The sequence below is a fragment of the Neoarius graeffei genome, chromosome 9 (assembly GCF_027579695.1).
Source record: "Neoarius graeffei isolate fNeoGra1 chromosome 9, fNeoGra1.pri, whole genome shotgun sequence".
NCBI lineage: Eukaryota > Metazoa > Chordata > Actinopteri > Siluriformes > Ariidae > Neoarius > Neoarius graeffei.
Window position 1 is genome coordinate 43,064,238 of NC_083577.1, and position 133,681 is coordinate 43,197,918.

A 133,681-nucleotide genomic window follows, 5' to 3' on the forward strand; every position below is an offset into this window, starting at 1 on the left:
CAACCAAAATTTAGATAGAACCTTATAATACTTTGTTCTTGACAATCACATCTCGGCACAATTTAGAGGTGTCATTTTATGTACTGACATAATTTTTAGAAAGTGGGAGGAAACCAGAGGACCGAGAAAGGAGAACATGCAAAACTTCACACAAACAATAATCCGAGCTCAGGATTAGTCATCGAAAACCTTTTTAATTTATCATTTTTATTTTACATTGTCAGTGATGCCATACACCTTTAATTGACTCAGTGTCGGTTGTTAATAGGTGTGGTGCTAGTTTGGTCAGTGTATTATACTCCATGTCAGGTGTGTCTTATGGATTCATGCCAGTGGTCACCAACTGTCTGTCTATCTATTTATAATTATTTTATACAATTATTATGCATGTTTAGAATATGAGTCAGTGTGTTTTCCTACTTTACCTCATATGTACTGACATTCAGCATGCTGAACTCTCAGTAGCTGTCGTAAATTTGCATTCAAGCCCAAATCACCCAAGGAACAGAATGTAAAAAGCTGCCATCACTCATCATGTCCAATCACACATTGAATTCATGGTATCTCGAGTCAAGATGAGTAAAGCAGTTTTCGTTGATGAATACTGTCTTTTCATGAATTGTGGAGGAATATTTTAGTGTCATGGATTGAAAGAAAAGTACTGTGAGATAATTAGACCATTGTGTTGTTCATATAAATTTATATATTCTAATTAATTTACGCCTAATGGTTACTTTTTCTACGTTTTTCTCCATGCAATTCGAGTACATATCCAAACCTGGGAAACTTGAGTAGAAAAGTTGTAATGCTAAGTGACTATCCCTTTAGGAATGCCATTCAAATTTGTTGACTTTGTTCTTTTTCTTTAGTGTAACTACTCCCAGAACAAGGTTTCTAAACCTGTCTGACATGAGCCTTTTTTTTCCATGTCAACAACACGTGAACAAGTAATCCTGTGTATGAATTAGAACGACACATGCTTTAATATGTTTGACTGCTGTGGCTCTGACTTTATCACAATAATACATTGAGGTTATGCTCACTGTTTATTACTATAAGCTAAACAAAAACAAAAAAGAATTTCATTCAGTGAAATGTACACAAACGTGTCTATGATGTTATGAGACTGAATCACTGTATAGTTATTTCAACCAGCTGGCACGATATGAGATTAAGTATGACTGAAATACCACAAGACAACTGGAAATCCTGATATAGCCATGCTGTGTGTCAGTTAAGGGAAGGAATCAAAATGTCTCGCAACATTTAAAATACACTGACTGCCTTCCAACATTTTCCTTCAAATCAGTGCCCTCTGCTCCTCCTAGCATGCATAGTATGTGACTCAACAGGGTCATCTCATGCTATTTTGATCTAACATTCTCAATATTCATCCTTGGCAATGTGCTTGCCTACTTCACCACCTCCCTTGGCATGTACTGGCATCGAGCATGCCATGCTTGCAGACAGCTGTAGTGAAGTCAGGCAGATCTGCATGCCAGCACAAATGGGTCAAGGGAGAGAAGTAGAGAGCTGGAGTGACTTATGGTCTGCAATTATACTCGGAATGAACCTGGTGAGATTGAGTTCAGACACTTTCCCTGAGTAAAACTGTTTCAAATGTAAGTGCAAGGCAAGACACGAGAGGTAGAAATGACAATTTTGTTGACACCGGTCATCTTTCACATTTCTGGCTAAATTGCACATCTTCTTGTCGACTTCAGACTCAAAAACTCAACAGAAAATGTTTACACTAGATTATAGACATACTATTTGAGTACAAATTTTGTGATATATAAATTAATGAAAATGTTATTTGTTTGTTCATATTCCTCTTCAAGCCCTGCGATAACCTGGTGACTTGTCCAGAGTGTACCCCGCCTCTCGCCCATAGTCAGCTGCGATAGGATCCAGCTTGCCTGTAGAACAAGATAAGTGGCTACAGATAATGGATGGATGGATGGATGGATATTCCTATTCATGGTGCAGTGGTTAGAACTGTTGCCTCACAACAAGAAGGTTCTGGATTTGAACCTTGGGGCTGACCAGGGCCTTTCTGTGCAGAGTTTGCATGTTCTCCCCATGCCTGCATGGAGGTGCTCTGATTTCCTCCTAAAGTTCTCGGTCTGAATGGATGTTTGCCCTGTGATAGATTAGCAATCTACCTAGAGTGTACCCTGCCCCTCGCCTGAAGTCAGCTGTGATTGGCTCCAGTGTTCCCTGTGACCCTGCCAGATAAGGAGTATAGATAATGGATGGATGCTTTCTTGGTTACATAAAGAAATAAAGAAATAATTTTGCACAGTGTTCTTTTTCTTGAGAGTCTCTTCACAGTGCATTCTCAGAAAAAGAATACCTTTTTCTGAGAACGTGTTCTTTGAAAGCTTTGTTCTTAAAACTAATTACCAGTCAAAAGTTTGGACACACCTACTCATTAATAGGTGTTTGTGTTTGTATTATTTTCTACATTGTAGAACAATACCGAAGACATCAACACTATGAAATAACATGTGGAACATATATGGAATTATCTGGGGAAGAAGAAAAGTGTTTTTTAAAAAAAATCAAAATATACAGTAATTCACATTTTAGATTCTTCAAAGTAGCCTTGATGACACTTTGCACACTATTGGCATTATTAGATTAGATTAGATAGAACTTTATTGATCCCTTTGGGAGGGTTCCCTCAGGGAAATTAAAATTCCAGCAGCATCATTACAGGATAAACAGAAAATAGAAAATAGAGAAAACTTCTAGATAAATTAAATTAAGTATTTACATATACAAATATAAAAAAGAATGAGATATAGGAAAAGAAGAAAGAAAAAGAAAAAAAAGTCCAGCAGGAGAGGTATTGTACATTATATTGCACATTTATATTGCACATTGTCCAGTACTGCTTTTTGTCAGGCTAGGCAAGGCTACTGCTAGCCTAGCCTAGCCTTATCTTAACCAACTTCATGATGTGGTCACCTGGAATGCTTTTCAGTTAATGGGTGTGCCTTGTCAAAAGTTAATTAGTGCAATTTCTTGCCTTCTTAACGCGTTTGCGATCAAACAGTAAATATTCTATCCACATTCACTAAATTTGAGCAATCGTGTGCTCTGATTGGCTACTCTACTCTGATACTATCAGCTCATATACCGGTACCATGAGTAGAGAAAAACAAAAGGGCGGAGTGTGCTCCTGAACCAACCGAGAACAAAATAAAAACTCTACTTGAAAACAACCCCCCCCCCCCCCCCCCCCAAAAAAAAAAGCAATATTATATATATGGAATGAAAATATTTGATGGTAAGAATGTATCTTTTTTTTCAAGATTTTTTATTATTATATTTTTCACAAATTGCTACTGTCATTTCGCCGGTTTGTTGACAATCTAAGCGGAAATAATTTTGTCGGATGTTTTGTACAAAAATTTTTATTTATCAAATTTGCAAAAAATAAAAATGCTCTGTTTCTCAAAATCCAATGAATGTGGGTAGAATAAAATAGTTATTCCACTCAATCTTGTTGTACAACCCCGATTCCAAAAAAGTTGGGACAAAGTCACATCACATCACATTATCTCTAGCCGCTTTATCCTTCTACAGGGTCGCAGGCAAGCTGGAGCCTATCCCAGCTGACTACAGGCGAAAGGCGGGGTACACCCTGGACAAGTCGCCAGGTAGTTGGGACAAAGTACAAATTGTAAATAAATTGGAATGCAATGATGTGGAAGTTTCAAAATTCTATATTTTATTCAGAATAGAACATAGATGACATATCAAATGTTTAAACTGAGAAAATGTATCATTTAAAGAGAATAATTAGGTGATTTTAAATTTCATGACAACAACACATCTCAAAAAAGTTGGGACAAGGCCATGTTTACCACTGTGAGACATCCCCTTTTCTCTTTACAACAGTCTGTAAACGTCTGGGGACTGAGGAGACAAGTTGCTCAAGTTTAGGGATAGGAATGTTAACCCATTCTTGTCTAATGTAGGATTCTAGTTGCTCAACTGTCTTAGGTCTTTTTTGTCGTATCTTCCGTTTTATGATGCGCCAAATGTTTTCTATGGGTGAAAGATCTGGACTGCAGGCTGGCCAGTTCAGTACCCGGACCCTTCTTCTATGCAGCCATGATGCTGTAATTGATGCAGTATGTGGTTTGGCATTGTCATGTTGGAAAATGCAAGGTCTTCCCTGAAAGAGACGTCTTCTGGATGGGAGCATATGTTGCTCTAGAACCTGGATATACCTTTCAGCACTGATGGTGTCTTTCCAGATGTGTAAGCTGCCCATGCCACATGCACTAATGCAACCCCATACCATCAGAGATGCAGGCTTCTGAACTGAGCACTGATAATAACTTGGGTCGTCCTTCTCCTCTTTAGTCCGAATGACATGGCGTCCCTGATTTCCATAAAGAACTTCAAATTTTTATTTGCCTGACCACAGAACAGTTTTCCACTTTGCCACAGTCCATTTTAAATGAGCCTTGGCCCAGAGAAGACGTCTGCGCTTCTGGATCATGTTTAGATACGGCTTCTTCTTTGAACTATAGAGTTTTAGCTGGCAACGGTGGATGGCATGGTGAATTGTGTTCACAGATAATGTTCTCTGGAAATATTCCTGAGCCCATTTTGTGATTTCCAATACAGAAACATGCCTGTATGTGATGCAGTGCCGTCTAAGGGCCCGAAGATCACGGGCACCCAGTATGGTTTTACAGCCTTGACCCTTACGCACAGAGATTCTTCCAGATTCTCTGAATCTTTTGATGATATTATGCACTGTAGATGATGATATGCTCAAACTCTTTGCAATTTTACACTGTCGAACTACTTTCTGATATTGCTCCACTATTTGTCGGCGCAGAATTAGGGGGATTGGTGATCCTCTTCTCATCTTTACTTCTGAGAGCCGCTGCCACTCCAAGATGCTCTTTTTATACCCAGTCATGTTAATGACCTATTGCCAATTGACCTAATGAGTTGCAATTTGGTCCTCCAGCTGTTCCTTTTTTGTACCTTTAACTTTTCCAGCCTCTTATTGCCCCTGTCCCAACTTTTTTGAGATGTGTTGCTGTCATGAAATTTCAAATGAGCCAATATTTGGCATGAAATTTCAAAATGTCTCACTTTTGACATTTGATATGTTGTCTATGTTCTATTGTGAATACAATATCAGTTTTTGAGATTTGTAAATTATTGCATTCCATTTTTATTTACAATCTGTACTTTGTCCCAACTTTTTTGGAATCGGGGTTGTACATGGCTTATAGCCAACTCAGCGCTACGTGCCTCGTTGGGTATCAGCTCATATACGACTTGATTTCGTGGAATAACTGTTAAATAGTAAATAATAAAATTACAGTAAGTAGTCCTATTCCTCAACTACAGTAATCCATATTATGTCAAGAACCGCTCAGCTAAGTAAAGAGAAACGACATCCATCATTACTTTAAGACATGAAGTGTCTTTTAATTAATTAAAAATAAATAAATAAAGAAAAACCATTGAATTAGAAGGTGTGTCCAAACTTTTGACTGGTACTGTATGTACCTTGAAACATTTTAAAGATACATTATATTCATATTTCCAGGTGAAAGATAAATATTAAAGGGACAAAAGATGTACTCTTAAGGGTAGCACTCCAGCAACATGGAAAGGTACAGTCTTTTTTTTTCTGAGTGTGTGAAATGAACATTTTAATTCTGACCTCATCTAAATCCTACACTCTAAAAATGTTGGGTTATTTTTCCAACTCAGCTGTAGCTTGTTGTGTCAGGTAGTTGGGTCAGCATGACTCACATTGAGTTGATAATGGACAGCATGCTGGGTTAGGGATGTGGACCTAAAAGGAAATAGGCACATTGTGTTAACATTAATTTTCCTGGAATTTCCATTGTTACTGCTGAGAGAGAATGGCAATCAGAAAAAAAAATCTAAAGGAAAAGAAATCAACTGAAGTTTTGTTCACATATAACTTCAAGTATGATTCATTTGAACCTTTAGAAATTATATATCTGAATTAAAGAGACATTAAGTAGCAATAGCCTACCTTTTTAATAGTGTGGTTTAGCTAAATAGCTAATGTTAGCCTGCTGACAAAAAGTATTCAAGTTAATGTTGTTTCATCAATTCAACAACAACAAAAACATAAGAAAACTTTAACAATTGGATTAATTGCAAAATTATATTTTGTAAACTTAAAACAACCCATGCTAGGTTACTAATGACAATACTATTTACTCTGTGTGTCATTAGAATCTATACACAAAATCAAATTTAACTAAAATTATTTCAAGTGTGCATAAATATAAATTGGTTAACATGTTGAGGAAAAGGTGACTATTTTTAAAGTGGATACTTTTGATGTGGTATAAAAACTCAAACTCCACTTTAATCGGAAAACCTGCACATTTATGCAGATATCCAATCAACCAACTAGAAAAGCACTCCGCCAAGAATCCTTTAAAAAATTCCGGGATCCAGACGGTGATCCGGATCACTGCCAAAATTTAATGGATTGTTACTTGTGCCCAGTCACACCTCTGGAATAAATTTCAGAGCAATCCGTTCATAATTTTTTCCATAATGTTGCTAACAGACAAACAAACAAACAAACGCTACCGAAAACATAACCTCCTTGGCGGAGGTAATAATGTGGCAGCACCACAATACATAAAATCATGCCAATACAAATCAAGAGCTTGGTTCATGTCAAACATCAATGTTTTGGGGAAAAAGTGTGATGTCTCTGACTTTAATCCTGGCATGGTTGTTGAAGACTGGAAAAATTCTCTCTCTACCCTCCCCCCATCTTCAACTGTTCAGTTTCGGTGAGCCTATGTCCACAATAGCCTCAGATTCCTGTTCTTGGACAGGTATGGCTGGAAACTGGAATTAATTACTTATTATAATACAATATTATAGCTGGTCTTGCAGGTTTTACATGTCTAGTGTAGGTTTGCACTCTGTAGCATCCCATTAAAAACAGTCAGGTGGGAATACACAACACTCGTTACTTTACCGTTATGGAAAACTGAGCAGGAATAAAAATTAGTTATCTGTCTCATGTTTTTTTTACCTGATAGGGGCTATGTAGATCACATTTTTCCACATTCTGATGTTTGATCTGAATATTAACTGACCTGTATCTGCATGATTACATATATATTTAACAGTTATTCCATGAAATCGAGTCATACATGAGCTGAAAGCTGACGAGCCACGTAGTGCTGAGTTGGCTATAAGCCATGTACAACAAGATTGAGTGGAATAACTGTTTTATTTGATTCAGTCACTGGATTTTGAGAAAAAGAACATTTTTTTTATTTATTTTTTTGCAAATTCTATAAATAAAAACTTCATACAAAACTTCTGACAAAATAAGTTCCGCTTAGCGGACATGTGACAAATTGCAAAAAAACAAAAAAAAACATTCCGACCATCAAATATTTTCATTCCATATTTTGTTGATTTTTTGTGTTTTTGTTTTTGAGTCAAGTATTTATTTCATCCTCCTTTGGTTCAGCAATACACTGCCATTTTGTTTTTCTCTACTCACGATATATGAGCTGAGAGCCAAGTAGTAGAGTAGCCAATCAGAGCACGCAATTGCTCATATCCAGTGAATGTGGATAGAATGTATACTTTATTACATATATATATATATATATATATATATATATATATATATATATATATATATATATATATATATATATATGGGGCGGCACGGTGGTGTAGTGGTTAGCGCTGTCGCCTCACAGCAAGAATGTCCGGGTTCGAGCCCCGTGGCCGGCGAGGGCCTTTCTGTGCGGAGTTTGCATGTTCTCCCTGTGTCCGCGTGGGTTTCCTCCGGGTGCTCCGGTTTCCCCCACAGTCCAAAGACATGCAGGTTAGGTTAACTGGTGACTCTAAATTGACCGTAGGTGTGAATGTGAGTGTGAATGGTTGTCTGTGTCTATGTGTCAGCCCTGTGATGACCTGGCGACTTGTCCAGGGTGTACCCCGCCTTTCGCCCGTAGTCAGCTGGGATAGGCTCCAGCTTGCCTGCGACCCTGTAGAACAGGATAAAGCGGCTAGAGATAATGAGATGAGATATATATATACATATATATATATATATATATATATATATATATATATATATACACACACACACACAGAAGGGTAAGTCAAAAAGTTCGAAGACAAATTGAAAAAATCTTTATTTATGAAAATAACAAAGCTATTTCTCTGCATATCCTCCATTTAAGTCAAAACACTTCTGCAAGCAATGTTTCCATCCATCGGAGAATTCCTTCTTTGTATTCCTTTTTATGAATTATTTTGAATTCCTTTGAAATTATATATATATATATATATATATATATATATATATATATATATATATATATATATATATTCTTGCTGTGAGGCGACAGAGCTAACCACTACACCACCATGCTGTCCGCATGCATAGTTAAAGAAAGAAAAGAAAAGAAAGAAAGCACAACTTTATTCATCACACACTTATGAAATTTCCTCTCTGCATTTAACCCATCTGAAGCAGTGAACACACACATGCCCATGCTAACAGCGCCCGGGGAGTAGCTGGGAGTTAGGTGCCTCGCTCAAGGGCACCTCGGCCCACAGCTGTCCAATATTAACCTAACTGCATGTCTTTGGACTGTGGGGGAAACCAGAGCACCCAGAGGAAACCCACGCGGACACGGGGAGAACATGCAAACTCCGCACAGAATGGCCCTCGCCGGCCACGGGGCTCGAACCCAGGACCTTCTTGCTGTGAGGCGACCGTGCCGCCCATTGGATAACTAAGGTAACTTATATCAACAGTTAACAAAATAAAAAGTTATATAACTAACATCGTTGATAGCTGAGGTAATTGGAAAAGTGATAAATGATAAACCAGGTGTTCCTAATCAGTGATGGGAATAACGGCGTTAGAAATAAACGGCGTTACTAACAGCATTATTTTTTTAGTAACACGTAATCTAACTAATTACTTTTTACATCGTTATGACGCCGTTCCCGCTACTTACAATAAAATACTATGCGTTACTTTATTAAAGTTGTTTTCATCTGGCATGCTGCTCGCTCAGCCTTTCTTTCCTCTGCTTTAGTGTGGGGCGGGGAGATGCGAGGCAACGGCATAATAAGCCAATCAGAGTAGATTTGGACAACATACGTAGGTAGGCCCCGCCTACTGTACTACTGCGCACTCTTTCAATGAGAAGACACAGCGATGGCGAGCGGTCAGCCAAGCACTGCACTTTCACATTGGAAATACAGCCAGTACTTTTCATTACTTGAAATAAAAGGCAAAAATGTCTACGTGCAATGCACATTATGTCGAGGAACAAAGCGTTTGTCCTCATTAAGTGAATAAATATCAAAAGTTCTAAAACATTTAGAAACCAAGTTTTATTCTATCATTAGTAACATAATTTTAATAACTACAAAAATATATTAAATTTGATAGATGCATTATCACACATTGTCCCACAAAAATATTAATATAGTGTAGATAATGTTACTAATTGGTTCTGTTAAGTGTCCATTTCAGTCATTAAACACATTTAACATTCACTTTTATTATGATTACACTAATTGAATTTGATTTTTTTTTTTTTTTTTTTGGGGGGGGGGGGGGGGGGTAACACAAAATGTAATGGAATAATTACTCATCTCATTATCTCTAGCCGCTTTATCCTGTCCTACAGGGTCGCAGGCAAGCTGGAGCCTATCCCAGCTGACTACGGGCGAAAGGCGGGGTACACCCTGGACAAGTTGCCAGGTCATCACAGGGCTGACACACACAGACAACCATTCACACCTACGGTCAATTTAGAGTCACCAGTTAACCTAACCTGCATGTCTTTGGACTGTGGGGGAAACCGGAGCACCCGGAGGAAACCCACGCGGACACAGGGAGAACATGCAAACTCCGCACAGAAAGGCCCTCGCCAGCCACGGGGCTCGAACCCAGGACCTTCTTGCTGTGAGGTGACAGCGCTGACCACTACACCACCGTGCCGCCCGGAATAATTACTTTCCCTGGTAATTAGTTACTTTTATGACAAAGTAACTCTGTTACTAACTCCGTTACTTTTTGGGAAAAGTAACTAGTAACTAGGGCGGCACGGTGATGTAGTGGTTAGCGCTGTCGCCTCACAGCAAGAAGGTCCGGGTTCGAGCCCCGTGGCCGGCGAGAGCCTTTCTGTGCTGTCCGCGTGGGTTTCCTCCGGGTGCTCCGGTTTCCCCCACAGTCCAAAGACATGCAGGTTAGGCTAACTGGCGACTCTAAATTGACCGTAGGTGTGAATGTGAGTGTGAATGGTTGTCTGTGTCTATGTGTCAGCCCTGTGATGACCTGGCGACTTGTCCAGGGTGTACCCCGCCTTTCGCCCGGATAGGCTCCAGCTTGCCTGCGACCCTGTAGAACAGGATAAATTGGCTAGAGATAATGAGATGTAACTATAACTAATTACTTTTTGAAAGTAACGTGCCCAATACTGTTCCTAACAAAGTTGTTTGTTTTTTTTTACTTGTGATATCAGGAAAAACATGAACATTATGGAGGGACTTCTCACCGTGTGAGGTAAAGGTATTTTAAGAGGAGTAATTGTGTTGTTGTTGTGTTGAACACAATCCACTTCAACATTCACACAACAGGCTGAAAAGCTGAGGTGCAATTATTTACGGTACGTTACTGTGTGTGTGTGTGTGTGTGTGAAGCCCCGCCCAGTCTCGCGGCGTTGAAATGAGCCTCTTGCGTCATGTGTCATGTCAGACGCGCGAGCCGCTCGTGACAGCCCCATCTCGCGCGTGAGGTCTCGACGGCGGCGGCGGCGGTGAGTGAGTGAGAGAGAGAGAGAGAGAGAGAGAGAGAGAGAGAGAGGCTCCTCCGGTCTGTGCGGTGAAGAGCAGCGCCTCATGGCTACCGCTCTGCTCAGGAGAAGTGCGTCTTCCACTCAGGCGCCACAGGAGTCCTATAACACGCCTGTGACGGTGGCCGAGGCGGCGCACGGAGACGTTTTCCGACCTCAAGAGCGTCTCCCAGGGAGGAGCAGATTTAATGGCACCCCTCCAGATCAGCACACTCTGGTACTGTAATCTCTAGCATGCTTCAGATCAGATCCCACAAGAATACTGATTTATGCAAACTGTATCTCAGTTGTTTGTTTGCCCCTTTATCCTTTACAAGAGTGTTATTGTTCCTGTGTTTTTAAATGCATGCATGCATGTTTGTTTTTGTAGTACTACAGACCTGTCCTTGAGTGCATGATGGTTTAATGTGAGCTCTTCATGTCAGGCAAGCAGCTGGAAGAGCTAAATTCAGATTCCAGGCGAACATGTTCAGGCTGTGTGCTTGGCAATGATCGAGCTTTGTAAGGGTTTACATCCCTGATACCACTAGCAGGCACTGCTGGAGAGTATACTGTTGCATATGTCCTCTATCTACCTACTTCTGTCCACTTCTACAGTGCAGGTGTTTATTGAATACTAAGAAGAGTCCCAGATGTTGATTGATTTATCAGAGGCGTAGCTAGGATTTTTCAAACGGGGGTCACACACTGACTGGCAGCCTGAGTGCATTATCTCATCTCGTCTCATCATCTCTAGCCGCTTTATCCTGTTCTACAGGGTCGCAGGCAAGCTGGAGCCTATCCCAGCTGACTACGGGCGAAAGGCGGGGTACACCCTGGACAAGTCGCCAGGTCATCGCAGGGCTGACACATAGACACAGACAACCATTCACACTCACATTCACACCTACGGTCAATTTAGAGCCACCAGTTAACCTAACCTGCATGTCTTTGGACTGTGGGGGAAACCGGAGCACCTGGGGGAAACCCCCACGGACACGGGGAGAACATGCAAACTCCGCACAGAAAGGCCCTCGCCGGCCACGGGGCTCGAACCCAGACCTTCTTGCTGTGAGGTGACAGTGCTAACCACTACACCACTGTGCCGCCCTGAGTACATTATGTAACAAAAAATAATTAACATTGCTAGTTTTAGGTCGCTTAGAAACCGGCTTTTCCATTATCGCTGTTTCTTCCACATTTTCTTGATGTTGTGTTGTAGAAATGGCACACTAAAACTTAGCTTCGAAGCCACAAAATGCAACTTTGATAGGAAAAAATATATAATAAATTGCTTCCCTCTCTTCACGTCGAAAGAAGGAGGAAAGTTTGGCTTGTTTTGACATGGCGAATTATTAACACAAGAGGAAACACTCGTAATTCGCAACTAAAAAGACTGCAGCTACACTGGCAGCTTGACCATGCTTTCTAGTGCGATCGTGTTACGCTTGTGCAGAACTGAGTTTTCGCGCCCAAACCACAGGACGTTCATACAAGGTTATAGAAACCCTAATGAGGCTGAGGTGACAATCCATCCATCCGTTATCTCTAGCCGCTTTATCCTGTCCTACAGGGTCGCAGGCAAGCTGGAGCCTATCCCAGCTGACTATGGGCGAAAGGCGGGGTACACCCTGGACAAGTCGCCAGGTTATCGCAGGGCTGACACATAGACACAGACAACCATTCACATTCACACCTACGGTCAATTTAGAGTCACCAGTTAGCCTAACCTGCATGTCTTTGGACTGTGGGGGAAACCAGAGCACCCAGAGGAAACCCACACAGACACAGGGAGAACATGCAAACTCAGCACAGAAAGGCCCTCGTCAGCTGCTGGGCTCAAACCCAGGACCTTCTTGCTGTGAGGCGACAGTGCTAACCACTACACCACCGTGCCGCCCCGAGGTGACAATCTAGTTAAAAAAATAAAAAGTTAGAAAAATTGCAGTGGGCACTTTTCTAAGATTCTTATGCAGCTATTGAAAAAATGTATTGTCTGACAAGGGGGGTTCACGGGCACCCCAGGACCCCCCAGCTACAGCCCTGATTAACCCCGTAGTCCAATCATATTATTTGTCCTAATTTCTTTTAACTTACCGTAACTGCGATGAAACTAATAGAAAAGGAATGCACTTTCAAACGGGGTGGCACGATGGTGTCATGGTTAGCACTGTCGCCTCACAGCAAGAAGGTCCTGGGTTCGAGTCTAGCAGCCAGCGAGGGCCTTTCAGTATGGAGTTTGCATGTTCTCCCCTTGTCCGCGTGGGTTTCCTCCGGGTGCTCCGGTTTCCCCCACAGTCCAAAGACATGCAGATTAGGTTAACTGGTGGCTCTAAATTGACCGTAGGTGTGAGTGTGAATGGTTATGTGTCAGCCCTGTGATGACCTGGCGACTTGTCCAGGGTGCACCTGGACAAGTTCTACAGATAATGGATGGATGTACTTACAAAGACAATCGATGAGTTCATGGTGTTTGTTTATGTTCAGCTTTTATAAACACTATAAACTTTTATTAGTGAATGCACTGAAGATTCATAAGCTGTTCAGTTTAGAGCAATTCGTATACAATCTCATTTGCCTGATTTCGTTGTCATACTAAAAATATTTAACAGTTATTCCACGTAATCAGGTCGTACATGATCGGCTATAAGCCATGTACGACAAGATTGAGTGGAATAACTCTTTTATTCGATCCACATTCACTGGATTTTGAGAAACGGAGCATTTTTATTTTTATTATTTGCAAATTTGATAAATAACTTTTTACAAAACATCTGACAAAATCGTTTCCGCTTTGAATGTAAACAAACCGGCGAAATGACAGTAGCAATATGTGAAAAATGCTATAATAATAATAATTCTTGAAAAATAATTTTTAAAAAGATACGTTCTTACCATCAAATACTTTTTATTCCATGTTTTGTTGCTTTTTTTATTTGGGGGTTTTGTTTTTGAGTGGAGTTTTTATTTCATCCTCGATTGGTTCAGCAACACGCTCTGCCGTTTTGCTTTTCTCTACTCACGATATATGAGCCGATAGCCTAGTAGTAGAGCAGCCAAAGCATGTGTTTGCTCATATCCAGTGAATATGGATAGAATAATATAGTATGTAACATAAATATGTGGGGGCATATTGTATCAAGACTTTTTGTTATTGCACATTTGGTATGTCTATTGTTTATTTACAGTTCAGCAAGTGTTTACTGATAGGTAAAAGCTCTGCGTATTCGCCACGTCATTCAGCATGTTGAATAAACACACATATTTTAATGTGCCGTGGCTATTTATTTGTCGTGTCTGTCTGAACGTATGAAATCATGTTTGCTCTCCTCTTAGATGGACAAATACATGCCACCTCAGTTTCAGACCATGCCAGAGCATAAGAAGTTTAATCAGAACAATTTCATGATCACGGACCAAGGTTCACCTTACAGCATCAACATGAACGTCTTCCTGCCCGATGTCCCGTACCTGCGTCCTGGTCTCTGTCGACCTACAAGGCCCACACCAGCACCCCAAATGAAATCAGAACCCATGCATCCAGTCAACTACCCGAGCTGCCACAGCACCGTTCTGTCACCTGCTCCACCGTCAGAATACACGCACCACTTCAGCCCTGCCAGTGGAACATGCAGCTCTGCATTCATCAAGCAGGAGACACCGGAGCTTGACTACCAAGATGTTCCTCTATTCCAACTTCTGAATTCAGACCTAGACCCTGTAGTGCCCGGTCCCCACTCTGGTGTTTGCTCATCTATGTCATCATACAACAGCATGAATTCATCCATTACTCCCACTGCAAGAAGACCCATGTGTGATATGGGCAGCTGTGGGACTTCACCAGCCGGTCACTTTGGTCGGAGTCATCAGCAGCTGAATGTGCCGTACCTTCCCCCCTCCCCTCCAAACTCTGAGCCCAGCAGTCCTGACAGGAGAAAAGAACTCTTGCACAAGCTCTCACCTCCTCCCTCTTATGCTGCCAGTATTGCATCTAAACTGGTAGGGCCGGCTTTAGGCCCTCAAGCAGCCGTACCAGTACAAATACAGGTCATGCCTGCCAGGCACAACCGCAGGAACAATCCTGATCTAGACAAGAGGAGGATACATCACTGCAATATCCCAGGTGCGCTCTTAGACCAGAGTCTGCTCTCACATACTGTCATCCTTGAGAAACAGAACTGGCTTTTGCAGGTTTGAGCTGCAAACATGACCTCTCACTGCATTTAATGATTTTAGATAGTAATCAAAACATTTCACTTAGACTCTTAGGAGACATTTTGGAAGTGTTTATGTGCTTCAGTCAGTTTATTACATCTTTCAGCATGGCAGGTATTATCACCTGAAAGAAGTTACTGCGAAATAATAGCAATATAAAATCGGTATATAATAGGTGGGGCGGCACAGTGGTGTAGTGGTTCGCACTGTCGCCTCACAGCAAGAAGGTCCCGGGTTCGAGCCCAGCGACCGACGAGGGCCTTTCTGTGTGGAGTTTGCATGTTGTCCGCGTGGGTTTTCTCCGGGTGCTCCGGTTTCCCCCAAAGGCATGCAGGTTAGGCTAATTGGTGGCTCTAAATTGACCGTAGGTGTGAATGTGAGTGTGAATGGTTGTTCATCTCTGTGTCAGCCCTGCGATGACCTGGCGACTTGTCCAGGGTGTACCCCACCTCTCACCCATAGTCAGCTGGGATAGGCTCCAGCTTGCCTGTGACCCTGTAGAACAGGGTAAAGCGGCTACAGATAATGGATGGATGGATATAATAGGTGGTAGGATTGTCACAGTGCATGCTGTTGTTACAAGATCATGGTAGAGGTCTCATTACAGAAAAAAAACACCTCAAATTAGTGTTAGTGATAATTACATAGGTAACAGTATCAGTTAATATAAGGTAACATTCCCAACACTCCTGCATAAGACATTTCTGGGTTACATTACATTAATGACATTTAGCAGATGCTCTTATCCAGAGCGACATACAACATACCTAGAGCAGCCTGGGCAGCAGTCAGGGGTCAGGTGGTTTTCTCAAGGGCACTTCAGCCAGTCCTGTTTGTCCAGAGACTCAAACCAGTGACCTTTTGGTCCCAAAGCTGCTTCTCTAATTGTTAGGCCATGGCTTCCTCCATGAAATAAGTTGAAATTAAATCATTAATATTAGAGCTCAAAACTCATCTTGATGCATCTACTTATTTGTTTATTATTTTTATTTTTTGCATCAGGTTGTAAGAAAGTCTACACCAAGTCCTCCCATCTGAAGGCACACTTACGGACTCATACAGGTAAAAACTTCAATCGCAAATAGTGCAAAAGTCTGTAACTTTTATTTTTATTTTTTTGAAGTGTACTTGATCTGTTGCTAGGCAGAAGTACAACCACAGGCATACACTTGAAAGCCTATGTTAGCTCCTCCTCATGAGATACCAGATGATTATAAATGTCTCAAGGGTGGAAAAACTACCTTCACTCTCTACCACCACACCTTGACATGTCCATTAGGCCTCTAGTTTTTCTATATGAGTTATTCAACATTAGAGAGATGGCATCTCCAGTGTGTCATAACTGCATGGCACCACGTCTTATTTCAGGAGAGAAGCCGTACCAGTGCACCTGGGATGGCTGTGATTGGCGTTTTGCCCGTTCTGATGAGCTGACGCGTCACTACAGGAAGCACACGGGTGCTAAACCCTTTCACTGCCTGGTGTGCAGCCGCAGCTTCTCACGCTCCGATCACCTGGCCCTGCACATGAAGAGACACCAGAGCTAGAACCATAATGCCATAACTCCTTTTCTTTCTGTCAGTAGAACTTGGATGTGTTGGGTTTGGCAGCTCATGAGGTACAAATATTAAACTATGTCAGCACTAGACCTGTAACCCTGTGGAACACAGCATCTTCATGATGTAACTTAGCTGGGAGTTTTTTTTCATCAGCTTTTTTTTTTTAATAGTACTAGTACATTAGTTTTTTGGGGGTTTTTTTTCATAAAAATGTGCCTTTTCTGTATTTTGAAACATAAGTCACCTTTAATGCAAATATATTCTTAAATCCACTATACAGTTAATCAAAGTGAAATCGAAAGCTCAACTTATTTGGAAAACCCCATGCATTAATGAGATTAACTGCCATTCTTAAAGAACAAGTTGATTTTGAAGTGTTTCGTAAATTCTTACGGGAAGCACCGAGTAAACAAAGAATCGAATCTGAAATGCCAAAGAAAACGTCTCACTAATTTATTCCTGTACATCTGTCACAGCTAAATTATATGAATCATTTTCAAGTAGGGTTTTGTTTTTGTACAGGAAGATTTTATTCTTAATCAGAGCACATCACAGAAACTGAAATCATTTATGAGAGATTTTAAATATTTTATTTGGGACATCAATAGCTTTATGTGTAAATATTGTAATTCATTTACTCTATTTATTTTTTTCAGATTTTTTTTTACTGTATAAAGTTCTTCTCTATGCACATATGTGACTAGAGCTACGGGAATGATGGTTTTAATGATTAAAATAAAACTTTTAGATAAGAACTACGTGATAGTTTTTGGATAACAGCTGTAGCAGAAAACACTTCATTTTGTACATGTCTAGCTTACAGTGCTTTGTATCTACTGTATACTGTATCATTTCTGTTTTCACATATTCTGTTGCAGGCCTGCTCTCCTAGTGACAATGTAATAATGATAGCAAAGATCATATCATTTCAGATGAAGGATTGTAACAGCGAGTGGCTTTTATATGGTTCACATCAAGATCTAATTTCATAAACTCAATTTGTGCCTACAGTAAAAGCGGAAGCTTTAAAATACAGCGATACATTTGTATTTGGACAGCGTTTGAGTCAGAGATTTCATGTTTAATTACCAAATCCTGCTTCATTATTTTCCACAGAATCATTGTGTGTGTGTGTAAATCACAGTAACTCCCTTGCTGTACAAGTTGAACTGGCATGTCCTGCTGTTCTGTTCCAAGGCATTATGCCTTACCACACCTGCCACCCTTTAGGCACATAGCTGAATGATAATAGGTGTGGTACAATAACAGCATAATTAAACTGAATTGATACAACTAACACTACTGGCCTCAAAAAACTGTAGTGATATTATTAGAAAACTGGGTGTTTTTATATGTGCTCGTGCACACCTATAATTTTAATATTAAATAGATACTGTTCCTTTTGTTTTATATTATACAATGGAATAATGTCTCAGACGATAAAAACATTGGGAGGTGTAGTGTGCATTTCCTGACTACATACTGTATACCATGTCTTATTGTTTGGATGGTTTTAATGAGGCTGAGAGGAAAAACACAGACAAATGTGATGAATCAGTCTCAGGTCAGTGTGAAGTGGCAGATTACTCACTCATCATTCTCGATCACTGATGCTGGTTTTAATCGTGATTGGTAGAAGAAGGGCTTGAAGTTACGCCACTGTGCATTAGGCCATGAAATGCTTCACTCAAATGGTGCTTTGTGGACTAACTGGATTTGTCCTGATTTAACCTTTCGAAATAATTTACGCAGCCATTTTTATTGCTACTCATATATCTTATATTCATCCATCATCTGTAACAGCTTATCCTGTGCAGGGTCGCGGTCAAGCTGGAGCCTATCTCAGCTGACTATGGGCAAGAGGCGGGGTACATCGCAGGGCTGACACATAGAGACAAACAACCATTCACACTCAGTCAATTTAGAGCCACCAATTAGCCTAACCTGCATGACTTTGAACTGTGGGGGAAACCGGAGCACCCGGAGGAAACCCACACAGACACGGGGAGAACGTGCAAACTCCAGAAAGAAAGGCCCTCGTCGACCACTGGGCTCAAACCCAGAACCTTCATACTGTGAGGCAACAGTGCTAACCACTACACCACTGTGCCGCCCATATAGCTTATAGTGAAACTTAAAGATGTGTTTATAATTTACTATCATTGGTATCTTATGGCGATCAAAAAGCAAGACAAGCTCAACACCAAAGGGAAGGTTAGTTAATTGATGTTACAAGTATTTGTCCTACATTTAAGGGTTAAATTCATCAGGCTGGCCTAGTTTTGCTATAGTGGGTGTCATATGGCCGCACCCTGTCTCTTGTGAAAGTCGCATTATGCTCAGTGGCTTTTGTCATGCAAGATTTAGAAAGCGCTTTTTACTCATGCTCTTCTCAGAATTGCAAGATGAAACTCGCCACTTAAATCAGTCATGTGTATTCCATACAAAATGCAACTTTATTAATTTCCATGCCTCCGATTAGATTATCATACAAGTATCATGTTAAAACTCAACCTTAAATTCACAGCTGTCTTTAGGGAATAAAATGAAACGACAGAGAAAACCAAAAGCACGTAATATCTAGACACCTTCTGGAGAATTAAAATAAAGAATAAACACTTTTTATTTGAAATGAAGACATTCTGTGATAGGATTCAGTGTGAAGGGATTCCCTTTGAAGCAAAGCAGGGCAAAAAGTCACAACTCTGCGGTAAAATGAAAAGCTCTGAAATATATATTTACAATACACATACACTATACATAAATACAAGACCGATAATCACAGAATATCAGAAAAAAAGACAAAATAAAGTAAATATTTAGATTAAGAAATGAAGTTGATATTGAAACCGAGGCAATACTGTACAGAATAAGTTGAATACAAATCAGAAACAAGCATTCACAGAGGAATTAACAAAGCGACATTGTCTTTTTTTGTGCTGTAGGTCCACACTGTAGGCACCAAATTTAGCTGTAAGGGTGCCTCATACATACTCGAATTCAGGTCTGTGTAATATCAGAGAGGTAAAAGTCAACCTTAATAATGGAGAAACTGTCCTTCAGTCAAGTTGATATTGTAAGTGTAAGGTATATCCATCCAAATCCTCCCAAGGAGACATACAGCATTGCTCACTATGTGATTAATGGGTGGATGTTCACAGCTTTCATTTAAAAATGTTGTCTTCAAATGGTCCATAAGGCTCAGTGCATTACAAACAGGTTTGGTACTGTACATTAGTTTGGGTATTTTTGTACAGGTTTATTGGTACCGGATGCACTTTTGTGCTTATGGCATCTTTTGCCTTTCTGCATGTGCTTCTTGTATAATATAGTAGGCACTCGTCATTATTGCATAACTTTGACCCTGTTCACCGTTACAAAATTATGCGACGGAAAGTGTAAGAATGCCAGAGCAGAAAGTAATACTTCTTTAAAAAAAAAAAGGATGCTCCCTTTAATTACTATAATAATGTTTTTCATCATTCTCTTTTCAAAGATAAAATAAAATTTATAAAACTGATTTGAGAAGACACATTTGTTAATACAATTTACAAGCAAACATTTTTACTTTACAGGAGCAGAAATTATGCCAAATATAAATTTCACTGATATCAGTACACCAAAAAGAAAATAAATAAATAAAAACCAGCAAAGAGAAAAATGCTGATGGCTTTTGAATACTGTTTGGAAAGGGACATTCATTTGACCGGGTTGTTTTTCTTTTCTTTTTTTTCATTTCCTTTTACGTTTTCTGAAATATTATTGTTATAAAAACACTTAAGAGAATATAGAAATGGCTGAATGTGCACAGAGGCAGCTGCTCCTCAGCACTGTGTACACTTAGATGGATTGTTTCATCCCTACACATTAATCATAAGGAACAGGAGCATTTAAAGATGATAAAACCTCAAACACTCTCCCACACAGTCCCATTATACACTGTGTACCACCACTTAATGATCATCTCTGTATTGTAGTTGTATAAAGTTAATCCCTTGTATTTAAAAAAAAACAACTAATAAAAAGCCCTATTCTCAATAGGTATTTACAGCCTTCGAAACTGAGTAATAACTTTCACTTTCACATATATTACAACATTTTAAAAGATTTCTTTTTACATAAAATAGCAATATGCAGATGAAGTGCCCCACACTGAGGAGATTTCTCAAAAATACAGTATAAGTTGATAAGATACACTGGTGATTAATGTTATGTCTAACTGAAAATAATTCATTTCATATTCATACTTCATAAAAAACAAGGTGCTGATGATACACTCAAGCCCATGTACCACAGGAAACACGCATGTGGAGACAAACAGACAAGCAAACAAAAACATAATAGATTATAATACTTCAGATCACAAAAAAAGCAAGGTGACGTTGGTCATGTTTGTTTTGTAATGGACACATTCTTTTTACAGCATTTCACAAAACTGCATTTCAACTTTCTTTGCTAGTTGATAATATGGACATGGAGATTCCAACAGCAGTGCATGTGTGTGTGTGTGTGTGTGTGTGTGTGTGTGTGTGTGTTACTGAGGCTTGTACTGGCCATTTGAAAGTGCTACCCTCACACCAATCTGTTGACATCCTCAGCATACAATGGACGCTTTCCCATTGTACATAGGATGATGTTTATCTGGGACGAAAAACAAATGTATGTCATATCACCTAATATATCTTCTAATATTTATCTTAAGGCCATCAAATATGAGCAAGCCATCTGGCAGCCCAGAATACATGACTTATTTCATAACCTTCTCACTAGACATGAAATTAATTAAAAAAAATGACTGCCACAAATGAGAAAATACAAGATTAGTTTATAAAGTACTGTGCAAAAGTCTTAGGCACATGCAAAGAAATGCTGTACAGCCTTCAAAAGTAAGAAAATTAAACGTTTCGACATTTTTTAAAAATACCATAAAGACCAATAAACAGTAATAAATTAAATAAGGCTACTATTTGGTGTGATGGCCCTTTGTTTAAAAAATATCAGTCTCAGGTACAATCAATGCAGTTTTACTGAGCATGTTGCAGAAGCAGCCTCAGTTCTTCTGGAGACTTTGACTGTCACACGTGCTTCTTAATTTTGCAGCAAAACTCAGTAGCGTTCATTATGTTTTTTTTTTGTCTGAAAAGTGTCTCCGGTAATATGCTGCTTTCTTTACTGACATTTGTTTGGAAATCTAAAATTTTTTGTCCTGACTCAGTCATGAAGAAGTCATAAAATAAAAATCTGTAACAAAATTTGTAGTGATAAAAAGTAGGGTGCTTCAGACTTTTGCACAGTACGATATATACAGCATGTATGTACGCACACACACCCTGTGTGTGTGTGTGTGTGTGTGTGTGTGTGTGTGAGAGAGACCCTCCATTGCAAAACCAGTTGGAAGTCACAAGTCAACATGTGGGCTAAAATAGTCTTAATTTTAAATTTTCGAAGACTAGCAGAGTACAATGTCTACATTTTCATGTTTTTGTAGAAATTCATACTTTGTGACCTTTTAAACGTCTTTAATGAGATGCTATATATCCTGGCAGAAATTATTTTTTTTAAAAAGTGAAAACCACCCTTTTCTGTGCGGAGTTTGCATGTTCTCCCCGTGTCCGCGTGGGTTTCCTCCGGGTGCTCCGGTTTCCCCCACAGTCCAAAGACATGCAGGTTAGGTTAACTGGTGACTCTAAATTGACCGTAGGTGTGAATGTGAGTGTGAATGGTTGTCTGTGTCTATGTGTCAGCCCTGTGATGACCTGGCGACTTGTCCAGGGTGTACCCCGCCTTTTGCCCATAGTCAGCTGGGATAGGCTCCAGCTTGCCTGCGACCCTGTAGAACAGGATAAAGCGGCTAGAGATAATGAGATGAGATGAGATGAGAAAACCACCCTTTAGACTTTGTACCACTGATTGCATATTTCTAATGAAAACCCTTCATGTCTGGTACCAAAATACAGTGGAGATTTCCCACTCACTAGATTCAGTATTAATGTTGACATAATTTCAATGAGTAGCCAATAAAATGGTATAAAACAAACCCAACTTTGTGTAAACAATCTCCTGGTTGCTATGCATGATCAATAAGACGGCTTATGATTGGCTGAGGTGGCACGGTGGTGTAGTGGTTAGAACTGTCACCTCACAGCAAGAAGGTCCTGGGTTCGAGCCCAGTGGTCGACGGGGGCCTTTCTGTGTGGAGTTTGCATGTTCTCCCCATGTCTGCGTGGGTTTCCTCCGGGTGCTCCGGTTTCCTCCACAGTCCAAAGACATGCAGGTTAGGCTAATTGGTGGCTCTAAATTGACCGTAGGTATGAGTGTGAATGATTGTTTGTCTCTGCGATTGTTTGGTGACTTGTCCAGGGTGTACCCTGCCTCTCGCCTATAGTCAGCTGGGATAGGCTCCAGCTTACCTGCGACCCTGCACAGGATAAGCGGTTATGGATAATGGATGGATGATTGGCTGTGTGCACATGCGAAAAGCAGCGCAGCTAATCAGAAGCCTTCTTACACATAATGCGTAGTGATGTCAACCAATTCAAGTGAGAGAAAGCTTCAAAGGTGAGTCATGTTTTATATCTTGTGGGCAGGTACTATGATCTTTCTGTAGTGTGTTGTGGAAGTTGTTATTGCGCGGGGCATCAGAAACACAATGGGAATCGGTATTAATTTCATGCATATACATTTTCGAAAGCTTACAGAAGCCTAACATTACATCATTATGTTTATATGCACTGTGTGGACAAGCATCGACAGCACATAATCCATAAGCAACTATAAACCAGGACGATAAGTTTCAATCACCTTTAATTCCAAGACTCTGACAAAGAACTGACATCTAATTAATGTGTATAGACACATATAGGCTTTTCTTTTTCATGCCCTTTTATTTTTAAATTGACAAGCATGGGTTGTCATGCTGAGTGTCTACAGTGGCTGCACATGACAGACTAGACTAAATTTAATGAAATAGGCTTAACATAGTTTGTTGTATTAGTTTTCTACAGCTCAATGAACTCCTCTTTTTTCCAGCTGCACAAACCAGATCAGGCCTGATGGAACAAGTCAGTCAAGTCAATTTATTTGTATAGCGCTTTTAACAATAGACATTGTCGCAAAGCAGCTTTAGAGAAAAATGAAGAATTTTAAACACATGAACTAATAAATTTATCCCTAAAAAATTTAATCCCTAATGAACAAGCCTGAGGCGATGGTGGCAAGGAAAATCTCCCTGAGACAATATGAGGAAGAAACCGTAAGAGGAACCAGACTCAAAAAGGAACCCATCCTCATTTGGGTGATAACAGACAATGTGATTATAAATAATTCATGTCTATAAGCGTGCTATCACCTTTTTATACCAAAATAAATTATCCAGGTGGTCATCCAGTCACACTTCCCTCACCTGGACTTCCACTATTTAGGCAACAGTATCTCGACAAACACATCCAAGCCTTTGTTCCTGAGCCCTACAAGGACATCATGTGCCCTAAACCAGATGTGTTGCCTCCAGCTGGGTCAAAGGATGAAGAGATACAGGTGCAGTAGGTAAAGGACAAGGACAGAGTAAAGGAGTAAAGGTAATGGATGTAGGTGTGGATGTGCGTGTGGCCACAGAAGCAGGTGTGGTCAGGAATATGGCCAAGGTCATGGCAGAGGGGTTGAAGTCAGGGGGGTGGGTGGTCTTTTGTCATTATACATGAACTACAGACAACGTTTTCAAGGAAATTTGGAATTTTGGAACCTTTGAACTGTTAACTGAGGGGTGGGGGGGGGGGGGGATACATGGCAGATACAAGCGGGAAAAAATCCTGTAAATAAAATCTACATTTTGTAAATATGTTAATAACAGGGATAGGCTCCAGTTTGTCCACGGCCCTGCACAGGATAAGCGATTATGGATAATGGATGGATGGATGTTAATAACATATTTCTAATAAGGTACAATGAAAAAAATTTGGTGTCTACATCTGAGAAACCTGAATAAATATGTGCACCCAATTTAATTTTAATATCTTTTTAGAAATATGCATTGCTAAAAAGTTAAATCGAGCTATCAAATGCCCATATCTCTGTATCATTTTTGATTGCCTTTCAAGGAAACTCAATAATAAATTTGACCCACATGACTGGTTTTGTAATGGAGGATATATATATATATATATATATATATATATATATATATATATATATATATATATATATATATATATATATGCACACACACACACACACGTGTTTTACTGGGAAATAAGCCACTCGTACTTTTCATACAAACTACATCTGGGATATTGAGCATAATTTCCAATACCTTCATTCGTGAGTATATCGATGAATTGTTTTGATAAATTTGGGTCCTTTTTGTTTATGAATGTGTCTATATAATAAAAAGAAAATTACACGTTGGCTTGAAGATATGAAGTTTATCTTCTTGTGTTGAAAAACTCGTATTTTTTCAGACGAAATACATCCTGCACCTGGGTGACATATTTTCCAATATCTTCACTCATGAAGATTTCGATGATGTGCACCCAATTTAATTTTAATATCTTTTTAGAAATATCACTTGCAATGTTTTACTGGGAAATACACCACTCATATTTTTCATATGAGCTACATCTGGGACATTGAGAACTATCACCGTGACATAAATCTATATATGTCACTCGCGAGGAAATCAGTGAATTGTTTTGATAAATTTGGGTACTTTTTGTTTGTGAATGTGTCTATATCATAAAAAGAACATCACATGTTGGCTTAAAGATATGAAGTTTATCTTCTCGGGTTGAAAAACTTGCATTTTTAAATGAAACACATTGCAGATCTGAGTGACATATTTCCCAATATTTCACTCCGACGATGTCATTCCAAGTGTTTTCCCGCTGACTAGACATGTGTTGTCGAAATAGCGAACTGGTTCAAAATTAAAATTCTTTTGATTAACTTGCAATTTTTTTGTGGATGTGTCCATATAATATAAAGAATATTGCACGGTGACGCAAAGATATGAAGTTTATCTTCTCATGTTGAAAATATGTTGACCACTCAAAGATAAGCTTTTCATATATATATATATATATATATATATATATATATATATATATATATATATATATATATATGTTTTATGTATTTGCTGATCACCCTCTAGTGGCCTATTTGTATTTGGGAATCAAGCTGAAGTTAAAACAGATTACTGTTTAGTGCACTAGACAAGAATTGAACGAAGTAGTGCACTATACATTGAAAAAAAAGAAAACCTACATAAGCTATTTCAGATTCAGAGTGACAAAAGCGAATCCAGTATTTCAATGATATTTTAATTAAAAAAAAATCAGTACTTCAAAATGTGATGAGAAGACTCTTGTGAAACATTCATTTAAATGCCCTAGATCCATCGTGTGTGTGTGTGTGTGTGTGTGTGTGTGTGTGTGTGTGTGTGTGTGTGTGTGTGTGTGTGTGCTTGTGATAAGAGTTTATAGGAACAAAATGAGCTTCATTTGGGCAAACCTGCAGTGCCACATTTAATGGCTCATTAAAAAGAAAGTCTATTCTTCCGAGTGCATTCAAATCCTTTAGGTATGAGACTAAAATAGCAATATGCTATTGCTATTTTAAAAATTAGAGCTACAAATCCATTACAAATATACAAGATTCTCTAGTATAGAAAAAACAAGTGGTAATGGGAGAAAGTCAGCGATTTGTCCATGTTTTGAAAGCCCTCTGTTGGTGCAGTAAGTGAGAGAGCCATGAGGCCTTCTCTCTCTCCCGCCAATCTAAAGTGAATGTATTGCTCTCCTGGCTGATATATTCCATCAAAGTACAAAAAAACAGATCACACCATCAAAGGTTTAGCAGACTTGTTTTGCATTTTTTTTTTTGTACCCAAATTTCCTCAAAACCAAGGAGGGCATTGAGCTTTGCATCAGCCAGTCAAACATGGTGGAGGTCAGTGTTGTGTGTGATGAACATAGTGCTCTACTGTATTAGTTACTTCAGGGCCCATCCTCTTAAAGCTGTGACAAGCAAGAATAGGAGAAGGCTTAAGCAGGGAAAATAATTCAAACATAAAATCATATGAACGGAGTACAATCACACTCACTGACTGATCACAATGCATTGTTTTATATCCCTGTTTGTCACCAGAAAGCACAGCAACACACCAGCTGAGAGTTCTTAAAGCCAAACGTACCCCGTGTACTTCATTGTCTATGCTGCAGAAAACAATTTTAGTGTGAAAACCAACATCAGGGGAAAACAAAACATCATATAACTGCATGATTCCTGTGACGTGTCACCTGCTGTGTGTATAATCTCATTCAATAATTTGCAGACTCGTGTTAGATGAAAAAAATCTCCAGCCATCTCACCTCAGGAATTGCTGACTCGGGGTCTCTCCTCTATTGCCAAAGAAATGACACCTCACAATCAGGTGTGCTGGCTGAGAAGGAAATCAAGATTTATGAAAATGTTGTTCCTGTAGGAACCTGGCTGCGTCTACAATATCAAGCTCCAGATCTCAAAAGAGGAAGCCATTCAATACTGCAGTTCTTCACATTGTTGATTGCAAAAGGGAAGCAGACATGTTAAATGAGAACAAAACAATGATGCTAAATTAAAAAACAAAACAAAACTGCAGACAGAAGAACTCTCACGCAAGAACTAGCAACCAGGATCTGGACAAGTGCTCCAGTTCAAAATGTCCTGAAACTTCAAGATGAGCCCAGATATGAAGAGAAGCTTTGCTCCATCCTTGAGGCAGACCCTGTTCAGCTCTATCAACACATTCTGTCCATCACACATCTTTCAGACTTCCTCTCTCTCTCTCTCTCTCTCTCTCTCTTCACCAGGGCCTAAGATGGCCATGACCGTGTGTCCAGGCCAGCTGAACAAGAGCATGGAGAGACCCAGCTCCCCATCGTGCATGTGCACACGCGTGTGTGTGTGTGTGTGTGTGTGTGTGTGTATGTGTGTGTGTGTGTGTGTGTGTGTGTGTGTGTGTGTGGGAGAGAGAGGGTGTGTGAGGTGGCCTTCATTCAGACCAGCATGTGTCTGCGCCGGTGCAGGGCCAGGTGGTCTGAGCGTGAGAAGCTGCGATCACAGTCTGCACACTTGAAAGGCTTCACCCCCGTATGTTTCCGATAATGCCGCGTCAACTCATCTGAGCGAGCAAACTTCCATGTGCAGCCATCCCATGTACACTTGTACGGCTTCTCACCTGGAGACCAAGATGCAAAAATACAAGGCAATAAATATCATGAGACGATTAAGCCGATAGAGTTGCTATAGTTGAGTGAAAATGTTGGCATCCACTCTGATTATGATTTTTTTTTGTAAACTCGGTCAGTCCCCAGACCTGATCAAAAGAAAGCAATGAGGTATAACAGAGTCATAACACATATGTAAAATAGAATATGCAAATACTAGCCATGCAGTCCTGTAGTTGGCGCAAGTATATCAGGAAGAATATAGAACAATGTACAAATGATGAAAAGACATGAACAATGTTCAAAGGATGCAAAAGAGGCTAAGTATGAAATAAAACATGATGTGGTATGCTGTTAGAGGAAAATAATCAATGATGAGGTGGAATAATGCAGCTCAATGCGAAGTTGATTTTTTTTTTTTGAAAACAGCATGTTGTAAAGTATTTTATTTCTCTTATACCACAGCAAATGGTCAGTGATAATATTTTTATTAAATTATTTTTAAAAATGTCATACTTTTTATCCATTTACAGTCATGTTTAACCCTTTCACCACTGCATAACTTTTTCCAGAATGGGTTTCCATACTACAATGAGACCGGAATAGCAGTCTCCAGTGGTGAAAGGGGCAGCACGGTGGTGTAGTGGTTAGCACTGTCATCTAACAGCAAGAAGGTTCCAGGTTTGAAGCTCATGGGCAATGGGTGCTTTTCTGTGTGGAGTTTGCATGTTTAACTGGCTACTCTAAATTACTAATAGGTGTGAATGGTCGAGAGGAGAAAATCTCTAAAATAATCCAGTAGAAGGCAATGGGAAACCACAACTGTAATTCTTTCCTAGAAACTTAGGCTGGTCAGAGTGGCCACGTCACTGAAGTCATATGCCAAATAGAGAGAGGTGAAAGGGTTAATTGTTGTGGAACATATATAAAACAAGTTAGGTGCTGTTATCACTTACAGTGGTGCTTGAAAGTTTGTGAACCCTTTAGAATTTTCTATATTTCTGCATGAATAATACCAAGAACATCATCAGATTTTCACACAAGTCCTAAAAGAAGACAAAGAGAACCTAGTTAAACAAATGAGACAAAAATATTATACTTGGTCATTTATTTATTGAGGAAAATGATCCACTATTACATATCTGTGAGTGGCAAAAGTATGTGAACCTTTGCTTTCAGTATCTGGTGTGACCCCCTTGTGCAGCAATAACTGCAACTAAACGTTTCCGGTAACTGTTGATCAGTCCTGCACACTGGCTTGGAGGAATTTTAGCCCATTCCTCCATACAGAACAGCTTCAACTCTGGGATGTTGGTGGGTTTCCTCACTTGAACTGCTCGCTTCAGGTCCTTCCACAACATTTCGATTGGATTAAGGTCAGGACTTTGACTTGGCCATTCCAAAACATTAACTTTTTCTTCTTGAACCATTCTTTGGTAGAACGACTTGTGTGCTTGGGGTCGTTGTCTTGCTGCATGACCCACCTTCTCTTGAGATTCAGTTCATGGACATATGTCCTGATATTTTCCTTTAGAATTCACTGGTATAATTCAGAATTCATTGTTCCATCAATGATGGCAAGCCATCCTGGCCCAGATGCAGCAAAACAGGCCCAAGCCATGATACTACCACCACCATGTTTCACAGATGGGATAAGGTTCTTATGCTGGAATGCAGTGTTTTCCTTTCTCCAAACATAACACTTCTCATTTAAACCAAAAAGTTCTATTTTAGTCTCATCTGTCCACAAAAATTTTGTCCAATAGCCTTCTGGCTTGTCCAAGTGATCTTTAGCAAACTGCAGACGAGCAGCAATGTTCTTTTTGGAGAGCAGTGGCTTTCTCCTTGCAACCCTGCCATGCACACCATTGTTGTTCTGTGTTCTCCTGATAGTGGACTCATGAACATTAACATTAGCCAATGTGAGAGAGGCCTTCAGTTGCTTAGAAGTTACCCTGGGATCCTTTGTGACCTCGCTGACTATTACAAGCCTTGTTCTTGGAGTGATCTTTGTTGGTCGACCACTCCTGGGGAGGGTAACAATGGTCTTGAATTTCCTCCATTTGTACACAATCTGTCTGACTGTGGATTGGTGGAATCCAAACTCTTTAGAGATGGTTTTGTAACCTTTTCCAGCCTGATGAGCATCAACAACACTTTTTCTGAGGTCCTCAGAAATCTCCTTTGTTCGTGCCATGATACACTTCCACAAACATGTGTTGTGAAGATCAGACTTTGATAGATCCCTGTTCTTTAAATAAAACCGGGTGCCCACTCAAACCTGATTGTCATCCCATTGACTGAAAACACCTGACTCTAATTTCACCTTCACATTAACTGCTAATCCTAGAGGTTCACATACTTTTGCCACTCACAGATATGTAATATTGGATCATTTTCCTCAATAAATAAATGACAAAGTATATTATTTTTGTCTCATTTGTTTAACTGGGTTCTCGTTATCTACTTTTAGGGCTTGTGTGAAAATCTGATGATGTTTTAGGTCATATTTTTGCAGAAATCTAGAAAATTCTAAAGGGTTCACAAACTTTCAAGCATCACTGTATACCGTGAGTAGAGAAAACCAAAATGGTGGCGCGTTTTGCTGAACCAACCGAGGATGAAATAAAAAACTCGAAAACAAACCCCTCAAAAATACAAAAAAAGCAACAAAATATGGAGTGAAAGTATTTGATGGTAAGAACGTATCTATTTTATTTTTCAAGAACTATCATTATTATAGAATTTTTCACAAATTGCTCCTGTCATTTCGCTGGGTTGTTTACATTCTTCATCTTTAAGCATTAAAATTTGTTGAATTTTTTTAGACTGGTTCAAAAGCTCAAAGAATTTTGAAAATTACATCACTGAAATGTTCAAGGAAGAATTAAATAAATGTCTAAAGCTATTCTATACCTCGGCACAACAGCAAAACAACACTTTCTACAAAAAACAACAACACTAAAGTCAATTCGTGCAGCCATTGAGAGGTTTTTAAGAAGTCCTTCTTAGCGGAAATGATTTTGTTGGATTTTTTGTATAAAGTTTTTATTTATCAAATTTGCAAAAAATAAAATGCTCTGTTTCTCAAAATCCAGTGAATGTGGATAGAATAAAACAGTTATTCCACTCAATCTCATCGTACGTGGCTATGTGCTTCGTCAGCTATCAGCTCATGTACCACTTGATTTCATGGAATAACTTAATTATGAAGGCAAAAGGTGAGCCTACATGTTATTAGTGAACATTTATAATGTATCACATTCAGAATGAAAACCTGTGAACTGATAACATTTTTGAAAAAAAAATTTCTGTTAATATCTACCATTTTATTTCTTGTGACAATCATGTTGCTGTAAGTTTTTACTTTATTACTTTGCCTTCTTAATTTTGCCCTAAAACAGACCTGGGCATTTTATGGCCCGCGGGCCGCATCCGGCCCTTTGGTTCATTCTGACCGGCCCGCGTAAGGTTAATTAGAAATTATAAAATTAATGTATTTTCTAATTTTACCTCATGCATGGACTGAATGTGCATTGCTTTTATTTTGAAGTTGTGTTCAACAAAAATGCAATGCGCGTGACATGAACATGACATGAAATCCCACGAAACCTAATCCCACGATAGCTACTTCCGTAATTTGTCCAGACCCATAGACATATAAACATAGATGCCGCCTTCTGCGTAGAATCATACGTCATCCTCGCTGCCATATTGGATGTGGCAAAGTGGAGATTCTTCAACCGTCTCTGGTATAGCGTCTAGACAGTAGCCGAGAATAAAGATGCCTCATTCATGTGCTGCGTTTAACTGTACCAACAGGTTTACTGTCCAAACGAGATCACATGGGATTACCTTTCACAGGTGAGACTGGAAAAATACTTTTCATTGTATTTGGTCATTATAACATAATTTTACGAGCAGATTTTTCTGATTGGCGGCACGGTGGAGTAGTGGTTAGTGCTGTCGCCTCACAGCAAGAGGGTCCAGGTTCGATCCCCGTGGCCGGCGAGGGCCTTTCTGTGTGGAGTTTGCATGTTCTCCCCGTGTCCGCGTGGGTTTCCTCCGGGTGCTCCGGTTTCCCCCACAGTCCAAAGACATGCAGGTTAGGTTAACTGGTGACTCTAAATTGACCGTAGGTGTGAATGTGAGTGTGAATGGTTGTCTGTGTCTATGTGTCAGCCCTGTGATGACCTGGCGACTTGTCCAGGGTGTACCCCGCCTTTCGCCCGTAGTCAGCTGGGATAGGCTCCAGCTTGCCTGTGACCCTGTAGGACAGGATAAAGCAGCTAGAGATAATGAGATGAGATGAGATTTTTCTGACTTTGTGGCTAATATGAAGTCTCACGCATAATAGCCGCTCGGTGAAACCTGTCTCCAAACAACAAAGTATTTCCTTCGTAACTATGCTGATTGTTGTTAGTTGCTTAGCTAACTTTTCACATACTATGTAGGTTTCCCAAAAATAAAAACATGAAAAAGCAGTGGGAGACAGCTGTGTGACAGGAAGGGTTTTCTGCTACTCCGTCATCCATGCTCTGCAGTGAACACTTCAGAACGGAGGATTTTGACAGAACAGGTCAGACAGTCAGGATCAGAGAGGGAGCTGTTCCTTCAGTCTTCAGTTTCCCAGCTCATCTCCACCGGGTAGGTGTATAGTTATAAGCAGTGAGAATTAGATAATACAGTGCCACACTATGATGAAGGTTTTTGAACGTATGATGAATGTTTTTAACCTTTCTGAATGTGAAGGAATCAGTGATGTATTTTGTTTTGGTATGACATTAGAACCTGGCCGAACTCAGTTTGGCGGTCATTCAGCTCACTTTATTCAACGAGAGTAGGTCTGTGTGGTGACTCAAATAAATAAAACAGTACATTTTTATTTTCATTCACTATTTCCAGTTTTTCCACTATTTCCATCACTTATCATATTCAGTCTTGTAGGTTGGTTATTTTGGCCTCAGGTTTTGGTAGCTTGCTATGGTATGCTGACTGATTAGCTTACCTGAGCTATCTATCATGTATCTGTCGCTAGTTTACATTAGACCGTATCCGTATCGTTGTCGTTGCGGATGCACTGTCCGTGCACATTAAAACGCCGGGAAACGACTCCACAGGCGGAACAGTTTGAATCCGCCAGGGCCCATGTATTCAACCCAGTACGTATCTGATCCGGTGCTGTGTAAACATTGAGGAACGAGGATACGCAGTGCTGAGCTCTAGCTGATGTCGTCATTGGACAACGTCACTGTGACATCCACCTTCCTGGTTCGCTGGCGTTGGTCATGACACGTTGGTCATGTGACGCGACTGCTGAAAAACCTTCTCCTCTTTAGTCCCAATGACACGGCGTCCCTGATTTCCATAAAGAACTTCAAATTTTGATTCTTATGCTCTCTCACTCTCTCACACTCTCTCGCTCTTTTGCTCTCTCTTTCTCTCTCTCCTCTCTCTCACACTCTCTTGCTCACTCTCTCTGTCTCACTCGCTCACTCAATCTCTCACACACTTTATGTGCTTGCAAGTGGTGAGTGACTTGCGCATGCCCGATATGCACTGGGATCATGTGACGTGCCGTCTAATTAGTCATGTGATTAGCGTATCCGTGTATTGGCGTTGCTGTGTGCACGGGGAACGGTTTTGTTGCGGGCACAGAAATTTTGTGTGTGTACGCGAATCGTTTTAAAAACGTTAATCTGATGATCCGCTGATTCGAAATAATGTAAACAGTTATATATGTTGTTTTGATGCCTGTTTGTTTCCCAAATATATACGTGTGTGTCTTAATGGGTGAATAAAAGGCATCGAGTTAAATATTATTGTAGAAAGGAGCTTTATGAAGTTCAGTCCATTTACTTGCATTGGTTTACGGGGAAGATTTGTCACATCCAATATGGCGGACACTCTGACGTATCCCAGCAACGGGGCCACCAGCTCAATGCGGCATCTATGTTTATATGTCTATGGTCCAGACCAACCACAAACTGTACGTCATCCTTCAAATGGTCCAGCCAATCACATAGCGTGACGTCACCAGCAGGCACCGGAGCCCGAGCCGATCTGTAGATCTGATACCTACACCGAATTGACGTTGCTGCGAGCAGATCACAAGAAGACTTTAGCCCCCAAAATGTCCGCAAAAAGAAGAAAGGTAGATGCTGAATGCAGGGCTTTCAACAAAACATGGACTGCTAAGTATTTACTGTATTTAATGAAGTCAGAGATAAAGCCATGTGTTTAGTTTGCAGAGAGCAGATCCGAAAAACTGAAAAACACCAAATGAGGTGATTAGACTACAAATGTGGGCATCATTATTATAATATGATGTATCTTGCTTGATATTTGGAGTAGAAAGACAATATTGTGATGTCTTTATTGTGTTTTGGGGTGAATGTGACTGAAAAAAAATGGTACAAACGTTCACATTTTGTTAACCATTGTTTTGGGAAATTTGATTGAATAAATGACATTTTTTGTAAGGCAACCTCGTTTTTTCCATACTCTTACCAGTCTTAGCAGCTTGTAAAAACAATGTTATTTACTGCTTTATATAAAGAAATACAATTAATATTATGCAGAATTTAGTTCAGCCTTTTGGTCCGGCCCTCCACAAAATTTTCTGTTTCTCATGTGGCCCCATGGAAAAAATAATTGCCCACCCCTGCTCTAAGGGAATGAAAACTTTTGCACACTACTGCATTTACTGAACAGTGAAAATTAATCAGCCAAATAAACTACGAAGCCATGAGTGAAAAGCCTTTTTAAATCAAATTATTTTATATACATCATATGGTTTTAATTGAATGTGTATTTCTGTGTGACTGACTCACCCGTGTGTGTTCTCCGATGTGCTTTTAGGTGTGAACTCTTAGTGTAAACCTTATTGCAGCCATCAAAGTCACATCTGTGAATGCGCCTCTTCTTAGAGTCAGGAGACTCGGACCGCCGCGGCCGTCGCATGCTCTCAATACTGAACGGTGACATGGAGCTGTGAGATGAGAAATAAGAACCATGAGTAATTTAGAAAACAAATGGAGTTTAAGCTTATTAAATAGTTTACTTATTTATGTATAATATGAATCATTCATATACATCATCGATATATATGAATGATTCATATTATATATGAATCATTGATTCATCGATAATAATAGTATACTGATTCACCAGAAGCAAAGATAAGCAAAATATTGCAAGGTTCAATCCCAGCAGGTTCTTTTCTGAGGTTTTAGTTGTATTAATATGGATCATAGTATAAAACAAGCCAATACAAATTATCTAAAGACCTGCTACCATACTGGATCAATTACAAATGTGAAAACATTTGCTATAGTTACAGAACAATCAAAGCATGCACCACAAGATTTGAAAACAGTTTCTATCCCAAATCTATCACCACACTGAAGTCTGCTCTGAAGTCACCCACACACCACAGTCATTGATCTACCCACATCTTGTATTATATTTATACTTATGGTTATTTATCTATTTATCTATTACCATAATATCTCTTACCAAGTGCAAGATCTTTCACAAGTGCTCAGTGTAAGTTATGTGGATGTCTGTACATTAGTGCATCTTTCATACAGTTGTGGTCAGAAGTTTACGTACAGTGACATGAATGCCATCGTGGATATGAAGGTCATGGCAATATTTGGGCTTTCAGTAATTTCTTTGAACTGTTCTTTTTCTGTGGCAGAATGATTGTACAGCATACATCTTTAATTAAAAAAAAACACACCAAACATTAGAATTTGGTGCACAAGTTTTAATTTTCTTTGGGTTTTCTAAAATTAGCCTGGGTTAAAATTATACATACAGGGTCAAAAATTTACATACACTCACTTTGATTATTAATTCAGAGGTGCTGAAACTTCAAAAATGTCTCTTATCTTGCCAAGGCCGAGGTCTCTTAACTTCCTGTTAGTGATCATGATTGACTACAGCTGGTAGCTTCTCTGTGGCTTCATAAAAAGGGTTTGTTTACAGCACTCATTGAATTGACCAACACACAGTAAAATGAGAAAGTCCAAGGAGCTCAGTGCAGATCTGAGAAAGAGGACTGTGGATCTACACAACTCTGGAATGCCTCTTGGAGCCATTTCCAAACAGCTACAAATTCCAATATCAGTTCAAACAATTGTATCCAAGTTATTGTGAGGTGTAGTCACTTTGCCAAGCCACTTTGCTTCAAGAAAACCCAAACTGTTACCCTCAGCTGAAAGGAAATTGGTTTGGATGGTTAGGAACAACCTGGGAATCATCATGGCACAGCCCTGCCATGAACTGGAAGCTGATGGATCACTGTCTACAGTTCAGATCACCATGGACTAAGAGGCTGCTATCCAAGAAATAACCCCCTGCTCCAAAATTGACACCTTCAAGCTTAACTACAGTTTGAAGCTGACCACACAGACAAAGAAAAAAGCCTTCTGGAGGATAGCTGTATGATCAAATGAGACAAAGATTGAGTTGTTTGGCCACAGTGACCACCATGTACAGAGGGACACTGTACCAGCTGGTGGTGGTGGTAGGATCATCATGCTCTGGGGCTGTTTTGCTGACAGTGGAACTGGTTCATTGCACAAAGTGGATGGAATAATGAAGGAGGAGAACTACCTCAGAATTCTTCAGCACAACCATCAGAAACCTGAACACAGCTTGGGACTTACAAAAGGACAATGAACCCAAACATGTATCAGAGCTGGTTGTGGAGGATAAAGCAGGCTAACATTAAGCTTAAAACAAGTCCTGACTTCAACCCTATTGAAAATATTTGGACCGTGCTTATAAGTTGAGTCCATGCCAAGAAAAAAAAATTGAACTCTACCAATTCTACTATGAAAAGTTGTGAAATATCCAACCAGAATTCTGCCAGAAGCTTGTTCATGGTAAACAAAAATGTTTGGTCAAGGTGAATCTTCGAAGAGACATTTTGCCCAAATATTAGGTGTGCTGTATGTATAATTTTGACCCTGCGTTGATTTCAGAAAACCCAATGAAAATTAAAACTTGTGCACCAAATTCTAGTGTTTTTTTTTAAATTAAAGATGTATGCTGTACATTCTGCCACAGAAAAAAGAACAGTTCAAAGAAATTACTGTAAGCCCAAATATTGCCATGACATTCGTATCCAAGATGACATTCATGTCACTGTATGTAAACTTCTGACCACAACTGTATTTGGAAATTTTGTCTATATCTTGTAAATTTGTAAACCCTTATGGTCAAGATCAAGGCTTTTTTATTTGTCATTTCAACCATATACAGTTGGTACAGTACACAGTTAAAATGAAACACTGTTTCTCCAGGACCATGGTGCTACGTGAAACATCACAGGACTACAAATCTACAACACAACATAAAGTGCAAGAGTGCAACGAGTGCAAACATTGCAGACAATAAACGACACAAACAACAAAGTGCAGAGCTGAGTGTGCATATTGAGGTAGTATATGAAAAGGGAATAAATAAATGTAAACCTTGTGTGTGTGAAAGGCATTGTAAACATTGTAAAGCAATAGTGCATTATTGTCCACTGTGCAAAGATTGCAGTGTGAATGGTGTATTCAACAGTCCACGTTTATCAGTCCAAGCTCTCAGAGTTGAGGAGTCTGATGGCATATGGAAAGAAACTGTTACAGAGTCTGGCTGTGAAGGCCCGAATGCTTCGTTACCTTTCTCCAGATGGCAGGAGGGTGAAGAGGTTGTGTGAGGGGTGTGTGGGGGTTGGCCACAATACTGGTGACTTTCCGGATGCAGCGTGTAGTGTAAATGTTTGAGATGGAGGGAAGAGAGACTCCAATGATCTTCTCAGCTGTCCTCACTAGCCGCTGTAGGGTCCTGCGAGCCGAGACAGTGCAATTCCCAACCCAGACCATGATGCAGCTGCTCAGAATGCTCTCAATAGTCCCTCTGTAGAATATTGTGAAGACGGGTGATGGGAGATGGGTTTTCCTCAGCCTCCGTAGGAAGTAGAGATGCTGCTGGGCTTTCTTCGCTATGGAGCTGGTGTTGAGGGACCAGGTCAGGTTCTCTGCCAGATGAACACCAAGGAATTTGGTGCTCATGATGTTTTCCATGAGTGAGCCATCGATGTACAGTGGAGAGTGGTCACTCCATGTTCTTCTGAAGTCGACAACAACCTCTTTTGTTTTGTCCACGTTCAGAGACAGGTTATTGACTCGGCACCAATCCGGTAGCCATTGCATCTCCTCTCTGTATGTTGACTCGTCATTCTTACTGATGAGACCCACCACAGTCGTGTCATCAGCGAACTTGATGATGTCTGTACATCTTTCATGTTTGTAAATATTGTATCTTTTATGTAAATCTTGAATCTTGTAGGTATATATCTGAGAACTGTTTCGTAAGGCAATGCACTGAATTTTGTTGAGTAGCTTACACAATGACAATAAAGCAATCTTGAATCTTGATATGAAAAAGCAACTATATAGAAGTTACACATATTACATTCAAGTGCAACATCACTTCCTGTGTATAATGTAAATATACATTACCTTTTTTGCCAGTCACGTGCACATAAAATGTATACGGTATATGTTAGGTATTCTATGGACTTTGGAATTAGTATATGACTACACAAAATGTGAATTTATGTGAAATATTTCTGTATCCTCTGAACACATTGCAATCTCATTAATCTATCTATATCAATACATGTATGTTTTTTTTTTTTGGTCAACACTTTTTAATTTTATTCTTCAGGTTGGGCGGCACAGTGGTGTAGTGGTTAGCGCTGTCGCCTCACAGCAAGAAGGTTCTGGGTTCAAGCCCAGTGGCCGACAGGGGGCCTTTCTGTGTGGAGTTTGCATGTTCTCCCCGTGTCTGCATGGGTTTCCTCCGGGTGCTCTGGTTTCCCCCACAGTCCAAAGACATGCAGGTTAGGTTAATTAGTGGCTCTAAATTGACTGTGAGTGTGAATGGTTGTTTGTCTCTATGCGTCAGCCCTGTGATGATTTGGCAACTTGTCCAGGGTGTACCCCGCCTCTCGCCTGTAGTCAGCTGGGATAGACTCCTGCGACCCTGCACAGGATAAGCGGTTACAGATAATGGATGGATGGATTCTTCAGGTTTATTTATATCAACCCTACACTCTGATAACTAACCAGAAAGAAAGCATCTGAAGTCTTACAGCTTCCAGAGAATAATAGACCTTTACTTTGTCAACCACTGGATGGCGCCCCAGCACTGATTTATTTCAGCTCAACAAAGTGATGATGAAGCCAAGCCTGATCGTTTCTCTTCTCAAACCAGCCACCAATTTATGGCTCAGAGCTTTTTGTTTTTCTTTGCTTTAGTTGCTGCCCTTAATTATAGCTCACCACTGTGTTATGAATGGAGACTGGTCTGCCTTTTCAGGCAAAATCAATACTTTTTGGCATCACATCTCTAATTGGCAAAAAGAAAAAAAAACTGGCCATTATTAACGTATGTGTGTGTTCCTGATGGCTCTAGGGTAATGGGATATTGATACATGTGAGCATGGGACTGTTTTTCAATCATGAAAAATGGTGGCAGTGCATGTGCGTGGGCTGTGGAGTGTATGAGCTGAGCACAAAAAGATCACAGAGCAGAGTCATGTCACTGTGCATTAAAAGTGGGATAGAAAATGCATAAAAAAATCTGCACAGAGAGGATAGTTCTTGATTTTTTTTCTCTCTTCTCATTTTTGGCCCCCTGCTTGGTGATTGGCAAGGCCCAGGCAAATGGTGAGACCTGAGGAAGAGGAGGAGGAGGAGCCAAACAATGCCTCCCACAAGCTGTCTCCACCAGACACAGCCCACTTCCTGTTTCCACCCTGCTCTACAGATCACCTGTTGGTGTTGGAACGCGACCAGGCTGAGGCCTAGCGGATATGAGCCAATGTCTCAGAAATGAAGTTGAACTCTAGAGCCCTTCTGCCTCTGCTCAGAATGAGTAGATACACACATGTGCACACAGTGGCGAGAGCAAGGAGAGTGTAGGAAGATACAAAGAGAAAGGAATTAAAGGAAGGGTAAAAATAGAGGGCGAGAGAATGAGATAGAGTAAGAGACATAGTAGTATATTCTCTAGTCCAAATGAATGTCAGAAGTGGAATAAAAGGAGATTGCAGACTGAAGAAGAAAGGGGGAAGGTCGCAACGCCGAAAAGCCCCTTATGCAAGGACGACAAGCACTGAGGGGAGTTAGTAAGGAAACAGTGAGGATTTACAGTGGAAAGATTTTCTCTCACAGGATGTTTACACTTTGACTTTACTCCAGAGGACACCATAAGAAGCAAACATATAATATCTGATTCAGTCTTCTTCAGCTGATCCATAAAACACAGAATGCATGTGTAGTTGTGTGGTGAGGAAAAGACTAATAAATACAGTGCAGCACAACACATACACACAGCCCTGTGTAAACAGAACACCTTGAACCTTGCATAACCCCAACATCCTGGCTGTGTGTGTGTGTGTGTGTGTGTGTGTGTGTGTGTGTGTGTGTGTGTGTGTGTGTGTGAGAGAGAGAGAGTGTTTTTTTTGGGGGGGGGCTTTACTTATGGGAATGGACATTTTTGACCCTTCATCTCAGCAGCAGCTCCCTGGTCTACCTGTGTAAGGGGATGACGCTACATGAAGGTCAATAGTAATAAATTGCATTAATGAGTGTCTTAATACTTCATACCTCAACTTCAACAGAATTTTAGCAAGATTAACTGAAACACAAGTCCAGTGACTGTACTGACAGAGAGAGAGAGAGAGTGAAACTGGAGAATCTACAGGCATTAAGCTGCAGTGAAGCCAGATCATGCAGAACAGCCAGAAAAAGTGGCCATCAGAGGCAGGCAGTAATAACCCGACTCTCACTCTGATACATTTATGCAAGTAAATAAATGTGAAAATTGTCAATTCATTATTATTGTACGTGTGTGAGCAGTTTAAAATGGTATAACAGGGTACTTTTTGTTCTTACTTAAGCAAACTTATCTAGAACAAATCAATACTTTTACTGTTACGTTCAGCCATGTTCTTCTTGCCACATTGTTCTGAATCACAAATGTCATTCCACTGGACATGTAATGCATTTCATATCATATTATATCCCATATTTAGTAAAAAGGATGCTATTTGGGATTCAGCCTAACTAATTCAGGCCTGTGCAGCTTGATCACTGCCTGACTTAAGACATGATCATCTTAAGTGTGTATACACTGGCAGCAGTTTTTGGAGCCAGACGCTGCAGTTGCACTCCACCCAATCCACAGAGCTCCGGGTGGCTTTTTTGTTGTTTTGTTTTAAAACTTTCAAGTCTGTTATCTTTCATAAAAGCCTAAAGTTTTTATTTCATATGTGATCATTTGTGGTAATACTCCATTCATTCATCTCTTTACAATGTAAACTGAATCATATCCTATGTCAGGCACTTATTCAAATAAAATGGATGGAATAAACTGTGACTGATTTATGGGAATAAACAAAAATACGAAACCCTTTGTGTAGACATAGACAAACTGTAAATTAGCACAGATAAGATGTGCAACTTAGTGTATTACTGATTTTTTTTTTACAAACAAGACGTGTACATTGTGTATGATGTAATACTGAACATATGTTAATACATAGGTGGCACAGTGGTGTAGTGGTTAGCACTGTCGCCTCACAGCAAGAAGGTCCTGGGTTCGAGCCCAGCAGGCCGACAAGGGTCTTTCTGTGTGGAGTTTGCATGTTCTCCCCGTGTCCACATGGGTGTGCTCTGGTTTCCCCCAAAGACATGCAGGTTAGGCTAATTGGTGACTCTAAATTGACCGTAGGTGTGAGTGTGAATGGTTGTCTGTGTCTATGTGTCAGCCCTGCGATGACCTGGCGACTTGTCCAGGGTGTACCCTGACTCTCGACTATAGTCAGCTGGGATAGGCTCCAGCTTGCCTGCAACCCTGTAGGACAGGATAAGCGGCTACAGATAACGGATAGATGGATGTTAATACATGAGTTTACATCATACTTGTCTCCTTTCATTCATACTGAGTAGTTATGATATCATCATCATCACTACTTCTTTTGAACTATAAATTTGATCCCATGTAACAAGTACTGTGTGTTACTTGAATTGTTGTCAGTAGATACACTACATGGCCAAATGTTTATGGACACCTGAGTATCACACCCATATGTGGTTCTTCCCCAAACTGTTGAAACAAAATTGTAAGCTCACAATTATACTGGATGTCTTAGTTTGCTGTTGCTTTGCAACTTCCCTCCACTGGAACTAAGGACCCCAAAACTGTTCCAGCATGACAATACCCCTGTGCACAAAACGAGCTCCATGAAATCATGGTTTGCCAGGTTTGGTGTGGAGGAACCAGAGTGTCCTCCACAGAGCTCTGACCTCAACCCCATTTTTGGTATGAACTGGAATGCCAATTGCACCCCAGGCCTCATCACCTAACATCAGTGCCTGAACTCACTCTTGTGGCTGAATGAACACAAATCCCCACAGCCACACTCCAAAATCTAGTGGAAAGCCTTCCCAGAAGAGTGGAGGTTATTATACGAGCAAAGTGGGACTAAATCTGGAGTAGGATGTTCAAAATGCACATATGGCTGTGATGGTCAGTTGTCCACAAACTTTTTACCATGTAGTGTACATTCTTACTCGTAAGTGGTGACATAGATGATTACTTCCTAATCATCCTTACTTACAAATTCATTTTATTTGAGTAAGGTTTTTGGCTACTCTTATACTCTAGAACACTGATAATTGGGGTGGGGTGGGGGTGTCCGAGAACAATTGTAATTGTAGTTGAAGTGTTCAAGTACAGTGGTACGTGTGTCTGTGTGCATATGCACAAGGACCTGCTGGACCGAATGGCTCCAGATACTTATGGAACGGGGAAGAATCTGCCAGGGGCACTCTAATAATAGAACAGCATCTCTTCCCCCCAGCATTCATGAATATGGAGAATGCCATGAAGAACATGTGTGGTTCATTTTACACACACACACACACACACACACACACACACACACACACACACACACACACACACACCACCTGATGAGATTTATACACAGGTGTGAGGAGAGTGCTTGAGACGGAGCTCCAGGCAACTGGAAGTTTCCCCCACAGGGCTGATCAGGTGCACACACTGAAGATCATGCCATCATCACCTCTCCCTCTGTCCCTCACTCCCCTGCATGGCAGCCCATCTGATGACTCACATCTCATAAAGTGTGACATTTAAGAATGATAGCGCTTGTTGCCTGTCTCTGAGTGCTGCCATATGCTGTTTGTAGGCCGGGTCGAGTCAGGGTGCAAAAAGCTTCCTCTCAATCTGCTTAATAGACGCACTGTGGCTGAGACGAAGCCTGTTCGAGGTTATTCAGAGCGGACACTGACAGCTATGTGTGCCCGAGAGTTATTTTCATCTCTGAGGGTGAGGCAGTGCCAACAAACCCAAGCACCTACACCTACACACTCACCCCACACAGCACAACAGCACTGATTTGCAGGGAATTGCAGTAATTTAGAACTATGCTTAAATCAAAATGCACAAGTCCACTGTTAAAACACTGTGTAGCTTGATGTTAAATAAGCCACATGGTTGATAACACTAAAACTGTAAAACTATTCATGTTTGTTTCATTTCATTCCGCACTACCTCATCTTAACAGCCGCTAGTTTGTTTATACTGCTTATTTCATGTTTCATGTTTACCTGCTATACCTCAAGTGCCCTTGACTGTTTGGTTATTTGAACCAATTTGTGTGTGTGTGTGTGTGTGTGTGTATGTACACGTATATATGTATGTATATATATGAGTGTTTAGTCAACGTCTAGTTCATATCTAGAGTGTTTATACTGTTTATATTGTCTGTTTGAGTGTTTAGTCTGTGTGTAGTTCTTATCTAGTGTTTACACTGTTTATATTGTCTGAGTGTTTAGTCTATGTCTTGTTCTTATCTAGTGTTTATACTGTTTATTTATACTGTTTATATTGTTTGAGTGTTTAGTCTATGTCTGGTTCCTATCTAGAGTGTTTATACTGTTTATATTGTTTGTTTGTTTTTCAATTATTCTGTTTTTATTTATTGCATTGCCTGTTTGCACCGTGGGTCAGAGAGGACTGATATTTCATCTGTGCTGTATGTCGAGCATGTATAGCATATTTGACAATAAAGTTGACTTGACTTGACTTGATTTTTATATACATACTGAATATGTAAGTGTATCTACAGTACCAGTCAAAACACCCCTACTCATTCATAGGTTTTTTCTGTATTTTGATTATTTTCTACATTGTACAACAATATTAAAGACATCAAAATTATGAAATAACATATGGAACATATTTAGATTTATGCGGTAAACAAAAAAGTGCTTTGAAAAAAAATATGTTTCATATTTTCGATTCTGCAAAGTAATCACCATTTACCTTGATGACATCCATCCATCCATCCATCCATTATCTATAGCCACTTATCCTGTACAGGATCACAGGCAAGCTGGAGCCTATCCTAGCTGACTATGGGCGAGAGGCGGGGTACACCCTGGACAAGTCGCCAGGTCATCCTTGATGACACTTTGTACACTATTGGCATTATCTTAACCAGCTTCATGAGGTAGTCACCTGGAATGCTTTTCAATTAACAGGTGCCTCGTCAAAAGTTAATTAGTGCAATTCCCGGGCAGCACGGTGGTGTAAGTGGTTAGCATGGTCACCTCACAGCAAGAAGGTTCTGGGTTCGAGCCCAGCGGCTGGCGGGGGCCTTTCTGTGTGGAGTTTGCTTGTTGTCTGCATGGGTTTTCTCTGGGTGCTCCGGTTTCCCCCACAGTTCAAAGGCGCGTGGTTAGGCTAATATGGGACGGCCTTGGGTTGAGGTGCCCTTGAGTAAGGCACCTAACTCCCAACTGCTCCGCAGGCGCTGTTAGCATGGCTGCCCACTGCTCTGGGTGTGCGCTCATTGCTCACGTGTGTGTGTTCACTGCTTCAGATGGGTTAAATGCAGAGAGGAATTTCACAAGGGTGTGATGAATAAAGTTGTTCTTTCTTGACTTCTTAATGCATTTGAGATCAAACAGTAAATAGTAAATCATAAAAATACCATAAATAGCCCTATTCCACAACTGTAGTAATCCATATGTCAAGAACCGCTCAACTAAGTAAAAAGAAACGACATCCATCATTACTTTAAGACATGAAGCATCTTTTAATTAATAAAAATAAAGAAAACCATTGAATTAGAAGGTGTGCATGAACTTTTGTCTGGTACTGTATAAGTAAGGGATAAAATACATTTCATGGGTCATGTTTTTAGATGGAAATATACACTCACTGGCCACTTTATTCAGTACACCCATACACCTGTTGTTTTATGCAGTTCTCTAATCAGTCGATCCCTTGACAGCAGCACAATGCATAAAATCATGCCGATACAAATCAAGAGTTTCAGTTAATGTTCACTTCAAACATCAGAACAGGAAAAATTGTGATCTCTGGGATTTTCACTATTGCATGAGTGTTGGTTTGAGCCAGATGGACTGGTTTGAGTATTTCAGAAACTGCTGATCTCCTGGGGTTTTCACACACAAAAGTCTCTTGAGTTTACACAGAATGGTGCGAAAAACAAAATGGCCAGATTGGTTCGAGCTGCCAGGAAGGATAAAGTAACTCATATAATCACTCTTTTACAACCGTGATGAGCAGAAAAGCATCTCAGCATGCAACAGCAGAAGCCCACATTGAGTTCCACTCCTGCAGCCAAGAACAGGGACCTTAGAATCAAGCACAAGTTCCTATTAAAGTGGCCAGTGAGTATATATTTTGGTGTGGTAATTGCACCAAAGTATTTGATTCCCCTTACACCAGATCAGTTCACCAACATTTACAAATTTTAATTACTTAAAGAAAGAAAGTTCTTCACCTATAGTTTCAGATTTTTCTCATGCAATTTGTCGTGTCACTGAGAAACTGAAGATTTTCTCATGGCTTAAAATGTTCATCGTATCACCATACAGTACATGTTTCACTATATCAATGATGATAAGATTTTCTTATTTAAAAAAAAAAAAGATAAATCTAAATGTGTTTATTATTAGCCTTAGAATATTGTTTGGTATCCATCATACAAATTCCTTAGAATGAGTTGTTACTATAGAAACATTAACATATTCGTGTGAGTGAATTAAGAATAAACCTGTGATTTGAATTTTGGATTACAGCTGGCACTATCAGAGCTGTGCCGTTGCAGATGAATTAATGAATCAACAACTTCTGAGCAACCAGATTTGATAATTCAACGGCACTGTGGAATAATTTCATTTTATAAGCTAGAGTGAATACAGCTGCTCACCTCTCTCTCTCTCTCTGACGCTCCCTCCCCGCCCTTCCTCACTTCAGTAAACACCCAAAAAGCACCTCAGTCAAACGGCATATTTTTAAAACCCCTGGTTAAACCTTGTTTCTGGCGTGCCAGCCGAGGCAAAGCCCCCCTTTCAAGGCACACTCCCAGCGAAAGGAAACATTTACTCTGCGCTGTTCCAGGAGCCTGTGACACAGAGCAGAATCCTGGAATACTTTCCAAACAGTTTGCCTAAATAACAAGAGAAAGGCTGGTCACTTGCTTGAGTCTGGCCAGGGAATAGTCACAGAGTTTATAAAAGACAATGAGGCAGAAGCCTGGCTAAGAGCAGGTCACTGACTGTAATGAGAGATGCCTTCACTCATCTGAGACACCAGGACAGCTTCATGGCAGATTTGCCAGTGGTGAAGCACTCCACAAACCACTTTAGCATTTACACCCTTTTCAATCTGTGCAGGCAAAATGGCATTGAATGGAGGCAGAAAATAGCATTCGAATATGGTATGCGTCATTTATGTGCATCATGAGTACTATGCTACAATATGCTTTACACTCCCACTCATAACTCAAGTTGTTTTTTTTTTCTTTTTGTCACAGACTCAACATTAGTCAGCGTGGACTGACTGGATATATAGCATGTTCAGTGTGTATAGAAATTTTACTCACTCCTGCACTGCTCGTGCTATAGACAGCGCAGTGGATCCTGTTTCATTGACGCTGTCCAAGGTTACATTTGGCAGGTCATCATCATCACTGTCACTTCTGATTTGTCTTGGTGACAAGCCGTTTAGGTCTGATTGTGCTGCTGTGTGAGGGAGAGAACAAGTTAGTTGCATTACCCATGTACATTTACACACAGTAACACTCAGAGCTGTGAAAGTGGAATTCCTGTTGCTTGCTAAAGGACAAATGCATCACTAAAATTGGTTAACATTATCCACAATTTACTGTAATCATAATAATCCAGTGTCTAACATAGTAATTGGAGTGTGGGCTTAGAAACTGACTGGTGCATGCACACACATAGGACAAAATTATTCTTTAGTGAGTCACATAAATACTTGTGTGATTTTCAACATAACCACTATCCATTGACTCTGTGTCATTAACATGGACAAGAATTTTCACACATTTCCCAGATTTAGAAAAAAAAAGAAAGAAATGAAAACTTGTTGACTTGATTGTTACCTAGAATGGGAGTTGATGGGCCAGTCAAGAAATATTTATACAAAAGATTTATCTTTGTATATCCAAAAAAAAAAAAAAATCACAATTAAAGAGCTAAAGTCGAGATCCGTATCACTCATTACATCACTCTGGTGTGCTTATGGGTTAGAATTTGTGATTATGGGTTACTAAAGTAGGGATAGATAGACCTCAGTGTCTGCCTGATGATGTTTGGACTATGAAAAAATGTGCTCTGCTGTTAGAAAGTTATATAAAACTGCATATGATCATCACCAGTTAAACATTCTCTTATATCTGGTTTATCCTAACACTTCTATTATTATACACTCACCGGCCACTTTATTAGGTACAACCAATCACCTGCTATTTTATGCAGTTATCAAATCAGTCGATCCCTTGACTTTCAAGAGCTACAAATCAAGAGCTTCAGTTAATATTCATTTCGAACATCAAAATGGGGAAAATCGTGATCTCAAAGTCTGATTTTCACTGTGACATGGCTGTTGGTGCCAGATGGACTGATTTGAGTATTTCAGAAACTGCTGATCTCCTGGGCTTTTCACATACAACACTCTAGAGTTTACATAGAATGGTGTGCAAAACAAAAAACACTGAGTGAGCGACAGTTCTGTAGGTGGAAATGCTTTGTTGATAAGAGAGGTCAGAGGAAAATGGCCAGTGCTGAGTTTCCCAAAAGTATCGTAGCAAAAAGATCATCGTTAAATGTTAGCGTGAGCAGCACAATGAACAATCTCTCTCCTAGTTAAGATGCTCTTAGCGTTAAGAGGCTTTTGGGAAACCCACCACAGATTGGTTCGAGTTGCCAGGAAGGATATAACAACTCATAGCAACTCTTTATAACCATGGTGAACAGAAAAGCAACTCAGCATGCAACAGCAGAAGATCACATTGGGTTCCACTCCTGCAGCCAAGAACAGGGATCTTAGAATCAAAAACAAGTTCCTATTAAAGTGGCCGGTGAGTTTATTTCTCCTTCTATTATTATATCTCATCTCATTTCATTATCTCTAGCCGCTTTATCCTGTTCTACCAGGACGCAGGCAAGATGGAGCCTATCCCAGCTGACTACGGGCGAAAGGCGGGGTACACCCTGGACGAGTCGGCAGGTCATCACAGGACTGACACATAGAGACAGACAACCATTCACACCTACGGTCAATTTAGAGTCACCAGTTAACCTAACCTGCATGTCTTTGGACTGTAGGGGAAACCGGAGCACCCGGAGGAAACCCACGCGGACACGGGGAGAACATGCAAACTCCACACAGAAAGGCCCCCGCTGGCCATGGGGCTCGAACCCGGACCTTCTTGCTGTGAGGCGACAGCGCTAACCATTACACCACCATGCCGCCCTCTCTATTATTATATATCTCCTATATTTTACAGTTGTTCCACGAAATCCGAGTCGTACATGAGCTGATAGCTGATGAGGCACATAGTGACAAGTTGGCTATAAGCCATGTACGATGAGATTAAGTGGAATACCTGTTTTATTCTATCCACATTCACTGGATTTGGAGAAACAGAGCATTTTTATTTTTAATTTTTGCAAATTTGATCAATAAAAACTTTATACAAAATGTCCGACAAAATCATTTCCACTTAGAATGTAAACAAACCAGCGAAACGACAGTAGCAATTTGTGAAAAATGCTATAATAATAATTCTTGAAAAATAAAAAAAGATATGTTCTTACCATCAAATACTTTTATTCCATATTTTGTTGCTTTCTTTTGTATTTTTTGGGTTTTGTTTTCGAGTAGAGTTTTTATTTCGTCCTTGGTTGGTTCAGCAACACGCTCCACCATTTTGTTTTTCTCTACTCACGGTATATGAGCTGATATCCTAGTAGTAGAGTAGCCAATCAGCACGCGCGATTGCTCATATCCAGTGAATGTGGATAGAATAAATAATATTATCTGCTATAATCACATATTTTTTATGCTTATTGACAGAATTCACCACTGAATTCTCTCTTATAATGGAGATTACGCTCCAGTATAAGAGACTTTGAGTAAACACGTGTTCTGTTCTTTTCTCAGGACAGTGAAATGCATAGAAACTATATTCTGTGATAATTCCATGTACATTACATATCTGATGGATCCTAATTAGGTTGAAAGTCACTGGAATAATTGCATAAATAACTTTTTTGAATATTTTGTGTATGTGTGCATGCATGCGTGTGTGTGCGCGCGCGCATGTGTGTGTGCATTTATGTGTGTAAAATCATGTTAGTAAGGTCCTAAAACCACATCTAATCTTTTATATTCTGTTCTAATGCCTAGTCAGCCAGGCATCACCATCACGATTACTGCATCAAATTCTCCAGAGAATAAGAGTAAAAATTTCTCTGATTGTTCTGAATCAGCTAGTCAGTGGTTTAAATAAACTTTAGTAATCTTTTGCTAATCTATCAGAGAGCACAGAATACAAAATATTTTACAGCACAATGTTACAAAATACATGCAAATGAAAAATATCCCAATATTTGTTTCGTTTATTAAGGATCTTTCCTCTTCATATTTCAGTCATTACTGATTTGACTCCAGAGTTACTAGCTTGAAACTGTTGGTCTGCTGGTTGTCTTTTTTACTCTGCCAATTACCAGCCATATATTCATGTATTTTTCCTGTTGTAACAGAGCATTATCAAATAGTTAGAACATTATGAAATATTATATTAACATCAGCTCAAATATTAAGCATTTTATTAAGTTCAACTCAAACTTCATGAGATTTATTTCATCAGGGGATATTTAAGCATTTCAGCTTTGTAATGATTATTCATCAAAACATTTTGTTGTGTTGAACAAAACAGCTCCAGCGAATCTCTGACAGATGTTACCCATGTAACATAGTTTTCCCCATTTTTTAAACTTATTATTTTTATAGTCTCTTTATACTTATTTGGTACTATTTTCCACTTTGACATCCACATGATAGATTTCTTGATAGAGTCACTAACCCAGTCTATATTAAGAACTTTATAGTATTTATTTACAGAATTACAAGAAAACAACTTATAATAGTATAGTATAGTATAGTATAGTATAGTATAGTATAGTATAGTATAGTATAGTATAGTATAGTATAGGACCATAGTTTCCAGTTTGAAATGTTAATGTTATCTACTCTGCTTCTCTGTATAAACCAGTTAATGTTATTTTCCATGCAGCAGTGTTTGTCTTTAATGCAAAGTCTATAGCACAAGGTCCTCTATGTTCAAAATTGCAGCAAATCTTACTTACCTTTGACTCAATCAGTGGAAAGATGCATGATTAGAACATTATTCTTGACAGACTTGAAATCTTTATTATTCCAGTTTTTTGCTTTATAATATACGGCACTGTGTTTTTTATTTATTCCTTCATAATCCCTTCTTTGTTATAATCACAAAGCCATTTGTCAATGAAAATAAAAATGTCTAAAAAATTCTCAATGATCTTTTCCTGGGATACGGATTGCAATTTACTTTTCTATATCACCAATTGTATATCTCTCTATCAGTGCCTGGACACAGTCACATTGTCAGCAGACTCCATTTACACACTATCACACACTCCTCCACCCATGCTGAGCTAAAAAAAAAAAGAAAGGCTCAGCCCCGACAAAGCTCTGAGCAAATAAAACACATTTTACACCACACTAGATGCAATGTAATGTACATGTAGTGAGTCTGTAACTGCACTCTGTGAACCCAGGGAGCAGTCTGTCAGATTTTATAAGGCAGTGTCTCTTCTCATCGATGATGCAGGAAAGCCCATCTACAGTATCTCAGAGACTTGGAGAGGACAGCCCTAGCTGAAGTGCCACAAACACTCAGCAGAACGTTTGACAACTCCTCCCATTAAAGATTCATTGGATTCATTACTTGAGCCTGGAGCATGGGCCTCTTACTCAGACTCCTTCGACTCTGACTAGACAGACCTCAGTATAGTGGCCTGCTACCACACACACACACACACACACACACACACACACACACACACTCAGAGCCCACAGTGATCTCTACAATGGCTCTGTAGTAAGCCATCCAATTTACCTAGGCTGTTGGTCAGTATGTTTCGGAAAATGTCCATATAAAGGCAACAACAAAAGCTGAGTTCATGAGAGGTAGTGAAGCAAACCCCAGGATTTCTTTCTGCTGTTGTTTCCAGCCTAAGCCTGTTTCCATGGTAACCTCACCAGAGACCGAGCTGTAGACAAGGGCACACAATTCCTTTTAAAAGGATAGCCAACCTATGTGTGTGTGTGTGTGTGTGTGTGTGTGTGTGTGTGTGTGTGTGTGTGTGCATGCTTTGTGATTTTGGCTGTAAGTGCCCCAAACTTGTATTATCTCACAGCCCTATCACGGACCACTACTCAGCTGACTCCACCCAAGCCTGACTCCATTTCCTCTGTGCTTCAGTAAAGCTCCCTGGGTGGAGTCCATACTGCTTAAACAGTCACCCACCTTCAATATCCGTCCCACCCAATTATGCAAACTTTGTTTTTCCTCTCCTTCCTCCCCATAAGCTGTGCCTGGCCATGCCCAGTCCTTTGGGACCAACACCAGTCCCAGATAAACAACTGGTTACTAAGACACAGCTCCCCTGTGCCTGTCCAGGGCTGATCTTTGCTCAGTAGCAACACCCAGAGCCTGGTGGGTTTGGGCCAGCCCTTCTCTGCGACTCACTCATTTTAAAATGCAGGCCAACATAACAGCCAGTGAGGTCTTGGGAGTTTGGGGGTAAGCTTGGCCTGAGACGTGTGTTTCTGATTAGCCAGGGTGGTGCGGGGCCAAGCCTGGTCTCTGTTACCTGAACTAGAGGCCAAAACGCAGGAAAAATATCACACATACGAGAAGTCACTTTCATCTTCCAGAATCCCCTCCCAGCTCACCAAAAACACATTAGTGCCTGGAGACACCCACACGGCCAGAGAGTGCAGGTGAGGGTCTGTACTTGAGTTAGAGGCTGTTGACATTTTCTTATTAGTCTTTTTTTCTCTCTCTTTTCATCTTTGATCTCAAGTGGGTTCTCTGAGGCACAAAGACCCAAGTCATGGATGAGGCAGGGCCAGACAGAAAAAAACACATCAGGATCTGCACAGGCAGCTGAGGACAATTAAAAGTGCATATTACGGGTAAATTCAGGAGCAAGATCAATGTAATTCTCCTATTTTATATTAAACTTTGGTCAAATATCTGTCACATTTTGCATTTTGTGCAGTTTTTTTTTTACCTTGCGCAATACCAGAAAAATTCAGTTGAAATCAAGCCATTTGAGGCGAATTGGTCCGCCTCTGAAAAAACTTGCCATTTGGATTTCCCAGGAAATATTGATTTTTGTGACATCACGTGCAGGACGCCTCCTTTTGAATCCTACATTAGCGCTGGTTTGTTTATGAGAAAACGACCTGGTGGTTTTCTGCAAATTTCTTCAATGTTATCATGTAATTATTAAAATGGTTAACAGATGTATCATAGGAGGGTGTAGCAACACCAATCTTGATGGGATTAGTACTCATCGTTTCCCACATTGCGCTCAGGTGACAATTCCATATTTCAATGCAAAATCGCTAGCTGCTAAACTTGGTCTACACAGGCTGTGCACTGAAACCGTGCAAGCTCTCGCAGCCTGCTGGTGCTTCCGCAGGTGACGTCACGAATCTGGCTCCAGACTCCCTTGGGATTTTTCCAGACGTGTTTTGTTATTTTATTTTTTTCTGCTGTAGACAGATGGCCTTGTGCAAAATTACCCTTCTGGATGAGTGTGTACATTCTGGACATACTTTCAAATAAAAAAAAAATAATTTGGTCCAGAATATGCACTTTAAGCCCATATTTACGTTTTATCATTAGATCCACAGTAGTGTGAAAGGAATACTAATGCCTATCCTAATGAATCATGAGGAGCTTTAGAGAACTACTACTGTAACCATAATGACTATGATGCTCATACTAAACATCCTTTTAACTCTCGCCCTCTCAAGGTTTCCTCTTCGTGCCACCTCATTTAGAGGCTCAGGGAATTTTTCATTGCGAATGTCACCACTAACTTGTTCAGGGATGTAAATTTGAATTGAATTGAGTTAAATGTTGAACAAGAATATTTTTATGCTGTTTGAGAAATCTTTGAATGAAATTAATAAACATCTGAATATCCTGAAAACTACTATTAGTAAAGAATTGTGGAAATGTCTGCTAATCGATGAAATAAATACAGTACTTGTGAAATGTTTGGACACACTTTCTAATTCAATGTTTTTTCTTTATTTTTATTAATTAAAAGTCACTTCATGTCTTAAAGTAATGATGGATGTCGTTTCTCTTTACTTAGTTGAGCAGTTCTTGGCATAATATGGATTACTACAGTTGTGGAATAGGGCTATTTAATGTATTTTGATTATTTACTATTTACTGTTTGATCTCAAACACATTAATAAATCCCACTAATTAAGCTTTGACAAGGTACACTTGTTAATTGGAAAACATTCCAGGTGACTACCTCATGAAGCTGGTTAAGATAATGCCAATAGTGTACAAAGCATCATCAAGGTAAATGCTGGCTACCTTGAAGAATCTAAAATATGAAACATATTTTGTTTTTGTTTTGTTTTTTACACTTTTTTCTTTTCCACATAATTCCATACATGTTCCATATTTTGTTTCATAGTTTTGATGTCTTCAGTGTTGTTCTACAATGTAGAAAATCATCAAAATACAGAAAAACCTCTGAATGAGTAGGGGTGTCCAAACTTTTGACAGGTACTGTAGATCCGTTTTTGATGTTCATAATCCAGTCTGATCTTAAATGACTTTTGCAGTGACAAGCGCTCCCTCACCTTTGCCCTGGCTCTTGGCCTCGTCCAGGAGAGGGACCATGATGGTGGAGTTGAGATGGTTGGAGGGCGAGCGAACTGCTGTAGTGTACATTAGCGGCAGTGACTGCACCACCACCGGTATGCGCTGCACTTGTCTGGCCAGTTTGCTTGGGCTGGACGGTGGTACTGGATGGATGATGTGTAAAAACGACTGGCCTCGGACCCCCGAGGGAGAACCCACCAGAGGTCCAGGAGTCAACACTGAGGACTTTCCTGAAGAGATGGAGGCGATGACAGAAGGTGAGGATGATAAAGATGAAGATGAAGAGGAGGAGGATGGTGAGAACGCTGAAGTGATGGGTGAGGCAGTGGAAGAAGGAGGTGAGGATCGAGTCTTGTTGATCGACAGGTCCACGGGTTCTGTCTGAGTGTGAAAGTGCTCAGAAGAGAGCAGGTCCTCCGGGGGCTCTGCTTTCACTTTGCTAAGGAGAAGTGGCACCGCCTCCATATCAGGGTAACTGTGCACTTTGGGGGACTGAAGAGGAGAGACAGAGACACAAATAAGGATATTAAGTCATCCAAGCTGTTGTGCAGTATGCTTCAGAACAGGCAACAACACTTTATACTTATATAAGTATAAACACTGTAACACACCAACTTTCACCCAGATAAGCTCTCTCACACAGTGACACTATTTTGGAGGTTTACAGTATGACATCACAGGGCTGGGATGAGTGCCATTTGCTGCAGTTGTGTCTCTCTTATGCTTCTCCTCTCAAACCCTGTGACTCATCCCTCTTGGCTGCATTCATATCTCCTCTAAAAATCTGTTCTCTACCGCTGCAAAAACATCATATGGGCCCAATTTCCTGACCCTCATTGGCACTGTCATATGCCTCAGAGGAGCTATGTGCTGGTGGCTCAGCCAGGGCATCTCCCCAACCTCTCTTTCTCTCTCGCACACATGCACTTACTCCCAATGCTAATCCAAACAAAATAAACCTGTTCAGGCAGCCTGACTCTTTGGAACAGCGGTCTTTATTCAAACCTTTAAAATTCATATTTCCACAAGATATTTGTTGACTTCACACCCTAAGCATTTCTGAGACCATTCCCAACCAATCTTACCAAATATTGAATGGGCAGCAGGTTGAAACCACAAAGTACAGGAACGTGAACAATGCAGTCTGTCAAGAGTGCAGTCTTAACTGCTATGAAATGAGAGCGCTAAGCAGAGAGAGAGGATGCAGGATAAAGCTCTTGGACTCTCAGTTTCTCTTGGACTCTAGACTAATCAAGACAGAACAGCACATTAAACACGGAGGGAAAATTCTCAAATCACCATGGCAGCTGTAACCAACATGGTGGTGAATGATCATGCCACTGCGATGCTTTTGAGATCGTTTAAGTCTACAGGAAGCAGCATCTCAGTCTAAAACACAAATAGTGGTCATTTTCTTATATTGTCACACATGATTTTAAAATGCAGCAGTTAGTCTAATATATAGATAGGCACTGCCTAAAAGCGGAGCTCCTATCTGTTTCTGGGTGGTAGAAATTTCTTATATCATAGCCAGTCTCTTTTGTTTTATTTCTTTACTGGCTAGCACTGGCCACTAGGCGGTCTGTATGACTGGTAATTACTAACACTGGCCACGAGGTGGTGTGTATGACTGGTAATTACTAACACTGGCCACTAGGTGGTGTGTATGACTGGTAATTACTAACACTGACCACGAGGCGGTGTGTCTCATCTCATCTCATCTCATCTCATTATCACTAGCCGCTTTATCCTGTTCTACAGGGTCGCAGGCAAGCTGGAGCCTAATCCCGGCTGACTACGGGCGAAAGGCGGGGTACACCCTGGACAAGTCACCAGGTCATCACAGGGCGAGGCGGTGTGTATGACTGGTAATTACTAACACTGGCCACTAGGCGGTGTGTATGACTGGTAATTACTAACACTGGCCACTAGGCGGTGTGTCTCATCTCATCTCCTCATCTCATCTCATTATCTCTAGCCGCTTTATCCTTCTACAGGGTCGCAGGCAAGCTGGAGCCTATCCCAGCTGACTATGGGCGAAAGGCGGGGTACACCCTGGACAAGTCGCCAGGTCATCACAGGGCGAGGCGGTGTGTATGACTGGTAATTACTAACACTGACCACTAGGCGGTGTGTATGACTGGTAATTACTAACACTGACCACTAGGCGGTGTGTATGACTGGTAATTACTAACACTGGCCACTAGGCGGTGTGTATGACTGGTAATTACTAACACTGACCACTAGGCGGTGTGTATGACTGGTAATTACTAACACTGACCACTAGGCGGTGTGTATGACTGGTAATTACTAACACTGACCACTAGGCGGTGTGTATGATTGGTGGTACACGTACACGTACAAACCACAAAAAATTGACTTGGGTTTACCATTTTTTCTTAGGTATGGTGGTCAGAGAGCATTGTTAGAGGTCAGAACCCATGGCCGCAAGGTCAGGATTACAAGTTGCAATTGATTGGGTAGAGAAAAAAGCTTGTGCGACTCTCAGAATAAACACTAGCTCTTCACTCTGATTAGCAGCACTCTGTGGCTAACAATAGCTCACCAGGTTTTTCAACACAATAGAAACCAATGGAAAAATGTTTTAACAGGTCTATTTTTCACATGGAAGCAGTGTATCTGTTATTTTGTGTAATTCCCAATGCATTTTTTATGTTTTTGCAGAAGGTCCATAAAAGGATATAATCAACCTGTTTATGTTATAATTGAATCAGATTTGTAAGCCAGTCTGGGAAAATCCATCACTGAGGCTACTTTAAGAAAGCTTGAAGGAAACAGAAAAATAAATGTTTTTATTTACTTTATAACCAGTGGCAAACTATTACTATTAGAGCTGGGACTTCAGTTCAGCCAAAACTTAGCCAGACACACCAAAAAAGCAACAGGGCAAAGGATTTTGCAAGGGATTATTGGAAGGATGCCAGGTGGCTCCGTTGTGTGTAGTTGTCGATGTTGATTTTAAAAGTAGCTAAGTAAATTACATAGGGAAATGAATACTTAAGTCTAAGTGAAAAATACTGTAGCGAGCGTGGGAGGAAGAAGAGTCTGGAGATAGAAATCTTAGGCCCTGTCCACACGGCAATGGATTCAGGCGAATCTGATAAAATTTTTTATCGTTTCGGCCTGGCGTCCACACGGCACCGGCGTTTTGGGTGCCCCAAAATGAAATCTTTTGAGAACAGGTTCCAGAGTGGAAAGATCTGGCAACGGCACCGCTGTGAAGTCGTCTGGATGAGTAGAACGGATTTGTTTACGATGACGTCACAACCACATGTGCTTCACGCCGGGTAGAAGTGTAACGAACTCGATGCGAGTTGTCAACAAATCCTATAACTTGGTTCATGAAACACGCTTACAAAATATTTTCACTGTGAATATTTATTGTGTAATGGTGCAAAGTGAGAGAGAGAGAGAGAGAGAGAGAGAGAGAGAGAGAGAGTGAGAGACTCTGCCCTTAGGGCAGAGTCAATCCCGCCAGCAAAAATAGGGAAAAAAAGGAGCGATCTCACCTCTTCAGATGTTGGTTTAAGTCCTACAATACATTCCTCAAAAAGGGCATAGAAGAACAAATTAATCCATCAACGTGTAGCATTCAATTTATTCTGGACCATTAAAGACGCCGCCTTCCGCGTAGAATCATACGTCATCCTCGCCGCCATATTGGATGGGGCAAAGCGGAGAATAAAGATACCTCATTCATGTGCTGTGTTTAACTGTACCAACAGGTTTACCATCCAAACGAGATCACATGGGATTACCTTTCACAGGTGAGACTGGAAAAATACTTTTCATTGTATTTGGTCATTATAACGTAACTTTACGAACAGATTTTCCTGACTTTGTGGCTAATATGAAGTCTCGCGCATAATAGTTTATGCGCATGCGTCCTTACTTCTTCTATTGTCCTGGTGTCTCCGATGGGACCGTTTTACAGCGCACCTAGAGGTGTGGCATGTGTATTGCATCGTTTTCAGCAAGCGTTGCATTGCCATATGTACCTGATATTTTACTGATCCGTTGCCCATGTGGACGCGATATTTTTTTAATAAAATCTCATTGCCGTTGTCGTGTGGATGTAGCCTTAGTTTCTCGGTCGTTAGCCTGTGCTACTTGCTTTCAATAGCACTGGCTTGACTGCTTTATTAACATTCGCTAACACTACTGATGAACGACTCATGGTTAAGCTTGCGTTGGCCTTCGAGAAGGCCTAGTGCAATAAACTTTTGGTCCATCCCACGACAGTAACCCTTTAATTTCTGAAGTAAATTTGATAGAAAATGAGGCCAAATTAGAATTAGAGGAGAATAATTAGAGTTAAATTATGAAAGAATGAAAGCAACTAAAGAATGAAAGAAATTAAATATAACATTTGAAATGCTGACATGTTTGGGCCTTCTCTGAAGGACTAGAAGGCCCTGATGGTTCCCCTCTGTTTATAACCTTGCCTATAGTATCTGACTGCAGAGATCGCATTAGGTAAATCCAGTTTAACAAGCATGGCCATAAAAACAGTCAGTTTGTCTAAAGATGGTGTTGAATTACAGATTGCAAGCTAAGCTTGCTAGATTGCCAGTTAAGTAGGCATTCCTTATTCAACTATAATAGCAAGGTTTCCATTGCAGTGTTGTGCAAAACAGCATTTTTTCTTAAGTTGACAAAACACAATTGCAAATGGTCTGCTTCCATTAAATGATATTATGCAATTAAAGCTGGGTTTTCTCCTCTCGCGATAGTTTCCCCTCTCGCGATAGCTCTTAGCGAGCACTCTGTTTTACGGAAAGGTAGCATTTCAATTTGCTCATGTCATGTCATGTCACATGCGAAATGTGAAAAATGTGTTTACATTTCAATTTTGCAACATATTGCTTTATTGAATCATCTGGAAAACTACTTTATATGAACGCAAGACATTTTTTACGATGCTTGAGACTTTTTTCGAAAATCACGTTTCCATTCCTTGTTTTTTAGTATCCAATTTCAAATTGTGCATTAAGCAAGTTAATGGAAACATGGCTACTGAAATGAGCATAAGCTTAATAGATTCAGTTTGCAAAAAGTCTAAAGACTAGCTGTTAAATTATCCACAATACACAGACGCCATCATTTCTATCATAGAGATGGTAGGGGACAAAGTTGCAATGTTTAAATGCTAATTTGGCTATCAGAACAAAACTCACTAAATTAGTCAGGGATTATTTCAGCAAACAGTGACCTGTCAAGTTAAGAGACAACAACGAGGCTTCAATGCGTCAAATGCTGTGACTAACATTAGGAGATGAGACAACAGAGACCCATGCTAAAGTTACTCATATCTCATCATAAACTGTAGCCTGGCAAGCCAGACTAAATGTGAATAGTCTGGCCTCGATCCGTAGACATTTCCGAAGGGGGTAGGAGGAACAAACCGCTGTCTTTCAAACTGTCTCTGTGCGTATAGGCCAACGCTCTGACCAATCAGTGCAACAGTGACTGTGACGTAGTCAGAGCGACAGAAACCAGTGGGGGAGGCCTTGAAATAAATAATTTTTCAAAATGCGTATTAATTAATAAACAGGTTCTAGATATTAAGAAGTTTGGAGATAATGACCACAAGTTTGGAGTCTGTACCACATACACTCATTTTTTTTTCCAAGTGTTTTTCAAGGGTTTGCTTAAACTGTTTTTGAGAGTTTTTATTTAGTGGTGTTTGGTGAAATAATTTCCCTTAAATTTAAAATAACGGGAAAATAAGAAACAATCAAAAAGTAATGTTTCAAAGCTGTTTATTAATTCTTCGTACTGCACAAACTAGCCCCATCCTTTTGGCTACGAGCGGAGCTAGCTGGTAGATCAGACTTTTGCCATAGCCGGTCGGCAAAACAGCGAAAACGTCCTTCTTGAAAAGGAATGAGCGGAGAGCCTCTTCCTGCTCATGTTTCAACGAAAACTCCAAGTCTAATTCTTCTAAAACTGATTCCAAAGCGGAGTCAAACGCGTGCTGTTCACTAGCCATAGCCATCTTTCCTGCTGTGCTTTCTCCAGCGTCGCGCAGCTTTGTCGTCACTCCTGCAAAAGCCCGCCCAAAGAATCCAAACAAAAACCTTGCGTTGTGATTGGCAGGCACGATTTGATGCCCGGGGTGTTTTTGTTTATATGGTGCGAGGCTAGACCCACTCGCTAGGCAAAAATATTTTTGGCTGCTAGGCGGGTGGGTCTAGTTTACTAGGCTACATAAACTGTCATGTTGATTGTTTTTATATTTACCTTGCCGGGACGGAGTCCACCAGGGGGTGAGGTATTGTTTTCGGTTGGGTTTCTTTGTTTTTTTGTTAACGATATTATTACAGGAAAACTGCTGGACCAATCTTCATGAAACTTTCAGGATAGATGGGCATTGGTCTCAAATAGAACCTCCAACATTTTGAAGGTCATCCGGTCAAGGTCACCAAAAAAGTCAAAATCGTTTTTGTTGTGGCTACTGTCTCAAATAGAGGCGCTAGCCATTATGTCATCGTGCTGTAAGAATGTAAGAGTGTAACAATCGCACACTGCACATGTGCATACACGTGCTCCAATTAAAATGGCCAGTGAGTGTATACAATTTGGTTCACCATTCGAAATAAATGGACTAGACTAAAGAAATAGCTTTCAGACATGTTTATGCTTATTACAGAGGGAAAGTGCGTTCCACTGAGCTCTAGTGCCAGGCCTTTTCCAGGAAATAAGAGTTTCGGTCATGGTGACAGCGTGTGTATGTCAGTCTCGGTTCAGAGGTTTCAGTTTCAAAAACTGTAAGAGGTAAGAGTAGAATGATATAAAGTACAGACACTTGGTATATTTTACTTCTGTGATTTTTTTAAATTGTTCATTTTTGGATTACGCTTCATTTTTGTGGCTACTGCCTCATAGAGTAAATATATATGCTATATTTACTGTATGGACATGGTATCAGAAAACAATTTTATTTATAGCCACATGTACCCATAGGGTACCAATTTTTTTCACGATATTGTCCTTCATATTCATCATAAGTGCTACCAGGCGAGGTTTGTTTTGCCTGGCAACACTTGTTTTGTTTTATATTTATTACATACTTAATTACAGGCTAAATCAGTAAACAGCCATTGCTTTCACTTTAAAATGCTATGACTTTAATTGTGACTAACCTGCAAACAAAAGAGAAGCATTTTTCAGTTCAGGAAAACCTGCAGCTTAGTAGAAATTGTCAAAAGTTCCCTGTGTGATGGGTTTTTCCAGGTCGCTACACATTTAGCAGCAATATCTCATTGAAGTACTTTGTTGTGAGGGACTTGACAAATTTTTTTTTCCATCTTATGAACAATGGGAACATCTCTGGTTACCACTCTGAGGAGTCTGAGGAACTGCAGCAGGACTATTTTACCACAGCCTTAGTTGCAAACGTGATTACTGAATTACTTCTGGTATTCTTTAGCTGTGTTACAACATGGCTTTTTTTTTTGGACAAAACAAGTGTACTACAATCAGGCAAGTGAAGTTAAAATCACATTAACCATGCTGAACTCTCCTTCCAGTCTTCCAAATTCCACCGGATGTACTCTTAAGATGTGTTTAGCATCAAGGAGATTGAGTGTGTGTTTTTGCATTTGCATGTGTGCATACATTATGTATAGTATATAGTATGTGGCTAGAGCCTCCAGGGAAGCACCCCCACATCTCTCTCTCTCTCTCTCTCTCTCTCTCTCTCTCTCTCTTTCTCTGTCACCCACAGCTCTACACTGCATTAAGTTTGAGCTAAATAATAATCCACATTCTCTATCTGGCTTATTCAGGTCCAAAGCAATTTGTTTAAATGTATAAACTAACCAAAACATTACATTCAACTCTGTCAATTAAACAGAACAGTACAAATGATTTGTAGCCAGTGCATTTACAGAGATATAATGTCACTGTGATTAGAGCGTAGGTCATTATAAGACACCTCCATGAAACCACTAAGGATTTTTTTTTGCACACATGGGTGAGTAAAGTGGTCGTAAACTTCCTGTACAATACAACCTAAAATAACCTGCTTTCAATTTCAGCCAAATGAAGATTGCTCTAAATTAAAAGGTCTGTCGGAAAGCCAAAACAACACACAAGTCACATTTCCTTCCCTTGTATGAACGTCATTTCAGTGGAAAGCAGCGTGTTTCTAAACCTCAGTCAACCCACTGGTTCATATTCATTCCTCCTCACTCCTACCACCTCGCCTTCTGTCTCACTGCATTTCACTTTAATTTCAGGCTCGTGTCTGGGGTGGAGCTTATTTAGGTTAGCCTGTTGGGGTGAAGGCTTTCACTCCCATTTCTAGCTTGGTCTTGGCAAGTCTCCACCCAGATGAAGACCACATCTGAAAGTTTGGGATCCTGGTGTGGTGTGATGTCCTTTAAAGGGACACTGTCTGTGTAATACACTTCCCACGATAACTGTTTGTGGATAAACAGAAAGCTAGTAGCGAGTTAGTGCTTAAACTGCATGCTAAATAAACCGCCACACAGACAGAAGTGCTCTGTGTGCAAAATGGCTTGTTTCTAATCGTCGTGGATTACTCGTGGAGGAAATTATCTTTGTTCAGAAAGAAAAAGAAATAAAGTCACTTCACTAGGTTACAGAGTAAAAATATAACATACCGTACAGTTGCATTGTGTACACTAGGAAGTAGGAGTGACTACAAATAAAGCTAGTTGCTTGGTCATCTTACAGTTCAATATTGATAGACATGTAGTTGAAGCAGAGGGAGTGACTGATACACACACACACACGCACACACACGAGATGACAGTAATAAATAAATAAATAAATAAATAAATAATGAAAAATGAAAGAAAGGCAGCAGTGTGTCTGCGCATCTGTGTCTGTGTCTTGCCAAGATGGCCAGCCTGACTGCAGAGGCCCTGACTGGAAACCCTGAGAGCATTCCTGCTTCAGCTGTGAATCTCCCCCCATCCTACAGCTCCATCAGGGCCATACCCCTCCCCACTCGTGTACCTCTAAGTCTTTTGTAACACGCATGGGAGTAATTAATCTATCACAGATCACAGTGAGAAAAGCAAGTTTTGTGTGTGTGTGTGTGTGTGTGTGTGTGTGTGTGTGTGTGTGTGTGTGTGTGTGTGTGTGTGTGTGTGTGAAAGCAAAGGGGTGTGGGATGGCACACTGGATAAACATGGAGAACAAGTGATGCAGGGTGTTGTAAAAAGGCAACAGTGTCCTTACCCCTCTCTCAGATTCCAGAGGCTCTGCTTTGACTCGGACTGCTGGCATTCCGTCAAGCATTAACATCCTGTTATTGATGGCGTCTATGAGGACACAGAGAGAGAGAGAGAGAGAGAGAGAGGTGAACTCTGGGTAAGTCTTGTATACCATAACTAAGCTCTCATACATGATTCTGTAGTATTTTCTGCACTGAAGTGGACTGCAACCCACACTGAACAGGAAACACTGAAAACAATGGAGCGGTTGATGATGCTATGAAGGTATGTAGTTAGTAAACAGCTTTATAGCCCGTAGCACAAATACACATCTGTGATGGCGTTTTCATTACACGCCTGTTAAATGGTGCACACAGATGGTTCTGTGCTTTAATGGGATCATAGACAGTGACTAGGAGCAGACTGATTAGTCTAGATCAAATGTAGAGCAGTTGAACATGTGGCTTACCTTTTCACAAACTAAAAGATTTGCCTGAAAACATTTTGCCTGGAAAACCCTAAACACGGCACATAAACAGGTCACTAGGTATGTAATGTAGCATTGTAATGATATCAATATTGTTATGTTATTGTTAAAAATGAATCTGCACCTGACAGATAACTGAAAACTTATACTGAGCAGAACATTTAAGATGTTTTGAACTATTTATAGAAAGAAAGAAAGAAAGAAAGAAAGAAAGAAAGAAAGAAAGAAAGAAAGAAAGAAAGAAAGAAAGAAAGAAAGAAAGAAAGAAAGCATTACCCAGAGGGGATCCTTCAGGGCCTTCTAGGCCTTCAGAGAAGAACCAAACATATCAGCATTTCAAATGTTATATTTAACTTCTTTCATAACTTCATTATAATTATCCTCTTCTAATTTGGCCTCATTTTCTATCAAATTTGCTTCAGAAATGAAAGGGTTACTGTCCTGAAAACATTAAAATTGAGTTATCCAATGAGATTTTTTGTTTGTTGTCTCTAGGCTGAGAAGAGTTTAGAGCTGGCTCACTCATTGATTAGGACTTCATTGCCGGGACAGAAGGCCATGGCAGTGTATGTTTATGTAGGAAGTGACAGATGAATTAACCAATCAGATTTTGATTTATAGTGGGAGGGACCAAAAATGTATCCCTAGGCCTTCTCAAAGGCCAACATGAACTTAACCATGAGTCAGCGCAGTCAGCGCTGCAGTGAAGTAACCTTCTAGCTGGTGTAGCATTCATCAGTAGTGTTAGCGAATACTAATAAAGCAGTCAAGTCAGTGCTATTGAGAGCAAGTAGCACAGGCTAACGACCGAGAAACTAAGGCCCTGTCCACACGGCAATGGATTCAGGTGAATCTGATAAAATTGTTTATCGTTTCGGCCTGGCGTCCACACGGCACCGGCGTTTTGGGTGCCCCAAAGCGAAATCTTTTGAGAACAGGTTCCAGAGTGAAAAAATCTGGCAACGGCCCCGTTGCGAAGTCGTCTGGATGAGTAGAACGGATTTGTTTACGATAACGTCACAACCACATGACAATCCCGCCAGCAAAAATAGGGAAAAAAAAGGAGCGATCTCACCTCTTCAGATGTTGGTTTAAGTCCGACAATACATTCCTCAAAAAGGGCGTAGAAGAACAAAGTAATCTATCAACGTGTAGCATTCAATTTATTCCGGACCATTAAAGAATTCTGGAGGATCTCAGAATGTTGGCGTACCGGCTTCCATCTACCCCCGTTCATTCCTCTCTCTCTCCATCTACCCCTGTTCATTCCTCTTTCCGCGTCTCCATTCAAAAAACGAGCACGTGATTTAAAGGGACTATAGCCATAGGACAGGGAGTGAGAAGGTGTGCGCGTGTGACAGTGACAGGGAAGAACCTAGGCTCATGCTCGCCCTGAATTTCTCTTAAAGTGAAGGCAGAAGAACGTTCAGTGCCTGGCCAGGCTTTCTATGTATTAATTTACATAGACATTTTAATATGAAATATAAATAAGTGTCTTAGACAATAGATACTATTTTACACTACTAACTAATAATCAAAACTTTATGTGGCTGATGCTACAGAAGAAGGGGTTTATGCGCATGCGTCTACTTCTTCTATTGTTTTGGTGTCTCTGATGGGACCGTCTTACAGCGCACGTAGAGGTGTGGCATGTGTATTGCATCGTTTTCAGTAAGCATTGCGTTGCCATATGAACCTGATATTTTACTGATCCATTGCCCACGTGGATGCGATATTTAAAAAAAAAAAATCTCGTTGCCGTTGTCGTGTGGATGTAGCCTAAGATTTCTGTCTCCAGACGCTTCTTCCTCACACACTCACTACAGTATTTTTCACTCATACTTAAGTATTAATTTCCCTGTGTAACTTATTTAGTTACTTTTAAAATCAACATCGACAACTACACACAACAGAGCAACCTGGCAGCATGCCGCTAATTCCTTGCAAAATCCTTTGCCCTGTTGCTTTTTTTGGTGTGTCTGAAGTCCCAGCTCTAATAGTAACAGTTCGCCACTGGCATTACCAGAAAGCAGTTTTTAAGTGTTAAAGCTATGGCCTGCCTTTTTAAGGACTAGTTAGCCATCCAGGTGTGTGTTTGGTTCAACACATATCTAACAGCAAAATTTTAATGTTCTAAAATGTAAATAAATTGATAATGCAAAAGCAGGTATACGACATCTCACTTTCTACCATTTATCAATATGTGTATCAGCAACAACATCAGCACTGGTACATGACATTTTAATAAAAACACCTGTACACCTTCATGCAATTATCCAGTCTTTCATAACTGAACATTGTGCCCACTGTAGCCTCAGATTCCTGTTCTTGGCTGATGGGAGCAGAACCTGATGTGGTCTCCTGCTTTTATAGCTCATCTGCCTCAAAGTTCAATGTGTTGTGCGTTCTGAGATGCTTTTCTGATCACCACAGTTGTAAAGAGTGTTTATGTGAATTACTATAGCCTTGCTATGAGCTCAAACCAGTCTGGTCATATACTCCTCTGACCTCTCTCATCAACATAGCTTTTCCACTTGCACAGGAACCGTGCATTGGAGGTTTTATTATTATTATTATTATTATTATTATTATTATTATTATTATTATTTTCACCATTCTGTGTAAACTCGAGAGACTGTTGTGCATGAAAATCCCAGGTTATCAGAAGTGTCTGAAATACTCTAAACAGTCATGTCGCAGTCATATTTTGAGATCCTATTTTCCCCATTCTGATGTTTGATCTGAATATTAGTTGAAGCTCTTGAGCTACAGCTGTATGACTTTATGCACTGTGCTGCTTCCATATGATTGGCTGATTGGAAAACTGTAGGAATGCTCAGGTGTACAGATGTTTCTAATAAAGCGTACAGTGAGTGTATTAAATATAAACATTGTTCCAGATGTCTCATATCAGTGCATCTAACCATATTGCAGACCTTAAAAAAATTAATAACATGCTCCATAATATTCTAGAATCAGGATGCATGTTTAACGGCAAATTTTGCCATACCTCTAACTATTTCATCGACTCACACTTCTCACAAATAAGACAAAAAGCTCTGCATTGCCTAGGTGACCAGCTACATCACACACACACACACACACACACACACACACACACACACACACACACACAGAGAGAGAGGGAGAGAGACAAAAAAATATACATACAAAAAGAACCTACAGACAACAGACAGTCTTATAGAAACTGCTTCTCTAAGAAAACTGCCCGAGGTTGCTTTACATTGGAACAAAAGACTGCAGTCTTTATACCACCATCCCCTCTGGCCTGAGCCTCATTGCAAGAGGCACTTGAAAAACAGAAAAGCGAAAAACACATCCACCTCCTGGCCACAAAAGCTAAAGACGAGTAGCGAGACAGGTTTAATGAACTGGTAGAATCTGATTACAAGCTAATATACTTCTCAGAGCATAGCCACAGTGGGAAGATGAAATGGTTTAGTAGTCCCACTGAGGCCATCTCTTCCTCCGTGTCTATTCAATTTGTCATTTTTAAAAGCACTGAAGCACAGAAAGCACATCTACATCAGAAGAAAAGTGATAGAATTCAGTAAAATCACAGGAGATGCATTAATTCTCACAGCTTTTGATGCCAATTTAGCTTTGCATTGCATTAACAGGCATTAACACCGTAAGATTTAATCATACACAAGTCACATTCTGATGTATCTTATGTTCTTGTCCATGCTTTGGACAAGTCATGAAGCAAATGAGAAAATAATGCAAGTTCCTTTGACCCAAGCAGAGCTCACATAGGCCCTGTCCACACGGCAATGGATTCAGGTGACTCCGATACAATTGCTTATTGTTTAGGCCTGGCGTCCACACAGCACCGGCGTTTTGGGTGCCCAAAACGCAATCTTTTTGAGAACGGGTTCCAGAGTGGAAAGATGCCATTGTGAAGTCGTCTGGATGAGTAGAACGGATTTGCTTACGATGACGTCACAACCACATGACTGTGAGTGCTTCACACCGGGTAGAAGTGTAACGAATATCACCAGGATATCACCAGGAAAAAGCCTTACAGAGCACTAGTGAGAGTGAAACACGAGCTTGGATATTATTATTATTATTATTATTATTATTATTATTATTATTATTATTATGTTCAGTGTTAGTTCACAGTAGTAATGCAAGAAGCAGAATAGTGACAGTAATAGTGAAGCAAAAACATGCAATTGTACAAACACTGCAGCTCTACAGCAAAATATTATTTTATGAAATGGTCTGATTCTTAACACCAGTAGTGCCAATGATCTTCTCATTGCGATGCGAGTTGTCAACAAATCCTATAACTTGGTTCATGAAACGCGCTTACAAAATATTTTCACTGTGAATATTTATTGTGTAATGGTGCAAAGTGAGAGAGAGAGAGAGAGAGAGAGAGAGAGAGAGACTCTGCCCTTAGGGCAGAGTCAATCCCACCAGCAAAAATAGGGGAAAAAAGGAGCGATCTCACCTCTTCAGATGTTGGTTTTAGTCCTACAATACATTCCTCAAAAAGGGCGTAGAGGAGCAAATTAATCCATCAACGTGTAGCATTCAATTTATTCCGGACCATTAAAGACACCGCCTTCCGCGTAGAATCATACGTCATCCTCGCCGCCATATTGGATAGGTCAAAGCGGAGAATAAAGATTCATGCGCTGCCTTTAACTGTACCAACAGGTTTACCGTCCAAACGAGATCACATGGGATTACCTTTCACAGGTGAGAAACAACAAATTAATCCATCAACGTGTAGTATTCAATTTATTCCGGACCATTAAAGACGCCGCCTTCCGCGTAGAATCATACGTCATCCTCGCTGCCATATTGGATAGGTCAAAGCGGAGAATAAAGATTAGCTGCGTTTAACTGTACCAACAGGTTTGCCGTCCAAACGAGATCACATGGGATTACCTTTCACAGGTGAGACTGGAAAAATACTTTTCATTGTATTTGGTCATTATAATGTAATTTTACGAACAGATTTTCCTGACTTTGTGGCTAATATGAAGTCTCGCGCATAATAGTTTATGTGCATGCGTCCTTACTTCTTCTATTGTTCTGGTGTCTCCGAAGGGACCGTCTTACAGCGCCCCTAGAGGTGTGGCATGTGTATTGCATCGTTTTCAGCAAGCGTTGTGTTGCCATATGGACCTGATATTTTACTGATCGTTGCCCATTTGGACGCGATATATTTTTAAATAACATCTCGTTGCCATTGTCGTGTGGATGTAGCCATAGTCTCCATATAGCATGAATGCAAACAGTGGATCTTGCACTTTGTGGAGTGAAGGTGAGGGAATGAGGCTGGATCTTTTAGACATCAGACCTTTATGAAGGGAGCCAAAGGAGCCAATGGTAACAGTGCTTCAGGAGGAGGTGTCCTGAGGTAACCTGCTCCCTTATTATTTTAGAAGCAGCATATGAAAAATGCAAGTATAACAGATATGCTCTAAACATCTCCATTACACTTTACTCCTGGCATAGGCCATTGCAACAGTCCAGATCAGCAGTTGGCCCAGGCTGTTTCGGCTTGCAGAGAGCCATCAGCTAGCAAATTAACCTTAGCACACTGGAGTGTGAAATTAGTAGTTGCCTAATTGTCAGCCAGCCAAATGACTCAGAGCCAGATCTACTAAAGCAATTAGTATCCCTTAATATGGTTAACACTTCTGGAGCACTCTATAACAGTGGTCAATAAAGGGTCTTGCCAAAAGAATGCAATTTTATAGATTTGCACTAATAAACAATGCATTTAATAGTGACTTTGCTACATACGGTTAATGGGCCAGTTGGCCATATGCAAATAGTGTACATGACAAAGTTAAAGGAAAATAACTTACAGTCTTTCATCCATTAATCATTTGAGGGAAGATCATGCAAAATAGTAGAAAGTCAGAGCAAATAAAAAGTTGGAGAAAATTAATGAAATGGAAAATGTACTAAACTTTGGCCAATTATCAAAGGCCATTTTTTGCACATTATTGTGTCCAACACTTTACACCGTTCTCTGAAAAGGTGTCAATTAATGCCATGAGCATTTATTGGAGCTTTACTGCCAGGTTTATGCTTTTTCCACAGAAATCTGCTTTTATGCCGCAAGCATGAGGGTTATTTTGTTCATTCTGAAAAATTTCTTTTTTAATAATTACAAAATGTGTAATAATGTCAGCATCATTATAGGATCTTGTTAATTAAGTTGCTTTTGTGATGAAGATCTGGCACATATAGGGCTTATATCAGGAAGACATACAACAATTTTTATTATGTAACAAAGTAATTCAACACACTAAACAGGATATTTGTCACAGTGCCAAATTACCAAATGGTTAGAAAGAATGTATACTGCATATATGTGTGTGTGTATTTTATATATATATATATATATATATATATATATATATATATATATATATATAAACACACACACACACTCTGATTGGCTACTCTACTACTAGGATATCAGTTCATATACTGTGAGTAGAGAAAAACGAAATGGCGGAGCGTGTTGCTGAACCAACCGAGAATGAAATAAAAACTCTACTCGAAAACACCCCCCCCAAATACAAAAAAGCAACAAAATATGGAATTAAAGTATTTGATGGTAAGAACGTATCTTTTTTTTCAAGAATTATTATTATCACATTTTCCACAAATTTCTAGTGTCGTTTCACCGGTTTGTTTACATTCTAAGTGGAAATGATTTTGTTGGATGTTTTATATAAAAATTTACTTTATCGAATTTGCAAAAAAAATAAAAATAAAAATAAAACATTCAAAACAGAAAATAAAACATTAAAAATCCAGTGAATGTGGATAGAATAAAACAGTTATTCCACTCACTCTCATTGTACATGGCTACACGCCTCGTCGGCTATCAGCTCATGTATGACTTGATTTTGTGGACTACCTGTTTATATATATATATATATATATATATATATATATATATATATATATATATATATATATATATTTAAATATGCATGACCTCTTTGGTCCTCTCTGCCTGACCACTTTACTTATTCCACTTTATTCCATATGCAGAATGCATTTATTAGGTGGTTCCAGGTGCAGTTTGCATGATGAGCTACAGCCTTAATAAACTGAATGTTAATGTCAGGCACCTTGCGAATGCATCTTGCAGCCACATCAAGTTGCGTTTTGCGCTGCTCCTACCGACATACATACATCTGGCCTATAGTCTCTTGTTACATGCAAAGAATTTTCCTCCACTAATCTGGCTGTAGTGAACATGTATTGTGATGAGGATGTCTTCAGGTAGTGGTGGACCACGATGATGTTACCATGGCAACCTAAGTTGGTGCACTGAGATTTTCTGTGCCTTTAGATCAACACATGAGCTTTAGCAGTGACCAGAGACCTTGCTGTCTGACAGGCAGATGTTTTTATATGCCTACAAACAAAAACTATATCTGTCATCCATTCACATTATATACCATCACACTCTCCAACAGTAAGGGTGATCAGAAGGAACAATAGATATACGAGGAAAACTCTGGCTGAGCTAACCACACAAAGACCCCACAAGACCTCTCCAATGGGAAATCAATAAGGAGAACAAGCAGTCAGAGGTTTCACAGGAAGTAGTTTAAATGCATTATTAATATAATTGAGTAGAGCACTGTCATGTTAACTGTTAGCTTTTTTTTCCATCTGTCTGGACTCCAATTGATTAAGACTTCGGAAAGACAGGAGACAACTATAGGAAATTATCACTATTAGCCAACACAAAAAGAATTATGAAATGATGTATAGAAAAGGTTTTATCTCAACAAACACATGCAAAACGTTTAATGGCTCTATTATTTGGCTATACATTAATGTGCTGAATTTACTACGTGATGCAGTGGGAACAGAAACCATTTTGGTTCAGAAATGTGCATGGGTTACTGCCACCCAATATCCCCTTTTCATACAGAATCAGGAATAAGGTGGCATTTCTCTGACTGTGAGTGCAGCACTTTAAACAACATATGTTGGCTGGTCAAGCAATCAGGCAGTAGTTTATGCAGTTACCCATGAGCATTTAGCTCCATTGCTAAAAGCATACAGTTGGATTTCGGCTTTTTTTTTTTTTGAATGAAACTTTTAAATATAGTTGAAATACTGCTGTCTTTTATAGTGCTTGTAGCAGAAACCTTGCCAATGGGGGAAAATACACTCTTTTACAAGGTCACATGGGTTCATAAGCTGATCTTATTAGCTACCACAGAAGCACAGTTAACCGCTTGATCATGTATTGACTCAAACCCAACCGCTTTTGCACCACTCTGTGCAATTGTACCACGTGCTCTGATGACCACAAAGATATTCCAAAAATATACAATCTTAGGCTTTGTATTTGTATGATTTTGTATATATGAGGAAATTTGTGAAAGATTTTACGAGTGAAAAGTAGCTAGAACACACAAAAACCTTAGGTTTAATGCTAAAATGTAAATTTTGCCCCACTCTAAGAATACCATTTGCAGAAAGCAGCTCTCTTTATTCCAAGCTTTGCCACAAGAGCAACAAAAGTAAGTTATTAAAACACACACTTTTACATTTACAGAGCTACTATGAAAAATGTAGCCATTGATAGGACAAGCCGAGGCATCATGTGAGCCTGTATATATACCTGTGCTTGATATAGAAAATAGATTAAGATCATCTTTCCATTTCATTATGGCTGTGAAATGAAATGGTGATCCCAATTGTGATCACAAATGTGAACCAATGTGAGTGTTTGGGCGTCTTGTTGCCATGCACTGCTAGAACCAGCCCCCAAGAGGCTCATGAAAAGAATGAGGGCAATTCAACTGGAAATGGCCAATGGGAAAAGTGTCCATAAGGGAAAGAGAGGGAAAGGAGGGAGGAGAGGTCGATGGAATTCCTGTGACCACTGACAGCTCCAGCACTGTTCTGGGGATGGGTGCTGATGGAGGCCACTGCATTGCATGGACAGGAATCAGTATGGACTTGAGCTTGGCAAATGACAAGCGGATCAATACGATGTGGCAGCCCGGGACACAAAAGCATGACCTTCCAAGATCCAGTGGTGACCCCATCACATAATAATTTAAAAGAGCACTGAGCATTCAGCTCTCTACACCCAGGGGCTCAGTGCATTTTTTGTAGTCTTGCCAGACTTAAAATCTGGTAGTGTTTCTCAAAACCCATGCATTGATATAAGTGGTATGAGAATGGGTGCATGGTCTGGGGAATAAACTGTCTGTTTTTTGTGAAGGCATCATGCAGAATTGGAGTTATATTTGCTGTTCTTTAGAATTTGGATGTGCAAGGGGGCATTACAGAAAGGGTGTGTATATTAGTCAGAGCTAAGAGTATTTCAAACAAAAGAAGGTGAAAGAGTGAAACAGCAGGATGATAGGAGAAGCCATGGCCTAATAATTAGAGAACCAGCTTTAGGACCAAAACGTCGCTGGTTTAATTCCCTGGACCAGCAGGAATGGCTGAAGTGCCCTTGAGCAAGGCACCTAACCCACAACTGCTCCCCAAGCTGCTCTGGGTATGTTGTATGTCGGTCTGCATGAGAGTGTCTGCTAAATACCATTACTGTAATGTAATGATAGGGAAGGTCAAAGAGAAATGGAGGTGTTGCTTATTGATGAGTTAGATTTTTCCAGTGTGAATTTAGCCGAGCCAAGTTTAGTAGAGTAGAGCAGGCATCTGGGCTACAAAGGCTGTGTGTGTGTGTGTGTGTGTGTGTGTGTGTGTGTGTGTGTGTGTGTGTGTGTGTGTGTGTGTGTGTGCCCGCCGAAAAGAAAAAATATATAAAATAAAATAAAATTATATTCAAGACAAGAGCAATTAGCTACTGTAAGTAAACTTCCTTGTATTTTCAAGGAAGATTTATACACTGTGAGTGTGCAGTATATCTTATTTATCACTCAGAGCTCAGAGCTTCTTGTCCTTGTCTTGTTTGTGAATTTATTACAGTGGGTCTCCTGCCTCTGTCTGGGCATTTTTCAGATAACGATCTTCTCAGTTTTAACATAAGAAATCATATGTGCTGGGGGAGAGTTCACACAGAACAGGAGGAGAGGTTCTTCCTCCAGCTTGTTCTGCACAGTGTCTGAGAGAAAGATCAGTTCATAAGCCATTTCCTTCTCCAAAGCCCCTCCAAACGCCCCCAGTGTGATGATTCAGTCTGACAACAATCTCAGCAGAGCACCGTTCTGTTCACCTTATCCCTGTGTTTCTCAAAGGAACTTGTCATCCTTTTAGTGAAAAAGGGAATAGCCAGGTCATTACGTAGCAATCACCAGGCTAATCCTATTCGGTTTTTGTTAATTTTTTAAAGAGTGTGTCACCACTGCCAGAACCACCCACATATGACCCACATATGTGGCAGTAAGCTTTACACTTCTCTCTCTCACAGATCACTTCAGTGCTGTCCATTCAAACAGCACATGCCAACAGATCGTGTCACTGGAGCAGCAAGAGTAGAATGACTGTAAAAGCTTCGCAGGAGTATTAGCTCCGACTTTCACTCAAGCTGAATTGAAAGTGAACTTCCGTAGCCATTGTGTAATTTATTTTCCACACACGCTTCGTCCACTAGCGTTGCAGGGCCCCTAACCCCAGCCCTCTATACTCTGGTGGACACTTTTTCTTCTGTTAATCTTTTCTGGCACATGGTGAATGACTTCAGACTTTCCATTTCATAAGGAGCATTTTCCTTGGCAGGCAAGTCACTCTTAAGACTGTGGATGCTTTTGGGACATTTTTGAATTGAACTCAAGAGGAATATGCTGCATCAGTCCCAGTGAGAGTTCTCCCTCTCTCTCGCTCTGTGTGTGTGTGTGTGTGTGTGTGTGTGTGTGTGTGTGTGTGTGTGTGTGTGTGTGTGTGTGTGTGTGTGTGTCCTCAGGGGACCCCCTTAGCTATTCTCCTTTTGCTAAAATCACCAGTCACAAATCATGTCTTTCGTGCAACGAATTGTATTCTCATCTTGCTGCTTCCATTTATCCTATAACTTTGACAAATGTGCTCCTACTGAGAGAAGATAAACGGGAATTTTAGAAAATCCAGATGAACTGTATAAATGTACTTGAAGTGATGACTTTATTCTCACAGGCTTGTGCTGGAACCTGGCAAGGGTGTAGTTTAGAGACACTGGAGTGTAGTCTAGGTACACACAGGCTATTTTTACCCTGAGCAGTAAACACAAGTAAGTGGACAAAGTGAACAAGCCCTAAAGCTCATAACCCCCCACAGCAAGACCCTTTATCCAAAAAGAAAAGAAAAAACACAGATACCAAAATGGCAGCCCGACTGCACATCACTTTTCTCAGCATCTTCTGCTGCCCTAAACACCTGATAGGAAGCAGGAGCCCATTAATAGAATGCTGATACTGGTGTTAACATGAAGTAGGCTCTCTACGGGGCTGACGGAAGTGCCTGTAGTCCAGTGGATTGCCCTTGGGCTCTGGCTATTTCTGCATGGGGAGATCCTGTGTCAGTAATTCTGTAGGGGTGAAATGGTCACTAGGTTCATGCACGCTTGCATACACAGGGTCTGTACTCAGGCTAAGTGCTATACTGTAAAAGTGACTGTTATCCCACCAATTCTGGGGCAATACTCATAATAATGCTAAAACCATACTAAAGGTTTTATACTGATGATTGAACCAAATATTATGGTTATGTTTAGGGCTCACTGAACTATTTATTCAGCAGCTAAATGTTATATAATAAGTATTAGTGTTAGTAAGTATTACTGTTATATTACATAATGTTGGTTGTGTGTGTGTGTGTGTGTGTGTGTGTGTGTGTGTGTGTGTGTGTGTGTGTGTACACAAAGGACAAAGTCCACTCAACACTTACTTGCTATTGAACTTTGGGTTGATGAGACAAAATAAAAAAAATTAATAATAATAATAATAATAATAATAATAATAATAATAATAATAATAATAATAATTCAGTGAAACCTGGCTTTACTGATTTTCTAATATTTGGAAACTGTGATGTCTGACTGTTTGACATCTCACTCTGGAATTGCTTTTTGTGCTGATGTTTATATTCATTATACCATGCTTGGGGCATACAGTATAACAAGCACCACAAGCCAACAGGTTTTAGTTACAGGATTACAAAGAAGTGCAAAGAAACTTTTTTACAGTCAAAACAAAACTATATGTGGGTGTTTCTTGCATGATTTATCCATTTCTCACAAACACGTCAGGCTTCCTGATCCTCAGTTCCTCTGCTAAATCTGGCAGTGCCATTGCAGTCTACCCTCTGCCTGCACTCTCCTCTACAAAATCACACTGCTTTACAGTACATCTCTCTCTCTCTCTCTCTCTCTCTCTCTCTCTCACACACACACACACACACACACACACACACACACACACACATAATTGTTACTAACTATAAACTATACAGTGCTTACACCCAGCCAGCAAGCTATTTACAAATGGCTACAGTCCAGGAAATATGAATGGTCTAATTCTATTGTATATGAAACCCATAACCTTAAAATCATGCATGTGACCAGAAACGCATGACCCATGACCCCTCCTATCGCTTCATGCTCCTCTTTGTTTAAGTGCAGGAGTATTATTGGCTGGTGCTCCAAAATAGATCTGATACATAAACCTCAAATGCTCTCAGAGGTGTGTAGCAATGCAAGATTGATCATTGTGGAGAATCCGGATAGCAGAACGTGGTGGTGGAGCAGACAACTTGGGCTGGATCAATGAAAACAATTGCTTGAAGTTCAATCTCTGACATGCACCCACTGCTCCTTATGTACTGACCTCAAGCCCACAGTACACACACAGGCGAGCTGGCCTGATCTGTAATGCACTGCAGCACACTAATGAACCTCTCTGTCTTTCTCTTACAAAAGGATAGCTCCTTCATTCCATGCTTGTGATCCTCTAGAGTGAGCTTGGTTTTGCACTATAATAACAAGCTTCAAAACAGAACCTGACTTATTGAACACTGAGTTTTCTTGAGCCCCTGACAGGTCGCCATGATTAACAAAGCAGATTCGTAATGTCATGTTCATTCACATGTCATTAATCTCTCTTAATGAGCTCAGCCCAATGTAATTAGTCATGTCACTGACAAAAGCCTGTAAATTTGACGTGTCTCACTATCAGTACTGTCACCCTCTGTCGACTATAAAACATCCTTTGCTCATCTCCAAGGAACGTTGGTGTTGGCTTACTGAGCTTTATACCATTCTGGAGTAAAATAATTGTTCAATCACTACCAGGCAACAATAAAGGTACTGATCTAACACTGTCTTGATTAGTTAAGCACATGCTCATTCAAATTCAATGACTTCATCAGTCCTGCTTCACAAGGAAGAACAAAGTCCCGGTTCCTAAAGGTCTAGACACGCAGCTGTCCCAAGCTTCTTCTTCTTCTTCTTTCGGCTGCTCCCGATTAGGGGTCGCCACAGCGGATCTTTTGTCTCCATTGCTCCCTGTCTTCCGCATCCTTCTCTACCACACCTGCCACTTTCATGTTCTCTCTCACCACATCCATGTATCTCCTCTTTGGCCTTCCTCGTTTTCGTGTGCCTGGCAGCTCCATCCTCAACATTCTCCTTCCAACATGCTCTGCATCTCTTCTCAGGATGTGCCCATACCATCTCAGTCTCATCTCTCTTAGCTTAATTCCCAAGCTCTCCACATGTGCTGTTCCTCTGATGTGCTCGTTCCTTATCCTGTCCAACCTTATCACTCCCATCGCAAACCTTAACATCCTCAACTCCGCCACCTCCAACTTTACCTCCTGTCTCTTCGTTAAGGGTACGGTCTCCAATCCATACATCACAGCTGGTCTCACTACTGTCTTATACATCTTACCTTTCACTTTTGCTGGGACTTCCCTATCACAAATAACTCCCGAAATCCTTCTCCAACTGCTCCACCCTGCCTGCACTCTCTTTCTCACCTCACTATCGCAGCCCCCATTTTCCTGCACAGTTGACCCCAGGTACTTGAATTCGCCAACTTTCTTTACGTCCACTCCTTGCATCTTCACTACACTCTCGTCCCCATTCTCACTGATGCACATGTATTCTGTTTTGCTAACGCAGCTGTCTCAATCTTTCTGCTAAATACATTGTAAAAATTGATCAGACTAACTTTTCAGAAGCCATCTGAGTGCCAGGGCCAGCTGTAGGCTGCAGGGGACTCTTTTTCCAAAGAAAGGTAACGCTTTCATCCAAAGCAAACACAACTCAGAGCACAGATGTAGGAAACAAAAATAATGTGACATGCTCAAGCTGTGCTATCTTGCATGTTTTCAAAATGCACATCATAGTTAGAAAATAAATAAATATTGTTCTGGCTTTTAGGGTCTAAAGAAAATAAGCTTATCAGGGATTATACGGTATGTTTTAGTTAGTATGATTGTGTGTATGTGTCACAAATATGGATATTAAATGAATTTAGTTTAATAAGGCAAGGAGTGCTGCGATTGCCTGAGTAATAAAAGGTCAAGGAGTTCTGAGTGGATTGTGCTGTTTGCACATTTCCTCTGATAATCTAAAGCAAAATAATAAGACATTTTATTCGAGCTTATGTAAAACACATAAAAGGTTGCTTTAACTGGAATCGATCTTATTGGCTCATAACTTTCAGTTTAAGATAAAAGGGAACTGATAGCACATGCTTTTACTATTCCTTTATGGCACAAATATAAACGGGAATCACAGTGAAAATAAAAATAGAATTATCATGTGAATCTGTTAAAACTTGTGTGTATCATGTTGTGGTGTGTGTGTGCGCGTGCGCAGTTGCTCAGAGGAACACGAGGAATTCAGGGTGGAGGTGGTAGAGTGCATTATCATCTGTACCATAACCGAGTCTTCTGTCCCTCAGGGATGGCTGTATCCCAGTCTTAATGGCTAGTCTGTAGTCTGCCTTAGCCATGTCCTGGTCTCTCACTACCCTCCCCCAATAAACACACACACACACACACACACACACACTTCCACCCACAAACACCCTCTAATGTTCACACATATTTACTGTCACCTCAATGTGTGCAGAAGAATGTACATTTACTTCCACATCCTGATTACTTTTAAGGCCATATGTACTGTATGTGTTCCAACTCACGCACCATCTCGCTAAGAAATACAGTTAAACACAAGGGCAAAATTTTCAATAAGCAGTGTACAGTTCCTGCAAACCCACCTACACACACACACTGATTGAGCACCAAACAAACTGATTGAGCAATGCGGTACACAAGAGCACCATAAACACAGCTTCACATTTCTCACACAGCTCCTGACAGCCTACTACTACTACTACTTGTAAACATGTTCACTATTTGAAACTGTAGGCTTATACTTATATTACTCACACCATGTTTTCGACCAAATAACAACTGAAACAAGAAAAGTATACCACTAAAACGTTAAGCAGCACAGAATGTCTTGCAAGAGTATTTTTAGATCTGAAATTTGGCCCATTCAGGGACCACTTAATACAAAAAGCAGCTGTGTTTATGTTCATGCTTCACATGGGCCGACTCCTGGTTTCAATACAGTTTAGAGTCTTATATTTCACCTAATATTCAGTATTATAGTAAAAGTCAGAGCCAGTGTGGGATTCAACAGTGAGAAAAGTTAAACTTCTTAATAATAATATATATCACCTCAATGAATTAATTCCACATGTTTGCTTAATGTCTCCCTAAACATTTCGACTGGCGCTGTTAAGACAGCTCATATTGACGATAGCAATTATACAGACGCTTCCACTTACACAAATGGACAGTTTTGAGTTTGAAACAACACAATGTGCTGATCTCGTCACCAAATCAGCAACTAAACAGCATTTTGCATTGCTAACTTCCCTATAAGTCCTCTCAGGTTTCAGCAACCAACAGTCGAGGACCACGGATGCGTTGTCATGGTGACACATGAGAGACTATAGTGGATAGACGCCGCGTGGTGTAGCTCCTCTGCTCTTGCTGTCACTTAAAGAAATTCATACTACTCGTCATCTCCAAATATATACCCACTACTCGCTATATTCATCAGGTTCTATCATCCTTATTCAATGTGGATTTCCTCCAGCTGGAAGAATGTAAATGGTACAGATGAAGGCGTATATTATGGTGCACGGTTTTGATGCAGATGAAATCAGATGGTGTTTGTTATCAATTTCAACAAAAGCAAGTCAACATTTCTCGTTCACTCATGACCAAGCATTAAGTAGTAATGAAACCAGCTACCATTTTAACAAGTGTAATCAAAACGACATGGTAACAGGATGTAAACAGGAATATGAGTTTAAAAGATGTCAACGGTGGCAAGTTAAGGTGAATGGCGTAAGAGTTTCTAGTTTTAATCATGAAGCTTTTGGAGAGTAATCAAATATAAACAATTTACTCCTTACACTAAATGTCCACAGTCAGTCAAAACGTGCTATAAACTTTCAATTATATATTTATACACACACGCACACACACACACACACACACACACGTAATGCATATTATATGTATTTATAGGCAAAGGTGAGCGTAGTAGCCTACATCCTAACAGCTGTGATGTGAATAATAATAGCACACCGCATCTAGTATCCTGACTGTTCCTTCAACTTAAGAAAAAAATCAAAGTGAAGATGAAGAATATTGTTTCAAATATCAATTTAATATTAACCATTTCTGTTCCACCATAAGTTTACATTAGCCTACATCCAACAGCACAATTTTTCAAAAGTTAGACTCAATCAAATTATTGGCAGTACACACATCTTTGTATTTATATACAGTGCATTGCCTGCTATAAGCACAAATGTATGATGTCTGTATCTGTTGAACGTTAAAGCCAAATTTATCAGGGTGGTACCGAATCACTCCCTAGACGTACAAAAGTTTATGAGCAATTCAGTTACAGTCAGGTTGTTTGTGTAACAAGTTAGCAACAGCAGCTAATGCAGAATTAGGATTTTTATATATATATTTTTTGTTACACTCCTGTATACTCTAACCAGCCACTTTATTAGATACACCCACACACCTGCGGTTTTATACAGTTCTCTAATCAGCCAATCCCTTGACAGCACCACAATGCATAAAATCATGCAACTACAAATCAAGAGCCTCAGTTAATGTTCACTTCAAACATCAGAACGGGAAAAATTGTGATTTCAAATTGGGACTTTCACTGTTGCATGGGTGTTGGTGTCAGATGGACTGGCTTGAGTATTTCAGAAACTGCTGATCTCCTAGGGTTTTCACACACAACAGTCTCTAGAGTTTACACAGAATGGTGCGAAAAACAAAAAACATTGAGTGAGCGACGGTTCTATGGGTGGAAACAAACGCCTTGTTGATAAGAGAGGTCAGAGGAAAATGGCCAGATTGGTTCAAGCTACCAGGAAGGATATAGTAACTCATATAATCACTCTTTACAACCGTGGTGAGCAGAAAAGCATCTCAGCATGCAACAGCAGAAGACCACATTGGGTTCCACTCCTGCAGCCAAGAACAGGGACCTTAGAATCAAGAACAATTTCCTATTAAAGTGGCCGGTGAGTGTGTACAGTATATAGTGTGTGTATATTGTATTGTACTTTATCAGATAAATAAATAAATGATTATTTTTGAAGCTCTAAAAATCAAAGAATAGGCACAGAGAGGAAATTATCCTAAACAAAATGAAATAACAAACAAGTTATATGAAGAAATACATAGGCAATGTGAAATAAATCAATAATAGTTCTATTACAAAGTAGATATTAATAATTGTGTGTAACAATATCCTGTATAAAGTATGATTTTCAGAAAATCATTGCCCAAATAAATTAGTCAGATATGTAAGTGTCCCAGATTGCCATAGACAGTAAAACTGTTTTGGCACAAAGAATGCTGAGTGAATGCTGGTATTATTTTCCTGGTATAATTTGACAACATATACTGTAGAAGTATATTGGGAATAAGTAAAAAATGTGGGGGGAAAATGTTCCTGAAATTGTTATTCATTTCTGCTATTTTGTATAGAATTATAAAATGTATAAATATATAGTGGTATGTGGTATTATGCCATTTCCGAAGTTGCCCAAAGCCTCAGTTGCTGTGAATATTTATTTAAAAGCAGGTAAATAATTTGTTCTGGATAACACTGCACTAAAGCCATGGTACCCCCTCCATACTCTGCTAAATGTGTCATAGTTTAACTGGCCCCTCTTTCCTCCACAGTTTTAGTAAACAAACTCATGCTGGACAAACAAGTCAAGGGTTGAACACACCACAGATCACACACGAGAACATTTTGTCAACTTTGCAAAATGTCGAAATGAAGAGAGAGCAGGAAAACAAGTGTCATTTCTTCACCCAGGATGCTAATTATCATTAGGATCATTAGAATTAGGATCACACTCTAATGTGTGTCATCAATACAGACATGTTGGAGGAACCTTGGCTAGTATCCGTAACAATGAATGAAGGTTAATAATCACTAAGTAGAACATGGAAAGCTTCTATTTTCCAATGGTTATTAGTCTTTCCTTGAAATTTAACTAAAACTTTGACCTACACTCACCGGCCACTTTATTAGGTACAACCATACACCTGCTCTTTTATGCAGTTCTCTAATCAACCGATCCCTTGACAGCAGCACAATGCACAAAATCATACAGATACAAATCAAGAGCTTCAGTTAATGTTCACTTCAAACATCAGGATGGGAAAAATTGTGATCTCAAAGTGTGACTTTCATTGTGACATGGGTCTTGGTTTGAGCCAGATGGACTGGTTTGAGTATTTCAGAAATTGCTGATCTCCTGGGGTTTTCACACACAACAGTTTTGGGAGTTTACATGGAATGGTGTGAAAAACAAAAAAACATTGAGTGAGTGACCGTTCTGTGGGTGGAAACAAATGCCTTGTTGATAAGAGAGGTCAGCCAGATTGGTTTGAGCTGCCAGGAAGGATATAGTAACTCATATAATCACTCTTTACAACCGTGGTGAGCAGAAAAGCATCTCAGCATGCAACAGCAGAAGACCACACTGGGTTCCAGTCCCACAGCCAAGAACAGGAACCTTAGAATCAAGCACAAATTCCTATTAAAGTGGCTGGTGAGTGTAAACTGCAGTTAAATAAGTTTTGGCAACTTTACTACTTGAATGGCTCTGGCAAGCAGACCTAATTTGTGGAATTTTCATATCAAATCTTGCTTCGCATTATTATTTTCTTACTTGTGTACTATAAAATTCAATTTTCCTGGGAGTGAAACAGTGGCATCATTCTCTCTGTTGTCTGTGTGTATGTGCCTGAGTCATTTGAATGCATGACAATCGTGAGTGAAAATATTCTCAGCTTCTCTCATGCTCTAACTTACACTGATAACTAACCTGAAATGATCTCACTTGTGATGGGGTATAACATGACCCAGTGGTGGAGAGTGTTTTTTGTTGTTGTTGTTTTTTATGTCACAGGTTTCTTTTTGGCCCTTACTATGCACCACACCAATCACTCAGGTTACTGTGTCAATCCAATATACACTCCTGAATCCATCATTCCCGAAAAGGATTGAGTGGCTTATTGTTTTCACTGTACATTACGAAAACATCTCTTTAACCACTGTGTGCATTCCCTCAGTACCTACTGCTGTATATTTATCACTTAGGTTGGATTACTACAGTTTGGGATCAGGGGTTGTCCACAGATAAGTCTAGTTTGGCACTATCTTGCCGTAACTCAGCCCTGCACCGTAACTCAGCCCTGCAATGTTGATGAAATGCACTTTTTATGGATTATACCAGCTGACCCCTCTAGTGAGGAGTCCTTCGTCAGGCAGCACTCATCAATAATCTACACCCTCTTGGCCTAATCTGACAGACCTCTGGGCAACACAGAGGTGGTTAACTTTGAACACTCCTCCCCCAATTGAGGCCACACTGAACTTTTAATGGAATCCTGCAATGCAGCTGAGTAAACTGGAAAGTGGTGGAGATAAGAAGATAAGCAGACCTTCTTTTGATGATTGTGTGCTACAATTGAACCCCCATACCGGGTTAATTGCTATCTGGGAACCAGGGACAGTACATTTCAATATGTTCCTGACAGAGACAAGGGCAATGGATTTCCTTCTTCAAAGTGTTTGAAAGAAAGAAAGAAAGAAAGAAAGAAAGAAAGAAAGAAAGAAATTGATTTGTATGGCTCAGAGGGGATGTGTGGCTGGTCAACACAGATCAGAGTATCTGATCTTGTGTTTCAGTGTCCAAAGTACAGAAATTATTTTTGAATTACAGTACCTACAATTTCAACAGAGTTCATTTAAAACTTTTAATCAGTGTTGTAGCTCATACAGACCCCACACACACATACACACACACACACAGAGTGTCTTCGAGCAGAGTGGGGTTTAAATACAGAGAGAGTGAAAGTTAAATAGGACGTAATCTCTCTAGCCGAATAGCCTTAAGCAGCAGGAGGGCGGCTAAAGCGACCAGTTGCCTCACAGCTCCAGTCAAGCAATAACACAGGGTAAAGTCCCACAGGTCAGTACACATTGACACCCAACACTATCACACAGAATAGCCCAACACCACTTCCTGTGTACAAATGCCTTTGCTGTCAGCTCTGGCCAGGTTTGCTGTAACTGAAAAGAACAGCTACAGGACAGCCCACAGCCACACTGACAGCCAGCCATCAATACCAATGACTGTTCCCCTGCAAGTGCCAGAGGAGCAGATGACATCCAAGACACCACCCTTGCAACACCCGGCCTGTCAGCCTCCACCCCACACACACATTCGCCGCCCACCCCCCTGGTGTCCTTCCACCAACACTCAAACCTCACAAGGTTTAACCCGTTGGCCACTGAGCTTTGTGAACAAACATATCTACCATAGTAGTATCTTGTCCCTTTCCATATACATATATGGACACACATATGCATACTACAACAACCAAACTTTTGAAGTAAATGAAGAGAATGAGCACTGGCTACTCAGAAGCATCCCTTTTCCCCTCTCTCTCGCTCTCTCTCTCATACACACACACACACACACACACACACTTCAGTAATTGGGATGCATGTTTAATGGCAGTTTTTGCCATACCTCTAACTATTCCATCTACGTACTCACAGATCTCACAAAAAAGACAAAAAGCTCCGCATTGCCTAGGTGACCAGCTACATCACACACACACACACTGAAAATATGTCAACATTCAATGGAGAAAAACACTCTTGGCAATCAACAGCAAGTTCTTAAAAAAAGAAAGAAAGAAAGAAAGAAAGAAAGAAAGAAAGAAAGAAAGGAAAGGAAAGGAAAGGAAAGGAAAGGAAAGGAAAGGAAAGGAAAGGAAAGGAAAGGAAAGGAAATACAAGCCCAAATATTTGTCATAGAAGTACAAATAAAAGTACAGGACAACTGCTGAGATGCTGTGCAATACTTCATTAAAAAGTGACTAAAAATGCCTATTTAGAATGTTTCTTTTTATTGAAGTATTAATTCCATACTGTCTCAGACAGCACCTGACTGGGATGTTCACGTAATGCTGTATAGAAGCATGAACAAGAGGTGATCGGACTTGTCATTTGACATGACAGCATAATGACAGTTTAACAAGATGGACAGAACTCAGCCACTGACAAGCCAACAAAACACTATACATGGAAAAGAAGGGAACTGAGAGCTCAAGGAAAATTAGGGTGAATCAATATATAAATATAGAGATACAGACCTGATCAGGAGCTGCAGAGCGGCAGAAACTGTTTTCCTTATACAGTCTGCTCTCTCTCTCTCTCTCTCTCTCTCTGAGACTCCCTCCCCTCTGCTCTGCTCCTCTCAGCTGCTCTGGGTAGTTCTCAGGAAATGAATGGGGGCTCACAGAGAACTGTTGTACTTGCAAATGACTTACCACAGTCACATGATCCACTAAATGTAGGGTGGGCCAGTGGGTGGAGGCTTCATAAGCAAGAGAAGACAATATACTCTAAGCTTTAACAGCATGCATCGAATTACACGGGGCCCCTCGTGGGAGGTTTCCGACATGTCTGCTCTACTCCCTCCAAGCTCAGAGAGCCACAGTCATGGAGCCATGGTCGAGTACCTCCCCACTTGCAGGGGAGGGGAAAGAGAGAGAGAGAGAGAGAGAGAGAGAGTCTTTCTTCCTACTGACAGTGGAAGCAAGCTGAACCTGCACTGTGAGAAATGTCAGAGCATATGACAAAAAGAAGTTGGATGGAATATTTGCATATGAGCAGCGAAGAGAATTTCAGTCTCTGTGCAGGTTTTTTTTTTTAATGCAGAAATGAAAACAATAGAAGTTGGCAATGACATGCAGTTCTGGTGTGTTTCATCACGGCATGATTTTCTAACCGTCAATCTCATCTCTATCACTTGATATCAAAAGGAAAAAATGTATGTAGTTTTTATTCAGTTAATCTCAAGCTAGATGAGTTGCTGGAAGATGCAGCAATCACGATTCACATTTACTCCTCTGGGAATCCTAATTAATGTATAGGATACCAGGCTAATTTGCATCACTGGTAGATAGATCTCTGTCTCTCTCTCTCTTTCACACACACACACGCACACACACACACACACACACACACACACACACACACACACACACACACACACAGGTGCAATCATGTATAGATACACCACTGGGAGTTTTGAAGAAATCTGAGAAATCTGCTTGATCCACCTGAACCCTAAATCTTTCGTGGAAAAAAAAATGTTAACATTGTAAATCTATTCAGAGTTACTCATTAAAATCTGTGCATCCTTTATCATTCTGTATATTTTGTTCTGAAGTAAGAAGTACCAAGATATAAAATTGATACATCCAGTATTTCGTAGAATAAAATCATAACTTTGTACCGAGTCACATTTGAAATAGTTGTTTCATTATTGGACAGCCAATTTTGAAAAATAAATAAATAAATGGCAACTGTTATCCTCGTGCCTGACAAAATGGCTTTTTCAAGTACCCTTTTCTTGATGATTGTTCCCAATGCCTCTGCTTGTTACAGTGTATCGCCCAGCTGCAGCCGCTAGCAAGAGCAGCAATTTCCCCTGGAATAATGACATCTTGAGGAGGCTGCTCTTCTCTCTCAGCCTGCCCTGTATTGGCCCACAAAGGGTCCTGGCATGTCTTGTAAAGGGTTGAACTAGAATCAGGCATGCCGGATGGGAGGAATAGGAGAGCGTATGGGAGTCTGCCAGAGAGCCTGGCCTCTTCCTGCCTCCCCAGCAAAGAGAGAGGGGGGTGTAGGGAGGGGGACCTGAGCTAACAACCAACCTCTGATTAAAGCTGTTTCTAAGTGGCAGAGTGGACCCAAAGCGATTAGGTGGGCTCAAGTGTCCACAGCCGAACGTTTACCTACACACAAGGGAAACAGCTGGTTTGGGGTGATAAGATTACACATGCTCAGCTAGGCCAACAGTGTGTACAGAATTAGTCATTTCTAGTGTTAACATGATGCTAGGTATAATAAATTGCTATGTCTTTCATTAACCTTGATGAAAAATGACATTATATGAAACAAACAGCTTTTCTATCTTGATGGATGGTTACGCATGGGAGTGGTGCAGTGCAGGGTTTTTGTTGTTCCTCAGATTGCGCTCTTCTGAACTGAATATGACTGATATCATTCCAGGAATCTGTTGAATTCTTTCAGCATTGGGGTCACAACCCCAAGTGACCTTATCATAAGTGGGACAACTTAGTTTTAACCCACTGTGCTCTCTCTAGTTCTTCTTTTAGTCTCTGGTATTTCCCCAGCTTCTTGTGCTCCTTTCCTCCAATGTTGTCATTACTTGGGACTGCTACATCTATCACCACTCCTGTTTCTACTCCTTATCTATAGTACTATGTCTGGTTGGTTTGTTATTAATTGTTTATCTGCCTGGATCTGGAGGTCGCACAGGATCTTAGCTTTGTTATCTACTACTCTCAGTGGTTCCTCCTTTTTGAATTCAGGAGCTTCCAACCCATATTCCTTCCATTTGGTAATTGTATGCTTACAGGCACAACAGCCTGCATCATACACCCTGCTGCTTAGATCCTGGAATGTCTTCGGGGCTTTCCATAGCTTGGACTTTGTCTGATAATTTCCACCTCTGCTAAGATTGATTTGATTGATCTACAATAGTGTCCACTACACATACAGTACTTTGCAGAAATCTGGGAAGCTAAGCTGCTTTCAAAAAGTATATATACATATATACAGTATGTATATGTAAATAGTCAAAATAAATAAAAAAACATCTAGGACACAAAGTTTCCAGAGAAACTTTTTTGGACAAAAGATCCTTCATCAGCTGTCCAAGCAAAGTGTTTCAGAAGCTGTAGGAGTTCACACCCTACAGTTTCAGAAACACAGACTATATAAAATGCATATTTATTCTATCCACATTCACTGGATATGAGCAATCATTGGCTACTCTACTACTAGGCTATCAGCTCATATACCATGAGTAGAGAAAAACAAAATGGCGGAGTGTGTTGCTGAACCAGCCAAGGATGAAATAAAAACTCTACTCAAAAACAAAACCCCAAAAAATGCAAAAAAAATCAGCAAAATATGGAATAAAAGTATTTGATGTTAAAAAGGTAGCTTTTTTATTTTTCAAGAATTATTGTTACAGTATTTTTCACAAATTGCTACTGTCATTTCGCCGGTTTGTTTACATTCTAAGCGGAAATTATCTTGTCGGATGTTTTGTATAAAATTTTGATTCATCAAATTTGCAAAAAATAAAAATAAAAATGCTCTGTTTCTCAAAATCCAGTGAATGTGTGTCAGTCCTGTGCATTGTGGCGCATGCACCTGAAGGTGCGCCCCGGGCTGCGTGTGCGTCAAGCGGACTCCAGCACGCGCACCGTTAACAACGTGCACCTGAACTCAATTAAGGAGCTATGTGCACCTATTTAAGGACTGTGCTGATGCACGATCTTTTCGAAGTATTACGCTACGTCAGTACACATTACCGGGCCTTACTACCCGTGTGTGATTTCCTGTTTCCTGATTCCTGTGCCTGTTTCTCATTCTAGTTCTCACTTTGCCTCTGATATCCTGTTTGTGCCTCGCCCGACCCTTTTGCTTGTTTCACGTTTTGGATTTTGCCTGCCGATTTTGACTGTTTGCCTTTGTGTGTGTTTGTGTGTGTTTACAAAATGTATACTTCTGCACTTACATCCGCCTACCTTGTACCTGACAATGTGGATATAATCAAAGTTATTCCACTCAATCTTGCTATACATGGCTTTCGCCGACTCGGCACTACGCGCCTCCTCATCTATCAGCTCATGTACGACTCAATTTCATGGAATAACTGTTAATTATACTGGGTAGCATTGCCGCCTCACAGCTCTAGGGTATTCGGTTTGATCCCTGATCTGTGTAGAGTTTTGCATGTTTTCTCTGTGTCTGCTTTGGTTTCCTCTGGGTTCTCCAGTTTCCTCCCACTGTACAAAAATACTGTGTGGTGTGTGTGTGTGCACACGCATGCATGTATATGATGATTCGGGGTGAAGTCTCTGCCTTGCACTCTGGGATAGGCTCTGGATCCAGAGTGATCCTGACCAGGTTAAAGCAGCTACTGAAAATAAATAAATGAATGAATGATATTGTGTTTCATGTATTATGGTCTTACAGTGGAGGTTCCACATAATCTGAGACTAACAATAAATTGGTTAAAAATGTGTTATTTAACTATACAATGATTTATGTTTGTCACAGTCAGAGGTAAATTTGTTCCTTTATGTTTTCCTCCACTGTTTCTAGTGATGAAGAATTAACTTATCCCTTGGATGTTCTACAACATTATGTGTAACTGGAAAATAATAATAAAAGTTTGATATTGTCATTCTTTAACAAATAAAAAAAATACAAATGGTATAAAAGGGATAAAACACTTCAGGATGTGCTATTACAGGAAAACAATGAAACAACTGGAATGTATAACCCCATCAGGTTTCCTATAACATCATGCCCCATCATGTTTAATTCCTTATTTTATAAGGATATGGTTTTGCGAGCAATGCTAAGCAGAAATATAAGGTGAATTTGAAAAATTAAGGCTACTCTTATGCTTTTTTTCAAGAACAAAAAAGAACAACACCACGCCAATAAAGAAATCACAAGCAGAACAGTAGAGCTAGTCTCCAGCATTTCCCTACAGTCACGGTGTAATAATGGTGTGTCCTGCTGCGCCACTTTCCATGTCTTCCTGCACTCCTGCTCTCAAATTGTTCAGAATCTGACATTGCTGCATTATGGATATTTTCTCAGCAGTTTCATGTGGAAAATGAATCACTCTAAAATTACTCCTATTATCATGTGGGTGCACGTTTTAAAAAAGGTGTGTCTTTTGAAAGGATCGTTTTTCAAGAGCAAGTCAGAAGATCCCTGAATCTGTGAATATAGAAGCTAAAATATGGCCTTGAAAGCAGCAAAATAGAAAAATAAAAGACTAAGTGTATGAAAACCAGGAGCACTGGTGGTTCAGTGGGGTAAATCTCTGGGTTACTGAGTGGAGGTTCAGGGGTTTGAGCCTCAGCACTGCCAATTTTGGGCAAGACCCTTCACCCTGTCAGCTCAACCTATCCACGCTGAACAAATATAGAAGTGGGAAAAAAGATGTACGCAAAGGCTACCCAGACACAATCGTTTTGAGGAAGTAAAACTTTTCTGCAAAGAAGCCTATGCAATAAATAATATTTAATAGTGGCTATATTTGTTCATGTACTCGTGTAAATGGAATCACGCTGTTCTAACTTAAAGCTCAATCGTGAAACGACAGGATATTTGTCACTGGAAGTTTTTTCATGTGGTTCCATTAATTTATATGTTTGGGAGTCCACCGAGATCCACTGCGCTTAGGGACATTCTGGCAGAATCAACTAACCCACTTGATTTTGTTTTACTATTCCCTTAAGCAAGGCTATAACTTGCTTCAAATGCTTGGTTGTCATAAATGATTCCTTGTAAATGGTGTGCATTATTCAATTTTACATTTCCAGAAATGGATGTAAAATAGAAGTGATCAAATGTAGAAAAATAATACAGGTGTTTGGTATGGACAGAGGAGAGAAAGCGCACTCAAAATATAAAAAGGTTCACGAGCTTTCTTCTTAACACAGCCATCAATATATGACTCAACATCCATCAGTATTTTGATTGTTGACTATCACAAAAAGCCTTAGTGCAATGTTCGTGAATTTCATTACTGATTCATTTCAACATAACGCAAAATACGATCCATTCTGAAGCCACCCTAAATCAGCTGCTCCTTTCCTGCCAGTGAGTCCATTATTCCTCTGTTCATCAATGAGGCGAGTCTAGAGACACATGACAATATGTTTGCTTGGGGGAGCCAAAGCTCTCCTGGAGTCAGTGTGTGTGTGTGTGTGTGTGTGTGTGTGTGTCCACCTGCCACACGGGGAGGGCTCTGCCTGTTAGAGCTGCAGGCAGTGTTTCTCTATGCTGGGGCCAAGGTCAGTGAGATACCGCAGGCAGGGGCAGGAACAGGGTCGGCTGCCTCGACTCCACCGGCACCACAACCAACACTGTGTCCAATAGTGACTGTATCTGCAGCTGCGGGGCTCAAACACACACTGTGGAGAATTGCACACACAAATACAAACACGTAAGTGGACACACACACACACACACACACACACACACACACACACACACACAGAGACTGCACAAAACATGCTTAAAATACAGATGGAGGGAAAAAGAGTGGAGAATCAGGAGGCTGTGGAATCTGTGCGCACGCAAATGCATTTGCACATGTCCACTCCAAAAAAAAATTCACACACCCATGCATTTCAAGCTCAAGTACTCTCCTAATGTACTTGACGATTTACAGGCATAATGGAATTTTAAAAGGTTTGGATTAACAGACAGCATGTAGTGTGACTGTTACACAATGTGTCCTCCACTTTGTAAAATAATGGTCATGAAAGTAACAATGGAAGCAATATGTTTGCAAGCTGGTGTCCAGGTATTACATGCTCTTGGTGCAGATGCATTACCTGGATCACCTTCCCTCTGGCACTGACATTTAACCCGCCTCAAATGCATGAGTCATCTGATAGCAACTGGGTCATTGTGAATAAAGCAACGTCAACTACTGATTGTCAGTTGCATATTAAAGATTTGCTGCAGCTCAAATGATGGGAATAGGAATGAAAGTGTGTATTTGCCAGGAGCGGTCTTTGGGGATTTTACTGTTGACACTGCACATTTCACACAAAACATCATTAATTTGCTTCTTAATAACTTCTTAAGATTTCAGTGAACAATTCAACCCATTGCTATTTTGCACATCATGGTAAAAACACATATGTTGGTCTCTGAGTCTTGCTTTTGGTAATCAGTGGTCTTCAAACATGCTTAGCTGTTAGGTAGCAGAGGAGTAGAACATCCACTGTCCCCCTGTACAGTCAGTACCCACCTGATTTCACATCATTTGCTATGCAATCACTGTCTAGCTGTTTATGCACCTGTCTTACAAACTTACAAACTCTCAGGTTGTACTTAGCAGGTCCGGCATTACGTGTTGCAGTGCACTTTTCTTGCTCTTTCTCCAGCCCTCAGCTTTGGTTTGGTGGAGGAGAGACCGCTTGTTGTTTGTGAGCAGCTCCACCCCTCCTGTGCAGGCTGGAGGTTGGGAACAGCCAGTGCTCTTCATTGTGGGGGCTTTTGGTACACCGAGGAGGCTGCCAGAAGGTAGCCATGGCAACAACATTGCTTTCACTCTCTACTTTTTTTCTGCGCTCTAAAAGGGACTGTGGAGAATTGGAGGGGCCCTCATCACAGGCAAAATTAAAGAGGTCACAGTCATTTGCTGGCACCAGTTGAAATGATCATGGAGACGGATGTGTTGCAAAGCTATGGCGAGATACAAAAATTAGAGATGACCGTATTAAGCCAAGACAGCTCGGAAACTCTTTATTATTTTCAGACTACATGTGGGAAGGAGAAAATGAAAGCCGTTCATTTACCTTTTGAGTTCCTTGTAACAAGAAAGCCCAAGCCAATAATGAACTATAGAGGAATGATTACCATTCATTTGCATCAACACGACAGAAAGATAGTTATTAATACTGAGTGTAGCACCTTCAGGAATAAACGTTGGCAGTGAATTACATCAATAAATGTTGCCTGAGAATTACATCAATTAATCTTAAACCTGCATGATAGTGTGGTTTGCTAAATGTATTGCATGATTATTGCAATGTATTGGAGATGAGCTGTTGAATATTCAATAGCAATATTAGACACCGGAAGCCGCCCACGTTCTGATTTCCATCAACAGTTTTGGGATTTCTGGTGTACTACACGTGTGCCAAAAACTGTAATCCACTTCTCACACATTTACATAACTGGCAGCCCCATGTGTTCCATAAGCTGGAAAAACCTAGAAACCAACATCTATTTCCTATAATTCCATCATCCTTATGTGTCTTTAACCCAGGCTGAGGTAATACACACAGGCTTCTGGTCTCCTAAAACACTGGAATGCTCTAGCTTACATTACAACATAGTTAAACAATGTCTAATTTATTTTTAGTTTAAACAGTTTTTCTTACTCTTCATGGCATTTTCAAGTCCAAAAGTGGACCTGAAATGTTTAAAAAATCTCTTCAAGACAAACTGCATAATTCTATTTTGGGCTAATAATGAGTTCATTCTTGGTAAAAGTGATGTGTGTTTGGCCAAGACACAATCTCCAGAAGATCACTGTAACACATCCAAAGCAGATCTAATAAAAGCAACATCTATATCAGGTAAGCCAGCTGAAAAAATAAAAACTGGAAGCTTGAAGACATATGAGATTTCAACAAAACATTTTAAGTTCTTGGCTTAAGTGTAAAAAAAAAATCAAAAAGGACACTTTAAAGTCTGAGCTTTTTATTCAGATTGTGTACTGATGGGGTTTTATGGCAGGCACTGTTCCTATATTTAGCAAACCCTAACATAGTCTGATTATCTTATCCACTTTAAACCACATACTGAATACTAAGTGTGTCTTCTCAAACTGCCTAATAGGTACAGTACCGGTCAAAACCTTGGACACACCTTCGAATTCAATATTTTTTCTCATCTCATCTCATTATCTCATTTCATTCTCATCTCATTATCTCTAGCCGCTTTATCCTTCTACAGGGTCGCAGGCAAGCTGGAGCCTATCCCAGCTGACTACGGGCGAAAGGCGGGGTACACCCTGGACAAGTCGCCAGGTCATCACAGGGCTGACACATAGACACAGACAACCATTCACACCTACGGTCAATTTAGAGTCACCAGTTAACCTAACCTGCATGTCTTTGGACTGTGGGGGAAACCGGAGCACCCGGAGGAAACCCACACGGACACGGGGAGAACATGCAAACTCCGCACAGAAAGGCCCTCGCCGGCCACGGGGCTCGAACCCGGACCTTCTTGCTGTGAGGCGACAGCGCTAACCACTACACCACCGTGCTGCCCGATCTCAAATGCTATTCTGTATAAATTTAAACTCTCTATCTATGGAGTTTTAGTCTGCACATTCACAGACTAACATTTAATATAACAATATATGATTGTTTTTATTTAAACTTCACTGCATTTGAGAGAATATAAAGACATGGAGTAATAATGTGCTGCATATGATTGGTAAGTGCATGTCATAAACTGTGACTGTGATTTTGCTTGTTTACCTCATGCACAAAACATGTATTTGACTTGAAATTTATGTGCTCGTTTGTTCCTAGAACCAAGATGGCTATGGCCTTGATGCATCACAAGGAAATGTAAATATACACATACAAATGGCGTGGGCAGCACGGTGGTGTAGTGGGTAGCACTGTCACCTCACAGCAAGGAGATTCTGGGTTTGAGCCCAGGGGTCGATGGGGGCCTTTCTGTGTGGAGTTTGCATGTTCTCCCCATGTCTGTGTGGGTTTCCTCCGGGTGCTCCGGTTCCCCCCACAGTCCAAAGACATGTGGTTAGGTTAACATGGGGCGGCCTTGGGCTGAAGTGCCCTTGAGCAAGGCACCGAACCCCCAACTGCTCCCCGGGTATGTGTGTGTGCTCATTGCTCGTGTGTGTGTGTGTGTTCAGAGAGGAATTTCACTGTGCTTAAGTGTACATGTGATATATAAAGTTGTTCTTCTTCAAATCAACTGAATCAATAAAATATTATTTTATTTTGAACCTATGAACAACCTTATTTCCAGACCATTAATAGTGTCTACTACTGCTCTAATATGGCATTTAATTTGCAGTAGAACAACTTGAAAGCACTAAAGTTATCACCACAGGTGCCCTATCTGTATAATTAGCTAAACCAGACAATTTTATGTGAGTGATACACAAATCTTTCATGGTCTCCTTCTCTTCATAGCAATGCCCATGATAATGGCATGTTGTTAAATCACACTGATTAGACTGAAAATGCAGCAGCAAGCATAATGACAAACAGCAGGAATCTGAATGAAAAGTTACTGCAAACCAAACTAACACATCATATGAACCCACTCCTGTAAGAAGAGTTTGATCTGTTGTTACATTTCAACTATAATACACTTATATACATATAATAATCTACACAAATTCTGTATTTGGAAATCACAGAACCTGAACCCTTGTGTTTACCCCTACGAGGGTATTTATAATCTGTCTGAAAATTTGGTAAACAACAGCTGGAACATGTACATTGGTAGTCTGCAAGATGGTGGCCGAGTTGGCCGGCTGTACATTCCTAACTTAACTCCAACCCATCTAGCAAAAACATTATCAGGACATTCAGTAAGACATTCCACAGGTCCTAAAAAGGTAAGGTTGAAATGCCACTAAAATAATATTCCTATAACATTTTAAAAAGCTGTTTTGGTTTGCAGGGTTCGAAGAGCTTTGTTCCCACAATGTTCCCACAAGCAAGTCTCAGATGCTAAACTGAAAAGTTACTAACTATGCTTCTGAAACTTGAAGGTTGCAACTAACATAACAAAATCTGACTAATATAATAGGAACAATGGTGTTAACATTCCTATGCACAGTGCCTAAGAAAATCCTTACCAATGATACAATCACTGTCGTGTGTGTCATCTCATGGCTTATTGCATTAATATATAGTATGACTTTTTTTGTTCCTGCATAGTCACCTATGAGTTTTTGAACAGTATGTTTTACCACAAGAACATTCTTAGTACACTCAGAAAAAAATTAACAGATTGAACAGTCTTAGAACTAAACATTTCTGCGGTGTTCAATAAAGGTTTTGATACCTGAAATTGTTAGCTAGGAATTAGCTAGCTAGCTTGTATAGGATTTGTATGCAAAATTGGTTTCTGCTAAATTTCACAGTGACGTTGTACTAGATTCAGGTTTCCCTATATATGCTGGCCGGAATTGAGTCTATCAAGATGTATTGTAACTATTAGGTATAAGTATCAGTAAAAACAGCTTGTGCATTTAAAATTATTTTTTTAATTTTGCTTTACCAGAATGCTCCTGATTATACACACATCTAAGGAGTTAAATTTCTTGTAAGATTCATTAGGTTTCTTTTCAGTGATCATGTATGTTCTGAAGTTATGTTGGGTTTAAAGGGGTGATATGACAATAAAGTCCCCTCGTTTGAAATCTGATAACGTTACAAGCCGAGGAACAATAAGATGTCCTTACAAGGTTTTGTTTTAAGAATGCACATTATATTACTTAAGTAGTGTGTGTGTGTGTGTGTGTGGGGGGGGGGGGGGGGGGGACAAGAACAAGAAACGAGTGAACAGAATCTGTATGTACAGTACCAGTCAAAAGTTTGGACACACCTACACATTCATAGGTTTTTCTGTATTTTGACTATTTACTACATTGTACAACAATACTGAAGACATTGAAATAATATGGGACATATATGGAACTAGAAAAGCACTCGGAGAGCGCAAACCTCCGCCAAGAATCCTTTAAAAAAATCCGGGATTCAGAAGGTGATCCGGATCACCGCCAAAATTTAATGGATTGTTACTTGTGCCCAGTCACACCTCTGGAAAAATTTCAGAGCAATCCGTTCATTACTTTTTCTGTAATGTTGCTAACAGACAAACAAACAAACAAACAAACAAACCAACGCTACTGAAAACATAACCTCCTTGGCGGAGGTAATACTAATAACTAGAATGCATTTCCGGAGAAAATGCGAAAGTGTGCTTGCTCAGGTGCGCCGCCATGGCGACCTGGCAAGAGAGGCGACCGCACGCCCACACGACAAGTTTTGTGTCAACACGCGAAAGTTTGCCCAAGACACAAGGCAGATTCTCATACGGAGATGACAGGCTGGCAAGGTTCTTTACAGGGACATCCCAGAGCATCACTAACATGAAAATTTAGATGTAATTCTAAATCCGTAAAGAGATATGATCCAAAACACATTTTTGATCATTGTGGCGCTCCTTAGTGGCCAAATGACACCAAATTTGAAGGGGGTACATGAACTGGTGCCGAAAGTCATCTCAACAAATATGGTCTTGATGCATCAAAGCATTTCTGAGATATGAGCCAAAATACATTTTTGCTAATTGTGACGCCCCCTAGTGGCCAAATGACACCATATTTGATGAGGGTAGTTTGGATGGTGTCCAAAGTCATGCCACTAAATATGGTCTTGATATGTCAAAGCGTTTCTGTGATATGAGTTCACTTCCTGTTTGGTGGCTTCGCCATCGATTTTGATTGGCTGCCACAGGCGAAAGCTTCGATATATGAGAGTGAAACGAATATCATTCATTAGGCATGGACTGGAGATCATGTGTGCCAAGTTTTGTGATGATCGGACAAAACATGCGGCCAGGGTCACTCTACCTTCACTGAGGACAAAATTCAAAATGGCGGAAAATCTAATTAGGCGGAGAATGACGTCATAGAGTGCGTTGGAATCGTCTAGCTCCAAGGATTACAACGGCACCAGACTTATGAAAATCGGACGTACGGATCAAAAGTTACATGCATGAACGCATGTAAGACTGTGATCAGTTGGTGGCGCTAGAGCATGAGACGTACCAACATGAAACTTGATGAAATTAATCAGGGTCCATTCCTCTATCAGTGTACCAAGTTTCATGACTTCACACCTTACGGCTTGGCCTACAGAAGGAAAAATCTGTTTTTTGCGTCGCGTGCCCATTCATTTCAATGGGGAAAAAATTAATCGTTTAAAAAAATCCGGGATCCAGAAGGTGATCCGGATCACCGCCAAAATTTAATGGATTGTTACTTGTGCCCAGTCACAACTCTGGAAAAAATTTCAGAGCAATCCGTTCATTACTTTTTCTGTAATGTTGCTAACAGACAAACCAACCAACCAACCAACAAACAAACAAACGCTACTGAAAACATAACCTCCTTGGCGGAGGTAATTATGTGGTAAACAAAAAATGGTTAGAAAAATATGTTTCATCTTTTAGATCCTTCAAAGTAGCCAGCGTTTACCTTGATGACGCTTTACACACTATTGACATTATCTTAACCAGTGCCATGAGGTAGTCATCTGGAATGCTTTTCAATTAACAGGTGCCTCGTCAAAAGTTAATTAGTGCAATTTCTTGCTTTCTTAATGAGTTTGAGATCAAACAGTAATTAGTAAATAATAAAAATACAATAGATAGCCCTATTCCACAACTGTAGTAATCCATATTATGTCAAGAACCGCTCAGGTAAGTAAAGAGAAACGACATCCATCATTACTTTTAAGACGTGAAGCATATTTTAGTTAATAAAAAAATTTAAAAAAATTAAAAATAAACATTGAATTAGAAGGTGTGTCCAAACTCTTGACTGGTACTGTACAAGGCAACAAATAGAAGGGGACCTTTGTGAGCTTGAGTGACAAGTGTGAAGTGTGAGCAGTGGCATTTTCAGGTGCATCACTGCCTGTGTGTGATGGGTTTGTGGGAGACGCAGCCCTGCCTTGTCCCTGACTTCCCCCACATTTGCAGCAGATGGCCTTTACCATCGTGTTTGATGGAGGAATTTATCTGGCAGGGCTTTCTGACCAGTGCCACCCCTTTTCTGCTACACTGACCTATTTGTATTCTCTCCGCAGCAGATGAGGCACACAGCCCTCTTTACTCTGGGCATCTGGAGGATGGCTACGGGTGTCATAGCCAGCCTTGCCTGGCAAGAGGAGAAAGCAGTCTTCAGCAACTACACACACACACACACACACACACACACACAAGGTGTCCCTGTCAGCCATCTGAGGTGAGAGAAACATCAGTCTGCAGTGCACTGTATCATAAACTGCCATAACACACAAGAGCAATCAACACACAAGACCAGCCAAGGTAGCAGATTGCAAGTGCAACAATGCAATTGATAAAAATTCAAAAAACACTATAAAGAAATTATAAAGAATGCTTCATTGTGATCAAGATGTTGCATACCCCAGTGTTTAAAACCTTTCCTAAACAAAGTTTATTCTGTGCCATGGATGGATTATGAGGTCAAGGGCCCCTGGGTACAAAAACCTCCTGGACCCCCCAACCCCTGGATGGTAGGTGCACAGACCTACAGTACACTTGTACACTTGTCTCAGGGCCCCAGTATATCCAGACTTGACATTTTAGATACCTTCTTCCCCAAGACACTGGACATCCATTCATTCGTCTTCATTAACCACTTTATCCTGGTAAGGGTTGAGGTGGATCAGGAGCTGATCACTAGAACAATGGGCAGGAGTTGGGAATACACACTGGATGGGACATCAGTCCATCCCAAGGCACCATGCACACATACATTTACACGGTTGTTCACAACTAGGGGCAATGTAAGAGAACCAAGAGAAAACAACATGGGCATTGACAGAACAAGCACATAAACTCATGCACATGGGCAGTAACCCAAGCTCAGGATTGAACCAGGAACCCTGAAGCTGTTAAGAAGCAATGCCACCATGCCAAAGCAGGACTTCTCAGCCATAATAATGTGAAGCAACATTCAGTCAAATCATTTTAATGGTTTGATGAGTCTCCAATCATGGGTAATGCCTCTGACTCTGAGACATTAACCTATATGAATGATGCTATGATAAACTGCAGCATATCGATTACAGATGCTACTAAGAGCTGCTATTTCATTCTAAAACCTAGTTCTTGATGAAGTCAGTAAAGGAAAAGGAGAGACCAAGTCCATATTAAAGTAAGAAAGAATTACAGGTAGAGTAATGGTGCAGGCTTCCAGAATTGTACTCGTAAAGAGGCGGCAGGTTGCTTCTGCAGCCTCCAGCATTATAAAGAGGGGGAAAGTGAACAAGACGGAGGTGCTTCAGAGGTTTATTTAATAGACCCCTGTTTTTAGCCCATACACATACTCTCCTTCCTTCTTTTTTCATCGCTCTGTCTCTTTCACTCACTCACCCACTAACTAACTAACACACACACACGCACACACACACACACACACAGAGACATGGAGGAATGCAGAGCTGGGCAATCAACATCATCAGCTCAGCACGTGGAGGCAGTTGGGCCAATAATGCACCTCTAATTGAATAACGTATCCACAGCACATCTCCCCGGGGGCTGCTCCAGGCACAGCATGGCCTGAGAGACAGATGGCAGAGATCCCCTTTCCACACCTTTTTTTCTTTTTTTACCCAGGTTACTTCTTGCCAGTGGCAGGTAGTGCAGGTGGTGCAGAGGCCTACCATATATAAATATATGAAGTTGTGAATACTAATTACTTCCTTTGTGTGACCAACTATTTTAAAAATAGCTTGCTAAGATGTTGTTGTTGTAGTATTGATTTTTTCACCTTTCTAAATGCACAGTTGGGAGGAAGCATGCTCATTGCCCTATTGAAGCTCCATAGAATTATTGTCGCACCTAGTGGTCAAAAATGGGACCTGCAACAAGAGCTAATTGAGGCCCATTGGGGCAAGAATCATGCTGCCCTGTGCTCACGGTACAAACATTTTCAGCAGACAGGAAAGTTAATGACAATGTTGCCAAAATTGGCTGGTTTAAAATACTCCATGGCCAGCAAGAGCTTATTGTATTGTAAATGTTTATAATTGCTTAATTAAAATCCAATAAATATCTGCAAAAAGGCAAAGTGCAAGTGCATACAATGTATTTATGATGAACAGACCAATTTGTTTTGTAAAATACACTCACTGAACACTTTATTAGGAACAGCTACACATTCATGCAATTATTTAATCAGCCAATTGTGTAGCAGCAGTACAGTACATAAAATCACAGAGATATGTGCCAGCAGCTACAGGTAATGTTCACATCAACCATCAGAATGGGGGAAAACCATGTTGGGTTTCTATGCTGTCAACCAAGAACTGAAAGCTGCAGTAGGCGCAGGCTGACCAAATCTGGACAGTTGAAGACTGGAAAAACAAAGCCTGGTCAAATTATTCTCAATTTCTGCTGAGGTATACAGCTGGTAGGGTCAGAATCTGGCATCAACAGTATGAATCCATCGACCCAACCTACCTTGTGTCAACAGTCCAGGTGGTGCAGAGGCCTACCATACCGTATATAAATATATGGAGTTGTGAATACTAATTACCTCTTTTGTGTGACCAACTATTTTAAAAATGACTTGCTAAGATGATGTTTTTGTTGTATTAATTTGTTCACCGTTCTAAATGGACAGTTGGGAGGAAGCATGCTCATTGCCCTATTGAAGCTCCATAGAATTATTGTTGCACCTAGTGGTCAAAAATGGGACCTGCAACAAGAGCTAATAGAGGCCCATTGGGGCAAGAATCATGCTGCCCTGTGCTCACGGTACAAACATTTTCAGCAGACAGGAAAGTTAATGACAATGTTGCCAAAATTGGCTGGTTTAAAATACTCCATGGCCAGCAAGAGCTTATTGTATTGCAAATGTTTATAATTGATTAATTAAAATCCAACAAATATCTGCAAAAAGGCAAAGTGCAATTGTATTACATACAATGTATTTATGGTGTAATGGAGGTGGTGTAATGGTGTGGGGAATGTTTTCTTTGCCCACTTTGGACCTGCAAAAACCAAGCAATGTCTGCTTGAATCCAACAGAGTATTTGAGTATTGTTGTGACCATGTGCATCCTTTCCTGGCCACAATTTACTTATCTTCTATTGGCTACTTCCAGCATAATAATGCACCATGTCACAAAGAAGATTAATTTCAAATTAGTTTCATGAACATGACAATGAATTCAGTGTTTTTCAGTGGCCTTCGCAGTCACCATATCTGAATCCAGTAGAACACCTTTAAGATGGGGAAGCCATGGCCTAATAGTTAGAGAAGCAGCTATGGGACCAAAAGGTGGCCAGTTCAATTCCCTGGACCAGCAGGAAAAGCTGACTAACCAACCCCTAACCCCCAGCTTCTCCCCAGGCTGCTATGGATATGTTGTATGCCACTCTGCATAAGTAATGTTGCAGATCCGCAGTATGAAAGTGTACCTGAAAAGATCCACAGGAACTGTATGATGCAATCATGCCATCATGGACCATAATACAGGTCCTACCTAGTATTAATGTAGTGTTCCTAATAAAGTGCTGCATGAGTGTATATTGCGAAGTTTGGGAGAGGGAAAGGGGGATTATGGAGTGGATTCATTCTGTGCTGTATATCACACATTTATGTGCACCAAGGTGACATGCAAAGGTTCAGAAAAAGAAGAATCAAAGATTTTTGGACTAATTTCAGGTCTTTAGTACAGTTTTTGAGATGTAGTTAGGCTGGAAATTTTGCTAAAACCTGGCAAATCACACCTACTGTATCACAGTTAAACAGAGGTACATATAAAATAATTCAATACGAGCTGCTAGACTGTGTTCTGGGTGGGAGTATGTTGTTGGCTTTCAACTGTTATCTTGTTACTCTAAAGATGTACAAATGTACAGATGTATTAGCATATAACATAAATCATGTGTGATAGCCTCTTGACCTAATTTTGTTTGAGGCTATGTCATTATGAATGTTGTCCTGCCCCACCAAACTCTATGGGCCTGAGTTGCTGCTTCTGCTGCTGCTTCTTGTCTTCAATAGTTACAGCCTTTGATATTTGAAATTGGTTGTTTGGAAGCATTTTCCTAAATAGAGGAAGTTCAGAGGGAACAGAGGTGTGGAGAGAGAGAGAGAGAGAGAGAGAGAGAGAGAGAGAGACTCTTCTCTTGGGAGGGATAAGTCTTATTAAGACCCCTCCTTTGGTTCTGTGCTTCTGTGCTCTACCACCCATCAGTTCACAGCAGGGGGAGGATGAGTTCCATTTCCTCTCTCTGCAGTGCCATCCAGCTGTCCCCAAAAAAACACACTCTTATCCCAGTGGGGCAGGAATACCACCCAGTAATATATTTTAATGTCTGATAAAGAATTGCACTCGAGATGTAGATCTATGATTTCAACTTTTAACTTCTATCGTCTGATTTTAAATAGTTTTTGTTCAATAAGTGTTCCTGGTTTCTTTTCTATGTTCTTTCTCTTCAATAGTGATTTAATATTTACCATATTTCCAATGGAATAATTTAAATAAATAAATAAATAAATAAATGTGGGTTCTTCATCTTGCTCCTCTAGGGTAATTCTTCTTTCGTGTCACTTCTGAAAAATTAAGTTAAAAAAATAGTTTTATCAGATATCATTATTATCTTGTACTTTCTTCGGGAAAGCAGTGGAAGATAAAGTTATTACAGCACTCTTTACATTTGGTTTTGCTGTGAAGGAATTTGAACTTGGAACTCTGTAGTTATGATTAGGATTCTACCTTACATTACTACCACAGCTTCATTCTGTCAACAGCAAGAGGCTACATGGAACTCTACTAAGGGCTCATTTTAAAACTAATATTCAGGTATAACTCTTGCAGTCAATAAAAAAAAAGTTCTGCCAAGGTAACACATTGATTTACCCTTCATAGTTGGTTGCACTACATTTATCCAGCAGAGTGCTTAAATTAGCAAGTGCTTCCCAATTAGTCTCCTCACAACAGTGGTGCGCAGCCAGTCAAAGGGCTCATTACCCCGGTGCATCAGTCCTCCATATGCAGCCCACTCCTAGAGCCTAATGTACTCAGCAGTTCTCTGCAAATGTATGGCTGTAGACAAACTTAACAAATAACCCAATGTTGAAAGTTTCTGTGGTTTGCTCAGGATAAGTTGAGATAGTTTATTAGGCTGGCTCACATACTTCTTTCAGACATGGTAAAGGTCTAACATCAATCTCTTCACAACACAGCTGATCCCTATTAGAAATAACTACTGAGAACAGCTGGTACAAGAGATGCAAACTGAACGTGCCACAAAGTTTGAACTAACTAATACATCCAGAAAGTGTTTGACAAATCCAAACTTTCCAATTAAAGTCCTCTTCAATAAAAATGCTGCCCAGTAAGTTCAGCAAAGCATTTTAGGAACTTAGCATATCCATTTACATGCTAATGTAGGTATTGCTGGTATGGTACTGGTCTATGCATTACGGTTGCTTAATGTAAGCTAAAAGACCCTCGACGCTCTTCACTGTCCTTGACATAGAGCACTTGACGTCCTCTGTGGTTAATACTCTCAGCTGCACCCACACAGAGTGGCACTGATACATCTCGGGACCACAGTGAACAAAGAGTCGAAACAGAGTATCATGGAGTAACATCCAGGCCAGCAGGTGGAGTTGCATGAGACTGTAAGCAACCTAGTGCAATATTATCCCTTCATTCAAGAAGATGTGTGTTAACTGTAGTGGAATCATCTAAAACATCTCAAATAATTTTATATATAATCCTTTCAAATACATAAATAGTGCTTCAAGAGACATCTTACTGAGATTACCAGCAGAGACTTGTGCACCTTGAATAAATATTCAGGGAGGGCTTTACTGAAAAATCTTATTAACCTGAGGTTGTATGGTGGAATTTGACTGATCAGAGATCACTCACAATATTTACATGGCCGGTCCTTTTGTGATTATTCATAAACCTGAAAACCAGAATGATAGTCTCTGTGAAGGCACTGAACCAGCTTTAGAGATGTTTTGCTCTGTAACTTATTACCAAGGCCATCGTCTACTCCAGCAGCTCCAGGCCAGCCTTTGCCCCAGAGCAAAGCAAACACCTTTCCCTTCAGTCCTTGGTAACCCACACCGTAGCTGGGAACCCTGCCGGAGCTACGTTACACTAACTTCACTCTGTGCAAACAAAAGCTGCCCTGTCCACTCCAAGCCCCAGATGTTTCGCATTGATCCCCCTGTGGTTTTGGCAGGATGGAATGGCCATGATTGTTGCCCTCTCAATTTTTTTGTCACGGACTGAATTAGAAAACAAAGGAGAAGGAAAAGTCTGCGGGTGTGTTTGGCTCCGCTATGCTTGTCTGCTGGGTGCAGTGTCACATTTCAGCCAGAAGCGAAGCTGGCCTGCTCACTTTATCTCTTTCTCTCTCTCTATCCTCATCTCTCTGGTTAATAATGCAGAGTGTCTCTCAGTCTAATGTTCTGCTGCACTCGAGTGTTGGATACACCCATGGAGAAGAGCTTAGCTGTCCGCCTGTGAGGTTCAGAGACTCAGGTTGCTCTGGCAGTTAGCCTACTCTGAGCCCCATGCAACCACTCAAGCTCATTTAACTTACTGAGAGCAAGACAGAGAGAGAGAGAGAGAGAGAGAGAGAGAGAGAGAGAGATTAGGGTTGGAGTTTGAGGACACACCCATGTTCAGTGCATGGTTGCTAATCTAGATAATACAGCACTGTGCGAGAATACTTGGTCAGTGATTCAAAGAAGACAAGGCTCCTGGATGGTCTTGAGGTAGACAGAGTGTCAGACATATTACTGTGGAATTTTAATGGCATTTGTGTTACTCTGGACATTGGTGAAGCAAAGCAAGCACACACCCTTTTGCCCATACTGTGTAAGTTAATAAGTCTCTTTCCCAGCACTGAAATAAACAGTTCAAGCGGAACGATGCGGAACAGTGGTATGCTCTCCAGCAGTAGGGTACAGATTTATAGTCATGCAATGTATGCCGGAGACATAAGACCACATAAGGCTTGGTGTTGAATTTAAGTCATGTTTGCATAACCCTGCATGACATCATTCTATATAAAGCTCTCAACTTAGCAAACATCTTCACCAATACATAGACTACCTATAAAAGCATGTGTATAAAAACACTGCACAAAACCTGCCAATAAAATGATTACGTATATAAAATAGTGACGAGTTGGCATACCCCACCAACAGACTAGGTGTATGCGCAAATGCTCACTGATAAGTTGCTGGGAGTCTTTCCTCTCCCTCTGTGTGTCAGTGTGAGTTTCTTTATCTGTCAGTGTGCAGCTTGTGCATGGAATCTGCCCTGAGTGTACTGCTGCTCCAGCGTGGGAGGGGAGTGGGCGAAGGTGCACGGCATCTGCCACAGTTCACAGCCTGAGGAGAAACAGCAACACATCACATTCAGTCTCTCTTCCATGGCAGGCTCTGCACTGTTAAGCAGCAGAGATAGCAGCTCAATGCCATGTAGGCTAGGTTTCAATGAATCATATTTTGGCAAGGAGTTTTCTCCTCACAGCTCCCTCTGCTTTGAATACATTCAGAATGGATAAAATGAGGCGGAAAATGCATCATAAAGGCTTCTTGGCAACCATCAGGCTAAAATTAAAAACTTCATGTATGCACACAATTAATGACAGCTAGTTGTTTTATTTATGCATTTAACCAAATTACTTGGTTGCTATTGGACTGCTATTGCCAACTTGGGCGGCACATTGGTGCAGTGGTTAGCACTGTCACCTAACAGCAAGAATGTTCCATGTTTGACCTTCATGGCCGACAGGGCCTTTCTGTGTGGAGCTTGCATGTTCTCCCCATGTCTGTGTGGGGTTTCATCCGGGTGCTCCGGTTTCCCAAGACATGCAGTTAGGCTAACTAGCCACTCTAAAGTGTCCATAGGTGTGAATAGTAGAGAGGAGAAAACCTTTATGATAATCCAGTAACAATATTTCTAATTAGTATCTCTACACCTTCTTAACATTTTTGCTACCTTAATTTTTAAAATGCCATTGAACCATACACCGAACAGCCATAACATTTTGATCACTGACAGGTGAAGTGAATAACATTTGATTATCTCATTACAGTGGCACCTGTCAAGGGGTGGGATATATTAGGCAGCAAGAAAACAGTCAGTTCTTGAAGTTGATGTGTTGGAAGCAGGAAAAATGGGGAATCATAAAGATCTGAGTGACTTTGACAAGGGCCAAATTGTGATGGCTAGATGACTGGGTCTGAGCATTTCCAAAATGACACATCTTGTGGGGTGTTCCCGGTATGCAGTTGTTTGTACCTACCAGAAGTGGTCCAAGGAAGGACAACCGGTGAACCAATGACAGGGTCATGGATGTCAAAGGCACATTGTAGCAGTTTGTGCTACAGTAGCTCTTCTGCGGGATAGGACCATATGAGCTAGCCTTCGTGCCCCATGCGAATGACTGAACTTTTGACATCCATGACCCTGTCGCCGGTTCATTGGTTGTCCTTCCTTGGACCACTTTTGGTAGGTACTAACCACTGCATATGGGGAACACACCAGATGATGTGTCATTTTGGATATTTTTATGGCTTATTGGTGTATGTGCAATTAGCTGTGTTGGCCAATTACTGGCATCATTACATAAAGAAGTTTGGAAGTCTTTATTCTGTATATATATATATATATATATATATATATATATATATGTAACAGTTCTCATGAAGGGGTGGAGCACAGAGGACAGCAGGACAGAGATCAGGTGTGAAACTACGATTTTTATTGCTACACTTTTCAGTGAACAAATTCGCACCCAGACACACACCAACACACAACCGGCGTCTGGTTCCGGGATGAGCCCTCTGCTCTCCCTCTTTAAATAGGGCGCGGTCACTGGGAAGACACACACCAACACAGGTTAATTGACAACAGGTGTAGTGATTCTGCCACTTACCTTCCCTGACTCCGCCTCCTGTCACAGACCGGCGCTTGGCCACGCCCCCACTGCCACAATATATATATATATACACACACACACACACACACACAGTGGTGCTTGAAAGTTTGTGAATCCTTTAGAATTTTCTATATTTCTGCATAAATATGACCTAAAACATCATCAGATTTTCACACAAGTCCTAAAAGTAGAACAGTATCTGGTGTGACCCCCTTGTGCAGCAATAACTGCAAATAAACGCTTCTGGTAACTGTTGATCAGTCCTGCACACCAGCTTGGAGGAATTTTAGTCCATTCCTCCATACAGAACAGCTTCAACTCTGGGATGTTGGTGGGTTTCCTCACATGAACTGCTCGCTTCAGGTCCTTCCACAACATTTCGATTGGATTAAGGTCAGGACTTTGACTTGGCCATTCCAAAACATTAACTTTATTCTTCTTTAACCATTCTTTGGTAGAACGACTTGTGTGCTTAGGGTCGTTGTCTTGCTGCATGACCCATCTTCTCCTGAGATTCAGTTCATGGACAGATGTCCTGACATTCTCCTTTAGAATTCGCTGGTATAATTCAGAATTCATTGTTCTATCAATGATGGCAAGCCATCCTGACCCAGATGCAGCAAAACAGGCCCAAACCATGATACTACCACCACCATGTTTCACAGATGGGATAAGGTTCTTATGCTGGAATGCAGTGTTTTCCTTTCTCCAAATATAACGCTTCTCATTTAAACCAAAAATTTCTATTTTGGTCTCATCTGTCCAAAAAAGATTTTTCCAATAGCCTTCTGGCTTGTCCAAGTGATCTTTAGCAAACTGCAGACAAGCAGCAATGGTTTTTTTGTGGAGAGCAGTGGCTTTCTCCTTGCAACCCTGCCATGCATACCATTGTTGTTCAGTGTTCTCCTGATGGTGGACTCATGAACATTAACATTAGCCAATGTGAGAGAGGCCTTCAGTTGCTTAGAAGTTACTCTGGGGTCCTTTGAGACCTCACCAACTATTACACGCCTTGTACTTGGAGTGATCTTTGTTGGTCGGCCACTACTGGGGAGGGTAACAATGGTATTGAATTTCCTCCATTTGGACACAATCTGTCTGACTGTGGATTGGTGGAGTCCAAACTCTTTAGAGATGGTTTTGTAACCTTTTCCAGCCTGATGAGCATCAGCAACGCTTTTTCTGTGGACCTCAGAAATCTCCTTTGTCCGTGCCATGATACACTTCCACAAACATGTGTTGTGAAGATCAGACTTTTGATAGATCCCTGTTCTTTAAATAAAACAGGGTGCCCACTCACACCTGATTGTCATCCCATTGATTGAAAACTCCTGACTCTAATTTCACCTTCAAATTAACTGCTAATCCTAGAGGTTCACATACTTTTGCCACTCACAGATATGTAATATTGGATCATTTTCATCAATAAATAAATGACCAAGTATAATATTTTTGTCTTATTTGTTTAACTGGGTTCTCTTTATCTACTTTTAGGACTTGTGTGAAAATCTGATGATGCTTTAGGTCATATTTATGCAAACTATAGAAAATTCTAAAGCGTTCACAAACTTTCAAGCACCACTTATATATCACTGAGTCTTTCACACACACACACACACATATATATATAAAAAGTGTGTGTGTGTGTGAAAGGCTCAGTGATTTTATATATATATATATATATATATATATATATATATATATATATATATATAAAAAACATATATATTTTATATATACATGTTATTTTACTGAACGTGAGGAGCCTGTCTTTTTCAGAGAAGAGCAGCGGCGGCTGCTTTTCACTTCTCCAGGCTTCATAGCGCTGTGTAATGGCGATACCAAGCGACTAGAGGTGCAACGGTTTACCGCGGTTCATCGAGAACCAATTCCACCACCTTCGGGTCGATATTCGATGTCAAATCACCTTGTTTTGGTTCGGTGGTGTAAGTGGTTAGCACGGTCGCCTCACAGCAAGAAGGTTATGAGTTCGGGCCCAGTGGCCAGCAGGGGTCTTTCTGTGTGGAATTTGCATGTTCTCTCCATGTCTGTGTGGGTTTCTTCTGGGTGCTCTGGTTTCCCCCACAGTTCAAAGACATGCAGTTAGGTTAATATGGGACAGCCTTGGGCTGAGGTGGCCTTGAGCAAGGCACCTAACTCCCAACTGCTCCCCGGGTGCTGTTAACATGGCTGCCCACTGCTCTGGGTATGTGTGTGTGCTCATTGCTCACGTGTGTGTGTGCGTATGTGTGTGTTCACTGCTAAAGATGGGTTAAATGCAGAAAGGAATTTCACAAGCGTGTGATGAATAAAAGTTGTTTTTGTTATATTTTGAATCATATATATTAGCTATATATTAGCTTTGAATGTCTACACTATTCTAGCTAATCAGCTTGCATGGCCTGAATTCCTTTTCCGTGGACGGTGTTGGAATATCATTGGCATAGCATCGGGTTTGACTCTAATGCAACCTGTGTTGCCCAAGAACTCGGCCTGCAGATTCCTTTCAAAGCAATCGGGCTCAAAATGGTCCTTGCAAACAACAGAATTTCTACCAAAGGAGAGTGTTTCTAAAGTGTGACCTGTTCCCAAGTTGTGTAGCCACTGTTTAGCAAGTCGGTTACGTTACTTGGTTGTTGGCAATGGAACACAGAAAAAATGCTTTCCCTTATTATCTTCTTCTTCTTTAGTGTTCTGCCTGATGGCATCCATCTGCCTGATGGCATCCATCAGACATCCATCAGAGCTTCCAGGGAACATTACAGTAGTGGTTTCCCATTGCCTTCTACTGGATTATTATAGAGGTTTTCTTCTCTCAAACATTCACACCTATGGACAATTCTGAATAGCCAGTTAAGCTCACCGCATATCTTTGGATTGTGGGGGAAACCGGAGCACCTGGAGGAAATCCATGCAGACATGGGGAGAACATGCAAACTCCATACAGAAAGCCCCCCCCCCCCCCCCCATCAGTGCTGGGCTCAAACCCAGAACCTTCTAGCTGTGAGACGACAGTGCTAACCACTACACCAATGTGCCCCCCCATTATCACATTATTTTTGCAACCATAGGCTTTGTACTTCGCTATTTTTTCAACAATGTTTTGCACATTCAGTTATATCGTGGTGAACCAATCAAGATACAGGAAACCTATCAATGATTCTATATCCTGCTGACCTTTGACACTGTCCACAAAATGGCAATATGGCTGCACCCTTATGTGGGCAGGAATACAAAATAATTTTCATCTCATCTCATTATCTCTAGCCGCTTTATCCTTCTACAGGGTCGCAGGCAAGCTGGAGCCTATCCCAGCTGACTATGGGCGAAAGGCAGGGTACACCCTGGACAAGTCGCCAGGTCATCACAGGGCTGACACATAGACACAGACAACCATTCACACTCACGGTCAATTTAGAGTCACCAGTTAACCTAACCTGCATGTCTTTGGACTGTGGGGGAAACCGGAGCACCCGGAGGAAACCCACGCGGACACGGGGAGAACATGCAAACTCCACACAGAAAGGCCCTCGCCGGCCCCGGGGCTCGAACCCAGGACCTTCTTGCTGTGAGGCGACAGCGCTAACCACTACACCACCGTGCCACCCACAAAATAATTTTAAAATACTAAATTATGTGACAGTGTGACAATACAGGGTAGTCAAAATGCATTTGTGCAAAATGTATAATGTTTATAGCCTATGTTTATTTTTTTTTGCTGCAGGTACCCTTTAAGGTTCTGTCTGTAATTTAATTTCAAGTTTCCTAAAGTCTTTACAGAACGTCATTTTTTTAAACGTTTTCTTAAAATCTGGCAGTTCAGCAAAAATGGTATTCGACAACAGAAACATGACTACACTTTTACCCTCATTATGAAACCCAGATTTCTTAAATGTATAAATTGGAGATGCTGCTTCCCCACATCCACCTGTCCCCCTTTTCATGCTGTTCCATGGTCTGCATTGCGTACTGGAACATGATCAGCTGTAATATTTAATGACACAAAATCACTTTGCTCATGTTCAATATAAACATATTTTCCCATGAGGTTCTTAGCTCACCACTGCAGTAGCAGCTTTTGCACTTTCTCACTGTGCACTTCAATTATTTCTCCCTGACATTTCCTTTTTTCTTTCCTTAATAAGTATTATCTTTAAATTACATCTTGTTTGGTTTCCATGCATGTTTCCCAGAACAGACAGGTTACAGTCATGTTTAACCCCAAATACAGTGTGGAGAGGGCCTACTCCCCCGGTCTACAGGTTCAGTGGACATTAATGGAGGAGGAAGAGCTACATTTCTAAAAAGCCCTGCTGGATTTATGGAATTCTCCAGACTATAACAGATTGTTTGAGAAAGTGCCTGGAAAGATCTTCTCTGCTGAATTTGTGCCAGTTTGACTCTTTAAGGATGTATGGTTTAAATTATGTGTACAGCCACATACAAAATGGTTTATTTGTGTCTACTACAGCTGGGTTAAATATTGATTATAATGCTGTAAAGGATATATGGACTCACTGAAAATCACATTTCCTTCTGGAAATGAGTAATACCAATAGCTCCATCTGTGTACCTGTAAGGCTATAAGCCAACATTTAACAGCAGTGCAGTGTGAGAGAGCTGGAGGGTGGAGGAGTGTAAATGCAGTACACAAAGAATGTTGTTCTGTCCCACAAGAATTACATACACTGTTTTAATGTCATTGTTAATTATAAGTTTAAAACCAATGCTTGTGAAATTAGGTTTCATTGCTATTTCCAAAACAAATTTATCCCATATGTCAATCCACCCAAATATGTACAGATTTTACTAACTCTGACAGAGATTGCTGTGGGATCTTGAAATTTGAAATGATTGAAAATGTTACAGTAATGCTGTACGTACAAAATGATTGATGTGTAAAAGAGGATTCAAGGATATACCCATTACTTGTCCCATATCCATTGGCACACAACATGAGAACAGACATGAGCTCATATTTAGTGGATTAGCTTTCAGTCCATCCCAGAACACCCCACACTGTGTTTCACAGTTGCACAATCCCATTGAGTCTTTAAACAGATGTTTTCAATGTACAGATCGTTATATGAGGTGACAGTGAGGGTCCCAATAATTTCATACTCTACATAATGAAATAATTAATTGCAGTGCAGCATATTTGGGTAAAAATTTGGCTTTTGTACAAAAGTTTTCATCCATCCATCCATCCATTATCCGTAACCGCTTATCCTGTACAGGGTCACGGGCAAGCTGGAGCCTATCCCAGCTGACTATGGGTGAGAGACGGGGTACACCCTGGACAAGTCGCCAGATCATTGCAGGGCTGACACATAGAGACAAACAACCATTCACACTCACATTCACACCTACGGTCAATTTAGAGCCACCAATTAGCCTAACCTGCATATTTTTGGACCGTGGGGGAAACCGGAGCACCCGGAGGAAACCCACACAGACACGGGGAGAACATGCAAACTCCACACAGAAAGGCCCCTGTCGGTCACTGGGCTCAAACCCCAGAACCTTCTTGCTGTGAGGCGACACTGCTAACCACTACACCACTGTGCCACCCACAAAAGTTAAAACAGAACATACAACCCCGATTCCAAAAAAGTTGGGACAAAGTACAAATTGTAAATAGAAACAGAATGCAATAATTTACAAATCTCAAAAACTGATATTGCATTCACAATAGAACATAGACAACATATCAAATGTCGAAAGTGAGACATTTTGAAATTTCATGCCAAACATTGGCTCATTTGAAATTTCATGACAGCAACACATCTCAAAAAAGTTGGGACAGGGGCAATAAGAGGCTGGAAAAGTTAAAGGTACAAAAAAAAGGAACAGCTGGAGGACCAAATTGCAACTCATTAGGTCAATTGGCAATAGGCCATTAACATGACTGGGTATAAAAAGAGCATCTTGGAGTGCCAGCAGCTCTCAGAAGTAAAGATGGGAAGAGGATCACCAATCCACCTAATTCTGCGCCGACAAATAGTGGAGCAATATCAGAAAGGAGTTCGACAGTGTAAAATTGCAAAGAGTTTGAACATATCATCATCTACAGTGCATAATATCATCAAAAGATTCAGAGAATCTGGAAGAATCTCTGTGCGTAAGGGTCAAGGCTGGAAAACCATACTGGGTGCCCGTGATCTCCGGGCCCTTAGACGGCACTGCATCACATACAGGCATGCTTCTGTATTGGAAATCACAAAATGGGCTCAGGAATATTTCCAGAGAACATCATCTGTGAACACAATTCACTGTGCCATCCGCCGTTGCCAGCTAAAACTCTATAGTTCAAAGAAGAAGCCGTATCTAAACATGATCCAGAAGCGCAGATGTCTTCTCTGGGCCTAGGCTCATTTAAAATGGACTGTGGCAAAGTGGAAAACTGTTCTGTGGTCAGACGAATCAAAATTTGAAGTTCTTTATGGAAATCAGGGACGCCGTGTCATTCAGACTAAAAAGGAGAAGGACGATCCAAGTTGTTATCAGCGCTCAATTCAGAAGCCTGCATCTCTGATGGTATGGGGTTGCATTAGTGCGTGTGGTATGGGCAGCTTACACATCTGGAAAGACACCATCAATGCTGAAAGGTATATCCAGGTTCTAGAGCAACATATGCTCCCATCCAGACGACGTCTCTTTCAGGGAAGACCTTGCATTTTCCAACATGACAATGCCAAACCACATACTGCATCAATTACAGCATCATGGCTGCATAGAAGAAGGGTCCGGGTACTGAACTGGCCAGCCTGCAGTCCAGATCTTTCACCCATAGAAAACATTTGGTGCATCATAAAACGGAAGATACGACAAAAAAGACCTAAGACAGTTGAGCAACTAGAATCCTAGATTAGACAAGAATGGGTTAACATTCCTATCCCTAAACTTGAGCAACTTGTCTCCTCAGTCCCCAGACGTTTACAGACTGTTGTAAAGAGAAAAGGGGATGTCTCACAGTGGTAAACATGGCCTTGTCCCAACTTTTTTGAGATGTGTTGTTGTCATGAAATTTAAAATCACCTAATTTTTCTCTTTAAATGATACAATTTCTCAGTTTAAACATTTGATATGTCATCTATGTTCTATTCTGAATAAAATATGGAATTTTGAAACTTCCACATCATTGCATTCTGTTTTTATTTACAATTTGTACTTTGTCCCAACTTTTTTGGAATTGGGGTTGTATAATATCTAATATAGATATGGGGCTTCAATCAACCTGGTGTGGTTCCTGTAACTCCACCTTACAGTGGGATTATGCTCTCATTACTGATGGCTATTTTTATCACCAAAGCATGTACATGGTTATGAAAAAATTGGGTGCATCATGACTTTACAGCTGTGACATTCTGAAGTAGATGGTGGATACTGTATAATATTGTATTTATAAATTATTTACTATAATATAAAGACTTATTTTAATCACATAATTTACTACGACTATTACTATATTTAAAACCAAAATGTATTTTTTGTTTGCAGTGTGACATTTCTAAGTGAAATGGCATATTTTGGTAGGCAGGTCTTATTGTCATGATGTTAGTTTGTAGTAAATTGTTGAAGCAGCCAAAATGTATATCCTGCAAGCAGATGCAGATTGAGTCCTGGGAGTAAGGCCATATGTATTTGAGCATGTACATGCAGCTAGGAATGACGGTAACAAGACAAATACTGAGGGCAGACTTAACCACTATGAGTATCTCAATGCACCTTTACTGATTTTTTTTTTTTAATTCCGCTCGCAACTGTCACAGTGATATAGTGAAAAGTCAGAGCCTAGAGGCGGGAAAAAGTCACTGATATTTAGTGGAAGATCTTAACTCATTATCTGTAGCCGCTTTATCCTGTTCTACAGGGTTGCAGGCAAGCTGGAGCCTATCCCAGCTGACTACGGGCGAAAGGCGGGGTACACCCTGGACAAATCGCCAGGTCATCACAGGGCTGACACATAGACACAGACAACCATTCACACTCACATTAACACCTACGGTCAATTTAGAGTCACCAGTTAACCTAACCTGCATGTCTTTGGACTGTGGGGGAAACCGGAGCACCTGGAGGAAATCCACGCGGACACGGGGAGAACATGCAAACTCCACACAGAAAGGCCCTCGCCAGCCACGGGGCTCGAACCCGGACCTTCTTGCTGTGAGGCGACAGCGCTAACCACTACACCACTGTGCCGCCTAGTGGAAGATTTACAGATAAAAAGGAATTTTGTCTTTGAAGTGATTAGTATTGATGAATTGTTTACAATCTGAGCCATAATCAAAGCCAAGGGCTTGAGCTAACAAGGAAAGAAAGTCAGTTTTGGTTTCAGGTTTTCTTTAAAGGAGATACACAGAACCTCATCTCATTATCTCATCTTATTATCTCTAGCTGCTTTATCCTGTTCCACAGGGTCGCAGGCAAGCTGGAGCCTATTCCAGCTGACTACGGGTGAAAGGCGGGGTACACCCTGGACAAGTCACCAGGTCATCACAGGGCTGACACATAGACACAGACAACCATTCACACCTATGGTCAATTTAGAGTCACCAGTTAACCTAACCTGCATGTCTTTGGACTGTGGGGGAAACCGGAGCACCCGGAGGAAACCCACGCGGACACGGGGAGAACATGCAAACTCCACACAGAAAGGCCCTCGCCGGCCACGGGGCTCGAACCCGGACCTTCTTGCTGTGAGGCGACAGCGCTAACCACTACACCACCATGCCACCCTCTACACAGAGCCTTTATTTTTAAATACATTTCTGAGTGGATAGTATCTCCATCCTTGACTCTTGTATGCTGCATAAATGGGAATAAAAAAATATATATTTGTGAGAGTTAAAATCGACCGCAAAGTTGGCATTGGAGCTGCCCCGCTGACCCAGCCAGCCCTGAGTACATGACATCACGGTGGTAACTGGTTTTAAGGCTGAGGCCTTTGACAGCTATAGACCAAAGTCATATAAATAAAAATTTATGGTGAAAGTAAGAAATACCGTTACCGACTTGCTCAACTAAGACTGATTTGACTACATTGATTGTGGGTTGACTCTCATTAAAACAGGATGGGTGTTATAACTTATGCAACATACATGTACATGCATGCATTTTCACTGATAAAATGTAAAAGGCTAATTAAATAATCAGATGAACTGAAACAATCACATTCTGAAGCAAATTAAATAATCTTATACCAGTAACTTAAATACACAATACAAGTTACATGCATTAATCTGAATGCAGGTAAACAAATGAGAGTCACATCCTACCTGTCTGTGTTCTCACTTCCTGAAGGCCAATCTTGTGGCCAATTGTTTTGAAACCATCTGACTTTCAGTTGTTCGTTCAGTTCTCCATTCATTCACTTCTTCCACGTAAGGGCAAGATATTGCTGTTGAGGCAAGCATATCCAGCGAAGAAATCAGATGGCTGGTCCACTCATTCTCCATTTTCTCCATACTGAGTACTCCACCATTACTGCTCGGCTCAGACAATTACTAAAACCTGGGGCGGGACATCACCAGTTTTAGCAACAACCACTGGAAGGTCACTGCCCGAGCAATAATATGTCATGTCCCGGGTTTTAGCAAAAACCCTCGGCTCACACTCCGGGAGAACTGGTGCAACTGAACTTACTTTCCTTTTCTTGTAGTTTTCTTTTCCTTTAATTGTTGGTACTGCACCCTCTTTCAATACGGGCTTATAGCCAACACTCCTCAACAGATCAGAGGTCTCGTATGAGTCTTCAGTAAAATGTGCAGAGCAGAGGAGAGACCACTTCGTAGGTGCCCAATGTGCCTGTGAACGTCTCGCAAAACGCCTCCAAATCTTTGCAGTTTGAACATTCTTGTGCCATGAATGCAACATAAATCCACCTTCTGTCGTGTTGCTGCACCCGCCAGCAACACATCTACGTGATATGGCGATAAATTAGCTTAAAATGGAAGCTCGAAGTTGCAGTCAGCTCTGTGTTTTAGTATAGCGAAAATGGTGATGAGACCGATAGACTTCCTGCAGTGATGTCACAGATGTCAAGGTCATTCACTCAGACTGCTACCTATATGAATCATTTTAATTGTAAAAATTACTATATTAGATTTATTGTTAACACTTTAAACTATTCCTTTGCCATTCTTGAGGTCTCAAGGCATTTATAAACAAAAAACGAGGCCATGGCTCTGCGTATCTCCTTGAAAGAGAGAAATGTTGCCACTTTACTCCATAACTGGCAAGCTGTGTGTGCTGCTTAGTTTAACACAATTAAACTCAAAAGCATGGCAATGGATCAATTTTGCAATTTGTCAATCCTTAAGTGTTCCAGTGACCCCAAAGAACTTTACTCATTTAAACTGGAACAGAAGAAGGACTCCAATCCAGCCTGAGCACCAAGCCTGACCGCGTCAAATGGAGGCCATCGTGAGACCCTTGAACTGGGCACAGTGTTGCCTGATTAGTATATATTCAACTGCATTATACTGAATGTTATGGCCTATTATTTGATATTAAAATCAGGTAAAGTTAAGATTGCACATTTACTGTGTGCTGACTTGCATCCTACTGTCGAATCAGAACTCCAATTTACAATATCCAAACAGGCTGTTCAACCCATCACTAAACATTTTAATATGCTTTGGCAGCATGCTGACCAACCTCAGTGGCCTCTTTTTCTGAGGGAGCTCAATGAATCATGACAAAACAGGGCACAGTCAGCTGGGAATGGTTAATCCTTGGAAACAGTCAAATGCAGCATGCTTTTGCATGTCTAAAAACTGAAGAATGTTCTTGTTGTGCTCTTTTATGAGCAAAGGAATGCCATTGCCTACTGACTCAGCAAAACAAGCTGTATTTGTCCCTACATCACGTATATTCATTTGTTTTGTAATTTGGTGCTTCTGTGAGAGATACATTGCTGCATTGGAGATAGTGAATTACTGTATTATTAAACTCTCCCAAAAACTCTGTGAATAACTGAGTTTGTCTATATCACTGTGCTCTAACTGAGGATGTAATTGACAAAGTTGTCCCTTGAGCATTGTCAGTTTGAATGAAGTGCTGTCATCTGAAAGTCTACTTTGTGGGTGCAGGAAGGCCTGGGTGTCCCTCAGAGCCCTCAGTAAGGCAACCATTAAAAACATCATGGTTTGTTAAATACTTGGACAATGAGAACATGTGGTGGCCTGAGCTCAAGGCAGTCTGGACTGCCAGGGAAATAGCAGAATTCAAATATAAATGAGCTAACAGTGGCAAATCAGCAAGAAATACACACACACACACACACACACACACACTAACCTGGTTTGAATCACCATGGATTTTTATGATGCTTGTGGAAAAGTAAAACAGTACTGTAATAATAATGTTTCGTTTGGCTTGCTGCAGGGTAGAAGTATGTAGCCACTACGTCTGAATATTTGGGCAACCTTCTTGAGATGTTTACTCATGTTGCATAACATCATTACTAACAGTGTCTGCACATATTTGCCAGTCAAGGTTGATTCAACTCTATGACTAAAATGCAAAAAAATGAAGAAGTACAGATTTAACTGTAAAAATACTTTATCAGGCGCTGTCTACGTATACAACCCTGTCTATTTTTTGCAGCTTGACTAATTACTTAAACCCAGCAAGTATAGAAGTGCTAAGTGTCACACAAAAATAGAAAACACATGAGTGATGCATAAATCAGTGCCATATGTTTTAATCAGTCTAATGTGAGATAATTTGACTAAATGCAGAGAAGAAAGGAACAGCTGTCCGTCTGTCAAGAGCGTTGCCCAGTTGTTTGCTTACTGTAATAAAGTCCGAGGTGCTTGGGAGCAAAAGTAATTGGGCAATATCATACTCCTAACATTTGGATTGGCCCGTGGCTGTCTTAATCCCTTCCCAGATTACACAGTGACAAGACACTTAAAAAGTTTTTCCTGGCTACACTTAGAGGTAAGCCCTAAATCATCATTACCATGCTCTCTACGTTAATAAAAAACATCACTGCTCTAATTTTCCATACATATTCTTGCTCACTTTTTTCCCTTCTCTCAATCCCCTTACCTCATATTAATCTGAAAAATTTAGAGGTGGTAGCAGGTCAGCAGGTCTGAAATCCACTTTGTGCTTTACGCCACATTACTAGACATGGTAAGTTCATCAGGATAGAAAAACAACAATTTTCTCTGCTACACTGGATCCATGACTCCATGAATGAGTTGGGGTTTTATAAAACTCTGGAGTTCCTGTGAGGATATGCTGGGGGGTGTCTTCCAAGTTTTCCAAGTGTAATGGTGAGCCAAGACATCTGCATAGCTAGAGAGAATACGATGAGGCACATTTTGGTACACGTACTACAGATAATCTAGACAAGTGAAACAACAAAATGGCATATGAACCATATAGATTACCTTTTTTTTTTTGGAAATCAATCAGTTAAAGAGACTTTAGGATGCTATATAGAGGATGTTTTTTTAATGAGGCACTGTGTTTTCCTCAAGTTCTTCCACTGCATGTGACAAAGTGCACAGCCAGGTGACTGTGAAATGTGAAAACTTCACATTAAACATCATCAATGCATTTTTTTTTTTTTGTAAAAGCAAGGAAGTGTTATTTTATTGTATTGTTTCCTTTTGTGGGAGTGTCGTTTGGTTTGCTAGGTGCTCCTGGCCAAAAAAAAAATCCATCCATCCATTACCTGTAGTCACTTATCCTGTGCACTGTCACCTCACAGCAAGAAGGTTCTGGGTTCAAACCCAGCGGCCGACAAGGGCTTTTCTGTGTGGAGTTTGCATGTTCTCCCCATGTCCGTGTGGGTTTCCTCCGGGTGCTCCAGTTTCCCCCACAGTCCAAAGACATGCGGTTAGGTTAACATGGGGCAGCCTTGACCTGAAGTGTCCTTGAGCAAGGCACCTAACCCCCAACTGCTCCCTGGGCGCTGAAGCATAGCTGCCCACTGCTCTGGGTATGTGTGTGTGCTCATTGCTCCCTTGTGTATGTGTGTGTTCATTGCTTCAGCTGGGTTAAATGCAGAGGAGGAATTTCACTGTGTGCTTAAGTCTGTGCTTGAGTGTACGTGTGACAAATAAATGCTCTTTCTTCTTCTAGTAAAAGTATGTGTGGCAGTGAGGGCGTAGTCGAGTGTCGGCTGTGAACAGTGCCTGTCTCCCAGTTCCTCATTGCTTCAACATACAAACTGTTACAGTGCGATACTCGTGTCCCATCAGTTTTACTTGCTGAAGAAACTTGTAATCCTGGACTGCTTTTTCCTTTGATCACTTGAATGTCCAAGTCACTATGACAGTTCATTGACTGAGTTAAATATCATGAATGGAGGCAATGATTTCTTTGTCTTTTATGGAAATGATGGCGGTTACTGGTGTATTGTCGTCAACATCCACCCCCTGACTCGTTATGTTTTCTAAATCTTCACAATTCAGTTAATTCACGGGTTGCAAATCGCTGATGGGGTCAGCAGTCATTTTGTCCTTTTATAGAACTTTTGATCACCATTCTCGATAATTGTTAGTGATCAACACCTACAGTGGTGCTTGAAAGTTTGTGAATCCTTTAGAATTTTCTATATTTCTGCATAAATATGACCTAAACATTATCAGATTTTCACACACATCCTAAAAGTAGGTAAAGTTAATCCAGTTAAACAAATGAGACAAAAATATTATACTTGGTCATTTATTTATTGAGGAAAATGATCCAATATTACATATCTGTGAGTGGCAAAAGCATGTGAACCTTTACTTTCAGTATCTGGTATGACTCCCTTGTGCAGCAATAACTGCAACTAAATGTTTCCAATAACTGTTGATCAGTCCTGCACACCGGCTTGGAGGAATTTTAGCCCATTCCTCCGTACAGAACAGCTTCAACTCTGGGATGTTGCTGGGTTTCCTCACATGAACTGCTCACTTCAGGTCCTTCCACAACATTTCGATTGGATTAAGGTCAGGACTTGACTTGGCCATTCCAAAACATTAACTTTATTCTTCTTTAACCATGCTTTGGTAGAACGACTTGTGTGCTTAGGGTCGTTGTCTTGCTGCATGACCCACCTTCTCTTGAGATTCAGTTCATGGACAGATGTCCTGATATTTTCCTTTAGAATTCACTGGTATAATTCAGAATTCATTGTTCCATTAATGATGGCAAGCCATCCTGGCCCAAATGCAGCAAAACAGGCCCAAACCATGATACTACCACCATCATGTTTCACAGAATGGATAAGGTTCTTATGCTGGAATGCAGTGTTTTCCTTTCTCCAAACATAATACTTCTCATTTAAATCAAAAAGTTCTATTTTGGTCTCATCCATCCATAAAACATTTTTCCAATAGCCTTCTGGCTTGTCCACGTGATCTTTAGCAAACTGCAGACGAGCAGCAATGTTCTTTTTGGAGAGCAGTGGCTTTCTCCTTGCAAACCTGCCATGCACACCATTGTTGTTCAGTGTTCTCCTGATGGTGGACTCATGAACATTAACATTAGCCAATGTGAGAGAGGCCTTCAGTTGCTTAGAAGTTACCCTGGGGTCCTTTGTGACCTCGTCGACTATTACACACCTTGTACTTGGAGTGATCTTTGTTGGTCGACCACTCCTGGGGAGGGTAACAATGGTCTTGAATTTCCTCCATTTGGACACAATCTGCCTGATTATGGATTGGTGGAGTCCAAACTCTTTAGAGATGGTTTTGTAACCTTTTCCAGCCTGATGAGCATCAACAACGCTTTTTCTGAGGTCCTCAGAAATCTCCTTTGTTCGTGCCGTGATACACTTCCACAAACATGTGTTGTGAAGATCAGACTTTGATAGATCCCTGTTCTTTAAATAAAACAGGGTGCCCACTCACACCTGATTGTCATCCCATTGATTGAAAACACCTGACTCTAATTTCACCTTCAAATTAACTGCTAATCCTAGAGGTTCACATACTTTTGCCACTCACAGATATGTAATATTGAATTATTTCTCTCAATAAGTTAATGACCAAGTATAATATTTTTGTCTCATTTGTTTAACTGGGTTCTCTTTACCTACTTTTAGGACTTGTGTGAAAATCTGATGTTTTAGGTCATATTTATGCAGAAATATAGAAAATTCTAAAGGGTTCACAAACTTTCAAGCACCACTGTAAGCGAGGCTAGTTAAGCCTTTGTTTTTTGGCGTTAACATGCATTGTTAACTTGACTGCAGACTCGATTATTTATTGTTTGTCTCTGGTGGGAAAAGGAGCACATGGCTCAGTATTTTTTTGAAGACTCAGACTCATTGTCATTAAAAGTGGGGGACACAAACTTAGTTCATTATATGCGGAAGTTCATAGTAAAAGAGTTCATTATAGTGGGGTTGCAGTGTCTCAGCATTGCCTTACAATTGCCTTTTGAAGTCAATACTCTTGGTGACTCCCACTTAGTACTTAGTATTATTTTTTTTTCTTTTGTTAATCAGTTTCTGAAATTAAATGCCATTTTTAATTTGTGCAAAATTGAACAGAAGGGAATAAGTAATAAAAAAGAGCTATAATATGGATAGCTTTCCATTGCCAGCATTTGTCATGCTTGCATACAGTATGTGTTATCAGTCAAATGATTAACATACATAAAAAGAGCGTTAATGATATTCCTGCATTCCTTGGACAAGAGACATGTGAAGAGTGAAGGTTGGAAAAGCACATTCTGTACTTGCAGCCTAATATACAGTATATTTCTTTGTGTGTGCGCGTGTGTGCACGCATGTGTGACCTCCCATATCCTAGAGCGCCTGCCACCACACCCCCAAGCACTCACTGTGTATATTCGGCCTTAGACGGAGCCAGGTTGCCAGAGCTACACAACTCCCACCCATTAGCTGCAGGAATCCAACATAACCATGGTAACCAGTCTTTCACCCCCAGGGAGACGAGCAGCAGAACTGAAAGGCTCCATTCAATTTCCACATCCTCAGCCCACTAGGGCTGACAGGCTCACAGTTGCTCTTGTTGCACTGGACAGGGATATGTGCTCATTAAAAAGCCAAAACACTCTCCCTCTTTCCTGCACACACAGGCACACATGCACCGATACACAGTCATGTGCACACATGCATCAGGTAATCACTATATTAGGTCCCACTTACCTTTCTACTTTTCATGCATTCATGAACTGCATCAGATCACTTAGATACCCTCACAGTAGATGTGCTCTGTTTGATGTTGGACCTCGCACACTAACTAACCCAGATTGTGTCTTTGCAACTGGAATTTTCTGGTCAGTGTTCATGATTTTTTACAAACAGAAAGCAAATAGCTGCATGACTGGTGGTGGCAGAGAAACAATGGATCAATATTTTTTTTTCCCATCTGTACTATAGCTTCTCTTCAAGAATCCAGCCCTGCATTCAGATATTTGTAGTGGGATTCTCCCCATGCCTGTTCCTGTCTGTTTCAGATGCAAAAGGATAAAATGAGAAGGCTAACTAAAGGACAGAAAGAAGTACACCTGAAGCACACCAGTCTACTTTAAGTACACAAGACGGTATAATTGCAGGGCACATTATCAATCGGCAATTTGCATGTCTGCAATTAGTCACAGCGATATCAAGAGGCTCCATCTCCTCCCTGACGCGATGGCACGGTCTGAACACTCGCTTCGATGCTACCATGATGAATCTGGCCTGATGAGCACCAGGAAAGGTTAATGAAGCACAATGGGAAATCAGTTCTCCTCCACCCATGTGCTGGAGAGATGCTGGAGGAGTGGGTGGAGTGGGAGACAACGGAGCCTGGCTCTCTCCAGCGAGTAAAGGCATTGCTTCCCACACAGGCAGCATTAAAGCCTAACCAAACCTCCTGGTGAAGCTCTAGAAGTGGGAGAATTATTAGGCAAACAGAGGACAGGAGATGGCAATGGAGAGATGGGCAGGAACTGGTTATAGTTATGAGATTACAAGGCTGAGTAGCTCAGCTTATATACAAAACGTAATGTATAAGAGTCAGTGTTGAAGAAGTCTGAATAAAATCAAGGTTTTCATTGTTTCTAGAGTTCCACCCACTGGAGGTTTTCCACATACAAGGTATTTTTAGACAACACTGGGTATCTTTGAAACTTATTTTATTTCTGTATTTTTCATTTGATATGTAAATGATGCACATTTTCTGCGAACATATATTTATTACTAGACCCTTACAATATATTTGTTCAGTCATCGTGCCCGCTTCTCCGTGTCCAATATTAATTTCACTTTTTCAAAACTCCTTCCTGAGCAGTACCTCTCAGTGAACACCTCTCTTGCCCCACTTATAAATAGCTCTGGATTGCACTGGTCCTCTCTTCTGATAGAGGAATCTGTTGTATAGTGAGATGAGATGAGAGAAGAAGAGAGAATGAAAGAATGGGCCCCCAGCCAGATGCCTGAAACCTGAGGGAGCTCAAGCACTATTCCACATTGCCTCCGATAATCAGGCATAGTTCTCTCTCTCTCTCTCTCTCTCTCTCTCTCTCATTTCAGCAAATCCATTTGTTCATATCACTTTCTTATAGTGTGTCTAGTCACCTCAGATATCTGCAGCAAGGAGAAGAGGCACTTTTTGTGCTTGCAAGTAAAACAGGCTGCATAACGGTGCTGTTGGGAGCTGGGATGTGTGTTTTTTGTTTGAGAGAGGGCGTAGGCTGTTTGTTTCTAGTTAAGAGGGTGTGATGGCCGTGGTCTAAGATGGAAGAAGGTTGTGAAATAAACTGAGGGTGTGCCCACAGCCGAAGCAGTGTGTGTGTGTGTGCGTGTATGCGCGCATTTTGTGTGCACGCCCTTGTTATAAGTAGCACAGTACATGCTGAACACTGTCAAAATGAGTTTGTAAAGCAGACTCACTCCTCCCAAAACAAAGTTCACTGAAGACATGCAGCATGGGAGATGAGCAACAGTCCATCGGTGGTGCCACAGGCACCACTTCCAGGAATGAGGCAGAACAACAAATATTTGCCAGCTGCCTCCGCCCCCATCCCCTCAAAGCCCTACAGGACAGCTCCTTCCATTACCGTGCGTTTGCATTGCTTGTGTGAAATGCGCACACCTATTACACTATTTTCATTAAATTGCACTGTTTTCATCTCACACATCAGAGCCACCCTGCTCTCTCTCCACCCACTCCAACTCAATGGCTCTGGAGTAGTACCACTGACTATGGGAAGTGCTGATGATCTCACATTCATAAACCTCTCACTGATAACCGAGTAAATCCCGAGAGCTGAGTTCCTCTCTCCATCAAGGTCAGAAAGGAAGTCCTACAAATGGCCTCCTCTGCATTTCCTTTTTGTAAGTAATGACTCTAATAATCCAGTTTGGCCAAGAGACCGTTTAATTATAAGGGGAGTAGCCAGAATGTGGGTTGCATTGTGTATATTGAACAAGTCCCTTTTGCCAAGGGATCTTACTTCAGTTGGAAAAATAGGCTTTGATCAGATGATGTCATAGTATTGTAAATGTGATATTATGGCTAGGAAACTTTGTCATCAGCAGTTTGAGAATACACTATTGTTGAAATAATGTTTTTCCCAACTAAAGGTACAACCCTTATTCCAAAAAAGTTGGGATGATGTGTAAAACATAAATAAAGGCAGAATGCGATGATTTGCAAATCATGGAACCCCTATATTTCATCGAAAATATTAATTAAAAAAACAGCATCTCAAATGTTGAAACTGAGAAGGGGTTTTTTTGGTTGGTTTTTTTTTGTTGTTGTTGTTGTTTTTAATATATACTCATTTTGAATTTAGTGCCAGCAAATGTTTCAAAAAAGTTGGGACAGGCGCAACAAAAGATTGGAAAAGTTGTGAAATGTTTTAAAAAAAAACTAATTAGGTTAATTGACAACAGGTCAGGAACATGATTAGATATAAAAAGAGCATCCCAGGGAGGTGGAGTCTCTCAGAAGTTAAGATGGGGAGGGGTTCACTGCTCTGTGAAAGACTGCATGGACAAATAGTGCAACAATTTAAGAATAATGTTCCTCAATATAAAAAATTGCAAAGAATTTGGGTATCACATCATTTACGGTATCTAATATCATTAAAAGATTCAGAGAATATGGAGAAATCTCCATATGCAAGGGACAAGGCCAAAAACCATCAGTGGATGCCTGTGATCTTCAGGTCCTCAGGCAACACTGCATTAAAAGCAGACACGTGTCTGTAGTGGAAATCACTGTATGGGCTCAGGAACACTTCAGAAAACCATCGTCTGTGAACACAGTTCATCACTGCATCCACAAATGCAAGTTAAACTCATATACAGTACAAACAATATCCAGAAACACCTCCATATTCTCTGGGCACGAGTTCTTTTACGATGGATTGAGGTGAAGTGAAAAATTGTCCCGAGGTCTGACATATCAAAGGTAGAAATTCTTTTTAGAAATCATGGACACCATATCCTCCAGGCTAAAGAGGAAAGGGACCATCTGGCTTGTTATCAGTGCACAGTTCAAAAGCCAACATATGCAATGGTATGGGGGAATTTTGCACATGGTATGGGTAGCTTGTACATCTGGGAAGGCACCATTAATGTTGAATGATATATGCAGGTTTTGGAGCAACATGCTGCCATCCACATGACATCTTTTTCAGGGAAGGGCTTGCTCATTTCAGCAAGACAATGCCAAATTGTATTCATTCATTCATGTATTACAACTGCATGGCTCCATATCAAGAGAGCCCAGGTGCTAAACTGGCCTGCCTGCAATCCAGACATGTCTCCCGATGAAAACATTTAGTGCATTATGAAGCACAAAATACAAGAGACCCCAAACCGTTGACCAACTGAAATTGTATATCAGGCAAGAATGGGGCAAAATTTCACTTTCAAAACTACAGTAATCGGTCTCCTCAGTTCCCAAACATTTACAGTGTTTTTAAAAGAAGAGGTGATGCAGCACACTGGTAAACATGCCCCTGGCCTTACTTTTTTTTAAACATGTAGCTGGCATTGAATTCAAAAGGAGTATATATTTTCCAAAAAACGAACAAACAAAAACCAACAACAATTTCTCAGTTTCAACATATGTTGTCTTTGTACTGTTTTCAATGAAATATAGGGTTGCCAGGATTTGTAAATTATTGCATACTGTTTTTAATTTGTTTTACACAACATCCCAAATTGGGGTTGTATATTTTTTGTGTATCAAAATGTGCTGTCATTGTAAGGACTTCCTCCATTATTGTTTTAGCATGAAAACAATGATAGTGACAATAATACTGGAATTTGTGAGCAATATGCATGCAGATTTGTCATGTTGGGGGTGAGGGTTAAATATGGTGCGTGTGCTGCGTATACACTTGTAAAACTTAGAGGTTTTGTCAAATCTGGAGCTATAAAACACATTTCAACATGGTTCAATATACTGTTTTATATAAAATAAATAGCATCCGGATCACACCAAACAATGGGCTATGAACCAAACAGTTGCAGAGTGCTATTTCTGGATATCTTGGATTGTTGATAAGGTGATGGGCCAACTGGGGAGTAGTGTGGATGCCCCACTAACTCTAGACTGAGATGTGCTTTGTCTTGGCCCCCAGAAGGGAAGCAGGTTAATTTAGTGCTGTATCAGGTAAAGCCAGTGATTTTTCCAGCAATGCTGTAGCTGGTCCTAAGGGAATAGTGCTGAGCTTGCCAGGCAGTTGGGGGAGGTGAGAAGAAGTATAGCTTGCAAATGGCCTCCAGGCAGGAGAGGAGCCTTGGCAGGTACACCAGCACAAGTACTGATTGCATTCAAAATCCGCCTCTGGCCGCAAACCATATCAAGGAATATCTCTTGTTTGTGTGTCTTCTACGTCCATCCAATTTCCCTCATGTCAACTGTGACACAACGAACTGGACTGTTGCTGTTAAATAAGTTGGACACCTGGGATGTTTTTTTACCCATTTGTCTTTTTATTTGCTGTTGGCTTTATGTTTTATAATAGTGCCCAAAATCAAACATCTTTAATTTAATACAGTGTAGCCCACTATACATAATTCATACACATTGTCTGCGTACATTAGTACATGAAATATCGATGGAGAGAGCTGAAGGCATTTGGGGGAAACCAGGATAGGGTATGGAGGTCAGGAAGCCCCTTTGGGATAGACACGGACTTAACTAGTTGTCCTAGGCAGACAATGAACACCTGGGTCTCATGAATGCCAGTTCTTTCCTGTCGGTGTGTAGTACCTGCCCTTTATATGCTGAGCCTATTCAGCTCTACTATAATGCAACTGTTAAACATACAGATCATTCAGTACCATACACTGAAAAAAATAGATCTAGAACGATTTCTTAAGCTTCTTCCTCTAGAATAACACTTAAAGATTCAATCTAGAACACCATAACAAATTGTTTCCCTGTCCAAGAGGGTTCCAAGGAGAACGGATTTATACAGCCAAGAACTATCAACGGAAGGTTCTGCCCTGAAACACGTTTAACATGTGTTCATACTGAACTATTTGTGAGGTGCATAAGAAAGGTAGCAGTTGTATGTCATGTTGACATCATCGAGGGACATGCTAGTGAAATTACTCTGGTGATTAGTAGAAGAAAAAAATGTTCAAGTAGTTCAAACATAAGTGATAATAGCCAGGTTTTACTATTAGCGCCTAAAAACAAGAACTTCTTTTCTCACTTGCCACATTCAATGCCATATTAATAAGAAATTTCAATGTAGAAATCGTGACGATGAATACAGGACTCAATGTTCCAGCATGTAATACAGCTATATAACGTATTTGCATTGATATACGGTAGATATGTGCATGGTGATGAAGCATGATGATGGTGTTGAATGAAGATGGTGATATTAGCGTGGACGTTGAAGCTTTAGAACCATTTGTATTTGAACGGAGTGTAGAGATGAGGTGGTGAGGGTTCTTGATAGACTAAAAGACTAAAGAGCTGCTGCATTAGTCTTTAAGTAGAGAGGAATTCTCACTGATGCCACTATCAGCGAGCAGTCAAACAGCATCTTGGGTAATGTAGGAAACCACTCATCAAAAGTAAAACCAAAACATCAATATAGAATTTAATTAAAAAATGAATAATATATTAAATGGGCAGCACGGTGGTGTAGTGGTTAGCACTATTGCCTCACAACAAGAAGGTTCTGGGATCAAGCCCAGTGGCCGATGGGAGCCTTTCTGTGTGGCGTTTGCATGTTCTCCCCGTATCTGCGTGGGTTTCCTCTGGTTTCCCCCACAGTCAGAAGATATGAGGTTAGGTTAACATAGGACAGCCTTGGGCTGAAGTGCCCTTGAGCAAGGCACCTAACCCCCAACTCCTAGCCTGCCCAGGTGATGTAGCATAGCTGCCCACTGCTCTGGGTATGTGTGTGTGCTCATTGCTCATGAGTGTGTCCACTGCTTCAGATGGGTGAAATGCAGAGAGAAATTTCACTGTACTTAAGTGTACATGTGATAAAGTTGTTGTTCTCTTAAATCACTTGCATATCAAAAGGTGGATATCTAAAGAATTACTCAGAAAAGTGTAGCCTTCTTGCTTTACACTGTTTGATACTTGTATTTTAAAGAGATCAGTAGTATTCTAGATGCAGATTTCTTATTTTCAAATAGAAACGCTAATGCTTTTTCTTCAAATTTTTTTTTTTTTGAATATTAGAAAATCAGACCTGTGTGCTTCTCAAGCTTAAGAAGCAAGACAGAGTCTTGTTTAGGCCTTACAACACTATACTTCATCATCTAGATACCACAGGAGTGTGCTGCTAAGGGGATGTCTTTCTTTCTTTTCTTTTTTTCCCACCATTCTTGCTTGCTGCATTAGATACCAGTCTACTCTGCCACAAGCCATGCAGTGTGAATGACCTTATAAGGCAGGAGGAAAACTTCCCTCTCTCCTCCTCAGACACCAAACAGCCTCCCCAACACAGGCTGCTAGTTTCGAACTCCATTCTCATGACCGTGACCTTGATGTGGCTCTGCCCACTGACACAGACTTACTGCTGGAAGAAGCCTGGTCCAAGACAAAGCCTGGGATTAGAAATCATTAGGGGTATAGGGGTAAAGCAGTACACAAAAAACACAAAGAACAGATCTTATTCTTTTCCCTATGTAGAAGAAACCATAAGTGTGTGCACCATTCCTACTGAAGATCACAGAGAACAATAACGAGTCACTCCACATGTTCCTTATAAACAGGAAAAACAAAAAACCACAATCTAAATCAAAAGCACAGGTGTCTGCTGTTATGCAATCAACCATGAGTAATTTAAGATAATGCAATTTCCTCCTTTATCCTCGTAAAGAAATCTCATTTCTAAGCCACCGTGTTCCCAAGCACTTGACTGGCCTTTGACATCAGCTCCTGTGCTGTATATCTTTATGGTAGGGAGTGCAGACATGGTACCAAATAAACAGCAGTGATAAGGCTGTATAGAGGAAGTGCTGTGCACAGTAATCCTTTGCTGCCTTGCAGCATCCGTCCAGGCATTTCCTGTCTGCAGGGAGCGCCGTCGCTCAGGAATATGCATGGAATGTGACCTTTTGTTTGGGGTAGGATATTTATTAGGATGCTGCTTGATGAATGCCGCTTTGAAAAATTTTTACTCCTCTACAGAAGAGTTTTCAAGTAGAAAAGCAAACTATACAAAGAGCTGAGCAGCACAATGTCTTGATATCTCAGGACTGGTCTAATGATTCACACTGCTCTACTTTGTGGAGGAAAATTGACTTCAGCAGTGACTTGTGACTACAGATTTTGGTGGTGCAGGGCAACATTAATAGCGGCAAAGCCTCAAATTATACTTATGCTTGAGACTATCTAGAACAATCTCGTGAATTTTTAGAGTAACTGGGTTGTTGAAAGTCAACAGAGTACTGTACAGCAGATTGTTTTGAGCAGTGTTAGATGTACCTTTGTTCAACAATGTTCAAGGTAATCTTCACCAGAGCTGTCACATTCCAACCTAACAATATTTCAAAAGCCAAAAAGACCCAACAGTAGCCCCAAAATTCGGTCACTTGAAAAGGAAGACATTTTTCTTCCTTTTCTCAGCCTTTACACAGGAAAGAAGCATTTCACACGTATTTCTGTTGTTTACAGACATTATCCACTCCATAATCTCCCTTTCCTTCCCAAAATCTTTCCTAAACCTCTTAAAATAAAAATAGTTCTGTACATCATAGACAGTGTCTGCACGTACACTTTGCCTTTTTACAGAAAACTATTAGATTTAAATTTGCACTGGTCTCTAAAAGAAGAATGCCAATGTCAAAAACGTCACACCATTGTCTCGCCATGGTGGCTTGTCCCTTTTACACAGATGTTGATTCCAGCTCTGTTACTACCAATTGTTCTGGCTCAGTGGTGGAACAACACAGACTCCCCATTCTGTATTCAGGCCCTTTACACAGAACACTGAGGCAAAAAAAGCACTACATTTCCACCTTGAACAGGCTGGATTAAAGGGGATACTAACCGTCCTGTCCTTTGCTCCTCCCACAAGCATAGGGCAACATGATTCCTGCCCTAATAGATGATTTGCAACCACATGATCAAAATGTGCTACGTCATGAGTGTCCGCCATGATGGTGGATATACAAAGCAACTTGGATGGCAGCTGCTGAAAGCGTCTGTAAACAATGCTGAATTTTCTCAGTATTACCACGATTTGAACGGTTGAGTGAAGATTCAATACAAAAATAGATATGTGTCATTTTGACCCATATTATTTTAAAAAAGTCAGTTTTCTGAAGATAAGAGACTTCTAGCAACCATCGAGTACCCAGATATCGCATTCTATCTGGTTTGGCTGCCAAAGAATCAAGTCCAACCTTGGACGAAACATAGCCCATTTTCTGAGTGGGTGCCCAGTCTGGATTGTTCCTATCGTATAATTTTGCTGGCGCTCCTAGAAGCAAAATGTTAATGCATGTGTTAAAATTATAACAACGACCAAATGAACCACAACAAGAGAACACTCATTTTATAGCAAGATTCTAGCAACACGACATAAAATTCTTCCATGATATTATTGAGAAAGCTTTTGAATCTCACCGGAGATAAAATGATGACTGCAAACACGAGCCGTTTTGGTTTTAGCCTCTGTTAGATCAGCCCTGCCGATGTTGTTCAGCCGTGCTCGTCTCCTCTCCGTACTAAGCCTCAGAGTTTCCTCGCCCTCTTTCCGAATCACGGACGGAATTCTAAAAGATCGGAACGTGCCACGGTCACGAGTACTGTTGTGACCATAACCATATACAGCACAAAGATATAGCAGAGCTAAAAGAACGCTTAAAGCAGTGGAAAAACAAAAGAGAGTCGCACACGCGTGACTATGCTTTGTACGGAATGTCGCTTGACCCCGCATTTGTATCTCCACCAACATGGCCGACATCCAGGCTTCTATTTTGCTTTGACATCACTCGCAAGTCAAGGATGGGCCTCTGTTCGCACTTGTTGCAGTTTCCATTTTTGACCACTAGGTGCAATAATAACTTGAGGGAAGCGAAGTGAGGCAGTAATGATATTGCCTCACAATTGTGCAACACCTAGAAAGATGAGCAAATCAATGAAACACTAGCTTAGATCTACCCAACAGCAATAATTTTTAGAATCACCAGTCACTCAAAAGAGACAATTAATCTTTCAATGGAATTTCAAATGTAATGGGTTGTGAATGAAAACTTTATGAAGCTTAACATTGGTAGTTAATTAACAAGTAGTTAAACATTTGGCTGTGTTTGGCTTTCCAAAAGGACCAACAAATTCAAAAATGAGTGACTGAAGGTGTCAATGTCCATAAACATTT

At 40.5% G+C, this 133,681-nt stretch overlaps 2 protein-coding genes across 3 annotated transcripts; one reads left to right on the forward strand and one right to left on the reverse strand.

The window, feature by feature from the left end:
• Positions 1 to 10,771: 10,771 nt before the first annotated feature.
• Positions 10,772 to 17,936, forward strand: klf5b (Kruppel like factor 5b). Its single transcript, XM_060929536.1, has 4 exons — positions 10,772 to 11,103; positions 14,202 to 14,988; positions 16,083 to 16,142; positions 16,449 to 17,936. Exons 1-4 carry the CDS (start codon positions 10,933 to 10,935, stop codon positions 16,625 to 16,627), a joined length of 1,197 nt encoding a protein of 398 aa, XP_060785519.1. The 5' UTR covers positions 10,772 to 10,932; the 3' UTR covers positions 16,628 to 17,936.
• A 7,837-nt stretch (positions 17,937 to 25,773) lies between these two features.
• klf12b (Kruppel like factor 12b) lies at positions 25,774 to 85,823 on the reverse strand. 2 transcript variants are annotated; one of them, XM_060929538.1, is made up of 6 exons: positions 85,667 to 85,823; positions 63,488 to 63,570; positions 54,232 to 54,745; positions 46,862 to 46,997; positions 34,677 to 34,834; positions 25,774 to 27,854 (listed from the first exon to the last, which is right to left on the reverse strand). In XM_060929538.1, exons 2-6 carry the CDS (start codon positions 63,551 to 63,553, stop codon positions 27,673 to 27,675), a joined length of 1,056 nt encoding a protein of 351 aa, XP_060785521.1. In that variant the 5' UTR covers positions 63,554 to 63,570; positions 85,667 to 85,823; the 3' UTR covers positions 25,774 to 27,672. The 2 variants fall into 2 exon arrangements, with proteins under 2 accessions (XP_060785521.1, XP_060785520.1); XM_060929537.1 differs by having other exon boundaries at positions 46,862 to 47,000.
• Positions 85,824 to 133,681: the final 47,858 nt, after the last annotated feature.

Bases quoted from the DNA above. Each gene is read 5' to 3' on its own strand.
- klf5b (XM_060929536.1), top strand. From the start codon at position 10,933: ATGGCTACCGCTCTGCTCAGGAGAAGTGCGTCTTCCACTCAGGCGCCA. The intron at 11,104-14,201 runs GTACTGTAATCT...CTCTCCTCTTAG, and splicing joins CTCCAGATCAGCACACTCTG to ATGGACAAATACATGCCACC. The intron at 14,989-16,082 runs GTGCGCTCTTAG...TTTTTGCATCAG, and splicing joins ACATCACTGCAATATCCCAG to GTTGTAAGAAAGTCTACACC.
- klf12b (XM_060929537.1), bottom strand. From the start codon at position 63,553: ATGTTAATGCTTGACGGAATGCCAGCAGTCCGAGTCAAAGCAGAGCCT. The intron at 54,746-63,487 runs GTAAGGACACTG...TCTCCTCTTCAG, and splicing joins CTCTGGAATCTGAGAGAGGG to TCCCCCAAAGTGCACAGTTA. The intron at 27,855-34,676 runs GTGAGTCAGTCA...CTTGGTCTCCAG, and splicing joins ACATCGGAGAACACACACGG to GTGAGAAGCCGTACAAGTGT.